Raw genomic sequence first — 110,905 nt, 5'->3', positions numbered from 1 at the left:
GTGGGACAGGCAGCATCTCTGGAGAGAAGGAATGGGTGACCCTCCTACCGGGCTATTCCTTCTCTCCAGAGATGCTGCCTGTCCCGCTGAGTTACTCCAGCACTTTGTGTCTATCTTCAGAAATTGCAGAGAGTTGTGGATGCAGCCCAGTCCATCATGTAAAAGAGCCTCCCCTTCAACAACCCCCCCCCCCCCCCCCCCCCCTTCCCCTCCATTTCCATCGACTCCATCTTTACTTTGCTCTCCCTCTGGAAAGGAGCCAACATAATCACAGACCAGTCACATCCCTTTCGTTCTCTCCTTTCTTCTCCTCTCATCCATTGGGAAGAAGATGCACAAGCTTGAAAGCAACTGCACCAGATACACAGTACGCGAATGCATATCGGTCGGTTTGCAGGGCCCGCCCGAAGGATCATTGGTCACGGGGCCCACCCGAAGACTGGGCAGACAGCAGAACCAGGAGGGAACTGGAGATGTCGGACACGAGGAGCAAGGGCCGGTAAGAGGGTGTAGCGGGATAATGCCTCCAGCACCTTCAAGGCCGGCTGCAGGAGGCGGCCTTGGGACAGAACGAGGAGACGAGCTCCACCAGGATGTCGGTTCGTGGGAACTGCTCCAGTAGCGCGTGGGCCGATCGGACTTTGGAATTGGTGCCAAAACATGGCGGCCCTGCATGTGTAAATGTGCAAAAGGAATATCACTATGCAGCTGCACATGTGACAAATAAGCAGCACTGAACTAATGATTCAAGAACAGCTTCTTCTGCTATCAGATTCATGAATGGATCTGTCGGGTGCTGAGGATCGTGTGTATTCCCAAACTATCTTGTTGTGGCGCTAGTGCTTATTTTTTACCTGCACTTTCCCAGTAGCTGTAATTCTGCACTCGGTTTCCCATCTCCACTTGCACTATATGTTATGGAGTCAGAGTCATACAGCGTGGAAACAGGCCCTGTGGCCCAACTTGCCCACACCGACCAACATGTCCCATCTACACTAGTCCCACCTGCCTGCGTTTGGACCACGTCCCTCTAAACCTATCCTAGCCATGTACTTGTCCAAATGTCTCTTAAATGCGATAGTACCTTCTTAAAAGTTGTGGTAGAACCTGCAGCATTGCAATAGTATTGTAATACACTGTTGTATCCGTGTATGGTACAATCTTTCTGGATGGCACACGGAACAAGGTTTTTCACTGTAACTCAGTAAACCAACAGACCAACAACTGCTGACAGCACTCTCTAACCAAGGTACATACTTGTAAATAGCTCATAACAAGCCGAGATCAAGATTTGGAGATGTTTCAAAAGTATTTCCACCCCTGTATAAGTAAGTATAGCAATTTTTTTTTCCAAGAATACCTATTGACAAGCTTGTGGCAGCCAAAGCAGAGCGGCCGAGGGCATGGTTTTGCTAGTTACAGTCAATTGTGTAGTTTGCAACCTCAGTTTACTCAGAAATCGGGTGGCACAGTGGCGCAGCGGGTGGAGCTGCTGCCTCACAGCGCCAGGGACCCGGATTCAATCCTGACCTCGGGTGCTCGGGTGTGAATTTTGCATGTTCCCCATGTGACCGCCCGGGTGCTCCGGTTTCCTCCCACATCCGAGAGTCATGTGGGTGTGCAGCTCAGTTGGCTTCTGTAAATTGCCCCTGGTGTGTAGGGGGTGGATGCAAAACTGGGATAACATAGAACTGAGGGCGGCATGGTGGCGCAGCAGTAGAGTTGCTGCCTAATGCCCCTGTCCCACTTAGTAAACCTGAACGGAAACCTCTGGAGACTTTGTGCCCCACCCAAAGTTTCCGTGTGGTTCCTGGAGGTTGCAGGTGGTTGCCGGAGGTTGCAGGTGGTTGCCGGAGGTTGCAGATAGTGGAAGCAGGTAGGGAGACTGACAAAAATCTCCGGAAACCGCACGGAAACCTTGGGTGGGGCGCAAAGTCTCCAGAGGTTTCCGTTCAGGTTTCCTAAGTGGGACAGGGGCATTACTGCTCCAGAGACCCGGGTTCGATCCTGACTACCGTTGCTGTCTACACGGCGTTTGCACGTTTTTCCTATAACTGCGTGGGGTCCAGGTGTCCCGGTTTCCACCCATTTTCCTGACCTTAAAGACGTGCAGGTTTGTAGGTAATTGGCTGGGTAAATTGTATCTAATGCGTGGGATAGAACTAGTGTACAGGTGATCGATGGTCGACATGGACTCGGTGGGCTGAAGAGCCTGTTTCCATGCTGTATTTTTAAACTAATGATTTCTTCTCATTGCTACCATCGGGCAGGAGGTACAGAAGCATGACCACACCACCAGGTTCAGAACGGACACTTTCCTATAACAGTCTTGAAGCAACCTCCACAGCCCTAATGCTATCTCAAGAATGGAATAACATGGACCATCTCTTGCACTACCTTGGACTTGGTAACTTTCTGTTCTATCACTGATTGTAATATTAAGCACTTAATTAACGTATAACAAATCACCACCATTTTCTTCTGGACAAATGAACTAGTTTTCACTAAAAACTGCTGAAATTTCTGCTTCCTTCATTTGGTTTCCGAGTATATTGACTTAGTTTGCTGTATAAAAGGTTCTCAATCACATTTTCTGCTCTCTGCTACTAATTAATCGGCTGATGTACGGATGTCAATAAATACTCCGCTAAGAAAAACATCCTTGTACGAAATGGTCCATGACAGGAAAGGAGACGAATTTTATAAATATGGAATTTTACAGATTTAAAATGAAAGAGTGGTTGGAAAGGTGCTGTGGCGCAGTTGGTAGAAACGCTGCCTCACAGTGCCAGAGACCCAGGTTCGATCCTGATCTCAGATGCCGTCTATGTAGAGTTTGCACGTTCTCCCTGTAACCGTGGGTTTTCTCCGGATGCTCCGGTTTCCACCCAAATCCCAAAGACGTGCGGGTTTGTAGGTTAATTGGCCTTTGTGAATTGCCCCTAGTGTGTAAGGAGTGGATATGAAAGTGGGATAACGTAGAACTTGTGTGAATGGGTGATTAATGGTGAGCATGGATTCAGAAGGCTGAAGGAACACTTTCCAAACTGTATTCTTCAATACAAAATAAATGTCGCTCCCATCTCCATTTTTTTTATTTACCTCCAGGCATCGGCTCACTGCAAAGCCAACCTCCCACAGAAGGACAATGAAATCTTAACCTATCTCCCTCCACACTAAAACATTATTGTGTTTTATTACTATGTAATTTTGTGAGTCATGGAACTATGTGTATCCGTACCATAAACCATGTGGTAACTCTTGTTTGTGTGGTTATGAAGTGTTGTGGATAGGAACAACATAGAGGGATAAGAGGGAGTGACAGACCGGGGTGAAACTAGTCCTTGATGATGCTGGTGGCCTTGCCAAGGCAGCGTGAAGTGTAGATGGAGTCAATGGAAGGGAGACTGTTTTGTGGGCTCCATCCACAACTCTCTGCTTTCCCTTACTAGATCTATTTTTCCGCTCCATCTATGAAGGGTCCCAGTCCTAAACGTTGCCAGTCCATTCTCTCCATAGATGCTGCCTGACCCGCTGAGTTACTCCAGCACTTTGTGTCCTTTTGTGAAAACCACCCTCCACAGACGCTGCCCGACCCGCTGTTTACTCCAGCACTTTGCGTTTTGTTCAAGATTCCAGCATCTGCAGTGCCTTGCATCCCCCAAACACATGCTCAAGCAGGCCCGTATGAAGCTTTTCAAAAACGGGGGTGGCATGACAGGATTACAAATATTTTATGTGAAATAATGTGCACACAGCGCATATCACGAGCGCGAAGCCCGTTGCGGCCGGGGTCCAGAGCCAAGAAGCAGTACAGAATGCCACAGATCCTTCTTCCCTGTGGCTATCAAACTGTCGTGGGGTAGACTGAGACTGACTCCTTTCCTCCTCTGCCTCCCACTCCCCAATCTTTGCACATCCCCAATCCCGGACTTCCCACGCCTCACTTTAATTTCACGTCTCATGTATCTTGTTGTGTTTTATGACTATTGGCAGACCAATTTCCCTCCTGGGATAAAATTCTATCGTATCTTATCTTAATTTCCACATTAAGAATAGGGGGTAGGCCATTTAAGACTGAGACGAGGAAAAACATTTTCACCCAGAGTTGTGGATCTGTGGAATTCTCTGCCCCAGAAGGCAGTGGAGGCCAATTCACTGGATGTTTTCAAGAAGGAGTTAGATTTAGCTCTTGGGACCAAAGCAATCAAGGGATATGGGGGAGGGGGAAAGCAGGAACGGGGTACTTTTAGACGATCAGCCGTGATCATATTGAATGGCGGTGGTGGGTCGAAGGGCCGAATGGCCTACTCCTGTACCAATGTTTCTACCCATTGGATCTGATTTATTAACGCTGCCCAAGTAACCGAGCGGCTTCGTTTACGAGCATTGTTAGTTTGTTTGGTGTAAGGAGGTGAATGCTCCCAGCGTGAGAAGTTGGAACATAAAACGCGGCGTGTTGCAGGCAAAGATCGGATGAGATCTTAGATTGCAGACTCTCGCTCTCTCACACCCGTCACTGCCTGCATTTAGGATGTGTTGGTGGTGACGAGGAGGAGTGGGAGGGGGGAAGTTGTGAATTAGCAGCGACTATTCGCTTGAGATGCGCTTGCAGTGAAAACATTGGTGATGCAAGGCCGGGAGACGGCGAGACAAGAAGTGCGGCGCTCATTGTTAGGAGAGAGGGAAGGGGAGGAGAGGAGAGGAGGGGGGGGGGAGGGTGTAAAAGCCTCGCATTTTTGTGTATCCTGGGGCCTGAGTTTTTTCAACCCAAAAAAAATGCAGACTGCCTGCAACAAAAGCAGCACTTGGAAGGAGCAGCGACGCCAGGACTCTTGGCAAGGAAGCCGTTTGTGTTAAATAAATGGATGCGGTGCGTTCGACAATAGAGAGCGATAGAAGAAAGATCACCCGTGATTTCCAGACGGCTTGGTTGGTGGGCAGAGTGAAATGTGAAATCAACAAAGCGCTGTTGCCACCCAGCACAACTTCCGGACGGCCGCGTTTAATCTAAAATATATATATATAATTGAGAGAGCGGTGATTTTTTTTTTTGCGTGAAGGATTCGGGAGCAAATATATAAGCGGGGGAGGAAGGAGACGCTGCGAAGAAGCGGGGTGGATTTTTGGTGGAACAGAGGCGAGTGGAGTTTCGCCCGGAGTGTGAGTCCCGCTCACACAATAGAAGCGCCGAAAGTGACCCTGAAATCTCATCGAGGGGCGCCTGGGCTGCATATCATTCAGCCGTCTTCCTCCTGCTTTACATTGCAAATTTTTTTTCTTTCTCCACGTCCCCCCCAATCCCTTTGCAATTAACTGCACATAGACGCAGACGCACACACAGGCGGAATAAAACAAACCAGGCGAGGGGACATGGCTGTTGCCTCTGGTCTGTTTCACCACGGGCTCGACCATGGAATGCAGAGCGAAACGCAGATTGCCGAGCTGTGCCGGAGCCTTGAAATGGGCACGGTCATCACTCTGTACTACTCCAAGAAGTCGCAGAGGCCGGAGAGGAGAACCCTTCAGGTGAAACTGGAGACCCGACAGGTCATCTGGAGCAGAGGACCAGAGAAAGTGGAAGGAGAAAGTAAGTTGTGCGCTAACATTTTGGGGGAATCCTGCCTCGGGAAGAGTTTGTTTTGCTTTTCAATCCCCGGGGTGGAAGAGGCGTGTGAGGGATAAAAGTGTTGCAAATCGGGTTATGGGGAGAAGGCAGGAGAATGTGGTTGAGGGGGAAAGATAGATCAGCCATGATTGAATGGGAGAGTACACGTGATGGGCCGAATGGCCTGATTCTGCCCCTAGAACTTATGAACTGATGAAATCAGTGATACAAATACTACAAAGAAATGTATTATACTTGGATCTGAGAAACTATTGGCTCTGTTGTGGGTGAAGAGATAGTAGGGAGTCATGAACTTCTAAGTCCCCCTCCAACCCCCCCCCCCCAATCTGCACATCCCCAATCCCTTCCACTCGTCACTTTAATTTCATGTTTCATGTACCTTGTGTTTAATGACGTGCAGGAAAGAACTGCAAATGCTGGTTTAAATCGAAGGTAGACACAAAATGCTGGAGTAACTCGGGGCAGGCAGCATCTCTGGAGAGAAAGGAATGGGTGACGTTTCGGGTCAAGTCTGAAAGAAGGGTCTCGACCTGAAACGTCACCCATTCCTTCTCTCCCGAGATGCTGCCTGTCCCGCTGAGTTACTCCAGCAATTGTTGACAGATCAATTTCCCTCCTGGGATAAATAAAGTTCTATAGTATCTAAGTTAGTGAGGTCATGAAGGAAATCAGAAAACATAATCATACAGCATGGAACCAGATCCTTTGGCCCAACTTGCCCACAACGGCCAAAATGTCCCAGGTACACTCGTCCCACCTGCCTGCATTTGGTCCATATCTCTCCAAACCTGTCCTATCCATGTACCTGTCCAACTGTTTGTTAAATGTTGGGATAGGATAGGATAGGATAGCCTTTTATTGTCGTGCAGGAATAGTCCCAGCCTCAACTACCTCATCTGGCAGCTTGTTCCATACACCCACCACCCTTTGCGTGAAAAAATTACCCCTCAGATTCCTATTAAATCTTTTCCCTTTCACCTTAAACCTACGTCCTCTGGTCCTCGATTCAACAACTCTGGGCACGACACTCTGTGCATCTAAAACATTATTTTAGAATGATAGAGTTGGAGTAATGCAGCACAGAAACCCGCTCTGTGAGCCACTGAACCCATACCAACTATCAAGCATGGAACGCAGGCACCTCGGTCCACCGAGTCCACGCCAGCAATCGATCACCCATTCACTGTGCAGGAAGGAACTGCAAATGCTGGTTTACACTGAAGAAAGATTGTGTGTTAATCCTCTCGTGCATCCACTCAGTACACACTAGGGGCAATATACAGAGGCCAATTGACCTACAAACCCACGTGTCTCTATGTAGGAGGAAACTGGAGCGTTCGGAGAGTGCAGGAAATTAAAATAGCAAATGCCAGAAATGCTCAAGACACAAGTCAGCATCTGAGGGGGAGGAGAGTTTCTGGTCAGTGACAAATTTAATCAGAAAGATTTTGATGAAAGGATATTGCAAACACCACACAGACGGCATCTGAAGTCAGGATCGAACCCGGGTCTCTCGCACTGTAAGGCAACACCTCCACCATCTGCGCCACTGTGCCATCTTACACATTTATTATCCATTTTTGTTATCACTACTTTCCCATCAACTCCCACAGAATCTAGGTCTTGCCGATCAAGCTAACTTCAACGCTGCTCAAATCGAGCACCACTTCCGATGAAAGTAACACCTAGTGAAATGCTGAAGTGACTTTTTACACTCGCAGACTAGTCTGTAATTGAACATTTCTAAGCAAAAAGTGCAACGGTGCTGGAGTAACTCAGCTGGTCAGGCCAGCTTAAGATACACACAAAATGCTGGAGTAACTCAACGGGACAGGGAGCATCTCTGGAGAGAAGGAATGGGTGACCTTTCGGGTCAAGACCCTTCTTCAGACCAGCATCTGTGGTTCCTTCCTATGCGGGTCAGGCAGCCACCCTGGAAAACATGGATAAGTGACGTTTCAGGCTGATTGGGGAAGGGGGTAGAAAGCTAGAAGAGAGGTGGGGGGCAGAACAAAGCCTGGCAAGTTGGTTTGGCCAACCTGAAATGCCTATACATGTTACATGGCCAATTATCAGACGCCAGGCTTTATCCTGCCACCATCTCTCTACCAGCTTTCTCTGTCTATCCCCACCTCTCTCCCACTACAATCAATCTGAAGGAATGTCCGCGCCTGAAACGTCCCCTATCCATGTTCGCCATAGATGCTGCTTGACCTGCTGAGTTATTCCAGCACTTTGTGTTTTAGGGTTAAAATTCCAACATCTGCAGCTTCTTGTGTCCACTATCTATGAAAATATCTCACATTGTTTCTGAATTCCAATGTATGTAATTTAATTTTAACTGTGGGATGTGCATGTCGTTGAGTAGTCGAACATCGGTCGGCCATTCAACTCTACCATTGACTTTGTTTGCTAATGCACAACAGTCGAACAGTTAAGAGTTATAAGTTGAAACGGGAAACATTCAACAGGCCAGGCTTCATCGATGGATGGAGAAACAAAGTTAACATTATAGGTCCAAGATCTTTCTTGCCTGACCGGCTGAGTGTTCTGTTCAGATTTCCAGTATTTAGACAGGTACATGGATAGGAAAGGATTAGATAGATATGGTCAAACACAGGCAGGTGGGTGGGTCATTTTAGTCGGCATGGTCAAATTGGGCCAAAGGGCCAGATTCTGTGGTTAATGGCCGTGTGACCCCATGACTACCTACAGCAAGGGTTCCCAACCTGGGGTAAATTTACCCCCGGAGTAAATTTGTTGATTCTGGATTTGTACATATTTTTTCTCATTGACTGACTGTGTTTGGTTCTGGTATACTAATATCTGTTCATCATTAGTTGTTCATGAATAAATGAAATAACATTGTTATGTGCTATTAAAGTTGCCAGGGGTAAACGGGACGAAAAAGGTTGGGAACCCCTGATCTACAGTTTTTTCTTTTGAAATTTCATAACATAGCAGAATTAGACCGTTCGGCCCATCAAGTCTATTCTGCCATTTAATCATGGTTGATCTATCTTTCCCTCTCAACCCCATTCTCCTGCCTTCTCCCCATAACCCCGACACCTTTACTAATCAAGAATCTGTCAATTCCTTCCTTAAATCTATCTATTGATGACCTCCAGAGAAAGTTAAGAGTCAGCCAAGTGAATGGGTCTGGAGAGCCCATCTAGGCCACAGGATGACAGATGGCCATAGCTATAGTTGAACAGTTGGCAAATATCTGGTAGTTGATTTTTATTATGTATTTATTTAGTTTAAGTGGCCAAATTGTCATGATTGGATTAGAACTAACTGGATCATTAGCCCAGCATCTGTATTATTAATCTGCCATGGCACCCTGTCTCTTTTATCTGCTCTTCCAATGAAAATGAACAATTGTAGTTACTGTATCACCAAAGAATTCCCGATAGCAGTGTCTTTCCGAAATCTGAGCCCCTTTTCCGGTTAGGCTTTCTATTCCAATAAGATGAATTTGTTTGAGCCCATTTTTGTTAGTAATTTTTTAATGAAGATAATTTGGATCGATTGATTAATTGATATCAAGAGGGCGGCACAGTGGCGCAGCGGTAGAGTTGCTGCCTTGCAGCGCCAGAGACCTGGGTTCAATCCTGACCTCGGGTGCTGTTTATATGAAGTTTGTACGTTCTCCCTATGATCGTGTGGGTTTTTCCCGGGTGCTCCGGTTTCCTCCAATGGCTTTGGTTAAAAATTGTAAATATCCCTAGTGTGTAGGATAGTGTTAGTGTACGGTGACTGCTGTTGGGAGTGGACTCGGTGGGCCGACAGGCCTATTCTGCGCTGTGTCTCTAAACTAAATCAAATGAAAAAGTTGCGTGTAAAGGTGCAGCAGTGGCTAAGAATGGAATATATATGAAAATATTAGTTGGGACTCGCTGTGAACGGGCTCCTGCCCACAGATCGTTTAGTTCCTTGGTATTCATTGTGTAGATCGATCCAGGTAAAATTGTCTCTTAAGACATAGAGTCGTACAACACAGGAACAGGCCCAACTCATACAAGCCAACTGAGATGGTCATGTAAACATGTCCAATTTGCCCACCTTGGACCAATATCTCTCCTGTCCTTTCCCTTTAACGTACCTGTCCAAATGTCCCTTAAATGTTGTTATTGTACCAAAAGAAGCCACTTCATCTGGCAGCTCGTTCCCTCCACGAACTCGGTGGCATGTGGGGCATGTTTCCATGCAGTGTCTCTAACTTTAAAACTAAAAGAAGCAGAGGATTGAACACAGTAGTTACTATTTGATGTTATGAACACTACAAATCTGCCACTGGCAATTGATAAACTTAAACACACAGATAATTATAAGTTTGTAGTTCACGAATTCAATATCATGTCTTATGTTTCGATGAGTCACATTCCTGCACCTACATCTTGTGTCCTTGCATGAGGGCTCACAGTTCAGTATCTGTTTCCATAGCTAATCTGGAAAACATATGGGCCTGTTCTGTTTGATGCATCCTTATATTTAAAAAGAAAATGGCCGTTACCTGCCATTGGGAATAAAATCTCCAGTTCTTTAACCGATACTTTAGAGTCCGGAGTATGTCTGGGTTCATCAGGAAATGGCTGTGGCCTGTGATAAACTCGTGAAGTTGCGACCTTGGGCAGAACTTGTGTCCGTATTTATGAGAGATGGGATTTATGATTGATTCTCACCTTTTGGCAAACGGAGAAATCTACTTTTGACAACGAGGCCCAACGTCTTAATTTTGCCTGCAGCGTGCGCGTGTGTTATTTTGCTCTATTTTAGTCTGCGTAAGAATGACTTTGAGGAAAATGAACTGAAGGTGACGGAGGTTGGAGTGAATTGCTGAAGATCGGGGAATATGGCTTCAATTGCCTTCCTCTCCGCACAGACTGGGCTCACTGACACAGTGTGGTTAAAAAAGCAAATCCCAGGCACTGATTCAGCATTGATTATCCCTTTATGTAACTGGACTGTCAATTCAATTTGGTCCTTTTTATCGTATTGTTAGCTGGCCAATGTAGATGGCTTTTAGCCTGTACTGTCGCCATTTTGAAAAGACTGGAGTTCTTTACACTTTTTGCAGTGAGAATAATGACTATAAGATTGCCATTCAAATGCTTGCTACTTTTAAAATATTCTTCTGCTTATTGTGGGCACTGGGAGTCTATATCGGGAACTCTGTCAATGCACCTCACCCTCTCCAACAGCCCTCAAACTGGGTAAACCTTTCAGAGGGCATTGACAAGTCACACCTGGTTCTGACCAGGTGAAGGACAGAAGACTGTCTCACCTTTCAGATGTCCATGAGCCAGATGTGATTTTGCAACAGGTCACTAGTCCTCTCTTAAGTTTTTATTCCAGGTTATTTTCATAATTGGGGTTGAGTATGGTTAAATTAGAAATAGAACATAGAATATAGAGCATAGAAAAGTACAGAATATAGACACAAGATGCTGGAGTAACTCAGCGGATCAGGCAGCATCTCTAGAGAAAAGTACAGGGTGTAGTTAAAAGGAACTGCAGATGTGGGTTTATATTGAAGATAGACACAAAATGCTGGAGCAACTCAATAAGTCAGGCAACATCTCTGGAGAAAAGGAATAGTTGGCGTTTCGGATCGGGCCTCTTCTTCAGACTGATTGTTGGGGGTGTGAGGAGGGAGCTGGAAGCAAGCAAAGACCAGGACCGCCAACAGATGACCTCTGGCATGGTGGTTCTCTGATGGGCCGATAGTTGGCTGGGGACAGGGTGATCCCAAGTTTATACTTTGAGACACAGCTTGGAAACAGGCCCTTCAGCCCATCGAGTCCACGCCGACCAATGATCACCCCGTACTGTGCGTCTTTGGAGTGTGGGAGGAAACCGGAACATCTGGAGAAAGCCCAGACCAGTCATGGGGAGAACGTACAAACTACATACAGGCAGCGCCCATAGTCAGGATCGTACCCGGGTCTCTGGCGCTGTAATGCAGTAACTCTACTGCTGCGCCACTGTGCCACCCTAACTTGTAGAATGAAGTAAAGTTGAAGTCCATTGCTGGTCTTGGTGAATGAGGCCCGGAGATTCGGGAATGTCAGGCCAAGTGTCTGACCCACTGTTACTCCAGCATTTTGTGTCTTATCTTTTTGAAAGGAAAGTACAACACAGGAACAGCCCCTTTGGCCCACAATGTCTGTGCTAAACATGATGACAAGCTAAACCTATCTCATCTGCCCGAGCAAGACTCGCCTTCCCTCCAAATGCAGATCATTGATCCACTGAGTCTGGTTCAACTTCCCACTGTAGCCATTAGGGAATTTAAATTGAAGTAATTAAATGTGGCTTAAAAGAATAGGTAGAAGTAAGGAACTGCAGATGCTGGTTGACCAAGGAAAGAGACAACGTACTGGAGTAACTCAGCGGGTCAGGGAACACCTCTGGAGAACGTGGATGGGTGACTTTTTGGGTCGGGGCTCTTCTTCAGACCTGCTGATCAGCTGACCCGGTACACTGGTGTGATAGCAGCCCTACCCGCCGCGCCACTGTGCCGCCCGTATCTGCAGTCCTTGCATCTCCGATTATCAGTTGTGTTTGCATTCACCATCTGCTGTAGGTGGGGGAGGGGAGGGATTCAAACTTGTGTCTATTGATCATTAGTCCTGGCCTTTGGACACCAGTCCCACAATGTAACCACAGTGCTACTAAACCCGTAGAAACCGAGTGATGCTTGGAAATTGCTTTTATCAACAAAATTTTAATTGTCCTATTTTATTGAGTTTCCTTTGAAATCAATTAAGAACAATGGGTAGAGACAAAGAACTGCGGATGCTGGTTTATACCAAAAATAGTCACAAAGTGCTGGCAGCTTCCCTGACGAAGGGTCCCGATCCGAAATGTCACCCATCCGTGTTCTTCAGAGAGCAATGAGTACATTGTTTTTGCTCCCTCGCCTGTATCAACCTATCACTTAGCTTTACTTTAGAGGTACACCACCGAGTCCACGCCAACCATTGATCACCCGTGCATGTTATCCCACTCCCTGCAAACTAGAGAGCAATTTCCATAGGCCAATTAAATGGGGCACCCAGAGGAAAACAACGCGGTCGCACGGGAGTACGTGCAAACTCTGCACAGGCAGCACCCGAAGTCAGGATCGAACCTTGGTCTCCAGTGCAGTGAGGCAGCAGCTCTACCAGCTATGCCACTCTGCAGTTTGTCCTGCCCCCCTCCTTTCCGCCAGCATTCTTCTTTCCCCCCCCCCCAGCACAATCATTTTGAAGTAGGGTCCCGACCAGAAACATCACCTATCCATGTTCTCTGGGGATGCTGCCTGACCCGCTGAGTTACTCCAGCACTTTGTGTCTTTTCACCCCTTTTGGACCTGGTTTGCTCAGCTTGTCCCAAGGCACCGCAGCAAGCAGCTAAGAGCCCAATGCACACTTGGAAAGATGCTGCAGGCTGAGGAGGGACAAATCCTGGAAAGATTTGAGTGTTTTTATGAGTATCAATTTGGAAGCCAAGACTGGCTTTTATAGAGCCAGGGATAATATGGATGAGCTGCAGTGTCTAATGGCAGGGTGCCAGTCATTGGAGCAGTTGTGTTAAACACTCGACAAGTAATCTCAATAAAGAGCAAGAGTGGGGTGGTGAATGTGTTTACAGGTCCGCCGCCTATTTTCCAACACCCTTGGTTCCAGAGCCTTTCTGGACTATCTGATTAGCCGGACCAACAGAGGTCGCGGCCTCTGAGAGGCGACCATCAGCACAGGAAGGGTCTGCCTGGGCAGCCGAGGAGCCGAGATGTCAGCTCGGAAAGTTGGCCTCGGGAGTCGCCTATGGGACCAGATCGGCTGGCACCGGCTGGGTCGTGGTTCCAGAGTCCCGGCAGCAGGGGGCAAATTCGGCCCGCCGTTCGGCTGCGGAAGTCCCAATGAGGTCGAAGTTGGCCGCCTCACCCAGTGTTGGTGGCATATTTTACGGGGGACTTCTAGGGGGGATTTCAAGAGCGGTCTCATAAAGGGCCTGTCCCACTTGAGCGACCTAATTGGCGAGTTTAGAAGAGCTTAGGAGAGTTTGAAAAAATGTTATGTTGAAGACCTCCTTCGACTATGTTGAAGACCTCCTTCGACTAGCTACGACTAACTTCGGGAAAATTGGACACCGAAGAGTGGAGAGTGAAGACGACCTCCATCGATCTCCTACGACCTCCCTTCGACTATGATGAAGACTACCTACAGCTAGCTTTGACTACCTTCGCCTACCCACGACTAACATGCCGACCTACTATGACCTACTACGAGTAAACCCATCGATTTTTTCCCATGGCAACCTTTTTCCTCGTGGGCATTTTTTAACATTTTGAAAAAAGTGCCGCGACCTAGCTGAGGTCTCTAGTACGCGGAGACCACTCTCGAGCATGAAGGAAAGTTACAAAGACCTCCTACGACCTCGTGGCGACCATGCTGTGAGTGTGGGTCGAGGGCAAACCCGCCAGAACTCGCGGTAGAGGTCGTCCAAGTGGGACAGGCCCTTAATTTTGTCCAGATTAAAGGAGGCACCAGGCCATCAGTTGCTGGAAAATCCGTGGTGGAACTGCAGTTTGAAGCAGTTGTGTGCTGATATTTTGTGGGCTTGAAGATATCAAGGGAACTGAATTGCAATCAGTTGAGTCAATGCAGACACAAGGAACAGCAGACGCTGGTTTCGGAAAAAAAAGACTCAAAAGTGCTGGAGTAACTCAATGTGTCAGGCAGCATCAGTCTGAAGAAGGGTCCAGACCTGAAAGGTCAGGTACGCACGTTCTCCTGAGATGTTGCCTGACCCACTGAGTTACTCCAGTAGTCAAGAGTCTTTTATTGTTCTTTGTCCCAACACTGAGCAATGAAATTCTTACTTGCAGCAGCACAACAGATGTGTAAACTCTGTAAAAACCCGTAATAAACAACAAAAGAAAGTTCAGTGTATGTGCGTGAATGTACAGACACGCTCTCACTCACACACACACACACCATAAATAATGGCAACAAGTCAATGTAGTTCAGAGCTAATTTGGAGCTTGTGCTGTTTAATAACACTAAATAAAGAAGCTGCTCCTGAACCTGGACGTTACAGTTTTCAGGCTCCTGTACCTTTTTCCCGATGGCAGGAGTGAAATGAGAGCGTGGCCAGGGTGGTGTGGGTCTCTGATGATGCTGGCTGCCTTTTCCAGGCAGTGGCTCCTGTGGACCCCTTCGATGGTGGTATTTTGTGTGCCTTTCTTGTTGTAAACCAGCATCTGCTGGTGTCCCTGAGTCCTTATTGTGCCTCCTTTGTGCATAGATTTCTCTTGCTTTCTGCCAGACTCCTACAACCTTGCCAGGCTGATTACGTCATCCAAAAAAATAATAATAACTGGAGGTGGACAAGTGATATTTAATATTTATTATGGATGTGTGCAACCGAGCTGACGTTGAGGCTTGCACTGGTGGGATGACCAAGAGGTGACATTGAAGTGTTCCGTGCAGCAGCAACAGAGGCTGGAGGTGGACCTGTTCCAACCCGCCGTCCATTCTGATGAGTCACATGTATGTTCATGAGTCATAGGAGCAGAATTAGGCCATTTGGCCCATCAAGCCCAATTCTCCATTCACTCGTGGCTGATCTATCTTGCCCTCTCAACCCCAGTCTTCTGCCTTCTCCCCACAACCCCAGACACCCGTACTAATCAAGAATCTGTCAATCAGCACCTTAAAATCATCCAATGACTTGGCCTCCACAGCCTTCTGTGGCAATGAATTGCACAGATTCACCACTCTCTAGCTAAAGAAATTCCTCCTCATCTCAATTTTAAATGTACATCCTTTTATTCTGAATCTGTGCCCTCTGGTCCTAGACTCTCCCACTAGTGGAAACATCCTCTTCGCATCCACACTATCCGGGCCTTTCACTATTCGGTGAGTTTCAATGAGGTCCCCACTCATCCTTCTAAACTCCAGCGAGTACCAGCCCAGAGCAGTCAAACGCTCATCATACATTAACCCAACATCCCCGGGATCATTCTCGTAAACCATCTCTAAACTCTCCACATCCAGCCTCAGATATGAGGCCCAAAACTGCACACAATTCACATTTCTATAACTGTGTATATGATAAGTATATGAAGACTTCTGGGTGGATTCCTCTGCTGCATGAGTTTTCTATAGATACGTAGACAATCGGTGCAGGAGCAGGCCATTCGGCCCTTTGAGCTAGCACCGCCATTCATTGTGATCATGGCTGATCATCCGCAATCAGTACCCTGTTCCTGCCTTCTCCCCATACCCATTGATTCCGCCCTAAGAGCTCTATCTAAATCTCTTTTGAATGTTTTATGAGATTTTTATCAGTCAAATGTGTGTGCCTCGAGTCACTGGCCAACAAGGCCAGACCCGGAAAGGTCCATAGATCTCCTCACCTGCAAGGCCGTGTTGAATGCACTAGATGCAATGCGACATCTGCTCAACCACAGTTATGGCTGTTCATTGTTGTTTATCTCATTACTGATCCTAAAGGGGTGGTGATATAGGGTCATACAGCATGGAAACAGGCCCTTCAGCCCAGCTTGCCCATGCCGACCAAGGTGCCCTATCTACACCAGTCCCACCTGCCCGTGTTTGGCCCATATCCCTCTACAAACATTCCGAGCTATGAACCTGTCCAAATGTCTTTTAAATGGTGTTATGGTACCTGCCTCAACTACCTCCTCTGGCAGCTCATTCCATACACCCACCACCTCTGTGTGGAAAAGGTGCACTCAGATTCCTATTTAATCTTTCCCTTCTCATCTTTATCTTATGTCTAGTTCTTGATTCCCCTCTGGGTAAAAGAGTCTGTGCATCTACCCTATCTCCTCATGATCTTATACACCTCTATAAGATCACCTCTCATCCTCTGTGCGCCATGGAGTAGTCCTAGCCTGCCCAACTTCTCTCTAGAGCTCAGCTCCTCCCCACCCTGGTCAAGGTGCAGGAGGTTGTGGAGATTTCGCGCAGCTACTAATCTCCAGGGCCGCACAGAGGTGCAGCAGTTGAGCTGTCCGTACGGAGTTTATACTTTGTCCCTGTGACCACGTGGATTTTCTGCGGGTGCTCCGGTTTCCCCCCACGTTCTAAAGACATACAGGTTTGTCGGTTAATAGGCTTTGGTAAGAATTGTAAATTGTCCCTAGTGCGTGGGATAGTGTTAATATGAGGGGTGATCGCTGGTCGGCGCAGACTCGGTGGGCCGAAGGGCCTGTTTCCGTGCTGTATCTCTAAACTAAACTAAATTACTCTATCAACGAGATCGTAGAGGCACAACAGGCCCCCTGTGCTCTTAAGTTTCTAAGTTGCAGGAGTGTTCTTCACTTGAATGGATATGACACCTCTGTATTTGCTGGTCGGCGCAGACTTGGTGGGCTGAAGGGCCTGTTTGCGCACTGTATCTCTAAACTACTCTGTCAAAGACACCGTATAAGTGCAGCAGCCAAATGACGTCCTCCCATCCTCTTCAGTTTCCGCGTTGCAGAGGTGTCTTGGAACAGTTCAGGCACCTCTCTGTTTGTTTGATCCAGCTGCCTGCAGCTGCCCACAACCACATCCTGGGGCCCAGCTCGTGCGGCAGGTTGATGATAAAACCATACTTGTGTTCTGTGTCTGTTGTCACTGTGGCTGTTCCTCTGTCAAGAATGTTTGCCCCTCTTTCTTTCAACAAATGCATCCCCTCATGTCTTCCTTTGCCTTCCGTCTGTTGTCCGGTACTCACTGGCTAACGTCTGATAAAGATAGATGCAAAATGCTGGAATAACTCAGCAGGTCAGGCAGCATCTCTGGAGAAAAGGAATAGGTGGCGTTTTGGGTCCGAACCCTTCTTCGGACTCGCGTTTCGAGTCGAGTCCTTTCTTCTGGCACCATTTGTCGCATGGTGACGCAGTGGTAGAGTTGCTGTCTTACAGGGCCAGAGACCCGGGTTCGATCCTGACTACGGGTGCTGTCTGTGTGGAGTTTGTACGTTCTCCCTGGAACTGCGTGGGTTTTCTCCAATTTCCTCCCACACTCCAAAGACGTACAGGTTTGTAGGTTAATTGGCTTCGGTAAAAATGATAAAACTCCTTAGTGTGTAGGTTAGTGCTAGTTAGTGTAGGTTAGTATGGGGGGGGGGTCATATGGTCAGAAGGAATAGTAGAATTAGGCCATTCAGCCCATCAAGTCTGCCTTTCAATCATTGCTGATCTATCTCTCCCTCCTAACCCCATTCTCCTGCCTTCTCCCCATAACCTCTGACACCTGTGGTGGGGTGTTCCTTGGTCAGCACGGGCTCGGTGGACCGAAGGGCCTATTTCCGTGCTATATCTCTAAAGTCACTGTGCCGGAGGCCATATCGGGGAAAACCCTGCCAGACCCGCTGAGTTACTCCAGCATTTGTAGTTCCTTGTTTCTACTTTAAACATAAATACAATGTGACTTTGTAAAGTGGCTTCATCTATTAACAGCATTTCCCACGAGTTTTATCAGTGAAGATTGCGGCAAGGCTGTTGTTTTTTGACGAGTATCAGGATTTAACACTATGGTTATGAGAACGTCTCGGAGGCCAAAGTGACGCAACTCCTACATCCCTAAAACCTTAATAGTAGAATCATTTCAATAGTAGAAAAAATATACAATACGAAAACCAGGCAAAACTCTAAATACACAAAGTGCTGGAGTAACTCAGCTGGCCAGGCAGCATCCCTAACGAACATGGATACAAGATACAAGATACAAGATAGATTTATTCATCACATGTGCCAGATGGCACAGTGAAATGTAATTCCCATACGGCCATACAATAAAAAAAAGGGACACAACACACGATAGGGTTTGACATAAAACATCCCCACACAGCAGAATCAAAGTTTCCCACTGTGTGGGAAGGCACCAAAGTCAGTCTCTTCCTCCATTGTTCCTCGTGGCCTCCGCAGTTGCCGCTACGGGCGGCCGGATGTCCAGGACCGCTCGCCTGGGTGATACAAGTCCGACGTCGGGGCTGCGGGACGTCCTCAGCGGCATGGACTCCAGAGTCGGCCCCCTACCGGAGTCGGCGGCTTCCAAAGTCCGCAGGCCGCGCCGGGTGGAGACTGCTGCTGTAGACCCTCTGCAAGGCGCCCCAGGACTCCATGATGACGGTCAGCGCCGCCCGCGTTGGAAGCTCTCCGCACCAGAGCTCCACGATGTTGGAGCAACGGCTCAACGCTTCGGAGCTCCAAACGGCGACCCAGGTAGGCATCGCCCGCTCCGCGGTGACTCCAGCGCTGCGCCGCCGCTGTAGATGACATTTCGGATAGATGACATTTCGGGTCAGGACCCTACTTCATTCAGCAATCCATCCCGAGATGCTGCCTGACCCGCTGAGCTACTCCAGCACTTTTATTTGTAAGCCAGCATCTGCGGTTCCTTGGTTCTACATTTCCAGTCGGGACCCTTCTTCAGACTTCTTCAAAACTCTCAATACTGCTCTGCGGGTCAATGCACTCAGTGTAGGAAGGAACTGCAGATGCTGGTTTACACCGAAGATGGACACAAAAAGCTGGAGTTACTCAGTGGGTCAGGCAGCATCTCTGGAGAAAAGGAATAGGTGATGTTTCAGATCAAAACCCTCCTTCAGACCGAGATTCAGGGGAAAGGGAAACTCACTCCCACTCCCCTGACTCTCAGTCTCAAGAAGGGTCTCGAACCAATTTGCTCATGTTGCACCCAGTAATGTCAGAGCCTCCAGTCAGCACCACTCCACTTGTTTGCCTGCCCGAGGCGATATCCCTCATCTTGTTTGAGAGCTTTCCCCACTGGACAGCCTTTACTTTTTAACTTGAGATTGTTAGACTTTAGGGATACTGCGTGGAATCAGACCAACCCAATCCGTACCGACCAGTATTCATCCCGTACCCTAACGCAATCCTACACACTAAGGACAAGTTTACAACTTACCAAAGGGGCAGCACAGTGGAGCAGCGATAGAGTTGCTGCCTTACAGCGCCGGAGACCTGGATTCAATCCCGACTACGGGTGCTGTCTGTACGAAGTTCGTACGTTCTCCCTGTGACCTGCGTGGGTTTTCTCCGAGATCTTCGGTTTCCTCCCACACTCCAAAGACTTATAGGTATGTAGGTTAATTGGCTTGGTATAATTGTAAATTGTCCGTAGTGTTAATATGCGGGGTTCGTTGGTCTGGCAGGACTCGGTGGGCCGAAGGGCCTGTTTCCGCACTGTCTCTCTAAACTAAGCCCAACAAGCCAAGTAACCTACAAACCTGTATGTCTTTGGAATGTGGGAGGAAACGGGAGCACCCGGAGAAAACCCACGCAGGTCACAGGGAGAACGTGCAAACTCCAAAGATAGACACAAAATGCTGGAGTAACTCCGCGGGTCAGGAAGCATCTCTGGGGGGTAAAAAGGGATAGGTGACATTTCGGGTTGAGACCCTTCATTAGACTCCACACAGACAGCACCTGTGGTCAGGATTGAACCTGGGTCTCTGGCGCTGTAAGGCAGCAACTCTACCGCTGCGCCACCGTGCCACCCCCTCAATGTACAACAGCGGAAAGACCCTACTCTGTAGTCCTTTCTGGCTTGTTGGTGGTCACAAGAACTGCCCGAATAGCTGGTTGTGCGTTGTAATCGAGGTGACTCACACTAATGACAAGGTGGCGGTGGTTACAGATGTAGGGTTGCTCAAATGCCTCTGGCTCACTTATGGCCCTTGGAGAAGGACGTCCACTTTTATTACTCTTTATGCGGCCTCCCGACACGTAACAATGTGGTCGCTCGATTTCTATCTGGTCTCTGAAAGCCACTCGGCAATGTCAAAAACAGATAGCCACCAAGAGTACGACCAATACGCTCGACAGTGAATCCCCATTTCTTTCATCTTTTTGCAAACGAAAGTATGTTATTTACAGGTACAAAAATCACAGTGAAAACACTGATGAGACATCTCTCTAAAAATGGAATACACTATACATAGTAGGGGAGTTGTGAACCAGAGGACGTAGGTTTAAGGTAGGGGAGGGGGGGAGGAACGGTTTAATAGGAACCTGAGGGGAAACCTTTCTTACACAAAGAGTGCAAGGTATGTAGTCCGAGCTGCCAGAGAAGGTAGTTGAGGCAGGTACTATCACAATGTTTAAAAAACGTTTCGACAGGTACGAGGATAGGATAGGTTTAGAGGGACAGGTTCTGGGTGGTGCAATGGTAGATTTGCTGCCTTACACCGCGAAGACTCAGGTTTGATCCTGACTACAAGTGCTGTCGGTACGGAGCTTTTATCTTCTCTCTGTGACCGGGGTGGGTTTTCTCCGGGTGCTGCGGTTTCCTCCTACACTCCAAGGCCATGCAAGGTGTGTAGGTTTCTGTAAATTGTCCCTAATGTGGGATCGAGCTTGTGAACGGGTGGGTGTCCTGAAGGGCCTGTTTCCGCTCCATATCTTTAAAGTCTAAGAGTAACATCTAGGAGCAGCTTCTTCCCTGCAGCCATCAGGTTATTAACCACAACAACCTCCAAATAAGCTCTGAACTGCTAATTCAAATTTCACTGTACCTTAATTAGCACATATAATTAGGACAATAAATTAACCTTGAAACCTTGAACTACATAGGTTTGGGGGCATTTAAAAAATCTTTTTGCACTATTATTTGTTTGTTTTATCTCATTATTATATTGTTTACAGAGTACCTTTCTGTTGTAGTGCTGCAAATAGACACGTCATTGCTCTGTTTGGTACACGTGACAATATAGCACCCTTGCCTCTCTCTCTCTACGTAAATCCTGGGGCTGTTGGGGATGGATATTAAACGGTGGCCACCTTATTCCATGGCCACATTTCCTGTGGACGAATGAAGGAAGAACAAACCCAGTGACGCTCTTGTGGTGGGCAAACTGGTGCCGATTCAAGAGGACATCTGGGGGGAACTCCCTTACATCCTCCCAACACAAAGAGCTTTTAAAACACGCTGGCCTCAGGAGATGCATGCTGCCGGATGTGTTGTTTACATCTGTCAGACCTCACTAAGGGCTCTGCACATTCTGGGGATGAGGTTGGTTAATTAGTTGGTGTGAAACACCCAAACCAAGATGGGTGCAATTCTCTGGAAGCCTCAAACTGCCTTGATGATCAAGGAAAGGCTTACTTCATCCCGAAAGGACGCAGAGTGCTGGAGTAACTCAGCGGGTCAGGCAGCATCTCTGGAGAATGTAGGTAGTTGAAGTTCTGTGTCTTTATTTTACATTAGACTTTAGAAATACAGTGCAGAAACAGGCCCTGTGAACGCACAGTGAAATGATTTTCTCACCAACAGTCCAGTGTAGTGTTGCCTTAATCAAGCACATCCCCGATTAGTAAATTGTACAATGATAGTGCAGTTTAGTTCAGAGATACAGTGCAGAGACAGGCCCTTTAGCCCACAGAGGCCACCCCGATCAACAATCCCCGCACACCAGCCCTACCCTATACACTAGTGACAATTAACGGACAAACCTGTACCTCTTGGTGTGTGGGGGTAAACCGGAACACCCAGAGAAAACCAACGCGGTCGCGGAGAGAATGTACAAACTCCGTGCAGACAGCACCCGTAGTCAGGATCGAAACAGGGCTCCTGGCACTGTAAGGCAGCAACTCTACCGCTGCGCCACCGTTCTTCTGGAAGGAGATAGATATTTTAAAGACGATGTTCAACAAGGGTTTGGCGAGCCTTTCGTTGCTATGCATGTTGCTAACCTGTTTGTGTCCTCTCCTAACCTGTGCATGCTATGATGTTAGCTTTATCTGGTCTCACTGTTCACACACAGGAAGCCATTGCTTAGCAATGATCAAGGTTTTGTAAACAACATTTTACCAGCTTAATTTGGCGAACAAGAATGCGGAGGGGCTGTTGTTGAGGGTCGCGATGTTTATCTGGATATATGTGCACGGTGTTACCTCCAGCTTTTTAGTATTAGTTTTAATATTACTGCGCAGAAACTGTATTCACCTTTGCCCAACATCCACCTCTCTTTGATTTTTACCCCTTACTAAAATTAGTCATGAAGAAAGTGTCCCGACCAGAAGCATTGCCTGTCCATGTTTTCCAGAGATGTTGCCTGACCTGCTGAGCTACTCCAGCCCTTTAGTGTCTGTTTTGCCTAATTCACCATCTGCAGTTCCTTGTGTTTATAATTTACTCTAACCTGTCTTGATGTCACCCAGTTTCCCAGAGCCACAAATCTCAAAGGTTCCCATAGGATGACATGGGACACAGTGCTAGACCATTCAGCCCAGACATTCAGTGTTTCCGTAGCTTTATATGGAGGAGAGTGGTGGGGGCCTGGAACCAACGCACTGCCAGGGACGCTGTTGGACGCAGATACAATAGCGCCGCTTATCATGGAAGTGCAAGGGATAGAGGGATAGTATAATGTATGGGTAGATGAGATCAGTTTAACTTGACATCTTGTTTGGCACAAACAATGTGGGCCGAAGGGCCAGTTCCTGTGCTGCACTGTTAGTTAGTTTGGTTTAGAGATACAGCACGGAAACAGGCCCTCCGGCCCACCACCGATCCCAATACACTCGCACTATCCTACACACTAGGGACAATTTACAATTTTTATCAAAGCCAAATTAACCGACAAATTACCGCGTCCCACCTGTCTGCGTTTGGCCCACATCCCTCTAAACCTTTCTTATCCATGTACCTGTCCAAATGTCTGTTAAATGTTGTTATAGCACCTGCCTCAATTATCTCCTTTGGGAGCTCATTCCTCCCATCCTTTGTGTAAACAAAAAGTTGACCCTCGGGTTCCTATTAAATCATTCCCTCCTCACCTTCAACCTATGGTTCTTGATTCTCCTGCTCTAGGTAAAAGACTCGATCTACTCTTGGTGAACTTCCTATGCCGAGCACTTCTTAAATGTGGTGAGAGTGTCTCTCTCTATCAAGCCCGTACGCCAGTGGGATCTGAGATCCCTTTATGCCTCTACCCCAGCTAGACTCGGCAACTAATAAGCGTGAGAACAAAGGATGAATGACCCCTCCCATTCCCTCAACGTGACTGTTTTTGAACAAGGGGGTCATCCATGGTCTTAGTTTAGTTTTGAGATCCAGTGTGGAAACAGGACCTTCAGCCCACCGATTCTGCGCCAACCAGTGATCACCCGGTACGCTAATTCCATCCCTACACACGAGGGACAATTTTACCGAAGCCAATTACAAACCTGCATGGAATGTGGGGAGACGGTTGCTGTCTGTATGGAGTTTGCACGTTCTCCCTGTGACCACGTGGGTTTTCTCCGGGCGCTCCGGTTTCCGCCCACATTCCATAGGCGTGTAGGTTAATTGGCAACCGTGAATTGTCCTTAGTGTGCCGGATAGAACTAGTGTACGGGGTGATCACTGGTCGGCACGGACTCGATGGGCCGAAGGGTCCGTTTCCACGCTGTATCTCCAAACTAAGCGAAACACTTGTGGTTGGATGCCCTTTGTTTTGGCCAAGTAGCTGACGGCCAGTGTTAATGATGTCTCCCAGCTCTGCTCACGCCCACTCCGACCCCAACTCCAGTGTAGGCTGACAGGAAGTAAGGCCACCGGCAGGAAGTAGCTGACGACAGCTGGCACCGTACCTGCTCTCATCTTGCATAGTGCTGACTTCCTCCGTGGTTCGAATGTTTGAGCTTTTACATGCAGCGTTTCAGAAGCATCTTGATGTGACCTGTTTGCGGCACCTTTTATGGTGCAGATGTGACCCCACTGCAAACAGCAGCGGTCTGAGCAGATGGATCAACTCCAATCAGTTCAATGGTACTTTATCATCATGTGTACCTAAGTACAGTGAAATCCACTCAATATCATGAGAGGAACAGATCGGGTAAACGCACAGTCTCTTGCCCAGAGTAGGGGAAACACGAACCAGCAGGCATAGGTTGAAGATGAGGGGGGAAAGATTTAGTAGGAGCATGAGGGGTGATTTTTTAATACAAAGGGTATGTGGGTGTATAGAACGACCTGCCGGAGGAGGTAATTGTGGCAGGTACTGGCGTAACGTTTAAGAAGCAATTAGACAGGTACGTGAATAGAGCAGCTTTAGAGGGGTATGGACCAAACGCACGCAGGTGGGACTAAAGTAGATGGGACATTTTGGCTGGTGTAGGCAAGTTGGGCTGAAGGGCCTGTTTCCTCACTGTATGACTGACTAAATTCAATGACAATATAGTTCAGTGACATTTCTGCGGTGCATTAGGCACAATGATACTTGTTTAACTTAGTAACTTAGAGATGTGGTGTGGAAGCATCCCCTTTGGCCCACCGAGTCCACGTCAACCAGCAATTTCCCCCCATACACTAGTTCTATCCTACAGACTCCATTGTGGGTGTAGGGGACAGACCAAGCTGTACTTAACTATGACATGACATTTTGGCATTCTACCTAGAAAACCCACAGTTTAATGACTTCCTGAATCACCCACAGAATGTCTTGAGTGAGAGTTTCTCTCAAGAGCTTCTTCCTCTTCGAGTCATAGTGTCGTGCAGCACAGAAACAGGCCCTTCAGTTCAACTCTTCCATGCCGACCAGGTTTTATAACTGAGCTTGTGCCCAATTGCCTGCATTTACCCCATATTCATCTAAACCAGTGATTCCCAACTTGGGGCCATGGCAAATTTCAGGGGGGGCCACAGAAACATTTTGGGATTTAGGGGGCCACAGGTTCAATGAAGGGGGCCACAGAGCTACCACCCTGTTGCCTCCTGAATTTCAGTTCTAATAAATTTAAATCTATGTAGTTGAAATATTTTTGATGTTTGTGGAATAGAATAAAAGAGAACATATGTGCAATTAATAGACACTGATACTTTTTTCCCGCTAATAATATCAGGGGGGGGCCACAGAAAAATTAAAAGATCCCAAGGGGGCCATGAGCTAAAAACCTTTCCTATCCAAAACTTAAACTCACCACTGATACTACACCGTCTTCTGTGTGTAGAAATTGCCCCTAAGGTCTCTAAAAAAATCGTGCAACTAATCGTGTTGGAGCGTAGCATTACTCTGTGATGGTTTGTATATATTGCGATTGGCATGCGCAATGCAAGAAGTATTGCGGCAAGCATTTAAAGGCGGCACAGTGACGCAGTGGTAGAGTTGCTGCCTTACAGCGCCAGTGTCTATGCTGACTACGGGTGCTGTCTGGGTTTTCCCTGGGTTTCTTCCCACACTCTAAAGACGTGCTGGTTTGCATGTTAATTGGCTTCAGTAAAACAGTTAATTGCCCCCAAATGCCCGTTCCCCCTAGTTCTATGTTATTCCACTTTCACATTCACTCCCTGCACACCAGGGGCAATTTACAGAGGGGCAACTAAACTATAAACTCGCACAACTTTGGAGTGTGGGTTGAAACCGGAGCATCCGGAGACAACATAGGCGTTCACAGGGAGAACAAAGAAACTCTGCACAGACAGCACCCGTAGTCGGGATCGAACCAAGGTTTCTGGCGCTGTGAGTTAGCAACTCCTAACTCAGCTGCGCAACTGTGCCACCCAGAATATAAAATTGTTTATCTTTCTGTTCATCTGGAGGGACTGGCTTTAAACCATCTGCTGCTAAGTGTCCACATGCAGGATGTGGCCTTCAGTCTAGGATAATTGCAGAAGATCTTGTGATGCTATGCATTAGTGAGCCATCCTTTCAGATCTGGAGCCAGGCTTTGATTCTATTCCATCCCCATGGTACAGAACATTTCCCTGCTACAGCTGAAATGATACCTCCCTTTTCCTAAGTACATAAGTCAGAGAAGCCATCTATAGAATGGCCATATAGGCCATTCGGCCCACAGAGTCTACTCTGCCATCCAATCATGGCTGATCTATCTTCCCCTCTCAACCCCATTATCTTGCCTTCTCCCCATCAATTGGCACTCTTACTAATCAATAATCTGTCAATTTCCACAAAACCCCCAATAACTTGGCCTTCTATGGCAATGAATTTCACTCGAGACTTACCACCCGCTAGCTAAATAAATTCCTCCTCATCTCCTTTCTAAAGGTACATCAGAGAGTGGTGAATCTCTGGAACTCCCTGCCACAGAGGGTAGTCGAGGCCAGTTCATTGGCTATATTTAAGAGGGAGTTAGATGTGGCCCTTGTGGCTAAGGGGATCAGAGGGTATGGAGAGAAGGCAGGTACGGGATACTGAGTTGGATGATCAGCCATGATCATATTGAATGGCGGTGCAGGCTCGAAGGGCCGAATGGCCTACTCCTGCACCTAATTTCTATGTTTCTATGTTTCTATCCTTTTTTATTCTCTGGTCCTAGACTAGTGGAGACATCCTCTCCACATCCACTCTATCCAGGCCTTTTCACTATTTGGTAGGTTTCAATGTGGCCCCCCCTCAACCTCCCAAACCCCAGCGAGTACAGGCCCAGTGCCGTCAAACGCTCATCAGACGTCAATCCAATCCTCACCGGGGTCATTCTGTTGAAATGAGTTTGTCAGATCTGAACTTCCCTTTGCTTAAATTTGTGCTAATTTGGCGTTTTCAGTGAAAAAGCCAGCGGTGAGAAGGAAATGGAAAATGTCACATCTGTACTGTTGGAAGTGCCCCCAAGTGTCTGATGTAAAGTCAGCTTTTGGGCAGCGTAGATGGAATTGTGCTCTTCCTGTTCAATGTGACGACAGTGAGGATATTGTACCAAAATAATGACATTTTCCATTCCCCGCGGTAAACGTCACGTATTATATAAGCACAGGAAGAGGAAGAGTAATTCAGCTTTATATTTATAAAGGCAAGACAACTTCATTAGTTCCCCTGGTGAACTTGATGCGTTGAGTTACTGTGGGGTTAAGTCCCACCTCTATTGGCTAAACGTCAATTTAAGGAAAAAACACTTTGGGCGTGGTATGATTTTCTGAACAGATTAAAACCTGTCTTTGATTTCATCAGCGATATGTAGGTCATGCATTGTTTGGGAAGCGACACAAGAATTTTTTTTTTTATTGCAGATTTCTGCATTCCTTGAATACGTTTCCTCATTGGAATTAGCAGACTCTCGCCCCACTTTAATAAGGCTTTTGAGGAAAGTTGGCAAAATGCACAACGGCTAAACGGTGAATACGTGTGAAGGAACGAGGTGTCCAGGATGTGGGAATAGGGCTGGACCACCCAGCATGTTCCTGGGTAAAGCCGCACTGACGTGTGACTCTGTGAAGTCATTGAGTTGTGCGGCCCTTTGGCCCACTGAGTCCCCATTGACTATCAAACACCATTCACCCTCATGTGCAGGAAGGAACTGCAGATGCTGATTTACACCAAAGATAGACTCAAAATGCTGGAGTAACTCAGCGGGTCAGGCAGCATCTCTGGAGAAAAGGAATAGGTGATGTTTTGTGGCGACACGTCTTCAGACTGAGAGTCAGGGGAGAGGGAAACTAAAGGTATGAAAAGGTTCTGCACTTTTTCCGTAGTCGGGATGGAACCCGGGTCTCTGGCGCTGTGAGGCAGCAACTCTACTGCAGCGCCACTGTGCCAGCAGCATGGGAGTCTTTCATTGCATGAATGCAGTTGTTTAGCAAGAATGTGTGTCTAAACCTCCTTACCCTGTTATCCCCACAAATGCTGCCTGACCCGTTGAGTTACTCGAGCATTAAAGGCGCGGCTTGGCATGGTATTTACATGTCCTCCCATCAACAGTTAAATAATATGTGCCTATTGAACTTTTTAGAAAGGAGACGTTTGCCAACATGCGCCTCCTTCTTAAAACTACAGCAAAGTGGCGCAGCGGTAGAGTTGCTGCCTCACAGTGCCAGAGACCCGGGTTCAATCCTGACTACGGGTGCTGCCTGTTCAGGGTTTGCACGTCCTCCCTGTGACTGCGTGGGTTTTCTCTGGGTGCTCCGGTTTCCTCCCACATTCCAAAGGCGTGCAGGTTTGTAGGTTAATTGGCCTTCCGCAAATTGCCCCTCAGAGTGTAAGGCGTGGATGAGAAAGTGGGATAACACAGAAAGGGTGATCGTTGGCCGGTATGGACTCGGTGGGCCGATTGGCCTGTTTCCAAGCCGTGCCTTTACACTAAACTACCACTATCATTTATTACAACAGGTAAGTGTAAAAATGAGGACGGTGCGCCTTGAAACATCCTGGACCAGCAGGATAAAGATGTAGGAGGTTATAGAGTCAAATCAGCTCCTACAGACCAACTTGTCCACGTCAACCAACATGCACCATCCACACTAGTCCCATCTGCCAACGTTTGGCCCATATTCCTCTAAACCTGTCCTATCCATGTACCTGTCTAAATGTTTTTTAAACGTTGCCTCAACTACCTCCTTCGGCAACCTGTTCCATACAGGCTGTCCTGGTGGCCGGTGCAGCAGCACGGCGTGCTGTGGGAGAGTTTTCTCGAGAGTTTTCGCGAATTAAACCGGAGATTTACCATACTGAAGACGGTAGAGTCATAGTCGAGGATGAATTGCTGAACTTTATTATGGTCAAAATGCGAACACTAAGCCACGATGATATTGTGTCGATAGTTACGAGCAGTTTCAGCTCCGAGCGGATTGAGTCCTCAAAGGCAGTTTTGTCAGAGCTCTTTCCACACAACAAACGATAGATGTCCGACAGGGGACAAAAGAAGGACATTAACAATGTCAAAATGTGCCTGCAAGTGCTTAATGAGTGCGGTGAAGAGATCCCAAGATTTGTATCGCACTTCCTGGATGAATTACCCCCCGTCTCATTTAAACACATCGATGTGTCTGCGCTCCTCGGGAAAATGCAGCAAATCAATGCTGACATTGACTACCTAAAAAGAACTATGGGAACTCAGGTAGCTGCCTGTGAAACATTGCGGGAGGTTTCTGCTAAACTCGACGGCCGTCTGACTGCTGTGGAGGGGCCCTGTGGCCCGGACGCTACTTTTTCGGCTGCCTGCCTCTCTGCTGTGGAGATACAACTGGGCCCTGCGCCCAGTGCGACAGGTCTTTCCTCGACTGTGATGGAGAAGCCGCTGGGCCCTGATCCTGCCCCCTGCACTCCCTCTGTGGTTAATGGATGGTTGACAGTAACGCCTGGCGGGACCGATGGTAGACAACCAGCCCAGCCTGTAGATCCAGCCCTGGGACGAACGCAGACCCCCCCATGGAGCATGGTGGTGAAGGAAGGGCGCCGACTGAAGCAGGTACCTGAGAACTCTGCCCATCGACGCCCTACACCTCGCACTGTAAAAACTCCAGCGAGGCGTGTGAGAAAGAAGACCGGCATAATCGGGACTGGTGTGGTTAGCAATATACTGGCTGTCAAAACAAAGATGGTAAAGGTATTTGCTACAAAGTTTGATCTCAGCGTGGACGCCAACACTCTCAGTGACTACTTAAAAACGAAGCTGGGTCGGGAAGTGATATGTAGAAAAATAGAGACGACGACAGAGTAGATTCAGCTCCTTCTGTGTCACCGCTGAATGTAATGATGTGGCGGAGCTGTACGATCCGCAGCTTTGGCCCGCTGGGTCCTTTGTCCGACGCTACTATGAGCCTCGTCGCCCTAGAGGAGCAGACGGAGGCCCGTCTGGTCCAGAGGATGCCCCTCGCTCTCATGATGAGGAGCTGCTGCACGGTAACGATGCCTGTCGCATCTGTGGGCGAGGACGGGATGAAGGCCAGGCTGTTCCGCAGGGAGCGACAAAACACATTAAATGCATGTTGTTTCATACAACACTCGCGGTTTGCGAGTAGGACATTCTGCTACTGATAGATCAAGACGTTTGGTGGTGGACACACTGCTGGACCAATGTGACATTCTGTGCCTGCAAGAAACCTGGATGGCGAAACAAGATCTGGATAAGTTGAACACTCTACACATGAACTTCCATGGGGCTGGAGAGTCCACTACTGACCTCAGTACGAGGCTGGTTCGGGGTAGGATAGCTGGTGGTGTAGCTATACTGTGGAACATCAAATATGACTCACTGGTGAAGGTGGTGCGTCTAAATGTTGACTGGGCCATAGGGCTAGAGTGTAATTATAATGAAAAGAAATTTACTGTCTTAAATGTTTATACACCGTATGAATCATATGAGCATGAGGACGAATTTCTGAACAGGTTAGCTTTTATTCAGTCCTTCATAGAGGACAACAGCTCGTCTTGTGTCTACGTCATGGGTGATTTTAATGCTGACATGTCAGATAGCAAATCTTTATTTGCAGCACTCCTGCAGCAGTTTTGTAATCAGTCTAAATTAATTCTATCGAGTAAAGCTCTGTTGCCTGATACAAGTTTTACCTATGTTAGTGAAGCGTGGCACACAACATCTTGGTTGGACCATATTGTGACCACAGCTGATCCTCATGCCTCACTGGAAAATGTGGAGATTTGTTATGAACGTGCCACCTCTGATCACATACATATTGCTGCACGGTTAAATGTTGAGAATGTCCCCCTGCTGTCCAGTAATAATAATGCTGCTTCCTCAAGTAAACTGGACTGGTCAAAACTGAGCAGAGAGGTTATGGCTGGATACTCACTGCGAACGGAGAGTTTTTTAAATAATATTGCATTGCCTCAAGAGGCCCTAATGTGCTCAGATATGAATTGTAAGGACGTGCAACATGCTGAAAAACTCTGTGCCATGTATGATGTTATTGTGAAATGTCTCAATGCTTCCAGTGAACCCTTTTGTAAAAGTAAATGTAAGGCACCCAACATCAGATCTGGGTGGAATGAGTTTGTGGCTGAGCAGTAGGCTGAGGCAAGAGAGGCCTTTAGACTCTGGTCAGAGGCAGGTAGGCCTAGACGGGGTATTGCTAGATATGAAAAAACGCACAAATGCTAGAGTTAAGTATGCACTTCGTTTTATTAAGAAAAACGAAAACACAATGAGAGCAGACTCGCTTGCCAGAAAGCTACAGAACAACAACCTTACTAACTTCTGGAAAGAGGTCAAAGTAATGAATAACAATAAAACACCCCTACCGTCTGACATTGAAGGTGTTAGTAGCCCAGAAAAAATAGCTGAGATTTGGCGTGAGCACTACCGTAACCTTTTTAATTGTGTTAAAAGTAACCCAGTTAGAATCAATCATGAACATATTGATCTCTCTGTAGATATGATAGTTAGGGCAGCAGATGTCTATGATGCCATTAACATGTTGGATAACAACAAAGCCTGCGGTATGGACTGCATTACTGCAGAACATCTAAAATATGCCAGCTATAAGCTCTGCCCTTTGCTTTCCATGTGCTTTAATGGTTGTCTGGTTCATGGTGTCCTGCCAAATGCTATTATGTCTGTAATGTTAGTGCCTGTGCTTAAAGACAAGGCTGGTAAGCTCAACAGTATTGATAATTATCGACCTATTGCATTAGCCAGTATCTTGTCTAAAGTACTGGAGAGAATACTGTTAACAAAGCTAGAAATGTATGTCCTTACTACTGACAATCAGTTTGGGTTCAAAAGAAAACATGGAACTGACCTGTGTATCTATGCTCTTAAAGAGATTGTGTTCAGGTACACAAGCCTGAATTCATCTGTATTCCTATGTTTTATTGATGCGTCCAAGGCATTTGATAGAATTAATCATGAACAATTGTTTGTAAAATTGCTAGATAGAGGTGCCCCTAAATTTTTAGTGAGAATTTTAGTGTTTTGGTATGCCCATCAAACGTTTCAGGTTAAATGGGACAATGTTGTATCTGCTCCATTCTGTGTTAGTAACGGAGTGCGGCAAGGAGGAATTTTGTCTCCTATTTTATTTAATGTTTATATGGATGAATTATCAAATCAGTTAAATAGGTTAAAAACTGGCTGTCTTGTGGGCAACACTATTGTTAATCATCTTATGTATGCAGACGACCTGGTCCTGCTCTGTCCATATAGTGCTGGGCTGCAGCAGATGTTGAAGGTGTGCTCTCAGTATGGCCTTGATTATGACATAAAGTATAACGCTAAGAAAAGCCGCATAATGATAGTTAGAAGTGCTGAGGACAGGAAATCAACTTTTCCGACCTTTTATTTGTCAGACAGTCCTCTTGCTGTGTGTGAGGAAATTAAATACCTAGGTCATGTCATATCCGATGACTGGACGAATGACAAAGACCTCTACCAACAGCGCTGTAAAATTTATTTTCAAGCTAACATGCTTATAAGGAAGTTTTCTATGTGCTCTGACTCTGTGAAGTGTTCCTTGTTCAGAACCTATATCACACCGTTATATACTGCTCAATTGTGGTCTAACTATAACGAAAGGAGTATGCAGAGGCTCAAGGTAGCATACAATGATGCAATGAGGTTGCTGCTTCGTGTCCCTAGGTGGCATAGTGCCAGTCAATTGTTTGTGTCCACTAGAGTGCCAACCTGTGAGGCACTCTTAAGACAGCTGATGTTTAGTTTTATGTGTCGCCTGGACAAGTCAGAGAATCACATAATTGAAGCCCTAGTCAGCCCTCTGAAAAGCTGCTATAGATTCACTTCTAGGCTAAGATGGCATTGGTGCAATAGCTTGTATATTTTATAGGCTAATATGCAATTTTTAATGTATTTTTGTATCTCCTTATACTGTATGATGTGTTATATGGACCTGTGTCTGAAATAAAGCTTTATTATTATACACCTATAACACTTTGTGTAGAAAAAAATTGCCTCTCAGGTTCCCATTATATCTTTCACCCCTCACCTTAAACCTACAGTGGCTTGCAAAAGTATTCAGCCCCCCTGAGTCAATACTTTGTAGAACCACCTTTCGCTGCAATTACAGCTGCAAGTCTTTTGGGGTATGTCTCTACCAGCTTTGCACATCTAGAGACTGAAATCTTTGCCCATGCTTCTTTGTAAAATAGCTCAAGCTCAGTCAGATTGGATGGAGAGCGTCTGTGAACAGCAATTTTCAAGTCTTGCCAGAGATTCTCAATTGGATTTAGGTCTGGACTTTGACTGGGCCATTCTAACACATTAATATGCTTTGATCTAAACCATTCCATTGTAGCTCTGGCTGTATGTTTAGGGTCGTTGTCCTGCTGGAAGGTGAACCTCCGCCCCAGTCTCAAGTCTTTTGCAGACTCTTAACAGGTTTTCTTCCAAGATTGCCCTGTATTTGGCTCCATCCATCTTCGCATCAACTCTGACCAGCTTCCCTGTCCCTGCTGAAGAAAAGCATCCCCACAGCATGATGCTGCCACCACCATGGTTCACAGTGGGGATGGTGTGTTCAGGGTGATGTGCAGTGTTAGTTTTCAACCACACATAGCGTTTTGCATTTAGGCCAAAAACTTCAACTTTGGTCTCATCTGACCAGAGCACCTTCCTCCACATGTTTGCTGTGTCCCCCACATGGCTTGTGGCTAACTGCAAACGGGACTTCTTATGGCTTTTTTCAACAATGGCTTTCTTCTTGCCACTCTTCCATAAAGGCCCGATTTGTGGAGTGCACGACTGATAGTTGTCCTGTGGACAGATTCTCCCACCTGAGCTGTGGATCTCTGCAGCTCCTCCAGAGTTACCATGGGCCTCTTGGCTGCTTCTCTGATCAATGCTCTCCTTGCCCGGCCTGTCAGTTTAGGTGGAAGGCCATGTCTTGGTGGGTTTGCAGTTGTGCCATACTCTTTCCATTTTCGGATGATGGATTAAACATTGCTCCGTGAGATGTTCAAAGCTTGGGATATTTTTTTATAACCTAACCCTGCTGTAAACTTCTCCACAACTTTATCCCTGACCTGTCTGGTGTGTTCCTTGGGCTTCATGATGCTGTTTGTTCACTAATGTTCTCTAACAAACCTCTGAGGCCTTCACAGAACAGCTGTATTTATACTGAGATTAGATTACACACAAGTGGACTCTATTTACTAATTAGGTGACTTCTGAAGGCAATTGGTTGCACTGGATTTTATTTAGGGGTATCGGAGTAAAGAGGGCTGAATACTTTTGCGCGCCACACTTTTCAGTTTTTTATTTGTAAAACAATTTGAAAACCATGTATCATTTTCCATCCACTTCACAATTATGCATCACTTTGTGTTGGTCTATCACATAAAATCCCAATAAAATACATTTACGTTTGTGGTTGTAACGTGACAAAATGTTGAAAAGTTCAAGGGGTATGAATACTTTTGCAAGCCACTGTATGTCCTCTGGTTCTTGATTCCCCTACTCTGGGTAAAAGACTCCATGCATTTACCTTATCTATTCCTCTCATGATCTTGGCCATCTCAATAAGATCACCCCACACTCAGGCTCCTGTGCTCCAAGGGATAAAGTCCTAGCCTGCTCAACCTCTCCCTGTTGCTCAGGCCCTCGAGGTCATAGGAGTTAAACATGCTGTCATAAGTACTCTGATCCTGACTGGTAGGGTCACCAACTTTCTCATTCCCAAATAAGGGACAAATTCCCAACGTCAATTCGTTGACCGACTCGGCCGTGGCGGGGTGAATGATGAGTTGGTCCGGGCGCTGGACTGCACACAAAGCCCAGCCGGCGGGGCAGCTGAGGAGTTTTGGCCCGACGCCGGACTTTGCGCGCGATGTCGCGCGGCCCAGGCCAAACCTCCTCAGCTGGCCCGCCGGCTGGGCTTTGTGTTCTGCTGCAAAGTCCGTCTCCCCATCCCAACTCATGAACCGGTGATCAGCCATGAGGAGGAGGGGTGGTGGCGGTAAGCGAAGGTCTGAAGGTCGGGCAGCGGGCCGGGCTGTCGACCGACGGGGCCACGGGCGAGGCGTTGCTGCTGCACTCCATTGGCTGCACTACATCGGGACAGGTGAGGCGGGGCTGGACAGTCCCCTCGACCCGAGTCGTAGAAGTCAAATACGGGACAAGGGCAGTCCCGTATTGGAAAAACCAATTTAGCCCAATATATAGGATGTCCCGGCTAATACGGGACAGTTGGCAACCCTACTGACTGGTGACTTTGTGGTTAATGCATCTTTGCTAATTTGAGGTTGATGCATCTTTGCTAATTTGTGGAAACCACAGCACCGTTAGTGCATCTGTGGTATTCACAGTAGTTAAGAAATGTGCTGTCTGATCATGGGACATTCATAGCATTTACAAACATGCTAAATGTTTAAATACAAATTTAAACCTTCAAAATTCACTTTCATTTCAAGAACTTGAATTAGTTTAATTAAACACACAAAATCCTAACACATTGTTCGAAGTATTAAGGAGACTCATGTACTTAAAACCAGTGGGGTGGGTGTGGAATGAAGGTGCGATCTCTCTCTGGCCTGTCTCTGCTGTACCGACAGAGGCAATGGAGATTAGATTAGATTAGATATTAGATATAATTTATTGCCACACAGCCAGGCTGGTGGAAATTTGGGTTGTCTGCAGCGATACAATAATAAAGAACACACAACCACAATAAAACTGTAACACAAACATCTAGGCAGGTGCTATAATAACACAACAAAGATCTAGCAGAGATACAGAAGGACACATTTCTGAGAATTGTTTTGTTGCAGCGTTTTCTCTGGACAACCGGAGGTTGAGGGGAGACCCGATAAAAGTATTTAAAAAAAATTACGAGAGACAATTTAGAAGTTAGAAGAAAAAGGCATTTACTTTGATTAGAGTTGTTTAGAATCATAGAGTTGTACAGCACGGAAGCAGGCCCTTCGGCCCAACTTGCCCATGCCGACCAAGATGCCACATCTATGTTAGTCCCACCTGCCTGTTTTCAGGCCACATTCCTCTCTAAACCTTTCCTACCCATCTACCTGTCCAAATGTCTGTAAAATGTTATTATAGCACCTGCCTCAATTGCCTCCTCTGGCAGCTCGTTCCATATGCCCACCACCCTTTGTGTGAAAAAGCTGCTCCTCACATTCCCATTAAATCTTCCCTCTCTCTACTTAAAACCTATGTCCTCTGATTCTTGATTTCTCTACTCTGGCCCATCAAACCCCACTTACCTGTATCCACCTATCACTTGCCAGACCTCTTGTCCAGCTTTCTCCCCCTCACTACAATCAGTCTGAAGAAGGATCCCGATCCAAAATATCACCCATTCATGGTTTCCAGAGGTGCTGCCTGAACCGCTGCGTTACTCCAGCACTTTGATCTTTTTCTTGGTAAACATAGAAAATAGGTGCAGGAGTAGGCCATTCGGCCTTTCGAGCCTTCGAACCATTCAATATGATCATGGCTGATCATCCAACTCAGTATCCTGTACCTGCCTTCTCTCCATACCCCCTGATCCCTTTAGCCACAAGGGCCACATCTAACTCCCTCTTAAATATAGCCAATGAACTGGCCTCAACTACCTTCTGTGGCAAAGAATTCCAGAGATTCACCACTATCTGTGTGAAAAATGTTTTCCTCATATCGGTCCTAAAAGATTTCCCCCTTATCCTTAAACTGTGACCCCTTGTTCTGGACTTCCCAACATCGGGAACAATCTTCCTGCATCTAGCCTGTCCAACCCCTTAAGAATGTTGTAAGTTTCATTTATACACATTTATGTCCTCTATCCTTCATACAACGTGACTGATTACACCAAGTTCTTCGAAAAGAGGCCAGCGATTCTAAACTAAAATCTGACACCAAAGTTGGTGTTATTGTACATAGTGAAGATGGTTGTCAAAAATTGCAGCTGGTGGGCAGATGGGCTGAGGAATGGTTGATGGAAATATAATGCAGAGAAATGTGAGGTGTTTCATTTTGGGAAGTCTAACTAGGGTAGGACCTACACAGTGGCTCGGGGGGTGGGTGTTGTAGATCTAGGAGTGCAGAGACGGCACAGGTGTATAGGGTGATCAAGAAGGCGTTTGTCGCATCAGTCAGACTATTGAGTATCGAAGTTGGGAGGTCATATTACAGTTGTACAAGACATTATTGCGGCTGCATTTAGACTATCGGGTTCCGTTTTGGTCAGCCTGTTATCAGAAAGATTTTGTTAAGCTGGAAAGGTGCAGAGAAGATTTACAAGAATGTTGCCAGGACTCGAGGGCCTGAATTATAAGGTGAAGTTGAGCAGGCTGGGATATTATTCCTTGGAGTACAGGAGGATGAGGGGCGATCTTATAGAGGTGTATAAGATTAGGTGAGAAATGGATAGGGTAAATGCGTCTAATACCCAGCATAGGGGAACCAGGAACCAGAGGATATAGGTTTAAAGTGAGGGTGAGGTAAGGAAAGATTTAATAGGAACCTGAGGGGCGATTATTTTTTTTTTTAACACAAAGGGTGGTGGGTATATGGAATGAGCAGCCAAATAAGTTAGTTAGTTAGTTTAGACAGGTACATGGATAGGATAGGTTTAGATGGATATGTGCGAGACGCAGGCAGGTGGGACTGGTGTAGATGGGGCATGTTGGTTGGCATGGGTAAGTTGGGCCGAAGGGCCTGTTTCCACACTGTAGGACTATGAATCTGAAGAAGGGTCTCGACACGAAACATCGCATACTCCTTTTCTCCATAGATGCTGCCTCACCCGCTGAGTTTTCCCAGCATTTTTTGTCTACTTTTGATTTGTCCAGCATCTGCAGTTCCTTCTTAAATATGAATCTCTCCAAGTACATTCACCTCTGTGCAATGGTGTCACTGCAGATCTGAGCGTGCACACATGACTGGACCTGTAGACAATGAAAGCAAGTGATCAAAGGCAGCTGGGGGCTGGTTTTGGCTGTTTTGTTTTCACCGTGGAGGTTAATAAACCTGCTGGGGTGCAATGTCCTTAAAGGTTGAGACTTGCAGTTACTTGTCAAGTGGTGTCGTATTTCTAAATCAAAGTCTTGCAGCAAATTCTAAAGTATCCACAACAGAGAATAATCTAACCCCTCCATGTTCTCCAAAGGTGCTGCCGGACCTGCTACTCCAGTACTTTGTGTTCTATTGTGTATTAACCAGCATCTGCAGTTCCTTGTTTCTACATTTTGTCTCCCCCACCATAAAAAAAGTATGCTTACTTTTGAAATAGTTCCCCTCCCCTTCTTCCTGCTCTCCGACAGGAGCTCTGTGAGACCCTCATCTCACTGCTCCCCCACTGTGCCACACTTTGTCCTGCCTCTCTCCTTCACCAGCCTCTCTCCTTCACCCCCCCCCCCCCTCCTCCGTTTAGATAGTACTCTGTCTTTTGATTCCTCTCACCGAAGTGCCTCGCTTAAAGTTGATCTTAGATGTCTGAAGATTGAGCTATTGCACAGAACATAGACCAGAGTTAAGCTATTTAGTCAGATAATGGCTATCTGTATTTAAATCAGTGCGGCACAATGACACCGCTGATGGTGCCTCTGCCTCACAGCACCAGAGAAGCTGACCTCGGCTGCTGGCTGTGTGGAGTTTGCACGTTCTTCCTGTGACTGCGTGGGTTTCCTCTGGGTGCTCCGGTTTCCTCCCACATCCCAAAGATGTGTGGGTTTGTAGGTTAGTTGGCCTCTAAATTACCCCGTGTGTAGGGGGTGAATAAGAAAAGTTGGATAACCTAGAACATGGTTGACATGGACTCTGGACCAAAGTGTCTGTCTCCATGCTGTATCTCTAAACTAAAACTAAATCCTCATCTACTCACATTGATTCTGTCATACTTTAGTTTAGTTTATAGTGTAAAAAAAGGCCTGTCGGCCCATCGAGTCCATGCCGACCAACGATCATCCATACACTAGTTCTATCCTACACACTAGGGACAATTTACAGAAGCTAATTAACCTACAAACCTGTACATCTTTGGAATCTGGGAGGAAACCAGAGCACCCGGAGAAAACCCTCGTGGTTACAGGGAGAACGTACGTACAAACTCCATATAGACCCCGTAGTCAGAATCAAACCAGGGTCTCTGCCACTGTAAGGCAGCAACTCTGCTGCCGCACCACTGTGCCGCCCCTAATCTAATGGAACATGCAAACTTTCTATTTCTAGATACATTTCTACACCTAAATGTGATATTGCCCAGTCAGACAATTTTGTCCAGGTTCTTGAATCAGTCTGAAAAAGGGTACCGACCTACAAAGTCGCCTGTCCGCTCCCTGGCCAGATGTGTGGCACAGTGGTGCAGCGGTAGAGTTGCTGCCTTACAGCGCCAGAGACCCGGGTTCAATCCTGATTATGGATGCTGTCTGTATGGAGTTTGTTAGTTGTCCCTGTGACCACGTGGGGTTCTCTGGGTTCTCCGGATTCCTCCCACACTCCAAAGACATGTAGGTTTGTCGGTTAATTTGGCTTTGGTAAAATTGTCTTAAGTGTGTAGGATAGATCTAGCGTATGGGGATCACTGGTCGGCAGGGACTCAGGGCCTGTTTCTGCACTTTATCACTAAACTAAATTAAACTAAAGATGCCGCCTAACCTGTTGAGTTCCTCCACCATTTTATGTTTTGCTCAAGTTCTTGAATCCTTGGGCAAAGCTGTCTATTTTAAGGAGCGAATTATTCACAGTGATGTAGTCATGGCAAAAATGAAGTTGTGGTCAACTAACCCCTGAACGGCAAGAAGCTATCAGACATTAGGATAGTGTTTGTCTTGGCCTGAATGTTGGAGGTTAGTCTGTTCCCTTGTGCCCGCTGTTGTTGATGGATAGATGCTGAGGGTTTAGTTTAGTTTAGAGATCCAGCGTGGAAGCGGGCCCTTCGGCCCACCGAGTCTACGCCGACCAGCGATACCTGCGCACTAATGCTATCCTACACACACTAGGGACAATGGGACAACTCACCGAAGACAATTAACCTACAAACCTGTTCGTCTTTGGAGTGTGGGAGGAAACTGGAGCACCCGGAGAAAACCCACGCAGGTCACGGGGAGAACATACAAACTCCGTACAGACGGCACACGTAGTCAGAATCGAACCCAGGTCACGGGCGCTGTAAGGCAGCAACTCTACCGCTGCGCCACCGCGCTGTGGCTTGCAGGGGGGTGGGTGTCTTGGGAGTTTTGGCATATTAATGTCCAGCATCAGCCGTTTGCGACTGAATTGGAAAGAAGTTGCAAAAGGAATAAGTAATGTGATATACTGCTAAATGCTGCTTGCCAACTTGCATCATGCTTACTGATCCTGCACAAGGCTCGGTGTGTACGAGGGTGTATTGGGACATTTGGGTAAATAAATTCTGCATAGTTTACCCTTGGTGTTAATGTGTCTTGCTGTCGTTCAACATTGGTTGCCTTTGTGTTTCCAAGCTGATCCTAAAATTAATTAAAACCCTCAGGAGGAATAAAATGTAGTTTAAATCCAGATTCGCCACCTGAATGGAGGAATAGGCAGACCTTGGTGATTTAATTTAAAGATGCAGCGTGGAAACAGGCCCTTTGGCCCACTATGTCCATGCCATCCCCAGATCACTCATTCATACTAGTTCCATGTGTTATCCCACCTTCCTCAACCACTTCCTACACATTAGGCGGCAATTTTACAGAGGACCATTAAGCTACAAACCTGCACGTCTTTGGGATGTGGGAGGAAACCGGAGCACCCGGAGAAAACCCACGGGGTCACAGAGAGAGCGTGCAAACTCCACACAGACAAAACCCGAGGTCAGGATCGAACCCTGGTCTCTGGCGCTGTGAGACATCAGCTCTACCAGCTGCGACACTGTGCCGTCCAAATTATATTTCAAGTAAGTGGGATGGCACGGTGACGCAACGGTAGAGTTGCTTCCTTACAGCGCTAGAGGCTCGAGTTCGATCCTGACTATGAGTGCTGTCTATACGGAGTTTGTACGTTCGCCCTGTGATCACGTGGGTTTTCCCTGGGTGCTCCCGTTTCCTCCCAATCTCCAAAGATGTACAGGTTTGTAGGTTAATTGGCCTCGGTAAAATTGTAAATCACCCCTAGTGTTTGTGTATGATAGTGTTACTATATGGGGATCGCTGGTCGGCATGGACTCGGCGGGCCGAAGTTCCTGTTTCCGCACTATATCTAAATGAAACTAAAAACAAAACTAAAATAATATTCCAAGAACCCAGTGAACTCTCAATCATAAAGCCAATTGTCACCGAGTTTAGAGGCTGTGGGCTCATGTCTCAACTGTGATCACAGGATCATCAGACTGATTCCTAGGGTTGGAGGCCATAAGCAGAGTAGACCTCTCTTGTCACGATTTTAGCTGAGTGGGAGACGATCTTATTGAAATAGTCCAATTCTTACCAGGGTCAATGGTTCTGGGCAGGTGTGTCTAGAACCCAGGATCAGTCTCAAAGTAGGGGATTGGGACTAAGGTGAAAAGGAGCTGCACAGCCTTCCAGCTATCTTCTATGAGAGTGTTGGATATGGTGGCCTTGAAATGAGATAGAGTCATACAGTGCGGAACAACTTTCCCACGCCGACCAACATGTCCCATCTACACTAGTCCCACCTGCCTGCTTTTGCCCATACCCCCTAAATCCATCCTATCCATGTACCTGTCTAAATATTTCTTAAATGTCACAAAAGTATTGGCTACCTTTCAAATGATATTTCGACTATAATTCTTGAAATGAGAGAAGAGTTCCCATCTCATAAAGATCTCCCAGTTTTTTAATTCCTAATCTTTCCCAGTGTGTGAACGTCTTGTCTAAGTTAGACGGCTTGAACGAGGGGTTGTTGGCAATTGGTGAGAGATGAGATAAATTTCTCAGTTTAAGGGTTGACTTCACTTGTTTCCAGATTCGTAGGGTACTATGGGACGTATCTGTTGATAAAACTTTAACCTTTGGGAATACAAACCAGGGATGTGCAGAAATAGAAAGACATATCCAGGTCTCCCTGAAGTGAAACATCTTTTTTCTCCTCCAGTTGATATTCGGGAAATCAAGGAGATTCGCGCAGGAAGGAATTCCCGGGATTTCGAGCGGTACCACGATGATGCATCCAGACCTGATTTATCCCGGCCTGATACTTCCCACTGTTTTGTTATCCTGTACGGGACGGAATTCCGGTTGAAAACTCTCAGTCTGGCAGGTGAGCCTTTGATTCCATGAGTTATTTTCCAGATCCGATCAGGTCAGATTAGTTTTTTGTCATGTACTCCAGGAGACCTGGGTTCTCACAGCGCCAGAGACCTGGGTTTGATCCTGACTACGGTCACTATCTGTACAAAGTTTGTACGTACACCCTGTGACCTGATTTCCCCCGGGTGCTCCGGTTTCCTCCCACATTCCAAAGACGTACAAATTTAGGTCATAAGGTCATGTGGTTGGAGCAGAATTAGGCCATTCAGCCCATCAAGTCTGCCCCGCCATTCATTTGTGGCTGGTCTATCTCTCCCTCCTGACACCATTCACCTGCCTTCTCCCCATAACTGACACCCGTACTAATCAAAAAGTTTGTATTTTAATTGTCCTCTGCAAATTGTTCCTAGTCTATAGGACGGGAACTAATGTGCAGGTGATTGTTAGTCGGCACGGACTAGGTGGGCCGAAGGGCCTATTTCCACGCTGCATCTCTAAACTAAAATTAAGCAATAATTTAACAGAAAATAAATGGCACCTTTAACAAAATAATTCTGCTGCAAAATCCCTACACTGCCAAAACCTGGCTTCATATTTTCTTAAATAAAACGATAAAAAAACAATTCACACTGCATTAGATAAAGTGCAAGATGCCGCAAAGGGTAATGCTGTTGCAATAAGTCCGTTCGTCCGGTGCTGACTGACATTGGCTGACTGTTTGACACTCGCACCAAGGCTAATTTTTGCGGATGGCTTTGCCTGACCTTTCATGATTTTCTCTTGTTCACTCTTCCACAGCTACTTCGGAAGAGGAGATGAGCATGTGGATAACCGGTCTGAACTGGCTCTTGACGGACACTGTGAAATCGCCAACACCGCTTCAGATAGAAAGGTAACTGAACAAGAGCAGTAACAAGGAACTGCAGCTGCTAGTTTACAGAGGAAAGGCGCAAAGTGTGTAGAGTGGACGTGGAGTGGATGTTTTCACTAGTGGGAGAGCCTAGGACCAGAGGATGACAAAAGTGCTGGAGAAACTCAGCGGGTGCAGCAGCACCCGCTGAGTTTCTCCAGCATTTTTGTCTACCTTCGATTTTCCAGCATCTGCAGTTCCTTCTTAAACACTAGGACCAGAGGACACAGGCTCAGAATAAAAGATGTACCTTTAGAAAGTAGATGAGGAGGAATTTCTTTAATCAGAGGGTGGTGAAATTGTGGAGTTCATTGCCACAGACTGCCGTTGACGCCAAGTCATTGGATATATTTAAGGCGGAGATGAATCGATTCTTGATTAGTATGGGTTATGGGAAGATGTTAAGGCAGGAGAATGGGGTTGAGAGGGAAAGATAGATCAGCTATGATTGACTGGTGGAGTAGACTTGATGGGCCCGATGGTTTAATTCTGCTCCTATAACTTATGAAGTGACTCAGTGGGTCAGACACCTACTGGACAGCATCCATGGAGAACATGGATAGGTGATGTTTCGGGTCGAGATCCGAAATGTTGCCTATCAATTTTCCCCAGAGATGCTGCCTGACCTGCGTTATTCCAGCAGTTTTATGTCCCTGTGTGTATGAACCAGCATTTGCAGTTCTCTGTTTCTAAATCTGATCAGATTGGGATCAGAACAGCTCAACCTTCCTGGTTTGGTTGTTAATATTGACAACTTGCTGAGTGTTTCCAACATTTTCTATTTTGATATTCCATCTATAATTTTAATATCCTTTCCCTAAACAAATAAATCAATTGTTTGCCATTTACAATTGAACTGGATAACAAAAGTCATCAGAAAATAACCCGAAAAGAAGAGCTTGCCATTTTTTTATTACCCCCCCGATAGATTTAAAGTCGATGGAGTCACAAGATACCGCAAATGCTGGAATCCAGAACAAAAATAAAACAAACTGCAGGAGTAACTCCGCAGATCAGGCAGCGTCTGTGGAGGGAGAGGGATGGGTGACATCTCGGAGCAAGACGCTGATTCAGGACTGAGAGTGTGGAGGGAAGTCGGCCAGTATAAGTATTATAGGGAGAAGGCAGGAGAATGGAGTTAGGAGGGAGAGATAAATCAGCCATGATTAAATGGCGGAGTAGACTTGATGGGCCGAATGGCTTAATTCTGCTCCTTTCACATGATCTTACGACCTATAATGGGGTGAGGGGAAGGGCTGAGAGAGTGACTGGTAAGTGATAGTGGAACTAAGGGGGGAGAGAGATTATGGGCAGGTGGACTCGCGTGGTGGGGCGGGGGGGGGGGGGGGGGGGGGTTGCTGAGAGACTAAATGAATGAATTATACTTTGTTATGTGGTTGGTGAGTTTTAGGTAGAGACAGATATAGAGAGAAATTAAAGAGGGCATGTTTAGCTTAGTTTAGAGATACAGCGGGAAAACTGGCCCTTCAGCCCACCAAGTCCTCGCTGACCAGCGAGTACCCCGTACACTAGCACTATCTTACATACTCGAGACAACTTACAATTTTTACTGGTCAATTACCCTACAAACCTGTACATCTTTGGAGTGTGGGAGGAAGCCAGAGCACCTGGAGAAAACCCACAAGGTCATGGGGAGAACATACATCTCCGTAGAGACAGCACCTGTAGTCAGGATCGAACCCGGGTCACTGGCGCTATGAGGCAGCAGCTCTACCGCTGTATAACTCTGTGTCTCTCTGAGTGTATGTTACCTGAAACTAGAATATTCAGTGTTTGTGCCGTTGGAGTGTAGACTGTGCAGGCAGAATATGAGAATACGGGGTCAATTTTAGCAATTTTAGCAATCTTGTCTAACATTGCTAGACAAGATTGCTAAAATTGCTAAAATTAACCCCATAGGCTGGCCGGCCTCGGAGCATGGGGATCGGTGGTGACTCGCTGCTGCGATTCGACTCCTGGGGCTCGGAGGCTCCAGCAACGCAGCCGCAGGTCCGGTGGACTGGGACATCGGGAGCTCGCGGGTCCGAGGGGAGAGAGAGAGACCGCTTCCCGGAGCTCCCGCAACGCGACTTCTCCAGCCCGTGTCGCGGGGTTGGAACGACCTGGAGCAGGGACGTACATCGCCCGGCACGGCTTCATGGCCGTGGGATATTCCAGCGCCCGCCGGGGGCTCCAACTTCGAGACTTCTAGACCGGGAGCGGGGCCGTAAATCGCCCGGCACGGCCTAAAATGGCCGTGGGACTTAGCATCGCCCGCCTGGAGCTTCGACATCGGGAGAGACATGGAGAACAGGGGAGAGAAAAGACTTTGCCTTCCATCACAGTGGGTCCACTGTGATGGATGTTTGTGTGAACTAAATTGTGTGTATGTCTAGGAATTGTCTTTGTTTGTATGGCTGTGGAAACAGAATTTCGTTTGAGCCTCACTGAGGCTCAAATGACAATAGATTGTATTGTTGTATTGTATCAGCCTCCTCAGCACAGGTGAATGTTCAAAGTTGAACCTTTAGTTGTGCATCAGGGGAAACAGTTGCATCTTACTGTATCCCTTGAATTTTAAGCACCCAGGCAAGAGTAATCCCTCACTCTATTTTAGACTTTAGAGATACAGCGCAGAAACAGGCCCTTTGGCCCACCGAGTCTGTGCTGACCAGCAATCTCTGGACGCTACAGCTGTCCTACACACTAGGGACAATTTACAATTTTTACCCAAACCAATTAACCTACAAACCTGTATATCCTTGGAGTGTGGGAGGAAACCGAAGCAGCCAGAGAAAACCCACGTGGTCACAGGAACAACACACGCAATCACTGTGCAGACAGCACCCGTAGTCAGGGTCGAACCTGGATTCTGGCGCTGTTAGGCACCGCTGCGCCTCCCTATTGTCCTTGAGGAAATACATAGCTAACCTTCTGAACCAGATTTGTAGGGATTTCTTTGTGCAGAAACTGTATGTACAAGACATTGCTCATTTACAGAACACCAATCAGCGGCTATCGATTCCCAAGTTTATTTCTTCTGACGCTTGGCGTCTTTCAAGTATCGGATTAATTAACAGTGAAGCTGCAGGGAGTCCAATGTACGAGCAGCAGGCGCTGTGCATGTGTGGTGAGGTGTACATAGCAGGACTCTGTAATGCCTCGTAAGGTTGTGTTCACATTCCAGGGGGATGTGTAAAAGCTTTTACAAAGTATCACTTTGTGCGCATTAACAAGTCAGATCGATATTAATAGCATAAGAAGTCAAGCAAGAAGAATCAATGATTCAATGCAATAATACTTTATTGTACCGATGTCCAGTGAAATGCTTTGTTTTGCATACAACCAAATCATACCGCAGATCTCACCTAGGCAGTAACATGTGTGATAAAGAACTGCAAATGCTGGTTTAAATCGAAGGTAGGCACAAAATACTGGAGTAACTCAGCGGGTGAGGCAGCATCTCTGGAGAGAAGGAATGGGCAATGTTCTAGGCAGTACACAAGTGTCACAGACACAGTTACAAAAATTCACCATTCAGGAGAGGGCTGGAAAGAGGGGAGAGGAGGAGAGAGAACACATATTACAGGAATAAAATGGAGCAGTTGGGAGGGGGAGAGAGTAAACAAATAAAGGAGTGTATAGGCTGAGAAATGCAGAGCTGTTTGAGGACATACCCAGTAATTCAGGCCGTGCTAATAAAGAGAGAAAAACTGAACTACTACTAACATCATGACTTTCTCAATAACTAATCTAGAGAGATTAGATTAATTTGGCAACTGTTCGGCCTGTTTCCACGCTGTATCTAAACTAATTTAAACTACTCAGTTCTGATACAAAAAGGCGTGTGCCAGTTCCTGGAAGTTGTGGAATTTGATAATGATTGTGGGAGGCTGCAATGTGGCCAGGTGGATTGTTCCTCAGCTTTGGGTTGGGCCATGTTGTGACAGTGCAGAAGGCCGCAGACAGATATGTTAGAGTGTGAGTGGGGTGCACTGTGAAGTGGCAGGGGACAGGAAGTTACACCTGCAGACTGAATGCAGGCGCTCAGCAAACCTGCCACCCGATATATGTTTGGTTTCACCAACACAGTTTGCTGCATCTGGTCCCACAATGTGGCCTGGTCTACGTGGAGAACTACTGCCTGATCTGCTCACTGGTTGCAGCATTTTCTGTTTGCATTTATTAATTTATAATTTTGTAATTCCAATCTGCTGTGTGGAAATACAACCTGCTTCGACAGATGATAGCGTTTCGGCCCGACTTGCCCATGCAGACCAAGATACACTAGTCCCACCTGCCAGCGTTTGGCCCATATCACTCGAAATCTGTCCTATTCATGTATCTGTCTAAATGTTTCTTAAACGTTGCGATAATACCTGCCTCGTCTACCTACTCTGGCAGCTTGTTCCGTTTACCCACCATCCTCTGTGGTAATAATATCAAATCTTTCCTCCCTCATCTTAAACCTAGGTCCACTGGTCCTTGATTCCCCTACTCTAGGTAAAAGATTCAATTCCTCAGTCTGAATAAGGGTCCCAACCCAAAACATCACCTATCCTTTTTCTCCAGAGATGGCTTTATACACCTCTATAAAATCACCCGTCTTCCTCCTGCGCTCCAGGGAATAAAGTCCTAGCCTGCCCAACCTCTCCCTACAGCTCAGGTCCTCAAGTCCTGGCAACATCCTCGTAAATCTTCTCTGCACTCTTTCCAGCTTAGAAGTTATTGGAATAAAAAAGGAACTGCAGATGCTGGTTTATACAGACATAAAATGCTGGAGTAACTCAGCGGGTCAGGCAGCATCATCTCTGGAGAAAATGGATAGGTGGCGTTTTGGGTCGGGACCCTTCTTCATTCGGAAGCCATTTTGTTCTGCCATTTTCTCCAGAGATGCTGCCTGACCCGCTGAGTTACACCAGCATTTTGTGTCTATCTTTAGAAGTTCTTGGGGTCCTGTTTCTATAATGGGACACAATTCACAATCGATAAAATGGCAGATGCCTGCACTTATCAACTTATTAACATTCAGGTTTGAGTAAGATTTGTTACTGAATGCTGAGGGAATGTTGTTGATTGAACCCTCCTTTTTATTGCAGGTGGCTGAGAAAACAGTTCTACAACATGGATCGCAATCGAGAAGATCGGTAATGCCAACCATGGTTCATTCTTGATGGTGTATTGAGAGTTGGGATTGCAGGATGGTGGGAGAGTGTGGTGCCTGCTCTTGCTAATTCCCCTCTGACAACCCCCTACCTCCAGCTGAAATGCTCGTAGACCAGCTTGCATATTTCTGGATAAATATTTCAATTGTGTTGCTGCATTTTGAGATGACCAGTCATGAAAAACCATGTATATATCTCAGCCTTTGCTCTCCCACCGTGAGGTTCACTAAAGGTCAAACCCAGACACATGTTAGAAAAGATATACACAATCGTTGTTTTCATAAGTTCATAGGTCATAGGAGAAGATGTAGGCCATTCGGCCCATCGACCTACTCCACCTTTCAATCATGACTGATCTACCTTTACCTCTCAACCCCATTCTCCTGTCTGGCAATTAATTCCACAGATTCACCACCCTTGATTAATTGTACTATTCCAGTACCTGCTGACTAGATAGCACGCAACAGGAAAGTCTTTTACTGTACCTCTACAATAAAGTGACAATAAAGTAAACTAAACTGAACCAAACCAAGTCATTTGTCAGCATCTGGCAGATCCTCAAACCAGCTTCCCCCACATTACAAACAATAGGCAGTGTACTGGAGGAGCTCAGCAGGCCCATAGGAAGGAAATGGATAGAAGACATTACGGATCAGGACCCTTCTTCAGCCCCTGGTGTTCTGTTCAAGATCCCAGCATCTGCAGTGTCTTTCCAACATACAATCCACCATTTATGCCACTGCTGCCTGATCAGCGACCTGGGTTCATGGCTGCCCAAGTGTGGAGACTGGGTGCTCTCTGCACGTGGTGTACAATAGGGTGCTCGGTGGGCTGAGATGTGGCGTCAGCAACTCTTAAGAGGTTGACCGGGTGCTCTGGCTTGGGTGACAGGTCATGAATTCCTGTAGGTGACCTGACCCATGATGATCCCACATAAATGATGTCTGCTTCATGCACCATGCCACACTGCTGCAAGGACTCTAAGGGTAATCGGATGCTTTATTTTTCCTAGGGTCACAGTGAAGGACCTGAAGAACATGCTGTCCCAAGTCAACTACCGAGTGCCCAACATGAAATTTCTGCGGGAAAAAATCACGGTAATATTTCATTAATTCAGCATATTCAGTGTGGCAAAATGTTTAGTTTATTTCAAAGATACAGCATGGAAAAACAGGCCCTTCGGCCCACTGAGTCCATGTGACCATCGATCACCTGCTCACACTAGTTCTATCCTATCACACTTTCTCATCCACTCCCGACACACTAGGGGCAATTTACAGAGGGCCAATTAACTTACAAACCCGCACGTCTTTGAGTGTGGGAGAAAACCAGAGCACCCGGAGGAACCCCATGCGGCTGCAGGGAGAATGTGCAAACTCCACACACGGACAGCCCCCCCTAGTCAGGATCGAACCCGGGCCTCTGCAGTTGAGACGGTTGCTCTACCAGTTGTGTCATGGTACCACCTGTTGGAAACTTTCACCTGTAATATACTGATGATTAGGGTAGGTCCACAGTCTGACACTTGGACAAAAAGGACTCCAGTGTTGAGTCTGATGGAGGGAACCCACCCGAAACATTGCCTACCCAATGTTCTCCAGAGATGCTTCCTGACCTATACTTTATTACTTTAGTTTAGAGATACAGCGCGGAAACATGCTCTTCGGCCCAGCATGTCCACACCGAGCAGCTATCACCCCATGTACCAGCACTATCCTACACACAAGGGACAATTAACAATCTGTACCAAAGCCAATTAACCTAAAAAACCTGCACGTCTTTGGAGTGTGGGAAACGAAGCACCAGGAGAAAACCCACGCGGTCACGGGGTGAATGTACAAACTCCGTACGGACAGTACCCGACCTCAGGACCGAACCTGGGTCTCTGGCATTGTAAGGCTGTAAGGCAGTAACTCTATCACTGTGCCTCCCTGACCCGCTGAGTTACTCCAGCACTTTTTGAATTTTCGCTCAGGACTCCACAGTGTTACCCATCCAAAGCATTTGTAACCTCAAGCCAAAACCAAGAACAGAATCCACTGTCGTCTTGAATTATTTATATTTCTTTGCCTTTTTTTCTCCAGTGTAGCCACAGACCAACATTGGTCATCTGCATCTCTACACTCTGAGTGTAACCAACCATTGTTACTTGCACCTGACCTTTTCATGTGTTTGACCCAATTGTCTTATCAACAAACAAATTAATAAATAGGGCTTTGTCCTTCTCCCATCTCTTGCAGCTTTCCTATTCCTACTACAGTGGGAGGGTTCCGACCCCGAAAAATTGCCCAGTCATGTCCTACAGAGAAGCTGCCTCTGTGGGCGGTACAGTGGCACAATGGCAGCGTTGGTGCCTTACAGCGCCAGGGACCCGGGTTTGATCCTGACTACGGGTGCTGTCTGTACATTCTCCCTGTGACCATGTGGGTGGGTTTTTCTCCGGATGCTCCGGTTTCCTCCTGCACTCTAAAGACGCACAGTTTTCAAAGTTAATTGGCTTCCGTAAATTGTCCCTAATCTGTAGGATAAAACTATTGTGTAGAAAGGAACTATAAATGCCGGTTTAGACAAAAGTGCTGGAGTAACTCAGCGGGTCAGGCAGCATCTCTGGGCAAAAATGGTGTTTCTAGTTGGAACCTTTCTTCAAACTATTATGGTTTGAAGGGCCCGTTTCCACACTATATCTCTAAAACTTAAACTAAAAAGATTAGTTACCGCTCTAGATCTTGTGCTCTCATTCCTTCTCTTCCTGCCCTCAGGACATGGAGCTGCGGAGTGGAGATGTTACCTACAGCCAGTTTGTGCAGCTTTATCATAGCTTGATGTACGACGCTCAGAAAAATGTAAGTGCCAGATATGGTGAATGGTTTTTAAAAGGACTCGCGATTTTTACAGTGAGTTTACTGCATCTGCAGTGGATTCCAAAGTAGAATCCGTAAGGTCATAAGTCCTTGGGACAGAATTAGGCCATTCGGTCCATCAAGTCTACCCCGCCATTCAATCGTGGCTGATCTATCTTTCCCTCTCAATCCCATTCCCCTGCCTTTTCCCCGTAAAGCCCTGACACCCGTACTAATCAAGAACGTGTTCATCTCCGCCTGAACAATATCCATTGACTTGGCCTCCACGGCCGTCTGTGGCAATTAATTCAACAGATTCACCACCATCTGACTAAAGAAATTCCTGCTCATCTCCTTTCTAAAGGGAGGTCCTTTTATTCTGAGGTTGTGCCCTCTGGTCCTAGAGTCTCCCACTAGTAGGAACATCCTATCCACATCCACTCTCTCCAGGCTTTTTACTATTTGGTAAGTTTCAATGAGGTGTCCCCTCATCCTTCTAAACTCCAGTGAATATCAGTGGAATTTTTAAAGTCAGAGATAGATAGATTCTTGATTCGTACGGGTGTCAGAGGTTATGAGGAGAAGGCAGGAGAATGGGGTTGGGAGGGAGAGATAGATCAGCCGGGATTGAATAGTGGAGTAGACTTGACGGGCCGAATGGCCTAATTCTACTCATGATTCACTCTCAGATAAGCGAGATGTACAGTACATGTGGTGTTTGGGTCAGCGGCTTGCTTGATCGCTTTTCCTACATTAGGAATGATCTCCCAACAAGGTTTCTCCTGGGGTTGGATGTGAGCAAGAGAGATTTTCTCACAGAGGGAGAGTAGTGAACAGTAGTGTGGGCTAGCAATATTCTATAGTGTTGCTAACACCACGAGCGGGCAGGTGGGATTAGTGTAGATGGGGCTGGAGAGGAGAGGATCAGAGAGGAGTTTCTTTATAAACGTGAGGAAAAAGCTTGTTTCTGATTCTGATTTATTTTCCCCTTGGCAGATGGACATTCCCTTTCTTCAAAGGTAAGTGGACAACGCCTTCGGAGGCTGTTTGGGGAGTCACAGGGGGGGTAGAATGCCAATTTCACGCCTGCTATAAAAATGCCAGCTAGCCTGATACCAGCTGCCAGTTTCTTGGTATTCACCAAAGCTCAGAGCAGCTCTTGGAGTTCTGACCATATGGGGCTGCACAGTGGTATAGCTGTAGACTTGCTACCTTACAGCGCCAGAGACCCGGGTTCGATCCTGACTACGGGTGCTGTCTGTACGGTGTTTGTACGTTCTCCCCGTGACCGCGTGGCTTTTCTCCGGGTGCTCCGGTTTCCTTCCGCACTCCAAAGATGTGGAGGTTTGTACGCTAACTGCCTTCTGTAAATTTGCAAATATACCCTAGTCTGTAGGATAGTGTTAGTGTGTGGAGGGATCGCTGGTCGGCGCAGACTCGGAAGGTTGAGGGGCCTGTTTCCATGCTGTATCTTTAAAGTCTAAATCTCAGCGCCCACCCAAGTAATTTTTAATCTGCTGCAGGTTTCTGCGGCCTTCCTGACTGTGAGGCCCAGATGCAAAAAACCCCGACGTTGGAGAAAGGTTCTCCACTGAGCTTCAGCTCTCCCACAAATAGCCTTTGATCTCTGAGCCTGCAGTTAATAATTAATATACTCAGAGAAAGCCCTTCGGCCCACTAAGTCCACACCGACCAGCGATCACTTGTATATTAGTTCTACCCTACACACTAGGAACAATTTACAGAAGCCAATTGACCAACAAACCAGCACCCTGAAAAAACCCCGCTTTCCCCAACAGGAAGAACGTGCAAACTCCCTACAGACAGGGTCCGTAATCAGGATCGAATCAGGGTCTCTGCCGCTGTAAGGCTGCGCCACTGTGTCTCCCACTGTCCCGACCCGAAACTTCATCTATCCAAGCTCTCCAACGATGCTGCCTGGCCCGCTGAGTTACTCCAGCACTTTGTGTCTTTTTGTAAACCACCATCCACAGTTCTGTTTCTTCAAGTAAGCAGAGGGAGTCCCTGGGAGGTGATGAACATTACAGTAATATCTCAAGGACGGCAGGACTCAAATGTTGGCTTCAGAGAAACTTATGCCCACGCACTGACCCCACACAAAGAAACTCGATAACCATAGCTACCGTCTCCCAGGGTAACAAGAATCTCCTGATCCATGCAGAGCTCAGAGATGCTTCTCAGAGCCTCGCTGTCGACAGTGGTTTTGTAGTGCTGCTCTCACATTCTGGAATGTTCTCTGTGGCTCGAAATCGATTATCACTTTGTCACGCCATTCAGCGTGAGCCCTCTGTATTTATAACCTCCCAGCGAGCTTTCCTCAACGCACAGCTTGCCTTTAACATGTGGTAATACATGTTGAGAATTCTCGTTATCCTTTATCTTTATTATATTATTTATTTTAGTTTAAAAAAATAAGAGCCTGAGGGGAAACTTTTCTGTTTATATCTGTTTATATGTGTGTGTATATATAATATGTGTGTGTGCATACACACATATGCACACACACTAAAATACACAGATATACACACACACACAAAAAAAAAATATATATATATACACACACATATATTTATGTATACAATCTATTGTTAAATATCTAATTATTATATATTATTAAATAATGACTATATTATTTATTTGGAGAATTATACAGCACAGAAACAGGCCCTTCGTCCCAAGTCCATGCTGTCCATGATGTTCCTATCTAAGTTAGTCCCATTTCCCTGCTTTGGCCTACATCCCTCTAAACCTTTCCTAACCAAGTACCTGTCCAAACACATTTTAATGGTTGTAATTATTACTGTCTACAACCAGCACCTCGTTCCATATACCCTCCACCCTCTGTGTGAAAAAGTAGCCCCGTTTGTCTCTTTTAAATCTTTCCCCTCACACCTTCAACCTATGCCCTCTAGTTCTAGACTTCCTTGCCATGGCTGTGTAAAAGTAATTTCCCAGGGTGAAGATAATTTTACAAGATTTCTATAACATCACTCCTCAATCTCTTACAATGCAGGAAAAGCACACCTAGTCTACCCAATCTCTCCATGTAACTCAAATTGTCCAATCCAGGTGATTCAGTAATGCATCATCTATTGTAGGTATGTTGCAAAGCCTACCTGAAGCGTCGTTGAAGATCTGCCGCTGAGGTTGTGCGCGATTTTGGCGCCGTTTAGAGGGGGCGGGTTTAAAACGCGATTTTCTCTAAACTGTTCCAATCGAAAATGTTCAGCCTAGTTAATTATTAACGAAAAATCGCTGATAGACCCCGTCGCAAAAGCTATTATTAGGTTTAAAGGCCTTGAATAATAGTTATAGTAGTTTAAAAATCAATCTTTAAACCCGCGACCGTCAGCAACCGCAGGGTCTCATAAAGAAAATAGCAGAAGGTAGGTTGTATATTTTTACATTCAAAAGGGCTTCTAAAGATCCCTTTATACAAAGTTTAATATTGCGAGCAGCTCAATTTGGGCCCATTATATCGCGCAGTATTTTTCTCGGCATTTGAGGCACAAATCTACCGCAATGTGAACGTTCTAAACCAGCGCGTTCCACAGGGACCCACTGGAAAGCTGATTTAAATGGGCATTTATTTACAGCAATTGAACACTGAATTCCTTCCATTTGGCCTATAAATTAATGTAAATGAGATTTAAAAATCATGTTTTATTGTGAATTATTTGTGAATATTATTTGGACATTTAGGCTATTTAAAAATGTTAATCATTTATTAAGAAATGGATAGATGTTTAGATCTAGTAATTGAAGTCTGAAATTAGCTACAATTAGGTAACTAACTAATTATATGCTTTAATTTCAGGTCATCCAAGTAAGATTATTTTATATTTGTTTCAGAATGCTTCAATCTATGATAACTGAAAATTTCATTCAGTTCTCTTAATTTTTAAGAAAGTTATGGGCTTTTGACTGTTCACGATCACAACTTTTTTGTTATGTCCATAGAAAATCAATAGGGAACAAGATGCTCATTTCCGAGTATGAAAATGGCCATAACTTTTTAAATACTTGAGATATGAAAGTGAATTAGATGTCAAATTAAACTTATTTTTATGCTTTATCTGATGGGATAAATTACAGACTTGATTTTTAAAATCTCAAAATTTTGTAACATTGCTATCTATTGTATTGTATTGTATTCAAATTTATTGTCATTGTCTCAATTAGAGACAACGAAATGAATTTTCCTTACAGGCAGTATCATAAAAATAAATAAATAATAAATAATAAAACATATTAGATGCTGTCTCTGAATCTAGAGGGAAGATTCAGGGTTGTTCGTCAGCTACTGAGGCTCAACTCCGGTTGATGGCCATGTTTGACACTTGCTCTAGTTGCCCAACTTGACTCAAGTTGTAAAGGATACAGAGAAGATTTACAAGGATGTTGCCACGACTCGCGGGCCTGAGCTACAGGGAGAGGTTGAGCAAGCTTGGACTCGATTCCTCAGAGTGCAGGAGGATGAGGGGTGATCATATAAAGGTGTACAAAATCATGACCGGAATAGATCCGGTAAACACACAGAGTCTCTTGCCCAGAGTAGGGGAATTAAGAATCATAGGTTTATGGTGTAGGGGGAAAGATTTAATAGGAATTTGAAGGGTAACTTTCACACAAAGGGCAAGGTGTATGGAACGAGCTGCCAGAAGAGGCAGTTGAGGCTGGGACTGTTGTAGTGTTTAAGAAACAATTAAGTGGATAGGACATGTTTAGAGGGATATGGGCGAAACACAGACAGGTGTTGGCCCAATTCCTTCTCTTCATAGATGCTGTCTCACCCGCTGAGTTTCCCCAGCATTTTTTGTCTACCTGCGATTTTTCCCGCATCTGCAGTTCTTCCTTAAACAGACAGGTGAGACTAGTGTAGGTGGGACATGTTGGTCACGTGTGGACAAGTGGGCCTGTTTCCTCACTGTATGATTCTACTTCATCACGCTGCATCGATTGGAATCATTTATTTGATTTGACCTGCGATGTATCTGTTTCACAGGAGCTGTGAACGAACGCAACTTAGCCAAGTCTCTCTGCAGGATTTCCAGCAGTTTCTGCTGAAGTTCCAGAAGGTAGGTGTGACCTCTTGTTCTTCACTGTCACCGGTCGCTCTTTATTTAGTTTAGCTTAGTTTACAGGTACAGCATGGAACTAAGAGTCAAGAGTGTTTTATTGTCATATGTCCCTGACAGAACATTGAAATTCTTACTTGCAGCAGCACAACAGAATATGTAAACAAAAAAAATATATCTATGATTTATATATCTGTAATATATATATATATATATATATATATATATATATATACACACACACACACACACACACACACACACACACACACACACACACACACACACACACACACCCACTGTGAATAAACTGTGGGGGAACAAATCACGGTAATTTAATTATTTATTTCAATTTATTCAGCAAGGCAAAATATCTAGTTTAGTTTAAAGATACACCATGGAAACAGCCGGATTCCACACAGACCATCGATCACCCGTTCACACTAGTTCGATGTTATCCCACTTTCACATCCACTCCCTAGACACCAGGGACAATTTATAGAGGGAGATTGATAGACAATAGATGCAGGAGTAGGCCATCCGGCCATTCAATGTGATCATGGCTGATCATCCCCAATCAGTACCCCGTTCCTGCCTTCTCCCCATATCCCCTGACTCCGCTATCTTTAAGCCCTATCAAGCTCTGTCTTGAAAGTATCCAGAGAACCGGCCTCCACCGCCCTCTGAGGCAGAGAATTCTACAGACTCACAACTCTGTGTGATAAAGTGTTTCCTCGACTCCGTTCTAAATGGCTTACCCCGTATTCTTAAACTGTGGCCCCTGGAACTGGGCTCCCCCAACATCGGGAGCATGTTTCCTGCCTCTAGCGTGTCGAAATACTTAATAATCTTATATGTTTCAAGATTATTCAGGGTTTGGACAGGCTAGAGGCAGGAAACCTGTTCCCGATGTTGGGGGAGTCCAGACCTGTGTGTCCTTCGGATGTGGGAGGAAACAAGAGGAAACCCAAGTGGTCATAGGGAGAACGTACAAACTCCACACAGACAGCCTCTGAGGCAGCAGTTCTACCAGCTGCGGGATTGTGCCGCCCTTATTCCTCTCCCAATGAGTTGGGACAATAATTTCTGCGAATCACCTGCTCCCTCTGCTGTGAAGCAGTGGCAGTGGATGACGGAGAAAGTTTAATGTGTCTCCCATATTGAAGCAGGAACCTGTGAATCCGATACAAATCTGACCTCTTCTATCGTTTAATGAGTTCTCCTGGATCATGTTGCCCTGGTTCCTCAGTTGCCTACGGGTTTATAAGTCCCCTGGTTCATGAGCTCCCCAGTTTAATTCAGAGTTCCCTGGTTCATAGGTCCCATCCCCCACCCCCACCCCGTTTTGATCTTTTAGTTTTAGTTTAGAGAAACAGTGCAGAAATAGCCCCTCGAATCCACGCTGATCAGCGATCCCTGCACACTAACACTATCCTACACACACATGGGATCATTTACACTTATACCAAGCCAATTAACCAACACACCTGCACGTCTTTCGAGAGTGGGAGGAAACCGGAGATCCCGGAGAAAACCCACACAGGTCATGGGGAGAAAGTACAAACTCCGTACGGACAGCACCAGTAGTCTGGATTGAACCTGTGTGTGAAGTGCAAAGTGTACCCTTCAGCAGCGGTTTTGACACTGTTTCCATTGTCTAGGAACTGTGGGCGACGGATATCCAGCACGTGCGGGAATTCATGGTCAATTACTTCCGGGAACCTCTGCGGGAGATCGAGGATCCATTTTTCCACCTTGATGAAGTAAGATTCCCTCAGGCTGTGAAGCACAACACGTTAGTCAAGGGATGCAGTTTCTCAGTCGAATTGTGACAGAACAATTAGGATCTCTGCTTTCGCGGGATGCCTTCATTAATAGTAATGATGAGGAAATGGAAGGTAGATTATTGAAAGTTGTGGTTTGGTTTAGGTTAGGGTTCATTATTGTCACGTGTACCGAGGTACAGTGAAGAGCTTTATTGCATGCTATCCAGTCAGATGAGATAATACTGTACATAAATACAATCACGCCACATTCAAGTACAATAGGTAGAGCAAAGGAAAAGAGAATATTATTGGAACAGCTATTCATGGTGCTTGATTTACGGGTAGGAAAGAGATTTATAAAAGAGTAGGGCTGTTATATCGGATAATAGTGCCGCCTACGTGATTTCAATGCCTTTAACTGCTTTCTTTCGCTTTCCTTGCAGTTCCTGACTTTCCTGTTTTCTAAAGAAAACTCCATTTGGGACTCGAGATTCAACCAGGTGTGTGTGGAAGAGATGACCAATCCGCTATCTAATTACTGGATCTCATCATCACACAACACGTGAGTGCCTGCCTCCACCTGGAGCCACAACCGGCTCCGTGTAGACTCCTTCCACTAAGTGGCAATACCTCCAACTTGCCAGGGATTTATCGGTGAACCTCCAAGTGATCATGCCACCGGCACATGTTTTAACTTGACCCAGGTTCATTAAACACTGATCCATTCTCTCGCGACCTCATAGAACGTTGAATAATACAGCACACAAAATGCTGGAGTAACTCGCGTTTAGGTGACCCGAAACATCACCTAATCCTTTTCTCCAAAGATGCTGCCTGACACGCTGAGTTACTCCAGCACTTTGTGTCTATGGTGTAAACCAGCATCTGCAGTTCTTTCCTACATGGATAATATAGCACAGTTTAGTTTGGAGATACAGCGCGGAAACAGGTCCCCCGAGTCCGCACCGACCAGCGATCACCCGTACACTAGATCTATCCTACACGCTGGGGACAATTTATAGAAGCCATTTAATCTACACGGCTAAACCTGCATGTCTTTGGAATGTGGGAGGAAACCGGAGCACCCTGAGAAAACCCGTGCAGTCACAGGGAGAACGTAAAACCTCCGCACAGACAGCACCCATAGTCAGGGTCAAACCCAGGTCTCTAGAGCTGTAAGAAGGCAACTCTACCGCTGCACCACTGTGACAACAGTAGGAACAGGCTCTTCGGCCTACATTGTCTGTGCCAAGCATAATGTCAAGATAAACAAACTTAATCTGCCTGCACATATTTCTACATTCCCAGTATATGCATATGCATATTTGGAATCCTCTGAAGGTCCACTATCATATCTGCCTCCAACACCTCCCCTGGCAGTAACAAAACCAGGCTCCTTTAAGCTCTGCCCCTCTCACCTCAAAGCTGTGAACTCTTGTCTTTGACATTTCCACTTTGGGAGGAAGGTTCTGACTGTCTACCCTGTCTATGCTGCCTACTATTTTATATACTTCTATCAGGTCTCCCCTTAACCTCTGGCGTGCTAAAGGAAATAACTGTCCACCAACGACAGCTCTCAACCCCAAATTAGTCTCCCTCTATCTTTTCCAAGTGGGACAAAACTTAACTCTGCATCTCTCACTGTTGTTTGATGATACAGGACACAGTAGCTAAATTACTGGAATAGTTTATCGACCCCCCCGAGACATGTTCAAATTCTTCCACAGCAGTTGGGGAATTGAAATTCAAGTAATTAAATTGATTCTTCTTCTTTCGTGTGGCATGCACAGCCTAAAGTTGTTGGACAACTTGTTCTATTTGATCTTCCGTTTGTGCACGTCGAGTTGATTGCATTAGTCGAAACAGGGCGGACCACGTGAAGGTTGCAATCTTCCACCCCAAATTGATTGATTGAAATGGAATTGTATGGAAAGAGGCCCTTTGTCCCACCGAACCCACATTGATTAACGATCACCTATCTATTCCTCTCATGATCTTGTACACCTCTATAAGAATACCCCTCTACTGAACGGTATTCCCCTTATCATGAAACTACACTGTGAATGGCTCGATTGTGATCATATGTTGTCTTTCCGCTGACTGGTGAGCACGCAACAATAGCTTTTCACTGCACCTTGGTACACGTGACGATACACTAAACTAAAACTGAAAACTCATCCTCCTGAGCTCCAAGTCTTGACCTTTGACCTCGACTTCGGGAGAGGAATGGAGAGCAGGGGAGTGATAAGACTTTGCCTTCCATCACAGTGAGGAGACTCACTGTGATGGATGTTTGTGTGAATTGTGTTGGTGTGTGTCTTGGTTCTTTTCTTGTATGGCTGCAGAAACCAAATTTCGTTTGAACCTCTTGTGAGGTTCAAATGACAAATAAAAGGTATTGTATTGTATTGTATTGTATTGTACCCCAAATGGAATAAAGTCCCAGCCCGTCCAACCTTGACCTGCAACTCAATCCCAAGACTCCTGGCAATGTCCCAGCAAATTTACGGTTCCTTGTGAATAAAATGTTATTTGAGGTTTGCTCTGCCTTCGAAGTGATTAACATTCATCGAGTAGTGACCTTACCTGCCTGGGCAACTGTGCGCTTGTACCTGCCGTCTTTGACTCCAACCCTGTTTCAGGTACCTGACCGGAGACCAGTTTTCCAGTGAGTCCTCGTTGGAAGCATACGCTCGCTGCTTGAGAATGGGCTGTCGATGTATCGAACGTAAGTAGATCGGAGTGACCTCAATAAACATATTTGAATTAATTTACTTGGTCAATATTTTTTGGGGGGAGGTTTAGGATGTGTGCAGAATGATTGTTGAGATCCTGCTGCCTCACAGCTCCAGTGAACCCGGGTTCAATCCTGACATCCAGTGCTGTCAGCGTGGAATTTGTATGTTTTCCATGTTCCTCCTGTGTGCTCAGTTTTTTCCCCCACATCCAAAAGACGCCATTATGACATAGGAGCAGAATTAGGCCATTCGACTGATTGAGTCTTCTCCGCCGTTCAATCATGGCTGATCTGTCTTTCCCTCTCAACCCCATTCTCCTGCCTTCTCCCATAACCTTTGACACCCGTACTAATCAAGAACCGATCATTCTCCGCTTTAAAAATGCCCAATAACTTGGCCTCCACCACCTCCTGTGGCAATGAATCCCACAGATTCACCACCCTCTGGCTAAAGAAATTCCTCCTCATCTCCATTCTGAAGGTACGTCCATTTTTTTACAATGCGGAGCCCTTTTATCCATAGGGTTAATAGGGTGCTGTAAATATCCCTAGCACATGGGTGAGTGAGAGAATCTCAGGGGAGTTGATTAGTTTAGTTTATTGTCACGTACAGCAAAAAGCTTTTTTGTTGCGTGCAAACCCGTCGGCAAAAAGACTGTACATGATTTCAATCGAGCCGTCCACAGTGTACAAATACATGATAATGGGAACAACGTTTAGTGCAAGATAAAGTTCAGTGAAGTCTGATTGAAGATAGTCCGAGGGTCTCCAATGAGGTAGATGGGAGGTCAGGATCGCTCCCTAGTTTGCGAGAGGACGGCTCAGTTGCCTGATAACAGCTGGGAAGAAACTGTCCCTGAATTGGGAGATGGAGATGTGGGGAAGAATAAAATAGGTTGGAGTCGGATTGTGGCGAAAATCTTTATGGTCTTTAGATTTTAGAGATACAGTCCCTTCAGTCCACCGAGTCTGAGCCGACCAGTGAATATCCCGTACACTAGCAGTACCCTACACACCAGGGACAATTTACAAGTTACAATTTTACATAAGCCAATTAACCTACAAACCTGTACTTGGACTGTGGGAGGAAACCGGAGCAAGCCGGCCACTCCCTCTTCTTCCCTCTCCCTTCAGGCATGAGGAACAGAGGTGTGAAAACGCACACCTCCAGATTTAGGGACAGTTTCTCGTCCCAGCTAATACAGTTTCTTCCCAGCTGTTATCAGGCAATTGAACCCAAAGATCCTGTAGCGGAGCAAGATAGACCACTCGACGAAAAAGACATAGGACAGATTCATGGGTAATTTTAGGCCCCATTTCCGTAACCGGCTTCCGTCTCCGTACCAAAGATCCCATGGGATACTAGTGCGGAGACGGAAGCCGGTTACGGAAACATCCTCATAAAAATAAAAGTTCTTTGGTAAAAATCTTCTCATTTTCAGAATTTAAATTTATTAACAGAAACTGTTCCCCCACAACGTTGATTACACTGTGGGTCGGGTCGGGTTACTGAAATGGACGGAAAAAAATGCCCACGTTCCGCTCCTTTGCGTCCTACACGTCAGCCCATTGCGTTTAGCAGGAGTGGTCTATCTTGCTCCGCTATAGGATATTTGATTGAACCATCCTACCAACAACTAGAGAGCAGTCCTGAGTCACTATATGTACCTCATTGGAGACCCTTGAACTATCTTTGATTGGACTTTATCTTGCACTAAACGTTATTCCCGTTATCATGTACACTGTGGGTGGCTTGACTAATCATTTATTGTCCTTCCGCTGACTGGTTAGCACATAATACTGTACCTTGGTGCACATGACCATAAACTACTCAACCAGAGAAAACTCACATGGCCACAGGGATAACGCACAAACTCTGTACAGACAGCACCCGTTGTCAGGATGGAACCCGGGTCTCTGGCGCTGTGAGGCAGCGGTTCTACCACTGCGCCATTGTGCCGCCCCGTCTCTCTGTTGTATCTCTCTGTGTGATGAACCGTTTGGACTCTCTTGCAGTGGACTGCTGGGATGGTCCGGAGGGAATGCCAGTGATTTACCACGGCCACACTCTCACATCCAAAATCAAATTTAACGACGTCCTGACCACAATCAAGGAACACGCGTTTGTGACTTCGGAGTAAGTTGCTCTTTCTTTGTTATTTTTGATCATCCGCACCGGGTCTCTCTTCACTTTAAACTGGAGCAGACACATTATTGGGCTGGAAGTTGTGGGTAATGGCTTTGTGACAGCAGCACTACCCGCTGCACTACAGCATGGATTTAATGAGCAGATGGAAAAGCCTACGTCACACAACTTTAGCCACGGCATTTCGTTGTTATCGCTGCTGCGGAAGCCCGTGCAAAAGTCATCCTTTATATGCCTCTTCACATCAATTAAACAAGAGATCTCCATCAGTAGGTCTGTCAGTAGCTTGTTTGAACTTGCAGGCTCAGGCTCTCTCTGCAGTTCAGTCTAGTTTGGTGATACAATCCGGAAACAGGCCCTTCGGCCCAACAAGTCCGTGCTGACCAGTGATCACCCGTACACTGGCACTAGTGGTAGCGCAGTGGTAGAGTTGCTGCCTCACAGCGCCAGACACTCGGGTTCAATCCTGACGACGGGTGTTGTCTGTACAGATTTTTTTGGTCTCCCCGTAACCTGCGTGAATTTACTCCAGGTGCTCCGGTTGCCTCCCACGCTGCAAAGACGTACAGGTTTGTAGGTTAATTCAGTTGTAAAAAAGGTAAATTGTCCCGAGTGTGTCGGATAGTGCTAGTGTATGAGGATCGCTGGTTGACATGGACTCGGTGGGCTGAAGGGCCTGTTCCAGCGCTCTATTTCTAAACGCACTAAACTAAACCAGTGCAACTGGAGGAAACCCATGTGGAGAATATGCAAACTCCACACAGACAGCATCCGAGGTCAGCATCGAACCGGGCTCCCTGGCACTGTGAGGCAGCGGCTCTACCGGCTGCACCCACAGTGCAAGATGAAGCAGTGTTCAGAGTGACCTGAAATGGCTTCTTCCTCTATCACCTGATGTGAAGCTTGCATGCCCCAACTCTGAGAACCTTAGATCGACACAAAATGCTGGAGTAACTCAGCGGGTCAGGCAGCATCTCTGGAGAGAAGGAATAGGTGACGTTTCGGGTCGAGACCCTTCTCATCCATGCTTTGGACATCCCTCCTCAGGTACCCTGTGATCCTGTCCATCGAAGACCACTGCAGCATCGTTCAACAGCGGAACATGGCTAACGCTTTCAAGAAGGTTTTTGGAGACATGTTACTGACCAAACCAGTTGACATCACTGCAGATGGACTCCCATCACCCAATCAACTGAAGAGAAAATTCCTGATAAAGGTCAGTCGATGGTCTTGAGTCTTTGCCCTGTGACCTCTTCAGAGATGCAGAGATAATTAAATGGTTCAATGGTTCATTGTTATCACGTGTTCTTTACCTGCATTCTGTACTCAATCTGGGTTTGTATTTATGTATGATAATGATCTTACTGTACTGCCTGCAAAAAAAAGAATTTCACTGCACCCTTGTACACGTGGTGATGAAGTTCACAAGCTCATAGGTTTTAGGAGCAGAATTCGGCCAACAGGTCTACTCCGCCATTTAAACATGGCTGATCTATCCTTCCCTCTCAATCCCATTTTTCTGTCTTCTCCCCACAGCCCCTGACACCCGTACTGATCTATTGGAAGGAATTGATCTATCTATTAAGAATAAATTAAGTAAGAAACTAATCTATCATTCTCCACCTTAAAAAATATCCATTGACTTGGCCTCCACAGCCTTCTGTGGCAATGAATTCCACAGATTCACCACCCTCTGGTGGAAGAAATTCCTCTTAATCTCCATTCTAAAGGGCTGTGCCCTCTGGTCCTAGACTCTTCCACTAGTGGAAGCATCCTCTCCACATCCACTCTATCCAGGCCTTTCGCTGGTCAGTAAGTTTCAATGAGGTCCCCCGCCCCCCCCCATCCTTCTAAACTCTAGCGAGTACAGGCCTAGTGCTCATCATATGTTAACCCAATCATTCCTGGGATCCTTCTCGTAAACCACCTCTGGACCTTCTCCAATGCCAGCACATCCTTCCTCAGATATGGGGCCCAAAACTGCCCACAATAGTCCAAATGCAGCCTGACCGGTGCCTTATAAAGCCTCAACATTCCATCCCTGTTTTTTTATTCTTGCCCTCAAAATAAATGCTAGCCTTGCATTTGCCTTCCTTACTACCGATTCAACTTGCAAATTAACTTTTTGGGAATCCTGGACCAGCACTCCCAAGTTGCTCGGAACCATTGAACTGTAGATAAAGTCAACGGAAGGGAGGGTGGCTTGGGTGACAGTCTAAGTTTAGAGTTTGTACGTAAGGTCGATCGATGTCCTGTGGTCATTGAGTGTGGGACTTGCTCTGTTCATGCCTTCTGTCACCCTGTTCCTTGTAGCACAAGAAGCTAGCCGAGGGCAGTGCCTACGAGGAGGTCTCAACCTCCGCCTACTCGGAGAACGACATCAGCAACTCGATTAAGAACGGGATCTTGTACCTGGAGGATCCCATCAATCACGTGAGTGCCACCTACAGCGTTCTCCACCAGCATTCCAATTCCTTTATTAACTATTTCAATTTCAGATCCTCGTCCAGAACAGAGAACAATGTAGTGCAGGAACAGGCCCTTCGCCCCACAATAACTGTGCCGAACACGATGCTAAGATAGCCTGACTTCATCTGCCTGCATGCGATCCGAAGCCCTCCATTGCCTGTCTAGGCATCCTAAACGTCACCATCGTACTTGCCTCCACCACCACCCCTGGCAGCACCGTCCAGGCACCCACCACCCTCCGTTTAAAAAAGAACTGACCCGTACATCTCTCACCTGAAAGCTACGACCTCCTGTATTTGATATTTCCACTCTGGGGAAAATGGTTCTGTCTATCCTATTTATGCCTCTCATAAGTTTAATATACTTAGATCAGGTAAAATAGAATGTTCCTGCCATCTCTGCTGGCAAAGGCGTCGTAATGGGTCAGTTCATTTTCCCATTCACCTCCCCTCCCGCGAAGTCGGCCCCTGGAAGTCGGCTATGGAAGCAGATTTGCCGGCTCTAGCCAGGCCGGAGTTCCAGAGCCCCGGCCACAGGGGGCAAATTCGATCCGCGATTGGAGGCCCAGCCGTGGAGGTATCGTTGAGGTGGAGATCGGCCATGTCACCCGGCCTACGCGCCACCTTTTTGGGGGGACTTCGTGGGGGGGTTTAAATGTGCTCTTGAAATTCTGTCCAGATTATAGGAGGTGCCGGACCACCAGTTGCCGTAAAATTGGCGGTGGACATGTATGTTCTTTGTTAGGAACTCTCAGAGGTTCAGTCTTCCTTTCCTGTGTTTGTTCATTCAGCAACTGGTGCTAGTAATTAAGTCACTCGTGCGGGGCCTATTGTTTAATAACCTGCTTTGTTGCACAGGAGTGGAATCCACATTTCTTTGTCCTCACGAGCAACAAGATTTATTATTCGGAAGAGACTTCAGTAAACCAGACCAATGAAGATGAGGAGGAACAGAGAGAGGTGAGTCTCATGTAACCTACTCTTGGCTATGGGTCTACTCCTAGCAGCCACTCTCTGCATAGCCCTGTGGGACAAGCATCATGTAGACAATGCGGAGGTGGGTTAACATCAAGATAGACAGTAAGTCAACCAGGCAGCATCTCTGGAAAAAATGGATAGGTTGTGTTTGATTTGGAGCCCTTCTTCAGACAAATTGTTGGGGGGGGGGGGGGGGGGTCGGGAAGCAACAAAACAAAACAGGACAAATCAAGGTCAGCAACAGATTATTCTGTGATAAAATTGCTGCCTCACAGCGCCAGAGACCCGGGATCGATCCTGACCACAGGTGCTGTCTGTACGGAGTCTGTACGTTCATCCTGTCACTGGGTTTGGCTTTCTCCGGGCGCTCCGGTTTCCTCCCACCGCCCAAAGAAGTGCGGGTTTGTAGGTTAATTGACCTCTGCAAATTGCCCCTAGTGTGTAGGATATGAAAGTAGGATAACATAGAACTAGTGTACGTGTGATCGATGGTTGGCGTGGACTCGGTGGGCCATAGATCCTGTGTGCACGCTGTATCTCTAACCTCATAATCCACACGGAAGACATGCAAACTCCACATAGGCAGCACCCGTGGTCAGTATCGAACACGGATATCTGGCGCTGTGAGGCAGCAACTCTATCGGCTGCGCCACTGTGCCGCCCCGTGAAATTATGTAATACTTTTAGTACATAAAGAATTTCATATCTTCATCTTCCATCCGAATCTGTCATCTGCAGGCCAGATGCTAAAAATAAGAATTATTATGCAATGAGTACCTACAAATATATATGCCCTGTCCAGTGCTTGACATACCTCTTCCCTAAAAATTGTTGCTAAAAATAAGAATTATTATGCAACGGGTGCTTAAAAATATACCTGTGATGTAGTGCCCCTTTCCAAATTCCAATGCCATTGTTTTCTTTTTCTTTACTTTAGTTTTGTTTATTATTGTCACGGCTACCGAGGTACCTCCTTTCCCAGTTGCACCAGCCCATACATTTTTTCATCATCTGGTTTGAACCAGAGCAGTGAGCAAGGGGATGGATCGGGGTGGGGAGAGGATGCATGGGTACAGTTTAGTTTAGTTTGTGAGTTCACGTCCATAAGTTATTGGAACCAAATTAGGGGTTTCAGACCATCAAGTCTACTCCGCGATTCAATCATGGCTGATCTATCTTTCCCTCTCATCCCCATTCTCCTGCCTTTTCCCCATAACCCCTGACACCCTTACCAATCAAATATCTGTCAATCTCCGCCTCAAAAATGCCCAATGACGGCCTCAACTGCTATCTGGGACAATGAATTCCATAGATTCACCACCCTCTTGCTAAAGAAATTCTTCCTCCTTTCTAAAGCTACGTCCTTTTATTCTGAGGCTGTGCCCCCTAATCCTAGACTCTCCCACCAGTGGAAACATCCTCTCCACATTTACACTATCCAAGCCTTTCACTATTCTAGTTTCATTGAGATCCACCTCATCCTTCTAAACTCCAGCGAGTACAGGCCCAGGCCATCAAATACTCATCATACCATTGAGTATGTTTAGATTATTGTCACGTGTACCGAGGTACAGTGAAAAGCTTTTTAGTTGCGTGCTATCCAGTCAGAGGAAAGTTTATACATGTTTATAATCGAGCCGTCCACAGTGCGCAGATACAGGATGAAGGGAATAAAGAGAGGTTTGACTCGCACTGCTTATGACCAGTTTGGTACGACACAATGACGCAGCTGTAGAGTTGCTGCCTTACAGCACCAGAGACCCGGATTCTATCCTGACTACGGGTGCTCTCTGTATGGAGTTTGTACGTTCTCCCCGTGACCTGTGGGGGTTTTCTTCGGGTGCTCCGGTTTCCTCCCACACTCCAAAGATGTACAGGTTTGTAGGTTAATTGGCTTGGTAAAATTGTACATTGTCCCTAGTGTGTGTAGGATAGTGTTGGTGTGCAGGATTCACTGGTCGGTGTGGACTCGGTGGGCCGAAGGGCCTGTTTCCATGCTTGATCTCTAAACTAAACTAAACTAAACTTTAGAGTGCCACAGTTTTAATGCCTCACACCTTTACAGCCCAGTGTCGGCACCGACCTCCATGTGACGGAGAAGTGGTTCCATGGGAAGCTCGGCGCAGGGCGTGATGGTCGGCAGATCGCAGAGAGGCTTCTCACCGAATACTGCATTGAAACGGCAGCGCCCAACGGCTCCTTCCTCGTGCGCGAGAGTGAGACGTTTGTCGGTGACTATACACTGTCGTTTTGGTAAGTCAAGACAAAATGGCCGCCTAGGCCCTGTGAGTATGGTAATGGACGTGGAGCGTAGGGAGGGACCAAGGTTTACCAGAGAAACAACAAGAGAAGGCGGGTACTGGATTACAAAAAAGGACACAAAGTGTTGGAGTAACGCAGCGGGTTAGGCGGCATCTCTATAGAACATGGGCGGCATTGTGGCGCAGCGGTAGAGTTGCTGCGTTACAGCGCCAAACACCCAGATTTGCACTTTCACAATGTGACCGTTTTCTCCGCTTGCTTCGGTTTCCTCCCAGGTTCCAAAGACGTGCAGGTTTGTAGGTTTATTGGCTTCTGTAAAATTGTCCCTTGGGTGTAACGTGATGTATAGTTTAGAGATACAGCGTGGAAACAGGCCCTTCGGCCCACCGAGTCCACGCTGACCATCAGTCACCTGTTTACACCATTTCTCTGTAATCCCATTTTCTCATCCACTCCCCACACAGTAGAGGCAATTTATAGAGGCCAAATAACCTACATACCCGTGGTAATGTTGCTGCCTTACAGCATCAGAGACCTGGGAATATAACTGGAATCTGCTCTATGGAGGTTCGTTATTGCGAGGGTTTACTGTATATGGAAAGGCAAAAGGAGAGGAGTTGTAACAAGGCAGTACAGTGACCATATGCTAAATTGGATGGTAAAATGGTCATCAGTTCAGTTCAGTTTATCATCATGTGGTCCGAGGTACAGTGAAAAGCTTTTGTTGCGTGCTAACCAACCAGCGGAAAGACAATTCATGATTACAATCGAGCCATTTGCAGTGTACAGATACATAAGGGAATAACATTTAGTGCAAGGTAAAGCCAGTAAAGTCCAATCAAACAGAGGATCCCTGATGAGGTAGATAGTAGTTCAGAACCGTTCTCTGGTTGTGGTAGGACGATTCAGTTTCCTCGGAGATAATGTGAGTGCAACGATAAAGGAAAAGTGTGACTTTAGAGCACGTTGCTCACGTTGAAGATGTTTGAAAGGCACAAGACGAAATCTGAAGAATAATATTGAAATTATTCAGCAGAGAGAGCAACTAGGATGGGTCCTGTAACTTCTCTTAGACCGTGATGTTTATTGCGCTGTGAGTGTCACCTTTTCTTCCTCCAAAAGTGGAACAAACTGCTGTCTTCTGTGCCCACTCCTCTCAGGCGCTTTGGGAAGGTGCAGCATTGCCGGATCCATTCCCGCCAGGAAGCAGGCAGCCCCAAGTTCTACCTGACCGACAACCTGGTGTTCGACAGCCTGTACGCCTTGATCTCGCACTACCAGAAACAGCCGCTCCGCTGCAACGAGTTTGAAATGCGTCTCACCGAGCCCGTACCCCAGACCAACGCCCACGAGAGCAAAGAGTAAGTACGGTCGTGGTCAGCTGAGCAACCTCAAGCAGTGTCACAAACCTTGTGGGATGAAGGTTGCAGGGAACAAAGTCTAGTGTAGTCTGGTCATGCTTGATCCCAGTGTAAATTTAATACATTGCCGTTTAGTTTTACTTTCATTTCAAGTTCAAGTTCAAGTTAGTTTATTGTCATGTGTCCCTGTGTAGGACAATGAAATTCTTGCTTTGCTTAAGCACACAGAAAATAGTAGGCATTTACTACAAAACAGATAAATGTGTCCATATACCATGATATAAATATATACACACATGAATAAATAAATAAACTGATAGTGCAAATAACAGAAAGTGGTTGGTAATAATCAGAGTTTTGTCCGAGCCAGGTTTAATAGCCTGATGGCTGAGGGGAAGTAACTATTCCTGAACCTGGTTGTTGCAGTCTTCAGGCTCCTGTACCTTCTACCTGAAGGTAGCAGGGAGATGAGTGTGTGGCCAGGATGGTGTGGGTCTTTGATGATACTGCCAGCCTTTTTGAGGCAGCGACTGCGATAAATCCCCTCGATGGAAGGAAGGTCAGAGCCGATGATGGACTGGGCAGTGTTTACAACTTTTTGTAGTCTTTTCCTTTCCAGGGCGCTCAAATTGCCGAACCAAGCCACGATGCAACCGGTCAGCATGCTCTCGACTGTGCACCTGTAGAAGTTAGAGAGAGTCTTCCTTGACAATCCGACTCTCCGTAATCTTCTCAGGAAGTAGAGGCGCTGATGTGCTTTTTTGATGATTGCATTAGTGTTCTCGGACCAGGAAAGATCTTCAGAGATGTGCACGCCCAGGAATTTGAAGCTCTTGACCCTTTCAACCATCGACCCGTTGATATAAATGGGGCTGTGGGTCCCCCTCCTACTCCTTCCAAAGTCCACAATCAGTTCCTTGGTTTTGCTGGTGTTGAGGGCCAGGTTATTGCGCTGGCACCATATGGACAGTTGCTCGATCTCTCTTCTGTACTCTGACTCATCCCCATCAGTGATACGCCCCACAATAGTGGTGTCGTCAGCGAACTTGATGATGGAGTTCGCACTGTGGTTCGCTACGCAGTCATGGGTATAGAGTGAGTACAGCAGGGGGCTGAGCACGCAGCCTTGAGGTGCTCCCGTGCTGATTGTTATTGAGGCTGACACATTTCCACCAATACGAACAGACTGTGGTCTGTGGACGAGGAAGTCAAGGATCCAGTTGCAGAGGGATGCGCAGAGACCCAGTTCTGCGAGTTTGGTAACCAGTTTGGAGGGGATGATTGTGTTAAATGCCGAGCTGTAATCAATGAATAACAGCCTGACATATGAGTTTTTGTTGTCCAAGTGGTCCAGTGCGGAGTGGAGGGCCAGCGAGATCGCATCCACCGTTGATCTGTTGTGGCGGTACGCGAACTGCAGTGGGTCCAGGTTTTTGTCGATGTAGGAGTTGATTTGCTCCATGATCAACCTCTCAAAGCACTTCATCACCACCGGCGTTAGTGCTACTGGTCGATAGTCATTGAGGCACGTCACCTTACTCTTCTTGGGCACCGGTATAATTGATGCCCTTTTAAAGCAGGTGGGGACCTCAGACCTCAGAAGTGAGAGGTTGAAAATGTCCGTAAAAACTCCCGCCAGTTGGTCCGCACAGGTTTTTAGAACACGGCCGGGTATACCATCAGGTCCAGGTGCTTTTCGGGGGTTCACCCCTCTGAAGGATTTCCTGACATCGGCCTCTGTAACTGAGACTGAAATGCCATCACAGCGAATGGGGGATCGGGAAGGCACATCGGTATTCTCCCTGTCAAAGCGTGCGTAAAACGCATTGAGCTCGTCAGGGAGTGATGTTACACCGGCATTCGAGCTGCCTCCTGGTTTTGCCTTGTAGGAGGTGATTGCATTCAGACCCTGCCATAGCTGCCGAACATCTGTCTCGTCCTCCAGTTTGGAGCAGAAGTCCCTTTTGGCCTTTTTGATGGCCTTACCAAGGTCGTATCTGGTCTTCATGTAGGCCACTGTATCGTTGGAAGTGAATGCCCTGTGCCTGGACTTCAGGAGAGTGCGGATCTCAAAGTTCATCCAAGGTTTCTGATTGGGAAACACTCGGAAGGTTTTTGTAGGGATGCAGTCCTCCACACATTTCTTTATGAAGTCTGTAACGACTGTGGCGTATTCGTTCAAGTCCGTTGCCGAGTCCTTGAACATTGCCCAGTCTACAGACTCCAAACAGTCCTGGAGTTGTTCTTCTGCCCCCCCCGACCAGCTCTGTGCTGTCCTCACTTCTGGGGGTGCGCTCTTCAATTGCTGCCTGTAGGCAGGAAGAAGCAGCACCGCGGTATGGTCGGACTTACCGAAGTGAGGGCGAGGGATAGAACGATAGGCATTCTTGATGGTGGTGTAGCAGTGGTCGAGGGTGTTAAACATAGTCTTCAACATAGTTTTCATACTCTCCTAAACTCGCCAATTCGGTCACCTCAGTGGGACATCCCCTTTATATGTTTCAATAAGATCCCGTCTCATCCTTCTTAACTCCAGAGTATACAAGCCCAGCCGCTCCATCTGTCCGCTCCATCATTTTAGTTTTAGTTTAGTTCTAGTTTAATTTTTGTTTAGTTAAGTTTAGTTTCTGTTTCGTTTAGTTTTTAATTTGGCTTTTAGTTTGGTTTAGTATTGTCAAATGTACCAAGGTACATGGAAAAAACTTTTTTATGCTGTGTGCTCTCCAGTCAGCAGAAAGACTACACGATGACACTCAAGCTGTCCACAGTGTACAGATACTGGATAACATTTAGCGCAAGATAAAGTCCAGTAAAGTCTGATTAAAGATAGTTTGAGGGTCTCCAATGAGGTAGATGGGAGGTCAGGTCAGCTCTCTAGTTGTTGATAGATTGATAACAGCTGGAGTTGACAGAGGAGTTGAGTATAGGAGCAAAGAGGTCCTTCTGCAGTTGTATAGGGCCCTAGTGAGGCCACACCTGGAGTATTGTGTGCAGTTTTGGTCCCCTAATTTGTGGAAGGACATTCTTGCCATTGAGGGAGTGCAGGTGAGGTTTACAAGGTTAATTCCCGGGATGGAATTCATATGCTGAGAGATGGAGCGGCTGGGCTTGTATACTCTGGAGTTAAGAAGGATGAGACGGGATCTTATTGAAACATATAAAGGGGATGTCCCACTGAGGTGACCGAATTGGCGAGTTTAGGAGAGTATGAAAACTATGTTGAAGACTAGCTTCGACTTGCTTCAGGAAAACTGGACACCGAATAATGGAGAGTGAAGACGACCTCCTTCGATCTCCTTCGACCTCCATTCGACTATGTTGAAGACTATCTACGACTACCTTCGAATTACCTACGACTAACATGCCGACCTACTACGACCTACTTCGACTAAACATACGAGTAAAAAAAAAAAGATTTTTTTCCATGGGGACCTTTTTTTTACTCGCGGGCATTTTTCAGCATGTTGAAAAATACGCCGCAACCTAGCTGAGGCCTCGAGTACGCAGGGACTACTCACGGGCATGAAGGAGAGTTACAAAGACCTCCTAGGACCTCGTGTCGACCATGCTGCGCGTATGTCGAGGGCAAACTCTTCTAAACTTGCCAATTAGGTCGCCGCTGTGGGACAGCCCGTATAGATTATTAAGGGTTTGGACACGCTAGAGGCAGGAAACGTGTTCCCGTTGTTGGGGGAGTCCAGAACCAGGGGCCACAGTTTACGAATAAGGGGTCTGCCATTTAGAACGGAGATGAGGAAACACTTTTTCACACAGAGAGTTGTGAGTCTGTGTGAATTCTGTGCCTCAGAGGGTGGTGGAGGCAGGTTCTCTGGATACTTTCAAAAGAGAGCTAGATAGGGCTCTTAAGGGCAGCGGAGTAAGGGGATATGGGGAGGAGGCAGGAACAGGGTACTGATTGGGGATGATCAGCCATGATCACATTGAATGGCGGTGCTGGCCCGAAGGACCGAATGGCCTACTCCTGCACCTATTGTCTATTGTCTATTGTCTGTTGGCATGAAAATTTCCCTGAATCTGGAGGTGTGTGTTATTATAGTATTAGAGTACAGTATATAGAGTATCTTCCTAATGACCGAGATGCCTGTTATCTATCCCACTGACTTCGTTCTGCAATCCTCCAGGGGAACTGGGAAGGAGCCTTGCTGGGGGAGTGTTATCTGTGCTTCATATTGTACTGTGAGTGCTGCTACCCATTGGCATTGTGGAGTCATCATTGAGATGGCGCAACAGTTGATTTCCTCACTTTGAGGTGGTTTCAGGAGGCTTCTTTAAAATCAGATGCAGATGGGACAAACTTTAGTGAAAGGGCCAGGTGTGGTTCGAGGGAGAACTGGTTTGGGATGGAAGAACGTTTTGGAAAATTGTATGGAAAGAGCTGGGGAACAGGGGATGGGATGGGATAAGATAGGTCTCTTGGGCCAAATGGCCACCTCCCTTGGAGTATCGGCTCTGCTGAAGTGCCTCAGTGGGTCAGACTACCAGGCAGCACCAGCACCAGCTGTGCGCATCCAGAAACATCTTCCACAAGCATGAGAGAGGGGAACAAAAATTGAGACAGAAGAGACTGCAGATGCCGCTTGAGATGGGGTTGGACAGGCGAGATGCAGGAAGATTGTTCCCGATGTTGGGGAAGTCCAGAACAAGGGGTCAGAGTTGAAGGATAAGGGGGAAATCTTTTAGGACCGAGATGAGAAAAACTTTTTTCACACAGAGAATGGTGAATCTCTGGAATTCTCTGCCATAGAAGGTAGTTGAAGCCAGTTCATTGGCTATATTTAAGAGGGAGTTAGATGTGGCCCTTGTGGCTAAAGGGATCAGGTGGTATGGAGAGAAGGCAGGTACAGGATACTGAGTTGGATGATCAGCCATGATCATATTGAATGGTTCGAAGGCTCGAAGGGCCGAATGGCCTACTCCTGCACCTATTTTCTATGTTTTTATGTTTACCAAGAAAAAGCTCAAAGTGCTGGAGTAACGCAGCGGTTCAGGCAGCACCTCTGGAAACCATGAATGGGTGATATTTTGGATCGGGATCCTTCTTCAGACTGATTGTAGTGAGGGGGAGAAAGCTGGACAAGAGGTCTGGCAAGTGATAGGTGAATACAGGTAAGTGGGGTTTGATGGGCAGATATTGGGACCAGGGAGATGAGAATTTCATTTACACAGCAATGGTTTGTGATCTGCAAAGCACTGCCTGAAAGAGCAATGATAACAGATTGCATGAATAGCAAAGTTTCAGAGAGATATGGGCCAAACACAGGAAAATGGGACTAGCTTAGATGGTATGAACAGTTGGGCCGAAGGGCCTGTATCCAAGCTGTATGACTCCATGACTGATAATATTTTGCAAAAGGGAATCGAGTGAATAATTTAAGGTGTAGGAAGGAACTGCAGATGCTGGTTTACATCGAAGATTCACTATTTTAAGGTGATAGAAACATTTGCGGGATAACTGGTAAGGAGCGAATGGAAAATTGATTTCCAAAATGGTTCCGAAAGCTTCCTCTGGCAACTTTCTTCTTCTTGAACTAGTGTTTGGTTAAACTGTGGAGAGCTCTCAGTCACTGCCAGCGTTTCAGTGTGAAGCAAGCGGAATCACATTTCAAATCCACCGTCCCAGGGAACAGGATACGGGAGGAGAATGTTTGACATCGATGCTGTGCAACGATGACTGTACTGACCACTGTGCCTATCTATTCTAATCCCACGACTGCATTAATTCCATATCCCTTCATCCCCTGCTTCACTCAAGCAGCTTCCCAGATGCCACTTACTGTTGCCTTCACCACCTCCTGTGGCAACGCATCCCAGATACCGACTACTCTTAGTGTGAAAAATGTCGCATTCCCTTTTCCCCAATGGTGGCACAGTGGTAGAGTTGCTGCCTCACAGCGCCAGAGACCCGGGTTCGATACTGACTACGGCTGCTGTCTGTAACCGTGTTCTGCCTGGGGTTTACTCTTGGTGCTCCGGTTTCCTCCCACACTCCAAAGGTTTGTAGGTTAACAAATTGTAAATTGTCCCTATGTGTGTTGGATAGTGCTAGTGTACGGGTCAGTGCAGACACAGTGGGCCGAAGGGCCTTTTCCTGCGCTGTATTTCTAAAGTAAAGTAAAAAAGTTTAAGCCTCCTCCCTCTCACCTTAAACCTAACCCCGGCAGCTTTAGACAGCATTGCATCGGATAAAATGTCATCATCTGAAATGGGAACTTGTCCAGCCTCTTTTTTCCAATAGCTCTAGCACTTGCTTTTGCCTTAGCGTTGGGTGTTCGATTAGAGTCATGTGGCATGCTGTGAGTTTGACAGGTGGTCTTTTAGTTCTAGGTGTAAGCCCCCTTTTCAGGTTGTTTTCATGCACTGATTGTTCACCTTCTGTCTCCCAGATGGTACCACGCCAACCTCTCGCGGGCACAAGCGGAACACATGCTGATGCGGGTACCGCGGGACGGAGCCTTCCTGGTTCGGAAAAGGAACGAACCAAACTCCTACGCCATCTCATTCCGGTAAGTGAGTGAATGAATGAATTAAAGAAACTTTTGTTATCACGTGTGACATGTCACAGTGAAATTGTTGTTTTGCATACCCTACACAAAGTATGCAAAGAGCCGCCATGTACAGGGCACCGACAGAGTTACAAAGTGTTCAATGTGGTCCCAGTGGTCCCTCTTTGTTCTCGGCGCCCCCCCCCCCCCCCCCCCCCCCCTCCCCCCCCCCCCCCATGCCACATCCCATGAAGATGAACACAATTGTCAGCCATTTTGTTATTTCCCATCATACATTCTCCTGTCTCTGTCAGTTACAGGGCTGTATTTTCCTTGCTAATAGTTTCAACCTCACTTACTTATAAGATCCCTGACAATGCTTTTATGGCCAGTGGGCCCTTGAGTGTAATTCCACAATTCGATAAGGTGGCACTTTTATCAACTCTGATGGCTTGGATTTTGTTCAGAGATTTCTGGTGTGTGATTTGAACCCATAACCTTCTGAATTAAGCCTGAAATAACCATGGGCTTGCCACCGATTTTCCGGCACCCTTGGTTCCCAGAGCATTTCTGGATTATCTGTTTTGCCAGACCAGCAGATGTCACAGCTGCCGAGGGGCCGAGATACTAGCCCGCAAATTCGGCCTGGGATGTCGCCAATCAGCCGGCTTCGCCCGGGCCGGAGTTCCAGAGCCCCGGCCACAGGGACAAGTTCGACCAATCCATCGGTGCGGAGTCCCAATGAAGCTGGGATCGGCTGCCTCACCCAACCTGGGTGCCACATTTTGAGGGGGGGGGGGGGGGGGGATTTCAAGTGCGTGATTGTAAATTTGTCCGGATTCAAGGAGGTTGCAGGCCACCAGTGGTGGACCTGTACCTGTTGTATACACAAGTACGGTGAAGTACAGGTGCATGGAAAACCTGCTTGAAGCAGAATCGCAGGCACGTAGAGACAGACAACACCGAAAAACATTAATTATACATGAGTTACGCAAGGCAGTGAAAAGAAAAGGGTTGGGGGGAAAAAAGACACAGATAAACAAGAAAAATCTGAGGTGTGATTGCGATCTACTGAGCCATAGCTGATGCCTAGTGATTCCTTCCCTGTTTTTACCACACAGAGCAGAAGGGAAAATTAAACATTGCCGTGTACAGCAGGAAGGCCAAGTCGTCATTCTCGGCAGCTCTGAATTTGACAGCCTGGTTGACTTAGTAAGCTACCACGAGAAAAATCCATTGTACAGGAAGATGAAACTCCGCTACCCAATAAACGAGGAAGCCTTGGAGAAAATCGGCACGGCGGTAAGTAAGTGTGGGCGGCTGTCGTTTACTCTTCGTTTAGCTCCTCTCTCAGGCACAGTGCACCATCTCAATTACAAATACCCAGCATTGGCCAAAAGCATCTCTTAAACTTTGGCCAACTGGAGCTCAGAATCCAGGTTGCAGGAGAGGTTAGTCATACAGCACTTGCCCATATCGACCAACATGTCCCATCTAGACTAGTCTACTGCATGAGTTTGGCCCATGTCCCCCTAAGCCTATCCTTTCCATGTACCTGTCTAAATGTATCTTAAACGCTGGGATAGTCCCTGCCTCAACTACCTCCTCCGGCAGCTCGTTACATACACCTACCACCCTTTGTATAACAATAGTTACCCCTTGGGTTCCCATTCATTCTTTTCACTCTAACCTCAACCCTATGTCCTCTGGTTCTCGATTTCACTATACTGGGCAAGAGACTCTATGCGTCTACCAGATCTATTCCTCTCCTGATTTTGTACACTTATATTAGTTCACCCCTGGAATAAAGTCCTAGCCTGCTCAACCTCTCTCTACAGCTCAGGCCGTCGAGTCCTGGCAACATCTTTCTAAATCTTCTCTGCACCGCTTCCAGCTTGACAACATCTTTCCTATAACACAGCGGTGGCACATCGGTAGAGTTGCTGCCTTGCAGCGAATGCAGCGCCAGACACATGAGTTCGATCCCGACTACGGGTGCTGTCTATACGGAGTTTGTACGTTCTCCCCGTGACCTGCGTGGGTTTTCTCCGAGATCTTCGGTTTCCTCCCACATTCCAAAGACGTACAGGTTTGTAGGTTAATTGGCTTGGTAAATGTAAAAATTGTCCCTGGTGGGTGTAGGATAGTGTTAATGTGCGGGGATCGCAGGTCGGCATTGACCTGGTGGGCCGAAGAGACTGTTCATTCTCTGTATCTCTGAACTAAACTAAACGTGACCAAAACTGAACACAATACTCTAAATGTGGCCTCACCAATATATTATACAACTGTAGCATGATCTTACAATTTCTGTAGTCACTACTGCGACTGATGAAGGACACTGTAACGAAAGCCTTCTTGTCAAGATTGAAGAGTGTTTGTTGTCATATGTCCCGGATGGGACAATTAAATTCTTACTTGCTGCAGCACAACAGAATATGTGAATATGTAAACACAGTACATAACAGAGGAAGAGAAAAAAAAAAGGTTCATTAAAATTGTCCCTGGTGGGTGTAGGATAGTGTTAATGTGCGGGGATCGCTGATCGGCAGGGACTTGGTGGGCCGAAGGGCCTGTCTCTGTCCTGTATCTCTAAACTAAACTAACTCAGAGTGCAGCCAATAGTTCCAGAGTCAAAGTCCAATGTACATAAAGAGGTAGAGGTGGCTCAGCGGTAGAGTTGCTGCCTTAAAGCACCAGAGACCCCGGTTCAATCCTGACTACGGGTGCTGACTGTACAGAGTTTGTACGTGCCTCCTCCACTCTACATTTCTAAACTAAAAATCTAAACTAGACAGATAAACCGGACTGCATCTTAGTGCCTTGGCCAAATCACCAAGTCTACATTTTATCGCCTACCGCCAAGATTCTGTGGAGGTGATGGTTGAGGCCTACTCTTTGCAGGGAACTTCTTCTGCCTTGTGTAGTGCCCTCTGGGATACAGAAGAGTATCTTGTCCAACCCTCCACGATGGGTAAAGGTGCCAGCGATCACAGTCAGGGTGTCAGGAGTTATGGGGAGAAGGTAGGAGAATGGGGTTGCGAGAGAAAGATAGATCAGCCATGATTGAATGATGGAGTAGGCTCGATGGGCCGAATGGACCAATTCTGCTCGTAGAACTTATGAGCTATGAAGCTTGTGCCCCTCTGTTTATTTGTTTACCTTGTGATGAATCGGAGCAGAGAGTAAATCTGGAAGAGTTAAACTTTTAGAAAGGAGATGAGGAGGAATTTCTTTATCAGAGGGTGGTGAGTCTGTGGAATGTATTGCTGCAGATGGTGGTGGAGGCCAAGTCATTGGATGTTATTAAGGCGGAGATTAACAGATTCTTGATCAGTCCGGGCGTCGAAGGTTATGGTGAGAAGGCAGGACAATGCAGTTGAGAGGAAAGATAGATGAGCCATGATTGAATGGCACTGTAGACGCAATGGGCCGAATGGCCTAATTCTGCTCCTATGACTCATGAAGTTATATTCTCCTTCCCACAGGAGCCAGATTACGGTGCACTCTACGAAGGACGGCAGTCGGGATTTTATGTGGAAGCCAACCAGATGCCAACGTTCAAGGTGAGGATTCACCGGTACATCCGGCCCCCTGCTCTCCGCACCCTCACTTGTAAAAGCCTCTTGCCCCCCAAGTTGGGATGCATCACCGCACGGTTTGGGAACGGCTCCATCCAAGACCGCCAGAAATTGCAGAGAATTGTGGACGCAGCCCAGACCATCACACAAACCAACCTCCCTTCCATTGACTCCATCTACAATTCACGCCGCCTTGGCAAGGCCACCAGCATAACCCAGGACCACTCTCACCCCGATCGGTCACTCCTCTCTCCCCTCTCCCATCAGGCAAGAAGTGTGAAAACACATTACTCCAGATTCAGGGACAGTTTCTCCCCAGCTGTTATCAGGCAACTGATCCATCCTATCAACAACTAGAGAGTAGTCCTGACCTACCATCGACCTCATTGGAGACCCTTAGACTATCTTGAATCAGACTTTACTGGACTTTATCTTGCACTAAACATTATTCCATTTACCCTGTACCTGTACACTGTGGATGGCTCAATTGTAATCTTGAATAGTCCTTCCACTGAAGACGGACACAAAATGCTGGAGAAACTCAGCGGGTCAGGCAGCATCTCTGGAGAAAAGGAATAGGTGATGTCTCGGGTCGAACCCTTTTTCAGACTTTCCGCTGACTGGTTATCAGGTAGCAACAGCTTGTCAATGTACCTCGGCCCACGTGGCAATGAACTAAACCAAAGGTTGGAGGATTGGGTTTCAATGGTTCTTTGTTATCACATATGCACTGCCCAGTGAAATTCTTGCACCCGCCACCATATTTTGGTGTCATTTACAAAAGAAAAAGACTGCACCTTAGCTTGTGGAAGGAGCGCTCAGAAGCTGATAATAGAGGGGAAGAAGCTGTTTCTGAGTCTGGTGCAGAGCGTTTTCAAGCTTCTGTATCTTTTCCCCGACACAAGTGGGGAGAAGAAGGAATGACCGGGGTGGGAAAGGTAATAAAAATGAACTGCAGATGCTGGTTTATACCAAAGAGAGACACAATGTACATCTCTGGAGAAAATGGATAGGTGACGTTTTGGGTTGGGAAACTTCTTCAGACTGATTGTAAGGGGGAGGAACTGGAAGCAGGAAAAGACCAGGCCAATTCAGGGTCGGAAACAGATGACATGGGGCGGCACAGTGGTGCAAGTAGAGCTGCTGCCTCACAGCGCCTGGGACGCAGGTTCGATTCTGTCCATGGGTGCTGTCTATAGAGAGTTTGCATGTTCTCACTGTGACCATGTCGGTTTTCACTAGGTGCTCTGGTATCCTTCCACACTCCAAAGACATACAGGTTTGTAGGTTCATTGGCTTCGGTACAAAAATTGTAAATTGTCCCCAGTTTGGGATGGTGCTAATGTGCGGGGTGATCAGTGGACTCGATGGGCTGAAGGGCCTGTTTTTTGTGCTGCATTTCTAAAGTCTAAAGACATTAGTGAGGGGTGGGAAAGGTCCTTGATTATGCTGGCTGCTTTCCCGTGGCAGCGTGAAGTGTAGATGGAGTCAATGGGGGGGGAACCTTGTCGATTGTCGACTGGTTGTGATACAAATAGTAGGTGTAAGTTATCTATCAGGGGGAGGGTTTGATGTGGAGTCGGGCGTATATGGACCTATTGAAGATTGATTGGGAGAGTTTGATGTGTAGCCTCTGATATGGTTTTGTGTTGCAGTGCACGGTGAAGGCGATGTACGATTACAAGGCTCAGCGGGAAGACGAGCTGTCGTTCTGCAAGCACGCCATCATCCAGAATGTGGACAAGCAGGAAGGAGGATGGTAAGCTCGCGTAGACAGCTCCATTTTGACTGAGTAGAATGCCAGGAGTCCAGAGTTCGGTTTCATAACCTGGGCAACACCACACTCTGGGGTTCTCAATGGTACTTTGCCCTCACGTGTGGTACAGTGAAACGCTTTGTTTTGTATACAACCCAGTAATATCATGCTGCAGACCCCACCTGGGCAGTTCACAAGCCTGGCTACATTTATGCGCTGACAAAGTAACAAAAAGTCACCTGATGTTCAATCTCGACTATGGGTGCTATCTGTATGGGCCGCTTTGCTTTCCTCCGGGTGCTCCGGTTTCCTCCCACATTCCCAAGAAGTGCAGGTTTGTTTGTTGATTGTATGTATGTAAACTGTCCCTGCTGCAGAAGGATAGAGCTAGTGTACGGTGTGATCGCTGGTCGGCACGGAGCAGATGGGCCAACCGGCCTGTTTCCATGCTGTATGTCTAGACCACACTAAACTAAAGTCCACAGTCGATCAACGTTGAAGTAGATGTAGGAAAGAACTGCAGATGCTGGTTTATACCGAAGACAGACACAAGATAGACACAATTTTTTAATCAGCGGGTCAGACAGCGTCTCTGGAGAAAAGGAATATGTGACGTTTCGGGTCCAAGACCCTTCTTCAGACCAGTTAGTGTTGCGCAGTGTTCAAGTGCCTGATTGTTTGCTGGGAAGAAGAATTCCTGAAGAAGGGTCAGCACCGGAGATCAGGATCAATCCCAGTTCATGAGTGATAGGAGCAGAATTAGGCCATTTGGCCCATCAGGTCTACTCCGCCATTCAATCATGGCCGATCTATCTTTCCCCCCCTATCCCCATTCTCACGCCTTGTCCCCGTAACCCCTTGTTGTTGGAGCTGTGAAGCACCAGGTCTACCAGCTCGCCCGGCACCCGGCTGGATCTTGGCCCTGTGGGTGAGATCAGACTGACTCTCTGGAGGGGAACCCAGTGAATTTAGGTGATGGTTTATTTTCCAGGTGGAAAGGTGACTATGGAGGGAAGCGGCAGCTTTGGTTCCCCGCTAATTACGTGGAGGAGATGTTGAGCATAAATACATCGGAGCCAGAGAACCGGGTAAGAGACTTTGAATGGGGTGGGGGGGGGGTCACACGACTATATTACATGGCGAATGCATTCTCTTTGTAGATTTTTAAGTTGCTGCTCAAAACAACTGTGCCATAGACAGGAGGTACACAAAATTGCTGGGGAAACTCAGCGGGTGCAGCAGCATCTATGGAGCGAAGGAAATAGGCGATGTTTCGGGCCGAAACCCTTCTTCAGACTGATGGGGGGTGGGGGGGGGAAAGAAAGAAGGAAAAGGGGAGGAGGAGGAGGAGCCCGAGGGCGGGCGGATGGGAGGGTGGGAGGAGACAGCTAGAGGGTTAAGGAAGGGGAGGAGACAGCAAGGGCTAGCCAAATTGGGAGAATTCAATGTTAATGCCATAAGGACGCAAGGTCCCCAGATGGAATATGAGGTGCTGTTCCTCCAATTTCCGCGGTGCCATAGACATCTTTGTTGAAGTCACCTTCAATCGGATAGCGTTCAGAATTGCCTAACTCTCCTTGTACTTCATTCATCTGCAGCCCATGAGTGAAAACAGCCCTCTGGGGGACCTGCTGAGAGGTGTACTGGAAGTACCTTCCTGTCAGATTGGTGAGTGGGAGCCTATCATTCTCGTTAATCCTTGCTTGCCTTTAAACCTCAGAGATACAGCGCGGGAAACAGGCCCTTCGACCCACCGAGCCCGCGCCGACCAGCGATCACCCCGCAGAAGGGTCCCGGCCCACAAACGTCACGCATTCTTTATCTCCAGAGATGCTACCTGTCCACTGAGTTACTCCAGGACAAAATCCTAGCCGGCCCAAACTCTCCCTGCAGCTCAGGCTCTCAAGTCCCGGCAACATCCTCGTAGATCTTCTCTGCACCCTTTCCAGCATAACAACTTCTTTCCTCTAACACACCAACGTCTTCTTTGCTTCTCCTGTCATGCCACAGCTGTCCACCCGGATGGGAAAGGTAGTCGCCAGTACGTTTTCAAGATAAACGTGGGCTCGTTTGCCGGCACGGGCGGAACCATGGACTTGGCTGCTGAATCTCAGGAAGATCTGAATGACTGGGTGACCAAGATCCAGGATGCAGCTCGAAATGCAGGCGCCCGGGTAAGTCCCTGCTCCTCAACAAAGCACCTCCTCATCATTTTCTTCCAGCCCACTTTGGAGATTGGGACTGCACGGTGGCACAGAGGTGGATTTGCTGCCTCACAGCGCCAGAGACCCAGGTTCGATTCTGACAGTGGGTGCTGTCTGTGTGGAGTTTGCAAGTTCTCCCTGTGCCCACATGAGTTTCCTCCGGGTGCTCCGGTTTCCTCCCACACTCCAAAGACGCGCAGGTTTACAAGTTAATTAGCTTCTGTAAATTGTCCCCAGTGTGTAGGATAGAACTAGTGTACGGGGTGATTGCTGGTCGGGGTGGACCGAAGGGCCTGTTCCTGTGCTGTATCTCTAAATTAAACTGCTAAACTAAAACGTTCTATTTGGCAATTGGGAATTTGGTGAAACAAATTTGAAGTTCAGTGCACGTTTTTAATGACGTGCAACATGTTGACTGATGGTGTAGGAAAAATCTCACCAAAGATCCAGAATTGGAGGGTTGGGACGCTTTTGTCTCACCAGTATTTCTGAAGCATCTCAGGAAGCATGGTGATCCAATCTAAACTCATCCCATTTGTTTGCACAGGGTCCATATCCCTCCCTTCCCAGCCAATGTATCTCCTGTCTAAATGCTTCTCGTATCAATTACTGAAGCAGTTTGGTTTGGTTTGGTTTAGTTTAGTTTATTGTCACGTATACCGAGGTACCGTGAAAACCTGTTGTAATCCTTGAATTTATCCCAGGAATAGTTTTATTTTCTGTCGCTGAAGCCTAGGAAGAGATGATATTCCATGAGAGGACCCCGAGGGTAGTTACTGCAAGAAATGTACACGAAAGATACCATACCTGGAAAGTTGCCAGCCCCGGGATGGGAGGTGCAGAAACTGTGTCCCAGCTGCTACGGGCAGCTCACTAACTCCATGTGCCCTGTCCAGATACCCATTGAGTGTAGCGACATTGCGGGGAAGGCAAGCAAAGAACCTTTGGGCAGTACAGTAGCGCAGCGGTAGAGCTGCTACCTTACAGCGCCGGAGATCCGGTTTTGATCCTGACTACAGGTGCCGTGTGTACGGAATTTGTACATTCTCCCTGTGCCCGTGTGGGTTCCCTCCGGGTGCTCTGGTTTCCTCCTATGTTCCAATGGCATGCAGTGTTGTAAGTTATTTGGCTTCTGTAAATTGTCCCTAGTGTGTAGGATAGAACTAGCGTATGGGTGATCATTGGTCGGCATGGACATGTTGGGCCTGTTTCTGTGTTGTATTTCTAAACTAAACTAAATGAAACTGAACCTCTTCAAGTGAGGCCCAGAGTAGGCAGTGAGAGTTGGTGGTGGCGACAGCAGGTCTGAGGAAGGGTCTCAACCCGAAACATCACCCATTCCTTCTGTCCAATGATGCTGCCTGTCCCGCTGAGTGACTCCAGCATTTCGTGTCTCTCTTCAAGTGAGGTCTCACATGAATAAAGGCTCTGTCCAGTGAGTGTGTCGGAAGATCCCGTTGTAATGGCGCTGATGTGGGGTTTTGTTAATCCTCAGAAGGAAGAAGGCAAGATGATGGAACGCAGGAAGAAGATTGCTCTGGAGCTGTCTGATCTGGTTGTGTACTGCAGACCCGTTCCCTTTGATGAAGAAAGTAAGTAACTGGATAAACCAACTGGCCTGATGACTCCGTGTGGCATGACTGCTGACTGCTGGCCCAGTTGAAGTTCTGCCGTTGTCTTGATGTATATTTTGTTCCTGTTTACTCTCTGACTCTCCCTCTGGGCGGCACAGCTGGTCGAGCCGCAACCTCGCAGCGCCAGAGACCCAGGTTCAATCCTGACCTCGGCCGCTGTCTGTGTGGAGTCTGCACGTTGTCTATATCCCGCTAAATACCTTGATGGCCTTCATCACCGTTAGTGACCCCAGCAATCTTGGTGTCTTATGAACTTATGAACTCCCTCCCAGAATCTACAACTCATGTGCCATACAGCACAGAAACAGGCCCCTCAGCCCAATCTGCGGGCCAAGATTATCCATCTACGCCAGTCCCATTGGCCGCTTTTGGCCCATATCTCTCTAAACCTTTCCTGTCCATATCCCTGTCCACATGTCTTTTAAATGTTCTTGTTCATAAGTCATAGGAGCAGAATTAGGCCTAGAGTCTACTCCCCCTTTCAATCATGGCTGATCCATCTTTCCTTCAACCCCATTCTCCCCAATAACCCTTAACACCCTTGATGTTGTTATAGTACCTGTCTCAACTACAATTCATAATGCTCAGTTAATGAACTGACCCGCCAGGCTGTGGGATGTGGAAGAAAACCCACACGGTCACAGGGAGAACGTGCAAACTCCACACAGACAGCACCCGATGTCAGGATTGAACCCGGGTCTCTCGTGCTGTGAGGCAGAGGCTCTCCTGTTACGCCACTGTGCCACCCTATCAACCATTTTGTTGAGTCCTTTATTCTACCTATAGGAATTAATGTATAGGAAGGAACTGCAGGTGTTGGTTTACACAGAAGGTAGACAAAACGCTGGAGTAACTCAGCGGGACAGGCAGCATCTCTGGAGAGAAGGAATGGGTGACGTTTCGGGTCGAGACCCTACTTCAGACTCAGATAGTGCGAATCTAAACAAGGGTCACGACCCGAAACGTCACCCATTCCTTCTCTCCAGAGATGCTGCCTGTCCCGCTGAGTTACTCCAGCGTTTTGTGTGGATCTGTTGGAATTAAGGCCCAGGCCATTTGGTGAGTTCATTACTTTTACTGTGCACGTTGATGACACAGAGCCACCTTGTGGCCATAGCTTGTACGTACATTGTGACTAGTGACAAAACTGGAGTGGGCAATGTGACGCAGTCATTCACGGAGACAACTTTCTCCTCATAAATTTAAAGCTGAATTTGTGGTGCAGTCACGTTTGTTTGCAAGTTGCATCCAAGAATTGTGCATTATTGGGAAGTTTGAAAACGCACACCTCCAGATTCAGGGAAAGTTTTGTCCCAGCTGTTATCAGGTAACTGAACCATCCTCTCACCAGCTAGAGAGGGGTCCTGAGCTCCCATCTACCTCACTGAAGACCTTTGAACTATCTTTACTCTGACTGCACCGGAGTTTATCTTGCACTAAACATTATTCCCTCTCTATTCACTATGGATGGCTTGATTGTAATCATGTATAGTCTTCTCACACTCAACGAAAAGCTTTTCACTGTACCTCGGTACACACAACAATAGTAATAAAACAAAATGAACGTATCTATTGATAGGGAATGGAATAAAAAGCTGCAGATGCTGGAATTCTGAACCAGAGGCAGAAAGTGTTAGAGGCACTCAGTGGGTCAGGTAGCATCTGTGAGGTAGAGGCCTAGAGGGGGAGACAGGACCCTAGTGAGGCCACACCTGGAGTATTGTGTGCAGTTTTGGTCTCCAAACTTGAGGAAGGACATTCTTGCTATTGAGGGAGTGCTGCGTAGGTTCACAAGGTTAATTCCCGGGGTGGCTGGACTGTCATATGTTGATAGATTGGAGCGGCTGGGCTTGTATACTCTGGGATTATTTAGAAGGATGAGAGGGAATCTTATTGAAACATCTAAGATTATTAAGGGTTTGGACACGCTAGAGGCAGGAAACATGTTCCCGATGTTAGGGGGGTCCAGAACCAGGGGCCATAGTTTAAGAATAAGTGGCAAGCCATTTGGAATGGAGATGATGGAAAAACTTTTTCACACAGAGTTGTGAGTGTGTGCAATTCTCTGCCTTAGTGGAGGCTGGTTCTCGATGCTTTCAACAGAGAGTTAAATAGAGCTCTTAGGGATAGCAGAGTTAAGGGATATGGAGAGAAGGCAGGAACGGGTTACTGATTGTGGATGATCAGCCATGATCACATTGAATGGCAGTGCTGGCTCGAAGGGCCGAATGGCCTACTGCTACACCTATTGTCTGTTGTGATGTTTTAGTGTAAAGGTGAGAGTGCGAGAGGCGTAGAAAAAACGGGGGGATTATCTCTGAGGGAGAGATGTGAGAGAATGCAGATCTATGCTCACACGCTAACAGATCCATAAATATCATTGTGTAACTGAACTGGAACTGATGATGCTGATGGTTTAGGTATTAGTTTAAAATTGTCACTTGTACCGAGATGCAGTGAAAACAGTCAAATCATGCAATGGCAGGCAGACGACAGCAATGATTGGTGAACTGTTGTAACTTTGTTGATGCAAGACACATGGCGACACTTGTGTACTGCCTGGCTGAGATCTGCTGTACGATTTTACCGGGTTGTATGCAAAAACAAAGCATTTTCACTGTACCCAGGTACATGTGACAATAATATACCATTGAATCATTGATTTTTCACAAGGAGGACAAGTAGTGCAAAGAGAGGCATACCAGAGTGCAGGACAGTGTTACAGTGTTAGAGCGTTACTTTTACAGAGAAAATGCAGGTAACAAAAAGTGCAAGAACTGCAGTGAGGTAGGTTGGGAGATCGGGTTGGGAAGCGACTCTCAGCTTTGAAAGGACATTCTAGTGGATTTATAACAGGGGGAGAAGCTGTTACTTCATTTAACAGCGTGTGCTTTCAAGCTTTTATATCTTCAGCCCAACGGGAGAGGGAAGAAGAGGGAAAGACAGGGTTTCAGTGGTCCTTGATTAGGTTGGCTGATTTACCGAGGCATCACCGAGGGATCGATCATGGGGATAGACAAAAATGCTGGAGAAACTGAGCGAGTGAGGCAGCATCTTTGGAGCGATGGAATAGATGACGTTTCGGGTCGAGACCCTTCTTCAGGCCATGGGGAGGCTGGTTTGTGTGACGGACGGGGCAGCAACTACAACTCTGCAATTTGTGTTGATTGGGGCAGGTACTCCACCGTGCCTCCGAGCTCCTGTACCTTGCTGACATTGCAGGGGAGAGGTTAGACACAAAATGGTGGTGTAACTCAGCGGGTCAAGCAGCATCTCTGGAGGAAAATGGATAGGTGACGTTTCGAGTCAGGGCCTTTCTTCAGACTCCACCATTTTGTGGCCATCATTGGTATAAACCAGCATCTGCAGTTCCTTTTTTTTTAATTACATTGGAGGAGAGGTTGTTGTCTTGACACGACGTTACTATGTCCTTAATCTCCTGCCTGTACTCTGTCTCATTGTTGTTTGAGATCCGGCCCACTACAGTTGTGTCATCCGCAAACTTGTAAATGGAGTTTAGGCAGAGTTTGGCCACACAGTCAAATCAGCAGATATGTTAGTGGCACATTAGACTTTCGGATAGGTGCACCAACGTGCTGGGAATAGAGGGATATGGGGCTCATGCGGCAGAGATGATTCGTTTCACGGCATGATTAGTTTTTTTTTGTTTTTTTTTAACTTGGATTTTAATGTTGCTTTTTTTACCTGCACTTTTTTTAAAACTATTCGTACTGTTTTTATCAGGAACTGGATTGTTTTTATTTATGCGTGAAATAGTTTTAAGTTTTTATGTGTGATGCCCTGAGAAACGTCTTCTGTACACTGTACAATTGTTGCTTTGAAACGGGCATCAAACGCTGAAGGGCATTTTTCCGCGTTCTATTTTCTATATTTGTATTTGTTCTCAAAGTCAAATCAAGTTATTTTAAAAACAATGAAACTCATGAGAGGAATAGATAGGGTACATGCACAGGGACTTTTACACAGAATAGGGGAATCAAGGACCAGAGGACGTAGGTTTATGGTGAGGGGGGGGAATGACTTAATGGGAACCTGAGAGACAACGTCTTTTACACAAAGGGTGGTGGCTGTATTGAATCAGCTGCCGGAGAGGTAGTTGAGGCAGGTTCAATCACAATGTTTAAGAAACATTTGGACAGGTACATGGATGGGGTAGGTTTGAGGGATATGGGGTAAATGCAGGCAGGTAGGACTAGTGTAGACGGGGCATGTTGATTGCCGTGGGTTAGTTGAGCTGATGGGCTTGTGTTTACGCTCTAGGACTCCATGGAACTAAATATCAAAGGCAATGATTTTCCATGTTGCACAATTAACTCAGCTGCCAGAGAATGTATTTCTGGAGCAAGCTTCTCGTGAAGGTCAACGTGTGGATGGGGAGATGATTAATTGTGTAGAGAAATGGCTGCATGTTGAGTGTGAAGACTGTGCAGTGGATTGTGGAGTGTGTGTAAGCAAGTCTAAAGGAGCGGCCTTTGCATTACAGAGATTGGGAGCGACCGGGCCTGTTATAGAGACATGTCGTCGTTTCCGGAGACCAAGGCAGAGAAGTACGTGAACAGAGCCAAGGGGAAGAAGTTCCTCCAGTACAATCGCCTGCAACTCAGTCGCATCTACCCCAAAGGCCAACGGCTTGACTCATCCAACTACGACCCCTTGCCCATGTGGATCTGTGGCAGTCAGTTAGTGGCACTGAACTTCCAGACTCCAGGTACATAAGACCGTAAGATCATAAATACCATTCATGGAGCCATTCCCTGTCCACCATTATTGTGAATTATAACTAGATCATGGCTCTGTGCCAACTCTTTGGTCAATATTGTTCACGTCTGTAGTTTAGTTTTAGTTTATACAGTTCAGAAACAGGCCCTTCGGCCCACTGAGTTCGCACCGACTAGCGATCCCCGTACACTAGCAGTATCCTAAACACTAGAGATAATTTACAATCTTTACCCAACTCAATGAACCTACAAACCTACACGTCTTTGGACAATAGACAATAGGTGCAGGAGTAGGTCATTTGGCCCTTCGAGCCCTTCAATGTGATCATGGCTGATCATCCCCAATCAGTACCCCGTTCCTGCCTTCTTCCCATATCCCCTGACTCCGCTATTTTTAAGAGCCCTATCTAGCTTTCTCTTGAAAGCATCTAGAGAACCCGCCTCCACCACCCTCTGAGGCAGAGAATTCCACAGACTTTGGAGTGTGGGAGAAAACCAGAACACCCGGGGAAAACCCACGAGGTCACGGGGAGAACGTACAAACTCCATGCAGGCAGCACCCGAGGTCAGGATTGAACCCGGGTCTCCGGTGCTGCAAGGCAGCGACTCTACCGCTGCGCCACCGTGCCAACCGTAGACATTCTGTTTCTGATAAATAATTTATCTGGCATTTATAGCTTCCCAGGTTTCCTTTCCCTCTCTTCACAAACAGTGTGGAGATATCACCAGTTTTCCAACACTGAGACACAATTTCTAAACTGTAAAAGTTTTGCAAAGTTGTGGCTCATGTAAAGTTAAATTCCTCATCTGTTTCCTATAAGTCGCCGGTTTCCTCCCACACTTCAAAGACGGACGGGTTTGGTGGTTAATTGGCTTTGGTTAAATTGTCCCTAGTGTGGAGGATAGTGTTAGTGCATGTGGTGATATCTGGTCAGCGCGGACTCGATGGGCCGAAGGACCTGCTTCCGCGCTGTATCTCTAAAGTCTAAAAACTTGGCCTCCACAGCTGATAAATTCCACAGATTTTTGATTGTTTCGTTTCGGGACATATGACAATAAAACACTAGACTCTTGACCCTCTGGCTAAAGAAATTCCTCCTCATCTCTGTCCTGAAGATACGTCCTTTTATTATGAGGCTCTGCCCCCTGGTCCTAGAATCTCCCACTACTGCATCTGTCCAACTAAACGTCCTCTCCACATTGACTCTATCTATCAAGGCCTTTCAATATCCGGTAGGTTTCAATGAGATCACCCCCCCCCTTCCTAAACTCCAGCGAGTACAAGCCCAGAGCCATCAAATGCTCCTCATACATGCTACTGAAAATAATAGAATGACTGACTCCCCGGCTTTGCTACCTGGGCCTGTTAGAGTTTGTTGGCCATTTGCAGCAAGCGTTAGTGTAAGGCAGCCTCCATCTTTCATGTCTTGTTCTAACTTTTATCATTGTGTGTGTGTTTGTGTGCGTTTTTTTTCTGCTTCATTCCTCAGACAAGCCGATGCAGATGAACCAGTCCTTGTTTACGTTAAACGGCAAGTGTGGTTACGTGTTGCAGGCGCCCATTATGAGGGAAGAGCAGTTTGATCCCTTTGACAAACACTCAGTGAGATCAACGGAGTTGCTCAGTGTTCAGCTGCAGGTTTGTTGCACGGACAAAATCCAAACTCTTTCCCCCCCCCCCCCCCCCCCCCGTTTCCCCCACAGTGTGTACTGTCAGTTTCTAAGACATTTGATAGAGTGATATTTATTTCAGTTTAGTTTACCGAGGTACAATGAAAAGCTCTTTTTAGTTTCGTTTAGTTCAGAAATACAGTGCGAAAAAGGCTCATCAGCCCGCCGAGTCCGCTCCAACCAGCGATCCCCGCACACTAGCACTATCCCACACAATAGGGACAATTTTTACAAGCCATTTAGCCTACAAACCATAACATCTTTGGAGTGTTGGAGGAAAGCCACGGGGGTAACAGGGAGAACGTACAAACTCCGTACAGCTGCTGTGGTGAGGATTGAACCCCAGTCTCTAGTGCTGTAAGGCAGCAACTCTACCGCTGCACCACCTTTCTAGGCAGGTCGACAAAAGAACATCAATTGCGTGTTATCCAGTGATATCACAATTAGCCGTCCACAGTGTACAGGATAAAGGGGATAATGTAACGTGCAAGATAAAGTCCAGTAAAGAATGATTTAAGTTGGAGCAGAGTGATCTAGGAGTGCAGGTACATCGTCCATTGAAAGTAGCATTACAGGTTGGTAGGGTGGTCAAAAAGGCTTTTGGCACATTGGCCTTCATCAGTCAGAGCATTGAGTATGGAAGTTGGGAGGTCATGTTGCAGTGGTATAAGATGTTGCAGTTGTATAAGATGAGGCCGCATTTAGAGTTTTGTTATTCAGCTTTGGGCACCCTCTTATAGGAAAGATGTTGTCAAGTTGGAAAGGGTGCTGAGAAGATTTACAAAGATGTTGCCTGAACTCGAGGGCCTGAGCTATAAGACGTTGAGCAGGCTAGGACTCTATTCCTTAGCATGCAGGAGGACGAGGGGTGATCTTATAGAGGTGTGTAAAGTCCTAAGAGGAACAAATCGGATAGACGCACAGTCTCTTGCCCAGAGTAGGTGAATTGAGGACCAGAGGACTGGTTTAAAGTGAGGGGGGAAAGATTTATTAGGAATCTGAGGGTAAGATTTTCACACAAAGGGTGGTAGATGTATAGGACGAGCTGCCAGAGGAGATACTTGAGGCAGGTACTACTGCAAAGTTTAGAAAACATTTAGATAGGACAGGATTAGAGGGATACGGGCCAAACGCAGGCAGGTGGGACCAGTGTAGATGGCACATGTCGGCCGGTGTGGGCAAGGTAGGCCGATGGGCCAGTTTTCAAGCTGTATTACTCTATGACTCTCTCTGACTACCCATGGAGCAGTGGAATACATTGACGGGTGTGTAGGGGAGGACTTTGGATGTTCAGACACGTTGCTTGGGCTTAGTTCAGGAGAGGTGCAGCACGAGGGTAACTTTCTCCCCCCTCGCCGCCTCACCTTTTTTTAACGTTGTTTTCTCCAGGTCCTGGGCGCTCGCCACTTGCCGAAGAATGGCCGCGGGATAACCAGTCCGTTTGTGGAGGTGGAGGTTTGTGGAGTCGAATATGACAACAGCAAGTGCAAGACGGAGATTGTGGGTAAGCTTTGCCTGTGGCCGCTGAGCTCCTGCCCCTGTTCCCATGGTTACTATCCCCATGATAACGCCACCAGATTCTTATGTCCCGTCCTCGTCTTTGGACTGACGACACCAACTGCCCTTTCAGTCCTCAACTAACAGCGGCTACTGATACCGAGACTGAGATATTTGTGGACAATACCGTTGGACACACGAGGCCCAGATTGGGTGGATGTGGACAGGATGTTTCCAGTATTGGGAGAGTCTAGGACCAGAGTGCACACCCTCTTAATAAAAGGGCGTACCTTTTGAATGGAGATGAGGAGGAATTTCGTCAGCCAGAGGATGGTGAATCGGTGGAATTCATTGCCACAAGTGGCGGTGGAGACCAAGTCATCGGGTTTTAGTTTAATTTAGAGATACAGCGTGGAAACGGGCCTTTCAGCCCACCAGGTCCGCTCTGACCGACGATTACCCAAACACTAATTCTATCCCACAAACTTGGGACAACTTACAGAAGCCAATGAACCTACAAACCTGCACGTCTTTGGGATGTGGGAGGAAACTGGAGCACTTGGAGAAATCCCACGTTGTCACACTGAGAGCAAGTCAAGTCAAGCTTATTTGTCACATGTACATACAAGATGTACAGTGAAATGAAAGTGGCAATGCCTGTGGGATTGTGCAACACAACAGAACAGACCAGAACCAGTATTTACATATATAAAAGACACAACAGTAATTACTCCCGGTGAGATCAGAATTTACAGTCCTGATGTAAAGAAACTCCGTCTCATCCTCTCTGTTTTCGCAGTGTGACAGCAGAGGCGCTTGCCTGGAACAGTCCGTTGCTGGGGTGGTAGGGGTCCCTCATTATCTTGCTGGCTCTGCATCTGCACCTCCTGGTGTATTTGTCCTGCAGGGGCTGAGTGTAGTTCCCATGGTGCGTTCGGCCAATCGCACTACTCTCTGCAGAGCCTTCCTGTCCTGGGCAGAGCTGTTTCCAAACCAGATCGAGACGTTACCGGACCGGATGCTTTCTACAGCACCAGAGTAGAAGGATTGAAGGAACCTCAGCGAGACTCTGAATTTCCTCAGCTGCCTGAGGCGGTAAAGGCGCTGCCTTGCCTTTCTCACCAGTGCGGCAGTGTATGTTGTCCATGTCAGATCCTCTGTGATGTGGACTCCCAGGTATTTAAAGCTGTTCACCCTATCCACAGTAGCCCCATTTATCTCCAGTGGCGTGTACATCCTCGGTTGTTGTGCCCTTCTAAAGTGCACAATCAGCTCCTTAGTTTTAGTGACATTCAGGAGGAGGCTGTTGTTCTGACACCAGAGTGCCAGACACCAGAACGTACAAACTCCGTACAGACGGCACCCGTAGTCAGGATCTATTCCGAGCATCTGGTGCTGTAAGGCAGCAGTTCTACCCACTGTCCAACCGTGTCGCTATTCTTCAAGCAAAGGTTGATTGGTTGTTGATTAGTGAGGGTGTCGGGGGTGATGGGGAGAAGGCAGGAGAATGGGGTTGAGAGGGAAAGATAGATCAGCCATGATTGAATGGCCTAATTCTGCTCCCATGCCATGAATCTTATGAGGTGGGGTGATGGAAGGAATTGCAGAGGGAGATCCAAAGCTCTGGAGTCTGGCACCTAGGGTGCGGCCACCACTGATGGACAAAGGGAAATTGCTGAGGCTCAAGAGGCAAGGATTGGGATTGGTGAACCGGATTGTTAAACCTATTTATCACAGCGAAAAACATGGTCGTTTCTAATGAAGTGTCCCGACCCGAATCACCATCTGTCCATTCTCTCCACAGATGCTGCATGACCCCCTGAGTTCCACCCGGAACTTTAGTGTTTTGTTCGAGATTCCAGCATCTGCACAGTGGCGGCGCGGTGGCCCGGGTTCAATCCTCACTATGGGTGCTGTCTGCACGGAGTTTGTACGTTCTCCCCGTGACCGCGTGGGTTTTCTCCGGGTGGTCTGGTTTTCCCACCCACCCTCCAACAGACATGCAAGTTTGGAGGTTAATTGGCCTCGGTAAAAACCAAACATTGTCCCTAGTGTGTAGAAAAGTGCTAGTGTACGGGATGATTGTTGGTCGGCGCGGACTCAGTGGGTCGAAGGGCCTGTTTCCACACTGTATCTCAAAAGTCTAAATTCTGAATCTGCAGTTTCTTGTGTGTCCGTCATTTCTAATGATTCAAAGATAGACACAAAAAGCTGAAGCACCTCAGCGGGTCGAGACCCTTCCCGAAACGTCATCCATTCCTTCTCTCCAGAGATGTCGCCTGTCCCGCTGAGGTACTCCAGCTTTTTGTGTCTATCTTCGGTTTAAACCAGCATCTGCAGTTCCTTCCTGCACATTTGCATTGATTCTGTTGCTCTGTTGTAGCGGTGAATGGACTTAACCCGACGTGGACGACCAAGCCATTCATTATCAACATCAGTAATCCCGAATTCAGCTTCTTGCGGTTCGTGGTTTATGAGGAAGATGTCTTCAGTGATCAAAACTTCCTGGCGGAGTCGACCGTTCCGGTGAAAGCCATAAGGGCAGGTAAAGGGGCAAAAAAAAACCTTTCTCCTCTTCCCATCCTGTACGTTCTTCAGTGTTATCTCACCTTGATTCCCATTGTCTTTACCCGAATTACTTTGGTGACCAATCCATTAAGCTGGAAAAGGGTAGGTTGGTATATGGAACAGGCGGCCGGAGGAGGCAGTTGAGGCAGGTACTATCACAATGCTTAAAAAAAACATTTGGACAAGTACATGGAGAGTTTGAGAGGGATAAGGACCCAAATGCAGGCAGGTGGGACTAATGTAGTTGGGACATGTTGGTCAGCATGTGAAAGTTGGGCCAACGAGCCTGTTTCCACATTGTATGACTCTATGACTCTGTTCCTGGCTGCCTGGTTCATTCCTTTCACCACCAATCATAGGATTATACCTGCATGGCAACAGGCCATTCAGCCCGCTGATTCCATGCCGACTGCCAATGACCCATTTCTACTAATCCTACATGAATCCCATTTTATTCTCCCTTTATTCCCATCGACTGCCCTATAGATTCTTCCAAACAGCTGCACACTAGGGGGCAATTTGCAGTGGCCATTTATCATTCCAACCCTTGTGACTTTGGGATGTGGGAGGTAACTGCAGCATCTAGAGTTGGTCACGGGGAGAGCGTGCAAACTCCATGCAAGCAGCATCGGGGGTTAGGATTGAACCTGTCCCAGGAGCTATGAGGTAGTACATAGATTACTGCTGTACTGCTCTGCTGCCCACAACTGTATTACTGATCTCCTGTTTGTTTCAGTAGAAGTCCTTACTGAGTTGTCACTGTGATTATTGCTGTTTCCATGAAACACAGCTGGGACCCCCTGCCATTTCTGTTGAACCAGGCCACAATGAATCATCTCCACCTCCCTTGTCTTGTCTAACTTCCTGTGTTGCTTCTCAGATTCATGCAATGTTAGCGCACTGAAGGAGGTTAGTTTAGTTTGTTTTTTTTAGCAGAGAAACAGCACAGAAACTGGCCCTTCAGCCCATCGAGTCCACGACCCCATACACTAGCACTATCCTACACACTAGGGACCCTAGGCTATGAACCTGTACTCTTGAAGGAAATGTGGGAGGAAACCGGAGCTCTTGGAGAAAATCCACGTGGTCACTATGGACATCACCCGTAGTCAGGATCGTACCCGGGTCACTGGCACAGCAAGGCAGCAACTCTACCACTGTGCCACCCCCTGTTCAGGTTTATATTTTTTGGCTTCCCTGCTATTTGTCCCACGGTTTCAACCCCATTGTGGATTGGCCTGTTCTGTCCGGAGGCTTTATATGGCACTGGGGAGGCCATATTTGGAATATCGTGAGCAGTCTAGGGCCCCATATCTGAGGAAGAATATGCCTGGCATCGGAGAGGGTCCAGAGGAGGTTTACGAGATTGGTCCCGGGGATGATTGGGTTAACGTATGAGGAGCGTTTGATGGCTCTGGGCCTGTACTCGCTGGGGTTTAGCAAGATAAGGCAGGGGATCTCATTGAAACTTGCCGAATAAAGAACGGCATGGATAGACTGGAAGTGGAGAGGATGTTTCCAGTTGTGTGAGAGTCTTGGATCAGAGGGCACAGCCTCAGAATAAAAGGACGTACCTTTAGAATGGAGGTGAGGAGGAATTTATTTCGCCAGAGGGTGGTGAATCTGTGGAATTCCTTGCTGTGGAGGCCGTCATTGGGTATTTTAAAATGGATAGAGATTTAAAGTTAGGTCCTTGATAAGTAAGGGTTCTAAGGTTACGGGGAGAAGGTAGGAGAATGGGGTTGAGAGGGAAAGATAGATCAGCCATGATCGAATGGCGGTGTAGACTCAATGGGTCAAATGACCTAATTCTGCGACTATGTCGTATGATATGGTGTTATAGTCCCCCACCCTTGGGCCAAACGCGGGCAAATGAGTGTAGCTGAGATGGGACATCTTGGTCGGCAGGGACGGGTTGGGCCGAAGGGCCTGTTTCTGTGCTTTATGACTTTATCCCTTCCGCCATTTCCTCTACAACCGTTACCGTGTAACGTCTTGCGCTCCTTCAGGTTACCGATCGGTGCCGTTAAAGAACAACTACAACGAGGATCTGGAGTTGGCAGCATTGTTGATTCACCTGGAGATCTCAGAGTCCACAATCAAGGTAAAGCAACTTTGCATTTAAACCCAAATGTGACATCTCCAAGTTTGCAGATGACACAAAGCTGGGTGGCAGTGTGAGCTACAATGATGCTATGAGGCTGCACAGTGACTTGGATAGGTTGGGTGAGTGGGCAGATGGAATACAATGTGGATAAATGTGAGGTTATCCGCTTTGGTGGCAAGAATACGAAGGCAGATTATTATCTGAATGGTGTTAGATTAGGAAAAGGGGAGGTGCAACAAGGCCTGGGTGCGCTTGTACATCAGTCATTGAAAGTAAGCATGCAGGTGCAGCAGGCAGTGAAGAAAGCTAATGGCATGTTGGCCTTCACTGCGAGAGGATTTGAGTTTAGGAGCAAGTTGTACAGGGCCCTGGTGAGACCGCACTTGGAGTATTGTGTGCAACTTTGGTCTCCTAATTTGAGAAAGGACATTATTGCTTTTGAGGGAGTGCAGCGTTGGTTCACCAGATGAATTCACCAGATGGTGGGACTGTAATATGATGAAAGAATGGGTCGACTGGGCTTGTATTCACTGGCATTTCGAAGGATAAGAGGCATTCTTATAGAAACATAAAATTCCGAAAGGATTGGACAGGCTAGATGCACAAAAAATGTCCCGATGTTGGGGGAGTCCAGAACCAGGGGTCACAGTTTAAGAATAAGGGGTAGGCCATTTAGGACTGAGATGAGGATTTTTTTTTTTCACCCAGAGAGTTGTGAATCTGTGGAATTCTCTGCCAATTCACTGGATGTTTTCAAGAGAGAGTTAGATTTAGCTCTTGGGGCTAAAAATATCAAGGTATATGGGGGAAAAAGCAGGAACGGGGTACTAATTTTAGATGATCAGCCATGATCATATTTAATGGCCGTGCTGGCTCGTAGAGCTGAATGGCATTCCCGTGCACCTATTTTTCTGTGTTTCTATGTCCTGTGTGAAATGGAACATGGAAGGCAGTACATCTCATAGGAAACCTTCCGATAATCAAGGACCATGGTGGTACCAAGTTAGCAGGACTTCTGGACCATTGGATGCAATCTCATTTTCCCCAACACAATGCTATTACACAATTTTTGACATGTTATTCCGAAGTATAATAAATATTTCAGTGCATCTCATTAAATAAAAGAGAGCGCAGGAAAGAGAACCCATTGAGATTCCGCTCGAGTTCCATTTAGTCAGATCCTCACCTACATATGGGATTCTGAACCATACAGCTGGCCCACACTACGACCAGTGCAGGAAGGAGCTGAATGAGTACTATATCGCCATATGTGACAAGTCACAGTGAAATTCTTTGTTTGAATACCCAAGGTATGCAAATAGTCGCCCATAAAGGGCGCTCGCAAAGTTACAAAGTAACCCCACGCCAGGTCCCCCTTTGTTCTCCCCACCTCCCCCTCCTCCCATGCGGTCCCCCCACATCAGTTCCCCATTGTTCATTATTCTCCTCCCCCACCGACACAACAGTCCCCCCAGGCTGTCTCCGCACTGTTCTCCCCCCCCCCCTCACGGTGGTCCCCCAACACCTCCTTTTTTTCCTTCCCCTGCAAAACTGCAAATGCTGGTTTAAATCGAAGGTAGACACAAAATGCTGGAGTAACTCAACAGACGGGCAGCATCTCTGGAGAGAAGGAATGAGTGACGTTTTGGGTCGAGACATGTCAGTCTGAAGAAGGGTCTCAACCCAAAACGTCACCCATTCCTTCTCTCTGGAGATGCTGCCTGTCCCGCTGAGTTACTCCAGCATTTTGTGTCTACCTTTGATTTAAGCCAGCATAATAATAATAATAATAATAATAATAATTTGTTTATAGGGACAGTGCATATTAATGAACATTTGCATGTAAATATGCGAGATTGTAGCCAATCAGTAGCTAATTTCCGTCTCTAGTTCCGCATCTGCAGTTCTTTCCTACACCGATGAGTAAGGAAAGGTGGAGCCCACAATGGTCCATTGTTGGCTGTGGAAAATGTGATAACGAGGGGATACGAGCTGTGAAACTAGCAGGATGACTAGGGTGGGGGAGGGATGGAGAGAGAGGGAAAGCAAGGGTGACTTGAAGTTAGAGGTCAATGCTGGGGTGTAAGCTGCCCAAGCGAAATGTGAGGTGCTGTTCCTCCAATTTGCCTTTGGTCTCATTCTGACAATGGAGGAGGTCCAGGATAGAGAGAGATGTGAAAAGGTACAAAGAATGAATGAATGAATGAATGAATGATATGCAAAAAAAAGATCAAAGCCAGTAACGATGATCAACTATAGGTGGAGCCTACAATGGTCCATTGTTGGTTGTTGGGAAGGAATTGAAACTCAGCAGAATGACAGTGAAACTAGTACGACAACTAGGGTGGGGGAGGGACTGAAAGGGAGTGGATTCAAGGGTTACTTGAAGTTAGAAAAATCAATATTCATTCTGCCCACATCCTCGGAGGGAGCTCCCTGCGCTACGGAAACCCCAACTCGGCATTGGTTTCATAACGCTGTGCTCTCCCCACAGGAGAATGGTGACGCAGTGCTGGCGACAGGAAACCCATTGCTCCGCGATCATGCCACTGAACATTCCGCCCAGGGACAGGCCAACAGGGGCCGAGAGGGATCGTTCGAAACCCGCAACCAGCTGGACGACCTGCGGCTTTTCCAGGAGCAGCATATGGATCAACTGGAGCCCAGGGACCGGAGGTAAAGGCACGGGGAACACTATGTTGACTTGCTATGGAGTCATGCGCATGGAAACAGGCCCTTCGGCCCAAATCGTTCATTCCGACCAACATGCCCCATCAATAGCAGTCCTATTCGCCCATGTTATCCACACATCCCACTAAACCTTTCCTATCCTTGTATCTGGTCAAGTGTCTTTTACATGCTGCCTCACCCACCTCCACTGACAGCTCCTTCCATATACCCACTACCTTCTGAGAGAAAATGTTGCCCCTTTAAATCTTGCCACTCTCATCTTAAACCTATGTCCTCTGGTTCTTCTGCGTAAAAGACTGCATTTACCCTATTTATTCCTCTTATGATTTTATACGCCTCTATAAGATCACCCCTCGGCCTCCTGATAGGAATAAAGTCCTAAACTGCCCAACCTCTGCCTATAGCTCAGGCTGTCAATTTCTTGGCAACATTCTCATAAATCTTCTCTGCACTCTTTCCTGCTTAAAGGCATCCCTCCTATAGCAAGGTGATCAAAAATGAACCCAGTTCTCCAAATGTGGCCTCGCCGACAGCGTGTAAAACTGTAATCTAACATCCCAACGTCTATACCCAATGCCCTCACTGATGAAGGCCGATGTACCAAAAGGCTTCTTTACCACTCTATCTATCTGTGACACAATTTACTATGTACCTGTACTAGGTCTTTCTACACTACAACTCTCCCCAGAGCTCTACCATTCACTGTGAAAGTCCCGCCCTGGTTCGACTTCACAAAATGCAATAGCTCGCACCTATCTCCATTAAATGTCATTAATCTATTCGGGCCTAATCTAGACAATGGGGCCATTGCTGCCTGACAGCACCGGAGACCCGGGTTCAATCCTGACCACGGGTGTTGTCTGTACGGGGTTTGTACGTCCTCTCTGTGACTGAATGGGTTTGCTCTGGGTGCTGTGGTTTCCTCCCACACTCCGAAGACGTACAGGTTTGTAGGCTAATTGGCTTCAGTAGATTGTAAATTGTCCTTGGTGTGTGTAGGATAGTGCTAGCGTACGGGGTGATCGTCGGTCGGCACGGACTTGTTGGGCCGAAGGGTTGGTTTCTGTGCTGTATCTCTAAAATCTACACTCAATATATCTAACCCGTTGAAGTTTGAAAGGGCAGAAGGCGGTATTATGTATTCGTTTTTATTCTATGTGCAGTTTGAGTGGAAAATGGGAAGATATGCAGTGTAAATAATCGCTCTAAAATGAAACATTGTAAAAATAGAGCATCTTTGGAGCTGATAATATAGATTTGAGTCTGGTTGTTCTGAATATATAGTATGTTGAAGTTTGTGGGTGTACATATGTTTTATCTTTGAAAATATAAATATATATTTCTGTACACTTATTCTTGATGTGTGTGTACATTGCTGATATTTTGCTTATAAAGCTTTAGAAATTGTATTGCTCCATTGTTAAGAATATAAAATGTGAGCATATAAAACGGGTGGCGCAGTGGTAGAGTTGCTGCTTTACAGGGCCAGAGGCCCGGGTTCGATCCGGACCTTGGGTGCTGTCTGTGTGGAGTTTGCATGTTCTCTCTGTGACTGTGGATTTCCTCCGGGCGCTCCAGTTTCCTCCCACACTCTGAGGATGCGTGGGTTTGCATGTTAATGGGCCCTCTGTAAATTGCCCCTAGTGTGTAGGGGAGTGGATGAGCAAGTGGAATAATGTAGAACTAGCGTGAATGGGTGATTGATGGTCGGCGTGGACTCGGTGGGCCAAAGGGCCCGTTTCCATGCTGTATCTTTAAGCTAAACTAAACTAAACTAACATCTGTTCGATAATTAGAAAGTAAACAAAAGAATATGAGTGTACCGGTGATTCAACCCACCAAAGATGGCGGATCTAACATTCGCCTGCATCAATGTTCTGAGCATCCCATCTGGTAGGTTTTTCCCATCAATAAGCAGCACAGTGGCGCAGCGGTAGAGTTGCTGCCTTACGGCACCAGAGACCCAGGTTCAATCCTGATTACGGGTGTCGTCTATACGGTGTTTGTACGTCCTGCCCGTGACCACGTGGGTTTTCTCCGGGTGCTGCGGTTTCCTCCCACACTCCAAAGACATGCAGGTTTGGAGGTTAATTAGCTTCTGTAACTTGAAAATTGTCCTTAGTGTGTAGGACAGTGCTAGTATACGGGTGATCGCTGGTCAGCGCCGACTGGGTGGGCTGAAGGGCCTGTTTCCACGCTGCATCTCTAAAGTCTAAAGCCATTTATAACCCTTTTCCTAAGAATGTTTATGCTGCCTTGTCCACTGGTTAATCCGTATAATTTTTAACACCTGACTTCAATTGCATCCTTTCTTTCCCTCAGATTGTTGAGGAGAACTAAGATAAACGGGGACAACAGATGAATCGGCCGGATTCAACCCACGTGGATCTCCTGTCAGTTCTAGGGATGTGGACTGCTGCAATTTGGTTTCTATGGAAACTCTTGCCGCTCGGGCCTATTTCAGGCAACTGCTTCTGTGCGAGTCATATAGTCCTTTATGTTCACAGGAAAGTACATTTTAACTTCCGAACAAGTGACTTTTATTTTAACGTGTTGTCAAAATGTAGTTTTAATGAGATGATAAAGAGAATATTCACATCAGCAGAGATTGGAAGCATCCACCATCGCATCTATTGAAATGTGTGATCAAAGTCCGCGATTCACGAGCCTCTGCTTATTAAACTGTGAGTACTGTTCTTACTTAAAGAACAGCAAATAAACAGTTATGACCATGTTATTTTCTTGTAATATAAGGACAAGGGTGCCTTATACCCAGGCGCACAGCGACTCGTGAAGTAGAATGTGTTCAATAAAAATTTGTTGCCGATGTAAGTTCGTGTCCTGTGCAGTTTTTTTCAGGCCCTAATGTTAACAGTTAATTTTCCTATTGGGAAACTCTGAGAATGTAAAGTAAAGCCAATTAACCAACAAAATGGGATAACATCGAACTAGTGTGAACGGGTGATCATGGTCTGCGTGGACTCTGTGTCCGAAGGGTCTGTTTCGATGTTGCATCTCTATATTAAACTAAACCGTAACCACTGAGCATTTCCAGCATTTTTTTTCAGTTTACCGCAGGGTTTTAAAGTATTGCCGTCAGCATGGAATTCAAATTTGTTTTCTCAGAAAGCCCTGAACTGTTTCAGAATTGTAATAAAGTAAGGCATATGATTTTCTCTTTCTCTCGTCTGGAATGTTCGCTGCCTGCAGCTGTTTATCTTATGTTGGGGGAAAGCTAATAAGCATTTCAGCAAAATATCAAACCATCTTCTAGCTCCTGCTTCGGGAAGGATGTCAATAAGATGGAAAGAGTGCAGGTTTCCGTGGGTGTTGCCAGGGCCTGAGCCATAATGCAATCTTGCGAAGGCTTGGACTTTATTCCTTGGAGCACAGGGGGTTAAGGGTGACCTTATAGAGGTGTATAAAAGCATGAGGGGAATAGGCAGAGGTTAGATGGGCTAATGGGCAGCATGGATGAGTTGGGCCAAAGGGCCAACTTCCATCCCTCCTCCTGTCTCCATAACGATAACATCACGGGGATCAAAATCTACAACCTTATTTGCAGCAGAGTATTCAAAGACAAAGATTGTGCGGCACAATGACACAGCGGTAGAGTTGCTGCCTTACAGCGCCAGAGACTCGGGGACTGTCTGACCTCAGGTACTGCCTGTGTGGAGTTTGTACGTTCTCCCCGGGAGAGGGAAATGAACACAGACGAGAATAGACACAAAATGACTCGGCGTGTCAGGCAGCATCTCTGGAGAAAAGGAATAGTTGACTTTTCGGGTCAAGACCCTTCTTCAGATTGAGATTCAGGGGAGAGGGAAACTAGAGGTATGAAACGGTACAAAGAACAAATGAAAGGAAGGTATGGAAAAAAGATCAGAGCCAGCACCGATGACCGAGGAAAGGTGGAACCCACAATGATCCATTGTTGGCTTTTCACTGTACCTCGGCACACGTGACAATAAACTAAACTCAATGTCCCCAAAAACCCTTACCAGTGTCTATAGAAATTCATTTTATTGGGATGCATCGCAGCATGGTTTGGGATCAGCTCCAGCCAAGACTGCAAGAAATTGCGGAGAATTGTGGACGCAGCCCAGACCATCACGCAAACCAACCACCCATTCATTGACTCCATTTACACTTCACGCTGCCTCGGCAAGGCTAACAGCAGAGTCAAGGACCAGTCTCAACTAGGCCACTCCCCTCTTCCCCCTCCCATCAGGCAAGAGGTACAGAAGTGTGAAAATGCACACCTTCAGATTCAGGGACAGTTTCTTCCCAGCTGTTATCAGGCAACTGAACCATCCTACCAACAACTGGAGAGCGGTCTGAGCTACTATCTACCTCATTGGAGACTCTCGGACTATCTTTGGTCAGACTTTACTGGACTTTATCTTGCACTAAACATTATTCCCTTTATTATGTATCTGTACACTGTGGGTGGCTCGTTGTAATCACGTATTGTCTTTCCGGTGACTAGTTAGCAGGCTACAAAAGCTTGTCACTTTACCTAGGTACACGGGACAATAAACGTAAATAAACTGAAAGAAATGTGGTAGGAGATGAGAAATACTGCAACGACAAAGCAAACAGCCAGTATTCCAGCATGTACGCACTGCAAGAGAGCTGCTATTCCCCAACGCCCTCTATCCCCTTCCTTTAGCGTTGATGTGTGCTGGCATTTCTTCCTGCCCGCATCCTCCTTCCTTTCCACGTAAGTGCTTACAGATGTTGGTGGAGTGCCATGCATCGTATAGTCGATGAATTCCTCCTCGACTGAGAGGGAGTGCCTGGTGTGTGAGGAGGTGTGAGAACAGGGACCTTGGTGCATTGTAGGGATTTGCAAGGGTGATGGGGGAGGGGAGAGGCTAGGAGAGAGAGGGAGAGAGAAAGAGAAAACAAACTTGGCACAGGAAAAGAGTTTCATGAAAAAACACGAAAAATAACAACCACTCTGAGTGCTGTTTTGAATTTAGTTAAACCATCCATTATGCCTCAATTGCTCCCTCTTCTCCCCTCTTGCTTCAGGCAAGAGTTACAGAAGTGTGAAAACGCACACCTCCAGATTCAGAGAATTGGAGAGGCTGCCCAGACCATCACACAAACCAACCTCCCTTCCATTGACTCCATCTACACTTCACGCTGCCTCGGCAAGGCCACCAGCATATAATCAAGGACAAGTCTCACCTCTATCACTCCCTCTTCTCCCCTCTACCATCAGGCAAGAGGTACAGAAGTGTGTAAAAACGCACACCTCCGGATTCATGGACTGTTTCTTCCTAGCTGTTATCAGGAAATCGAACCATCCTATCAACAACTACAGAGTAGTCCTGAACTAATAACTACCTAATTGGAGACCCTCGGACTATCTTTAATTGGACTTTACTGGACATTATCTTGCACTGAACTTTGTTCCCTTTATTTAGTATCATGTAGGTGGAGGCGATGGGATGTCGGAACCTGAGGGAAGAAGACTGGTTTGTTTGATGGACTGGATGGCAGTAATGCACACATTTCTTTATATCTTTTCTGGTTGAGGAAAGATGAAAATAGAGCATTTGGTGCAATATTTCAGTTAAAAATGTGCAAATAACTTCGTGTCTGGAGTACCGAGGTACAGTGAAAAGCTTTTGTTGCTTGCTAACCAGTCAGCGGAAAGACAATACCAATGCAAGGACAATACAAGTAGACCTGATGGGCCGAATGGTCTAATTCTTCTCATATCACTTATGACCTTACAATGCACAATTACAATCTAGCCATCCACTGTGTACAGTTGGAAAATAGTTTAATGTAAAAAATGCTGCTGTTAGAGAAGAGATTTGAAAGAGTGGAGCAATTGTAATGCCTGATTGCAGATCCACTTCCGTGATCCGCCACAAGGAGCCGCCTGGCTTGGGCGCCACCTTAGCTCTGTCTCTACCACCCTTATGATTTCATACACCTCTGTAAGATAATAATAACTGCATTTGTTTTTCTTCTGTATAGTGTGAGCCTCCTGCAATAAGTTCCAGGCCATGTTTAATTATATCAGTTGAGGCTCCAACACACATCCAGAACCTGCTCAACTATTCACAAGACCAGAAGACATAAAGCAGAATTAGGCCCTTCGGCTTTTGGACTTTAAAATTTAGAGATACAGCGTGGAAACCGACCCACCGAGTCCACGCCGACCAGCGATCACCCCTTACGCTAGTTCTGTCCTGCACACTAGGGACAATTTTACAACTTACCGAAACCAATTAAACTACAAACCTGTACGTCTTTGGAGTGTGGGAGGAAACCAGAGCACCCGGAGAAAACCCACGCGGTCAAAGAGAGAACGTACAAACTCTGTACTGATAGCACCCGCAGTCAGAATCAAACCCAAGACTCTGGAGCTGTAAGGCAGCAACTCTGCCACTGTGCCGTCCTAAAGTCGACACATTGAGTCTGTTCCACCCTTCGATCATGGCTGATCTACATTCCCCTCTCATGCCTCCTCCCCGTAACTTTTGACGCCCTCACTAATCAAATAAGATCATGGCTGATCCTGCACTCTACCCATTCCGCAGGTGCCCCAGTGTTCACAAATCCACAACATTCCCCCTCTGGGAGTAGAGAATTCCAATGCCTTATAACTCCCCATGGCATGTCCCGAGTTCTAAATGTGTGTCCCCTTTTCCTGAGAATGTTCTAGACCATTAAGGCGGCACGGTGGTGCAGCAGTAGAGTTGCTGCCTTACAGGGCCAGAGACCCGGGTTCGATCCTGACTATGGGTGCTGTCGGTACGGAGTTTGCACGTTCTCACCGTGTCCACATGGGTTTTCCCCGAGTGCTCCGGTTACCCCCACCTTCCAAAGACGTACAGGTTTGTAGGTTACTTGGCTTTGGCAAAGATTGTAAATTGTCCCTAGTATGTAGGATTGTGCTAGTGTACGAGGATCACTGGCCGGCATGAACTCGGTGGGCCGAAGGGCCTGTTTCTGTGCTCCATCTCTAAACTAAACTAAACTAAACTCAACCATCCTGTTGGAGAAAACAGACTCCCAGGCCGGGAGTCCCGGCTGCTATCCTGTCAATCCCTCTCAGAATCTTGTACGCCTGCCATTTGAGTATGGTTTTACTTACAGGCTTGGCAAATGTTAGCTGTACTACTTAAAAGTCCAAATGCATCTCAGCTGTGTGACAAGCAGGATAATGGCTAGTGAGCCCCAACTCACTACCAAGTAAACACCATTATAAGCAATAGGTTTAGAACAAAGGAAGAAAGCCCACGCGGTCACAGGGAGAACGTGCAAACTCCTTACAGACAGCACCCAAGGTCAGGATCAAACCCAGGTCTCTGACAACTCTACTTCTGCACCACTGTGCTGCTCAAAACCTTGCTTTGGTTGCAATATGGACTTTGGTTTTTCATCCGTATAGACTGGTTAACTAATATTAGTGGGATCAAGGAAAGCGTTCACGTCACGGACCTGTTTCCACCACCACGCACAAGAAGCACAAGGCAGACACCGTTGTATGCAGATCTGGCTGAACAACTAATCTTGTGTGTGGACTCGATAAGAAGAACTAGTAATAGTGATTATTAATTTAGTATATTATTGATTGCTGCGTATCTATTTAGCTGTTATTGTGTTAGTGGGCCTAACACAATAACAGCTGCAGCAAGTAAGAATTTTGTTGTTGGTGCTACATGATAACTAAATACTCGAGTCTTGAGCCAGAGATTGTGCCACTGGAGAGATGGAAAGAGACATCATAACAGGAAATTAGTTTAGTTTATTGTCACGTGTACCGAGGTACAATGAAAAACTTTTGTTGCGTGCTAAACAGTCAGCGGAAAAACTACACAGGATTACGATCGAGCCATCCAGTGTATATTTACAGGATAAAGGGAATAACATTTAGTGCAAGATAGTCCGATTAAGGATAGTCTGAGGGTCTCCAATGAGGTAGATGGTAGCTCAGGACTGCTCTCTAGTTGGTGGTAGGATGGTTCAGTTGGCTGATAACAGCTGGGCAGAAACTGTCCCTGAATCTGGAGGTGTGCGTTTTCACACTTCTGTACCTCTTGCCTGATGGGAGAGGGGAGAAGAGGGAGTGACCAGTGTGAGACTCACTATGCTGGTGGCCTTGCTGAGGCAGCATGAATTGTAATGAAGTCAATGGAAGGGAGGTTGGTTTGTGTGATGGTCAGGGCTGCATCCACAACTCTCTGCAATTTCTTGCGGTCTTGGGTGGAGCTGTTCCCAAACAGATGTGAGGCCCATTTTTCAGAGGGGGGAAGAGGTTAGAGTAAGGGGAGTCGAGAAGTTGAGGTGGTTGATGTCCGCTGGCAGTTGGAAATGAAAAGGTCTAAAGAGGCCAGAGGGCCATCCGGGGAGTCCAAGACGAGGGTCTGAAGTAGGGTCTTGACCCGAAACGTCACCCATTCCATCTATCCAGAGATGGTGCCTGTCTCGCTGAGTTACTCCAGCATTTTGTGTCTACCCCCAAACATACACGTCTGTCTTCAAACAGTTATTAATTACCAGTTAATAGTACTGAATATACTATAACCATATAACCATATAACAATTACAGCACGGAAACAGGCCATCTCGACCCTTCTAGTCCGTGCCGAACACATAATCTCCCCTAGTCCCATATACCTGCGCTCAGACCATAACCCTCCATTCCTTTCCCATCCATATAACTATCCAATTTATTTTTAAATGATAAAAACGAACCTGCCTCCACCACCTTCACTGGAAGCTCATTCCACACAGCTACCACTCTCTGAGTAAAGAAGTTCCCCCTCATGTTACCCCTAAACTTCAGTCCCTTAATTCTCAAGTCATGTCCCCTTGTTTGAATCTTCCCTACTCTCAGTGGGAAAAGCTTTTCCACGTCAACTCTGTCTATCCCTCTCATCATTTTAAAAACCTCTATCGTCCCCCCTTAACCTTCTGCGCTCCAAAGAATAAAGCCCTAACTTGTTCAACCTTTCTCTGTAACTTAGTTGCTGAAACCCAGGCAACATTCTAGTAAATCTCCTCTGTACTCTCTCTATTTTGTTGACATGTGCAGTAATAACTGATATTCTATATAAGATGATCATTACATTGTTCACTGCCTCCAAACCTCATGGAATCAAGAGAATGAATTTCAGAGGCCATGTCGCACATGCTGGCACTTTAGACTTTACTGCTTGGTATCACATTGGAAGCTTATAATAGGCAAACCAGCTACCGTAGCAAAGTAGAGACACAAGGAACTGCAGATGCTGGTTCACAAAAAAGACACAAAATGCTGGGGTAACTCAGCAGGTCAGGCAGCATCTCTGGAGAACATGGAGCGGTGATGTTTTGAGACTGATTGTATGGAGGGGAGGGGGAGGGGGAAGAAAGCTGGAAGAGAGATGGGGATACAGGGGGAGGGGGTTGATGTACTTGCTTTGTTTTTGATCAAAGTAGTTCAGTGGGATGCCCTTAGGCTGTGAAAGGCATGACATGAATTCACACCTTTTGATTCAATTTAATCCACTTCAGTAAGCAGCCACTGCTGATAGTGGATAGAACTGATGAAAACAGAGTGTTCAAGAAGGAACTGCAGATGCTGGAAGATCGAAGGTACACAAAAATGCTGGAGAAACTCAGCGGGTGCAGCAGCATCTATGGAGCGAAGGAAATAGGTGACGTTTTGGGCCGAAACCCTTCTTCAGACTGATGGGGGGGTGGGGAGGAGAAGGAAGGAAAAAGGGAGGAGGAGGAGCCCGAGGGCGGGGGGATGGGAGGAGACAGCTC

At 46.7% G+C, this 110,905-nt stretch overlaps 1 protein-coding gene across 1 annotated transcript; it reads left to right on the top strand.

Annotated features, from left to right (window-relative positions):
* The first annotated feature begins 4,470 nt into the window (after window positions 1-4,470).
* On the top strand, window positions 4,471-104,167 carry plcg1 (phospholipase C gamma 1). Its single transcript, XM_033041867.1, has 32 exons — window positions 4,471-5,590; window positions 42,288-42,452; window positions 43,241-43,334; window positions 48,452-48,499; window positions 49,530-49,614; window positions 51,277-51,360; window positions 52,354-52,376; window positions 56,384-56,456; window positions 58,118-58,219; window positions 58,666-58,784; window positions 60,865-60,950; window positions 62,976-63,096; window positions 64,153-64,321; window positions 65,419-65,538; window positions 66,432-66,533; window positions 68,617-68,804; window positions 69,974-70,174; window positions 76,579-76,698; window positions 77,799-77,979; window positions 80,166-80,243; window positions 81,914-82,017; window positions 83,006-83,102; window positions 83,613-83,682; window positions 84,025-84,188; window positions 85,714-85,810; window positions 90,357-90,581; window positions 92,082-92,230; window positions 93,652-93,766; window positions 96,143-96,304; window positions 98,337-98,431; window positions 100,929-101,110; window positions 103,448-104,167. Exons 1-32 carry the CDS (start codon window positions 5,374-5,376, stop codon window positions 103,485-103,487), a joined length of 3,876 nt encoding a protein of 1,291 aa, XP_032897758.1. The 5' UTR covers window positions 4,471-5,373; the 3' UTR covers window positions 103,488-104,167.
* The last annotated feature ends 6,738 nt before the right edge of the window (window positions 104,168-110,905 follow it).

This window comes from Amblyraja radiata, chromosome 23 (assembly GCF_010909765.2).
Source record: "Amblyraja radiata isolate CabotCenter1 chromosome 23, sAmbRad1.1.pri, whole genome shotgun sequence".
Taxonomy (NCBI): Eukaryota; Metazoa; Chordata; class Chondrichthyes; order Rajiformes; family Rajidae; genus Amblyraja; species Amblyraja radiata.
Note: the sequence above shows the minus strand (reverse complement) of the source record. Positions and strands in the feature narration are given on the sequence as shown.

Coding starts and splice junctions, on each gene's coding strand:
- plcg1 (XM_033041867.1), top strand. CDS start 5,374: ATGGCTGTTGCCTCTGGTCTGTTTCACCACGGGCTCGACCATGGAATG. Junction 56,457..58,117: donor TTCTGCTGAAGTTCCAGAAG/GTAGGTGTGACC, acceptor TCCATTGTCTAG/GAACTGTGGGCGACGGATAT. Junction 96,305..98,336: donor GGTGAAAGCCATAAGGGCAG/GTAAAGGGGCAA, acceptor GCGCTCCTTCAG/GTTACCGATCGGTGCCGTTA.